Source organism: Diadema antillarum, unplaced genomic scaffold (assembly GCF_040938485.1).
Source record: "Diadema antillarum isolate AM-2024a unplaced genomic scaffold, OU_Dant_1.0 scf00000051, whole genome shotgun sequence".
NCBI lineage: Eukaryota > Metazoa > Echinodermata > Echinoidea > Diadematoida > Diadematidae > Diadema > Diadema antillarum.
Window position 1 is genome coordinate 715,761 of NW_027270940.1, and position 144,179 is coordinate 859,939.

The window sequence follows — 144,179 nt, forward strand, 5'->3', positions numbered from 1 at the left end:
GCAATATTTAGCAGTTGATGCTTGCACTGATAAATGAAAGACAACTCAATATCTTAGTGGATGTTCCTTTGCTTATTTCTTATGCTTTGTTTTGTTGTTTTTGTACTTTTTACAACAGCCTGTTTCCTGACTACTGTAAAAAACGAAAATAGAGTCACTGTAATTTCTGTAAAACAGATACAGTGATCTTCTAATCAAATCTTCATTGATTCTAAAGAGGATATTAGCTAGCTATAGTTTGCTTTGGAGGTTTTGGAGGTTTTTTAGTTTACTTTGGAGGTTTCAGATGGATAGGAATTATGAATTGTATTTAAGCACTATACTAAAGAGGAAATAGACATAAACAGAAGCACAAATTTTCCAATCTTTTTGTATTTTTCAATAGCTGTAACAAGCATTCATGTGTATTTACAATGGGTATTGACTCCCATCGAACAACTCGATTTCCCAACTCTAAATGTTGCTTTTATCAATATTCATTCCTAATGAATGACTTTTTTTTTTCCATTTTGGAAGAAAATCGTCTGTGATGATATTTGATGCCTCCTGTTTTATATGAAGTGATGACATTGTCCTGAAAAAAAAAACACCTTCTTTTCTCTTACAACAATGACACCCCCCCCCCAAGAGGTTAATATTTAATTGTTTTGATAATTGCTCCTATAATTTATGATTGTACTTCATTGAAAACAGTATTGCATTTTGACCATCCAATTCTGGATCAATATTCTTGGCAACTACCACTAGCAGAATGCATTTATGTTGTGAGCTTGCACTTGATACAATGGATGCAGATGCTCTATACACTACCCAAAGCAATTACTGGTACGCTTTTATGTCTATATGAAAATGTTGCAAATATGAGTGATCAAATTTATGAATCATCTTGATTTGTCCATCCATTCCATTCTGTGAACTCGGCTCTACAGTCCCTGTCAAACAGCTTGAAGGAACGCAGTATCGTCGCATCAGAAGCACAATAAAGTTATCGTTTTGCAATGGCAATTTCAGTGAGATTGTGAATGTGTGATCTGTCCTGCTGCAGAGCAATTTCGTTTTTGTCCCAGTCTTGACCGGATGTCTGTCCGCCTATTTTGTACTTTTGTGTGAACTTTTTTTGTCATCGTGTTTTACCGTCAATTTATAGTACAATTAATCCACACTGTCCATTAATTGGCCGCACGTTATGTGGATTAAAATTCAACAATAAGATCAATAACATAAAGATAAAGAATTAAATCAACTTATCTCGACCTACTGTTTTTAATTCCGAGAACGGTTTCACGTCCGATCTTGAACGCTCCTCGGACTGTCGGAATTAAAAACAGCAAGTCCAGATGAAATGATTTAATTTTGTGCCTTTATTGAACGTTACCTGGATAAATCAGAACTTACACCAATTGATTAAGATCAATAAAACTTCACCAAAATCAGACAACGATGAAAGTGATGGAATTTGATAGTTTTATTATGTTTTCATTAAATCATTAGAAACCACGTGAGATTAAAGGATTATGCCATTGCCTCGTAAGTCTCTAAGTGACTTGCTCACTAATCTCCTTTCTGAATTTCCGTTTTTAGCTCACCAGAGCCGAAGGCTCAAGGGAGCTAATGCGATCGCTCTTCGTCCAGTGTCCGTCTTGCGTCGTCCGTCGTGCTTTGTGTGCAAACTTTTTACAATTTCATCTTCTTCTTAAAAACCCCCAAATGGATTTTTAACAAACTTGGCAGGTAGCATCCTCAGGGAGATCTCAGTTTGTTCAAAATGGCACCACAGGGAGCCCCCCCCCCCCCCCGAAAAAAAGGAATCTTTCAAATCTTCTTCTCTAGAACAAGAAGTGATAGAGCTAAGCTGATATATATGAGTTAGTATATTTATGATCGTATAGTCTTAAGTTTGTTCATGACAAATCCAGGGGTGCCACTCTCCCCATGGAGGGGGGGGGGGTTCCAAATTGGGGTCTAAATTTTACATTTTCACCTTCGTCTTGAAAACTTCATGCATGGAACACAAGAATTGACACGTGTACAATGTACTTAAAAAAGTGATCCAATGGCTTTGTATGAAAATGATTGATAACGTACCTCCTGAACGTAAGAGCTCTACCAAATTTCTAGGTGTCCTCATTGATGAAAATCTAACTTGGAACGAACATACGACACGTCATTATGTCACAACTTGTCATACTTCCAGAAATGTATAGGTGTTCTTTTCTAAGACTAAAAGTTATTTTCCCCAAAATACTCTTTGAATATTTTGCAATTACCTTATACTACATAACGTTTATTGCAATAGTGTGGGCTACAAGTGCGAAGACTATAGCTCGACTGTATTTATTTTGTTATTACAAAAGAAAGCTATATGCATTCGTCACTCGTAATGGCTCACAATATCTAGCCCATGCAAATCTACTCTTTAATCAATCAAAACCAATAAACATTATATCCTCCAATTTATTTTTTTTTATGTTTAGATACTGAATAATTTACTCCCAGTTTCTTTTCACGAGTTTTTCAAATTGAATAATACTGTTCATTATTATCCTACTCGCAATACGCAAAGCTTTCATTAATTCAGTAATCCCAAGCTATTAATTGGACAAAAATCCATAAGACATAATGGGCCAGACTTCTGGAACGCACTTCCAGATTATCTTGAATAATGTAAAACGGTGTATATTCGTTTAAGAAAACTATCATACTACAATCTGTGAACATAGTTTTTGTATATTGACATGGCTCTTTCTTACATTTTGTGAATTCAATTTAAAGTTCCTTCGAAATATGCACAATATTTCTGTGACTACCCATTTCATTTTGTCACCATCACTTTCATCATCACCACCATCACTGTCATCTTCATTGATTATCATTATTTTCATTCATCATCACCCTGCTGTCATCATTATAATTATAATTTACCATGTCTTTGTTAGTATTTATGCACTAGAATATAAAGTCTATAATGCATAATTTTGTTTATACTACATACTGCTAAACAATATGCTCTCGCCCTGTCCCCTCCCCTCTTCCCCCGTTAGGTACATGGGCTGCCACGTGTTAAAACAACCGCTTGTATCAGTAAACTTGCTTGTATGATAGTGACAGTCCTATACATAACTTCATAGTTAATATTTTGCTAATTTTTGGTATGATATGAATTTTGTCGGTGTAATTTTTCTATACATTCATGTACTTTCTTTGAATCATGTACATTGTATATTGACGTTTTCGGTTATGTTACTGAAACGAAAATTTGATTAATATATGAAATTATGTTGAAGAAAATCAAGTTAAAATCAAATCAAAATGATTCATGCCCATGCACGATCGTCAAAGGTGGCAAAATGATTAATTTTCTTGTGGAAGGTGGCGAATATATAGCAGTTCCATGACATATTGTTGGTTGCTGTGTTTTTCTTTCAATTTCAAAATGTAATTTGCATTATTGCAAGCTCCATTAAATTATAAGGGAACACTCTGTCTTATTAAAATGGGTTTAATTATCTATATCTCCGAAAACTGCAATGTCCCTGGGCGAAAAAAAAACTACAATAACATGACGTAATGTCGATACTTTGCCCTTTATGTTCTGAAACTTTCGGGTCACTATTTTTTGTTCTTTTTCTTTTAACGGTGAAATGGAATACAGTATTGAGAAAGGGCTTGGTAAGGACGTTTTGTTCTGTTCAGAAGGTTACACTCATGAAATTGAGCCAAATCTATCATTTTTTTTTTGTTATTCATGTTAATGATTTCTTGTTTCTGTTTTGAAGTCATTAACATGTCACATCCTCATGAAAATACAGAGCAATCTGAAATATCATTATTTTATGAAGAAAAAAAAACAATCACTGTAAACTTGTACAGGCTAAAAAAAAAAAAAAAAATGTCTGCACTCATCGGTCAAGAAGACAGCCTTTGACATATTTCTGAAGGAGTAATTTCTTCTTAATGTACTCACAAGCATTTTTACAATTGATATGGATGTTACAGCTGGGGTGTACGTTCCTGTCTGGAAACTTCAAAACTATAAGTGCCATGAAAACATATCTAAGTCTAGATCTGTGAAGAAAATTGTGTTGCCCCGACTGTTACAGTGGCATATAGGTGCCGATTCACGCGGAGAATGATCACGCATTGTCTCAATTGTGTTTTGATAAACTCATAACCTTAAAGAAAATGTGACATGGCAGAATAGAAAGTTAAACACGATCCATTGCAAATGTTTACCTATTGTATGTTATTTTCTTGTGCGAGTGAGCAGTGACTGCACAGAAACTTTAACAATTCATAACTTTTTAACAGATTGTCCGATTCTCCTCAAACTTTTACTGATGCGTTCTACGTATATTGCTCAATCTCAATCCACATGTTATATGAAGGTGAACTTGTCCTTTAAACATGAATGCGTAAATAATCCTTTAATAATTGCTTTAAGGTGTATAAATACAGCAGAGACAAGACTAACAGAGAAACAAAAAATATATACAAGACAGGCACAATCATTATCATGAGCTACACACCGAAGTATACCAACAAGAACACTATGCAAACGAAACAATAGAACGAAAATTGGGAAGGGCGTTGAAAAAAGATAAAAGGAAAAAAATGGTAGAGTCATTCAAATGCTCAGAACAGGCATTTGTTTGTTTGCTTGATAAGTTATTCATAATATGTTATTCATTATTTATTTACAAAGGCATTTATATATGGCATATGTTACACACAAATATAATCTGAAATATTCATGGCGATACAAGAAAATGAACAGATTTCTGTTTATCTATAGGCCTACCTACCTACTTACTTATTATACCTTTATACCTATCTATCTATCTATCTATCTATCTATCTATTTATCTATCTATCTATCTATCTATCTATCTATCTATCTATCTATCTACCTACCTGTCTGTCTGTCTGTCTGTCCGTCTATACGATCTATTATCTCTAGCTATGGTATAATATTCATCATACCTTTCTCCATAATATGAACCTTCGGACATGCATATCAACGTCTATATAATATTCAGGATTTAAAGATATAGGTACCACGGTACATTAATAAAATATTTTCTGATTGTATGATGTCATATCACGCTCTGAATGTACACGTGAGGTCGTCGTACTTTTTAGTTGTAAACATGGCGGCGACCTTATCTAAAGAAGATGTGGTGAGAAGGAAACACCGTGGGCAGATCCAGCTGGGACTTGTTACTTACAGCTACACAGGAGACAGCAGCTCCGAAGACGATGACGATGACGATTCCGATGTCGTCAGAAAGGGTGAAGTCCGCGTCTCATGGTATCCAAAAGGTCGTGTTGAGGTCCTCGCGGAAGATAAGGTGTGTTCAGTGCGAGGGTGAAATGTATACCGGCTGTTCGCAGTGTGGTCCCATACGTTGGATAAATTGTTGGCAACTTTACTGCCGCCATCCATACCGTGCATGTTATGTCCAACGGTGGTCCAATGTCGGTGAAATCAGATGTAAAGTGATATCCTTTGCCTTGATTCATCACCGTATCCATGACAATTCATTCTAGTAATCTACGAAAGTAGATTTAGGGCACTGAAATAGTTTCGTGATCATTGACGTTGTGTCATTGTACTTGACATTGTAGGGTCTAATTTTATACTCCTGCTGTTTCCAGATCAGTCGGTTCCGGGATGGAAACCCGCTCATGATCATGCATGGATTCATGAGGGGGGCCCTGCCTGCTCTGAATTAATAATGATCCCTCCTCCTCATGAGCATGGCCAGGGTGCTGATGAAGCCCTCGGGGTGATATCATATGCTCATGTAGCCCGACCAGACACTAGTGTTACGCTATGCGAAAACAGACGTACCATGTACAGCGACTGGGCTGTGTATAGTTAATGCTCATGATGCACATGATGAGGCCCCTTGACGTTGTTCACTTATCATCCATCTCACATCTGACATAAAAATCGTTGCAAGTTCACACAGACTACACAGTAATTTTTGTTACACACACATACAATATGTATGTCCACTCTCAATTTCTCCTCCTCCCTTAACTCCTAATTCCTTATAGCAAACTTGATAGCTAGATGGATACTGGAATCAATTAAAGGATTATTTCTTCTTTCTTTTCACATCCTTCTCTTTCTCCTCCTCCTCTTCCTTCTTATCACTATTATTATCATTATTCTCCTCCTCCTAATACCTCTAATTCTTTACAGCAGACTGAATACTAAATAACCATTGTAATATTGCAATCAAATCCAGGATTATTTCTTCTTCCTTCACTCTTTCTTCTCCTCTTCCTCCTCTTCTTCCTTCTTATCACTATTATTATCATTCTCCTCCTCCTAAAACCTCTTAATTCCTAACAGCAGATTAAATATTATATAACCATGGTAATATTGCAATCAAATCCAGGATTTTTTCTTCTTCCTTCTCTCTTTCTTCTCCTCTTCCTCCTCCTCCTCCTCTTCTACCTTCTTATCACTATTATTATTATTATTCTCCTCCTAATACCTCTTAATTCCTTTTAATACAGCAGATTAAATACTATATAACCATTGTAATATTGCAATCAAATCCAGGATTATTTCTTCTTCCTTCTCTCCTTCTCCTCTTCCTCCTCCTCCTCCTCTTCTACCTTCTTATCACTATTATTATTATTATTCTCCTCCTAATACCTCTTAATTCCTTTTAATACAGCAGATTAAATACTATATAACCATTGTAATATTGCAATCAAATCCAGGATTATTTCTTCTTCCTTCTCTCCTTCTCCTCTTCCTCCTCCTCCTCCTCTTCTACCTTCTTATCACTATTATTATTATTATTCTCCTCCTAATACCTCTTAATTCCTTTTAATACAGCAGATTAAATACTATATAACCATGGTAATATTGCAATCAAATCCAGGATTTTTTCTTCTTCCTTCTCTCCTTCTCCTCCTCCTCATCCTTCTCTCGATCTTCCTGTGACTTACCCCCTGCCGTGGTGGATGACCGCTGCGGTCAGGTCATACATGTAGTCCTCGCCGGTCAGTATGCGCCGGCTATTTGGGTCCAGGAGACAGAACTGCCTCATGTCCAGTTCTTCATCAAACTTGACCGGCACGTGGATCTTCTCTCGGTGGTTCCTCCCTGACCACCTGGGCAACAAATGACGAAACAACACACTTTCTATGAATAGATAGATAAGTAGAGAATGAGATAGATAGATAGATTGATAGATGAATACACTGCAGATAGATAGACAGACAGATTGATGGATTGACAGACAGATAAGATAAATAGACGAATATAGATAAAGAGACAGATAGATAGGTGAATAGATATGTAAATAAACATATAGAAAGACTGTATGGACAGATACATAGACAGACATATAGACAGATAGACAGACAGATAGATACTGTAGATGAACAGATAAACACATTTCTATGCAAATTGACAGATAGACATATAGATAGATAAATATATTGAAAGACAGATAGATAGACAAACAGATAGAGAGATAGATAGATAGATAGACAAATACATGTAGATAGATAAATGGATAAATAGATAGATACCTAGCTGGATAGATAGATAGACAAACAGTTAAATACATACATACACTGTAAATAGATAAATAGACACACAGACAGACCAACAGATCTACAGATGTCCATACAGTATGTTGTGCTTCTCTTCAACATGAAGAAAGATCACCATCATCACCACGGTAACCAGATTTACCTGAATCTCTTGAGGTGGAGGCGGAGGACATGAGGTAGCTTGGTGATGAGAAGCCGCTTGGTGGCCTCCGTCCGGATGACGGGTTTGCCCGAGGCCTGCCTCCGGCGGCTGTTGCACTCCTCGCACTGGTAGACGGGCCCGTCGAGATGCTCCACCTCGGTGAACTTGGACAGCATCTCCGTCAGGTGGCAGGTGTCCTCCGAGATGTCTGTCCGGTGGCAGCTAAACTGATACCTGGAGAGAGCAAAGAAAGAGAGAGAGATAAATAGACAGGTACAATGAGATAACAGAGGTGACAATAGCCCCATTCACACATAGGAGTTTATCCGTTTTTGCATCATGGACTGATGAATCTATTCTATTTGCCAAGTGATGACATGAGTTGCGTGCACACACCTAGGAGTTTCTGGTTTTTACATTTCGTCATCGTTCACATGTGACCAAAAAAAAAAATAATAATAATTTGGCTGCATATGAACCATATGGGGGGGGGGGGGGGGGGGCATCAAAAGATGTGGGAGACTCAAAAGAAAAAAGTCACGAAACATCACAGCGAAAGCTTTTCGCAATAGCGAGGGGGAGGGGCCTCAGAGCCCCCCGGCCTAGCTAGGGTTAAATCTTTGAGGTTTTGTCTGTCCTGATGCAGCTGTACTGACACCTTGGAGAAGAGAGATATATGGGTACAAACCACAAGATAATCGTGGTGACACTACATGCATCCACACAAAAGAGTTATCTGTTTTTGCATCGCGATGAGTCATGACGAGGCCACAAACCATAGTATCCTCTAAACTCTGTTCGAGCGATACAATAAGCTGGACAGATTTAAACCCATTATACCAAGGTCAGAATTCACTATGAGGTAATTTAAGGCATGCCATGCTTTTTGACAGGAGTTTCTTTGCAAAGCTACAAAGGGAATCGACACATCTGAAAGTAGAAGGGTCAAAGAGAAATTCCATTGCAGCTGAAAGTTAGTCTGAAAGAAGGAATAAATTTTTCTTCGCACAATAATGAAACTTTGATGAAATCACATGAAAAATATTAAAGCAAGATATGACATTTTGAAGTTTCAAATTTTTCAGGAAACAATTTTTGAACAGTCAAAATGAATATCCATCTTTGATGTAAACCAAAAACGGTTCGTCTTCGGACTTTTATGTGGTGTTTTTTTTTTTCAATAAAACCAAAATTGAATTGAATGCTAATGGTGAAGTGACCATATCATCCCCTCACAACTTGCCATATAGTTTGTACATAAAATTTTGAAATTTCCAGTTTTTCATTCAAATGTAATTACACCCCAGGCTCAGATTCTGATATATCTAACTGATCATAATTCTGAAGATATTCAACCAGGAAAAAAAAATCACATGTTTTAAACATTGAAGTTTTTATCATCATCATAATCATCATTTTTTTTTTTTTCGTACACAATCCATGGAAAATTGTGGTGATGACATGATCAGCTCACTCATTTGCATATTCATATCAACTCTCCGAGAAAAATGCTGCAAAAATTAGCAAAGCTTCGCAACATCATAACTTCCCTAATTTCCATCTGATTTTGACATAATTTTTACTGTTACATTCATAATATTTTACTCTTTCTTATCAGACTAACTAAACTGGGCCCTGTTTCATAAAGCTGTTCGTAAAGTTACGAACAACTTACGAGCAACTGGTGATCAGTTCTGATGTACTATACTTATCAGAATTTCAATAATTCAGCACAAGAACTGATCACCAGTCGCTCGTAAGTTGTTCATAACTTTACAAACAGCTTTATGAAACAGGGCCCTGGAATGATTTGCCTTACCTTTCTGGGAACTCTAGGGACAGGTCCCAGAAGGGTTCGTACGTGTTGGACTTGGTCCGGCACTTGAGGCACATCACTTGGGACACCAGCCATCCCTCAAAGATGTTGGGGACAATCTCCTTGGTTGCCACGGCAGCGCCGCTCCCTAGCGACAGGCTGACGGGCGCGGCCAGCCCCTGCAGCTCTGAGTGAATCTTGTCCATGAATTCACTGTAGAGAGAAAAGACAGGGAAGAGGTTTAAGTACAGTTTGACCTCGATTATCTGGCCTCCTTTTATCAGGAAATCTCTATTATCCGGACGCGTTCATGCAGTGAAGGACCCTTTTTTTTTTCATCCAAAACTTGAGAAAAAACATTGACTTTAACATCTTTTCATGGATCTATTTCACTAATTTCATAAAAAAGTGCATGATAGGTTTCTCAATATCTAATGAGGTAAAACATGCATGATTTTCACATAAAGATATACTTCATTTTTGTGAAAATGGGACTACAATTTTGCGCAGGCTAGCATATATTACACCACCGTTGCAGGATACGCTACCTGCCTAGCTGCCAGTGTACTGGGACGGCAGCTTGGACGGCAGCTACATGTGTATACATTAACATTGTGTCTCCCATATCCAGCCAATTCGCTTATCCGGATGGGCGCCGGTCCCGACATGGCCGGATAATCGAGGTCGAACTGTAGAAATCATTTCTTGGACAGCTCACAGATTTCTGGCTCTAAAGGCCTCTAGAAAACCTGTAAATAGTACTGCCTGTGTGCTCTGAAGACGACATCTCTTCTTCAAGTTGTTTTTGATTTCTTCTGGGCTAAATCATCAGTGTCTAGTGAACGATTCGGGTTCGTTGAGGGCAGCAGACAATTTGTGGCACTGGGCGCAGCCATTAGCTCAAATTGCGGTGTCCCAGCCGACCCCCCCTCCTCTCCCCCACCCCCGGGCAACATGTTTATCACGCACTTAGTAGCAGGAGTACGCGCACTTGTAACAAAGGTTCGCGCACTGAGCAAGCGTTCGTGCACTCAGTACGAGACGCCTATTGGCTAAAACAACCATGCATCAGTCTTTCATTCCATGCGCGTGAGAAGGGTGGGGGAGAGGGAGGGGGGGTCGGCCGGGACACCGCAGTAATGGCACTGCCCATGCCAATAATACACAAACCGCCTCACAGAATCAGTCTATAAGCTCCTGTACTTTTTTGGGGGCTCTTTCTTTACCAGTCTACCTCACCCAGTGACTGATAACAGCCTGTTCTTAGCTGAGTGTTCAATTTGTTTTCCACTACTGTCTAATCCCTTTTAATCATCATAGCTTACAATGTATGTCTGTATCCTTCTAGTGGCATTTCCATTTCAACAGACTGATTTTGATCGCTCTCTTTTTTTCTGTCATTGTTCATCTGTCAGCCCATCTGTCATTCTCCCTCTCCCTTTCCATCAGTCCATCTCTTTTTCTTTCTTTCTTTCTCTGTCTGTCTGTCTGTTTCTTTTCTTTCTCTCATTTTTGTCTGTCTCTCAGTCTTTTTCTGTTTGTCCGTCTTTCCCTTTTTCCGTTTCTCTTCCTCACATTGTCTGTTTGTCTGTGTCTGTCTCAGTCTCTTTTCCTCTTTTTCTGATTGTCCATGTCTCTCTCTCTCTCTTTTTGTCACTGCTGTTTGTAAACTTGGTCTGTCTGTCTCTCTCTCTCTCCCTCTTTCTGTCTGTCAATCTTTCTACTGTAAAACCTGAAATTTTTGCGTGCCCTTTAATTTCGCCTGAGCCAAGATTTGCAAAATTAAAATGCAAACGAAAGTTCTTGTCTACACTCTAATGCATCTGATGCCAAATTGGCAATTTGTGAAAATTTCATGCCGCAAAAAAAGGCAGTCGGCTCCAGATCGCGAAAATTTCATGTCACAAATATTTCTTGCTTTACTGTATCTTTCTCTTTCTCTGAGACTCACCATAGGAACTCCTGAGCATCTTGCTGGGAGTACCCTCTGAAGGACGGTATCAACCTCCAGACGGAGCTGAGAATACCATGGGGTGAGACAATAGCCCACTTCCCAGACCACATCACCCGGAACAGCATGTGCAGCTCATGGCATAGTGGGCTACAAAAAACAAGAAGAAAAAATATGAGTCACATAGTGTACATCAAGGAAAATGTTTTCAAAAAAGGCCAAGCCATTAAAGTAAAATCCATGAAAATTCTACACAGAATATGAAAGTCATAATGGAGCTGTGGCATGGTGGATAAGACTCCCAACTCCCTATCGGAGGACCCGAGTTCGATTCCCGCCCAGTGCTTACGTCCTTGGACAAGATGTTTTTACCCATCATGTCCCTCTTGACCCAGGTGTATGAATGGGTACCTGGCAATGCTAGGGTAATCATAATAGCAGGGCCCTTTGGTAGAGCAGTGGCAACACTGAAGAGGCTACCCTGGTTAAAGAAGACCTTATTATACATGTATGTGATCCTGCATCACAAAACGCACAGAAAGTCGCCAGACATGAAATTTTAGTTAAGAGCATAATCTAAAAGAGCAGACTTTACGCTTTAAAATGATGTATAACTCAAATCAAATGGACTCTCCTAACCTATCTAAATATTGGAGAGAAAGCACACACTCAGGAAAAGTGTGAACTGAGAAAAGAGGCTCTGAAGTGCAGTGTCTCTTCAAGCACTAAATCTTTACCAAGCCGCACTGGCTGTGCAACGAATGGGACAAAAAACAGGATGTAAACCACCAGAGTAACAACAATGAAGGGATTTTCAGATTAAACTGAAATTGAGCGTGCCTTATTAACACATTCTGTTCATAATTGATGCTAACTTTCAAAGCAGTAGCATCATCCTTTCAAAAGTTATTAGAGTTGAAAGTGAAGAGTGTGTATAAGGTTTTTAAGAAATGAAAAGGGGACTCTAAAAACACACCTAATCACACTATTCTAACAAAAAGTGTTCAAGATAAACTGCTAAAAAACACACTTTCCTGCCCGTTTTATGATCCCAAATTTTAGCATAATGTACAAGAAGACTTGCATCTTTCAGAAAATATGAAAAAGTCAAGATCGGTTAGGTTGACCCATTTCACTTATTTTCAGTCCTCACACAAAATCAGTGTGTGCGACTTTTTGTTCGTTCTGTAGCGCACAGTCACATATCATAGCTGAGAATACTATGGAGCAAGACAGTGGTCCACTTCCTGACCACATCATCGTGCTGCACAGCATGTGCAGCTTGTGGCATAGTGGGCTAAAAAAAAAAAACAGATACATTGTACATCCAAGAACAGCAGGAAAAAGCAAGAGCTCATATACCAAGGAAAACAAAATTTTCAACAACAATGCAATATCCTGTGAATCCACTCTACACTTTACTGTCATTCAGCCCTAAGAAGATAAATGAGCGAATATCTGACGGTCACTCACTAGTTGTTGTTGACCTTTCGGGGGTCTTTGCACTTTGAGGGGTCCACGGCCTCCTTGGTGTCGTCCGAGCCGCCGTTGAGCCCGCCCCCTCCCGGGGAGCGCTGCCGCTGGTGCCGCTGGACACGGCTGGAGCTGGACTCACCACTCCTTGGAGTCTGGGTCAGCTGGAGGGAGAAAGGGTCACAAGGAATAATAGTGATGACAATAATTGTAATAGTAGCAGTAGTAGAAGTAGTAGTAGTAGTAGCAGTAATACTAGCAATCATAACTAGAGAAGCACTCTGAGAGCGCAAACCTCCGCCAAGCAGCTCATTTCCACCACTGATCTTCTTCTTTCATAGAGATCAGTGATTTCCACCCATACATACGCCTATGCATGTTGAACATTGCCCAATTTCCCAATATAGAAGCCCTTGTTATGTCATAAAATTCAAGCTGCTCGGTGCACCTCGCCCTAGCAGAAACTGGAGCACTCACTTTAGTGTACGAATGTTAAACCTAAAAAATGCGCAGCTTGAATCATTCCCAAGTTCATTGACCCTACCTGCCAAGTATCAAAAACACTTCATAGAATCCATAAAAGTTTCTGGATCACTACCAAAAATTAATCATCTGTTCCTTGTGTCATTCTCAAACTTTCCTGCAAGTTCCATCCAAATCTGTGCACAGCTTTTAGAGTCATTTTGCACACGGACAAACAAACCAACAGAAATGAACACATAGCCTTCTCCCTTGGCGGAGGTAATGACGATAATCATCACAATTATGATAACAGCGAAAATGGTAAGGATGATGATAATTAGAATTAAAACAAGGGCTGCTAAATGCTTTTCAGGGCAAGTGGGGGAGCTGCAGACAGGGGAGGTCAACAAGGTCAATGGTACCCTACCCCGGCTTGAAAGAATCTGAGGACATAACCTTCAGAGAGTTCTGGATACATGGTGGTGGGTGGGTGGGGGGGGGGGGGGGGGGCTGCAGCCCCTCAAACCCTACATGGTTCCTTGGCCCCTGAATAAGAACAATAACAATCATCATCATTATCACCATCATCACCAACCTCAAAAATTCAGATGATGGAAGTCTAGCTTCCGAAATACAGTACCTTAAAGCATTCCACTGTGGTTTGTCTCATGTACTCGTGAGTCCTTTTCCTGTTGGTTAAAACCGCATTCTGACCCTTAACCTCTGACCTGGAGCTGGGTCGCAGGTCAATCTCCACCTTCAGGAAGCAGTCTCGAAACTTCAGTAGATGGCTGTCAAGGAGAAAAGAAAACAAGGTAGAAATGGACAAAAGTTAACATTTCTGGTACAATTTAATATGAAATCATTTCGGTAAGTTTTGGTCCAAACTCCTAAAATGCAAGGGCACCTCTTTGGTATTAGATGTCTGAATGTTGATATGCTCAAGGATATGCTAGCGCTAATCTGTTTTGTTACATCATTATGTACACTGTAGGTACTTTATCAAAGTACGACATTGGTTAATATGTTGACATTGCACTGACTCAGCATGCCGCTTACTGTTTTTGTGTGCATTACTTTTACTTGAAATAATTAATATTACTGAGCTAGAGACAGGGCTACAATGCATAGAAGTATTTCATTTTACTGCGCCCACGCACAATCTATTTTCAGAGCTTCATGTAAGACTTCCTTTCAACATTACACAGAATGCAGTTACCAGAGGTCAATTAGACGTTAACAGAATGGAGCTCTAGTGTACCTCAGCACTTGTAGGATGGAGTTCATGTAACACGTGTTGCCAAGGTTACGTAGCCCCGTCACACCAGGGGTCAGCACCGTCCACTTGCGCTTGATCGGGGTCACCACCTTCTGGACCCGCTTGGCCACCTTGTGGTGGGTGTGGCTTCTCTGCACCCCACCACTGCTGCTGCCGACGCCCTGGTTCTCCACACAGCTCGGGTCCTTAAATGTGATTTCCTCATCGTCCTCCACGTTGGGCTCCCGCTTGGGGGTTGGGACCTTGGTGGGCGTCCGCTGGTGGTTTTGTCCTGTGACCTTGTCCCCGTGGACGAGGTGCTTCCACGCCAGGAACGTCGTCGATAGCAACACAAAGCGGCGGTGGATGAGGGCAGTGTGCCCCTTGTCTTTCATCACAAAGGAGTCCTCTTTCCTAATGAGAGGAAGTGGAAAGAATCTCTTCTGCCTAAATGATCAGACATCATAAAATCTGCTTCATTAGTATGCTGCGACACAGCATCATACAATGTGTGAGCACAACTTGAAATTCACAATGGTCTTGGTGTAAATCTCATTCTTTTGATAAAAACCTCCACTACTCTGGTCAAATGATTCTGTTCAATCCACTAAATCTCATTTGGATATGGTGTAGTACTGGGTAATTCCATGAAGTTGGGGCAGTGTCCATGTACTTGTAGCATTGTGATATTTGAAAAATACATTTCAGCATAACTCAATATTAATTATGCTATACATTTATTGTTTGTAGGCTTTACATTTGCATTGAGGCCACACATTTTCCTGGAAATTTTGTGCCATTCAGATTCAATTTTGATGAAGTTATTAAACAATATGTAACGGTGTCCTGTAGCATCGTGACGTGTCCACGTAGCATCGTGAAATTTGAACATTTGGTCCTAAGAGACAAATTATGGCAATTAGCTTGACCCAAATTTGATGCATGATATGCATATTCCTAGATTAGTCAGATAGCTATTTCTCAAATTTCCTGTACACAGTTTTAATTTTAAAAGAAAACTAGATATATCGCTACGGCTACTGATATGCCTCCGCCATAATGCATGGTTCTCCTAATAGGTCTATAGTACAATGTCTTGACAATGTGTGATGACAGTTTCACACAATTGGCAAAATATTAAAATGACAGGTTTGACACAAATGTGCTGAATGTTCACTTTCCTAGAACTAGGTTCAATTGGATGAATGATTAAAATGTCAGAGTGCAGGTATTTGGGGAACTGATGATTTTTACTTGACTTTTGACCCTTTTATAAGTTTATGCATTGAGTAATTTTCAAGGTATTGAGAAAAAGTATAATTTCAGTATCAAATGGGAAAATAGCATTATCTAAACCTGGCCTTTGACCTTTGACCTCACAGTTCCAAAGAGAATCACTGTTAGGTTGAACATGCATAAATATGTAAGTTTCATGATGATACCTTGAGTTACTTTCGAGATATGGAGGAAAAAGTGCAATTTAGCACTTTCACTTGACCTTTTACCTTTTGACCTTTGACCTTTTGGCAAGAAACTTCCCCAAAAATATATATTGGGTAATACATGCCATACATCAAGTTTTAAAAAAAAAACAAACTTCAGGCATATATTGCATTTTAAGGAAAGTAGTGATATTTTGAGGAGTTGACCTTGACCTTTGACCCCCTGACCTTTGACCCATGACCCCCAACTTCCCTAGATAATCACTGCCCATCGGTACAAGCATATATACTAAGTTCCATGAAGATACCTTGAACCATTTGCGAGATATGGAGAAAAACATGAAATTTCAATTTTTTTTTTCACAAAAATAACCTGTGACCTTTGACCTTTGACCCTGTGACCCTATAATCCACACAAAGTATCATCCCCCAAGGATATACCCTCATACCAAGTTTAATGTAAAACCACCACACGGTTCTTGAGATATCGACAAAAACAAAACGGGACGGACGGACGTACGTACGGACGTACGGACGTACGGACGGACGGACGGACGGACGGACGGACGACCCGAAAACATAATGCCTCCGGCCACTTCGTTGCGGAGGCATAATTACAAAATGTATCATGATGCTACGCGGTGTCCTTTTTTGTTACATTTGGTGGACACCGTGTAGCATAGTGACACATTGTCTAATTTTCCTCTAAAAGTAAAACTGTGGAAAATAGAGTTAAGCTCTATCTGACTAATCTAGTAATTATGCATATTATATCAAATTTTGGTCAAGCTACCTGTGTATGTAATTGCATTAATTTGTCTTACAGGACCAGATTTTAACTATCACGATGCTACATGGACACGTCACGATGCTACAGGACACCGTTACATTTTTTTAAAATAACTTCATCAAAATTGAATCTGAATGGCACAAAATTTCCAGGAAAATGTGTGGCCTCAATGCAAATGTAAAGCCTACAAACAATAAATGTATAGCATAATTAATATTGAGTTACATCATTGTATGCTAAAATGTAACACTTTGTGCCCCAACTTCATGGAATTACCCTACTCTATCTCAACTGTTCCAAGTATGGTCAGTGTGATTATTACAGAAATCTTGAAACTTTTATTTTTCTCAGATAATGAGACCATATAAATCCCCAGTGTACTGCAGCAACATTGCTACTATGGGAGTTACAGCATTCAAACAACCTGGGGCATTTCATAACTGACGTGAAAACCCAAGTCTGGGAGGGAATTAAGTTATTGTCGAAAACATTAGCTTGGCAAGATGTGTGCACCAACAGGGTTCAAGATGATCTTGTAATGAACAAAAATGTTTGTAATCTTTTTTATGGGTGTGAAATGGACTTGGCAGAGAGACTATACTTCCTTTCTACATATGTGAAATGGACTTGAAAGACAGACTTGCCCATAATTTTATCTGATCTTGTCATGACTAAATACCTCTTTTTCTAAGAGTGTGGAATGGGCTTAACAAAAGGACTTACCCATGACTGTGTTTGATCTTGTCATGACTACATACCTCTTTTCTATGAGTGTGAAATGGGGCGTGACAGACAGATAAGACTTACCCATGACTGTGTTTGAGCTGGCCCGAGTCGACGGACAGGGCACGCAGGAAGCGTCTGCCACTCCTCCCAGCATTCTCCTCAAACGTCTGCTTGGTGATCACCTCGAGCGTGTCGCGCAGAAACTTCAGGTCCCCCGTCACGTTGTCGTTGAGGATGTAATCATCACAATCATAACTGTGCAGATGGGTAAAAATTGAAAAACATAACAGGTCTCCAATTTAATTGAATTTGGGTCAAGGCAACTTTTTGAGGGGGCACAAATCCACTCAAAGGGGCACAAGTGAGTAACAAAATGTTGTGGCCATGAATGATTTGATTTTGAAAAGGGCGTTCGCGACAGCAGGGGGGGGGGGGGGCATGGCGGCAGATTTTTTATGGCTAGTACATATTTCAAGCACTGATATAAATTAATGAATTCTTGCATCGAGTGGTGTTTAATATTGCAACTGATCGACAATGCCCATGATTTTTTGATCATGGGTGCTACTAGAACACTGAATGATCACTGCTTTGGTACATTGATGAAGGGTAATTTGTCAATCAGTTGCAATGCCAAAAACGTTGTGATATTGGTCACAAGACAAAAAACATCAGACATAGGATGTGACATGTGACACTGAAACAAGACACAGTACACAAGGCATATGTACAAAACATTGGACATGGGCCATACAAAACAGGAATTAGGACATGACATCGGAAAGTAAGATACTACAGTAAAACCAGAAATATTCCCAGCATGAAACATTCACAGACTGGACCCAACAGCCCATTTTGCAGCATGAAACTTTTATGAATTGCCGCCCCTAGAAAAACTATGAATAGCTGGTACCCGTATTTACTATACTACATGCACTATGTAGACAAAAAAGCTGTGCGCGAGTTTTACTGTAAAACATGATATATTCGCGGCATGAATTTTTCGCGAATTGGAGCCGACGGCCTTTTTTGCGGCATGAAATTTTCGCATACTGCCACTGGCATTCAATGCATATAGTGTAGACAAGAACTTTCGCGTTCATTTTAATTTCGCGAATCTTGGCGCTCGCGAAATTCGCGAAATTAAAATGCACGCGAAAATTCGTTTTACAGTACTTTCATGAATTGGATTCTCACGAAATTTGCGAAAGTTTCATGCACGCAAATATTTCTGGTTTTACAGCAACACACAGGGTGGTCCACGAGGGGTTTTAGCATGTCACTGCAACATGCTAAAATTCTTGTGCAACATCCTAAAAAGCCAGCAACATGCTATGCAACATCCTTAAGAATTTGCAACAAGCTCAAAGTAAAAGTATTTATTGGTGTGCAAAACATGTGCATAACATAAGAAACATCAAACTACTAGGTACTTTAGATAGTTGTGTGCAAAACATGAGAGAGAACATTGAATGTAAGCAGCACAAAGAGAGATAAGCAGCAAAATATTGCGTACTACGTACTCATCGTGTGCGCTCCGCGCATATTCAATTTCTGCAATATTCTCAGATTCTGAGCTTGCAACATGCTAAAATTTCAAGTTGTGGACCACCCTGAACACACATGGTGTATAACACTCAACATACATCCTACAACATAGGATTAATATGGCAAACAAAATAGGGATAAGACTGATATGAGAACATAGGGTATGATGTATGAAACAGCGTACAAGTCATTGAAAAAGTTGGACATACAACATTCAGATGTTGGACAAAGTTCAAAGAAGGGCTGCTCGCTTTGTGGTCAATGACTATAGGCGGAAGTCCAGTGTTACCGCAATGCTGAAACATTTGGAGTGGGAAAGTCTAGCTGACAGACGACTCTATGCCAGATTGAGCCAGTTCTACATAATTCACAAGGGAAAATCCCCAGTTACAATAACCAAGCTTCAACCCAGAAATTCTAACCGCTCAAGTTGGCGTTTTACACCGGATGCCTACAATATAATTGAGTCCAGAACTGACAGGCATTTGTACTCTTTTCTGTCCAGAACCATACGGGACTGGAATGACCTTCCCTTTGCTATTACATCAATGCCATCCTTGGATAAATTCAAAGCCGCTTTAAATAAGTTGTAAGTCTTATCTGCACCCGACCACAGCATCATGGAACATTCGTTCTGTTGCTGTGTATCCGTGATGATGATGATGGGAATCTGAGCATGGCACATTCAGTCAACCATGCATAAGTGGACCTTGCATAAGTCAAATAATCGCCTTAGTCCAAGGTCTTTTCAAGATCTCTTCTCTTTATATTCTTCTGATTCTAATCCCTCATAAGTCAGATTTTCTCGAAGTCAAAGCTATTTCTTCAGTCCAAATAGATTCAACTTTTATAGGCAAGGTTGACTGTACATTGAGGTCACAGCTCTTCCTGTAAATTAGTCAATGAGCCTATTTTTTTTTTTTTTGCTCAAAGTAATAGAGTTAACACAAATGTGTCAAATTTGCCCTTACCAGAACACATAATGTTCGTTGACTTCGATAGCAAGCGGATGGCCTGTCTCCTTGAAGTGCTTGAGGGCGTGCTCCTCGTTGTAGCGGCCGCATGCCACGTTGGTGCAACTCAGGCAAGCCTGGAAAGGCCATGACAGTTCAGAAAGAGACACGTTTACATTTTATATAGTTCAATGAATGTGTACACATAAAGATTTGAGATAAAGTTACGTAATATTCGTGATGCAAGACTATAAAGGATTAAGAATTAATGATACAATATTGTTTGACATGGAATGATGATAATAACCATGAGGTGTTTGATTTGCAAATTTTTGCTATTTTGAGAGACAACTTGCCCATCCCCTCCCCCAACCATCCCTCCTCCCTTCTCCTGACTTTCCTCTGCTATCCAGCCATGAAGTCCCGCCGGGAACAGTCTGTTGCATAAATTATCTCAAACTCATCAAACTAACAAATTTGAATTTAACTGTACATAAACGCATACAATTTTTTTTTTTTTAATATCATTAAGTGGCGAAAAGTTCATTAGATCTGATCAAATTCAGATTAAAAAATTCATAAACAAATGTATCATAGGCAGTTGCCAATTTGAGAAAGTCACTTGTAAAAACTTTAATCCTCTGTTGCTAAGTAACATTTAGTACATGTTCTAAAATGGAGATAGATAGGTGGGACTACAATTTCCACACCTACGGTACTGTGCTTGCACTCACCCACACACTTTCAGTGGTCCCGCACACGACGCAGTGCCATTCGGAAGGGTCGAGTATCGAATGCTTCTGTCCTAAGCACAGCTTGCTCAGGTGCCGGCAGTGGTCCATCTTCCGACGACGGGGATGTCTCGATCTCGCGGCCCGTCACGAACAAGTTCCTGCGTTGCTACCGTGCAGCTGCTGCTCCAACTTCTCTCATTTCAGCGCAGAAGTGTCCATACGCAAATCACTCAGTTCTTGTATAAACTGCTCTTCGAACAAGCTTGGTCTCCGTTAAAAAGGTCAAGGATGAACTTTGACCTTTGACACACCATGGGTCATAATGAGTTCATTCTTGCACATTTTTAATCATGTACCATCTTACATCATCACTGTCAGCTCTGTTGCATTGCATGCAGATCTATTTCCCCTCAAGTCAAAGTTAGTCTTGCTAGAGATAATTATTGTTGGAGACAGATTCAATGACAGATGCTATTTGCTTAAAAATCAAATCTGATGGCGGGCCTCAATGAATTACTGGTCCAGGAAAGTCGTCAGATGGTCATCGATCTTGTCAGCAATGTGTCCAAAAGGCTCAATTGAGGACAAAACATCTGTAGGTTAGCAAAACAAAATAAAACATTGTGACTAAAAATGGCGTGAAGGCACAACATGCTAAAAATGAGTATACAGTACTGGTAATCAGTTTACAAATCAACAGAAATACCACTAACCTCATGATGCGTGCTACTCTACAGGTGGAAAACAATGTCATCACAAATTCTCTGCCATTCACCTTTTATCCCCACTTCCTGGTAAACGAGGTACATTGAACCACGGTATTTTTTTTTGATTGGGTGCATGAAAGTTTCCCACACACATTCTGTCAGTCATGAAATCGTCCACGAATTCATTTTACACCACTGTTACTGAGAAATTCATGGATAGACACAATTATCGATAGATTTAGACATGCAATTATTTTTGCAGCCAAGGGCCGAGATCTTGGTGACACTACATGACAAAAACAATGTTACTGAAATCAATATTTCACACTACATGTGGCCGTGCATCATAAAACAAACGAAAGTCGCATGCAGGGCAAGTCCAAGATAAGGTCCCCTCAGAAGGCAAAATTTCATCTTTGCTCAATATTGACATGTTTGGTATCATTTTGAAGCTTATGAGTTGAAGTTTTGATTTCCGTGGAGGAAAAAATGATAGTATGTAAATTTATGCAAATTTCAAGGGCTTCATTTGCATAAATGTGAAACACAGCGTTACGTATGGGACATTTATAAAAATTCATATCAATTCAAAGGAAATTAAACAATATTTGATTAATATGTGGACATAAGAAGTTCGTCACATAGTTTAACTTGGTATGAAAATTTAGGGATTATGCAAATGATTATGCAAATTAGCTCGTGTCCTATCATGAGATGTCCCATACGTAACAAAATGAGGTCATTTTTTTAGGTTTTTTCTGAAATTGCTAAGGTTATTTTAATGCCCCTTTGGAAAGTTCTAATTTATTGTTTAGAAAAATTAAATACCAGAGAAAAAAGAAAAAAAAGTAAAAGAAATATTTTTTATTAGGCATTGAAATAATGTTACGTATGGGAATAATGTGTTACGTATGGGACATCCTCATACATATTGCATGTGAATGCATGTAGCTAGCTGGGAAGGTCTCTCAGTACACAAATGGTCAATCATACTGAAGAAAGCATCCCAACATCGTAGCTACTTTTTGAGTTATAGACACTTGAAACAATACATGAACTTGACTGAACAATTTTCAGAAAGGGGGAGGGGAAAATGGCAAAATAAACAATGAAAAATCAGCATTAAAGGGATGGTATAGTTTTTTGTACAAATACATTGTAGGGATTCAGTATTCAACATTTAACGAGATGATTGGACACCGATTATATGAATTACTTAAGAGCATACAATCCTAAGACTAGAGGAATTCAAAGTTTATGTGATGGAGATCCAATTTGAAATGGTTGTGATATGTATATATTTTCTTTTTAAAAAGTAAAATGATTTTTTTTTTTAATTGCAAGTGATACACAAATTGTCCTTATTCAGTTTTCAGTAGTAGCCACAACAAAATTCATGGGTATACATACTGAGGTGTGACTCGAATCAATGACCTGACTGCTAGACAGTCATCATATATCTACTCGATCACTGGGGTTCCATGCAGCAGGTATTGCTTATTTATTAAACTTAATATTTCTTGTGTCAAGTTGTTTTTTATTGAAACTAAATGGCAAACTGCCCTTCATCAATGGAAGTAAACACTTTAAACTATTCAATTTTTCAGTAGTAACTATCCTGATAAAAATAGGGCATACATACTCAGGTTGGTCATAAAAAAATATAGAATATGATTGAATGTGATTATGATGGTAAATATCTGGGGAATATTGTTCCCTTGTCATTCTGGATCAGTATTTGAGTAATTTCAACTGATTCCACCTCAATAATTATGCAAAAATTTGTTTATTGGTATTTTGCAAAATTATTTTACAAAATACCCATAAACATGGTTCTCCACACACTAAACGAATGGGGGACAAAGGGCATGCATACCCAGGTTGGTCATAAAAATATAAAAATATGATTGAATATGATTATGATGGTGAATATTTGGGGAATATTGTTTCCTTGACAATCTGGATCAGTATTTGAGTAGTTTCAACTGATTTTACTTCAATAATTATGCAAAATACCCATAAACATGGTTCTTCACACACTAAATGAATGGGGGACAAACTGTCCCATACGTAACTGTCCCATACGTAACACGTCATGTCTGTCTTTAATTAGAACCTGTAATTAGAGCTTTTTGCCTAATGACATGAAACTTACCTGTGATAATCTTGAGTGTTGTGACTTTCATCACAGTGAGTTACAAGTTGTAGAATGATATACTTTCAGAGAGTTTTGAGGTTGAAAAAAATGTTCAAAAAAACAAAATTTTTCTGGTCCCATACGTAACGGCACATATTTTCTCTTCTAGAATATAATTGTCAAGGTCATTTTTCTCAATTTTTTACATGATTATACTTCTTCTAGATATCAATCACCATGGTGAAGTTCAATATGATCAAAGGCCATTAACACTATTTTTCAAGTCAATAAAGTCTCTGAATGTCCCATACGTAACGTGCGCGTTATCTTGGACTTGCCCTGCAGTGTTTTTGTATGAAGACTGAAAATAGACTGTTAAATGGGTCAACCTAGCCAATCTCAAGTTTTTCATGTTTTTTGAAACAGCGACTCTTCTTCTACATTAATGCTGAAGTTTTGTATCATCAAGTGAATAGGAAAGTATGTTTTTAGCAGTTTCTCTCGAACACTTTTTTGTAGAATAGTGTGACTAGGCGTGTCTTATAGAGTCCCCTTTCCATTTTAAAAAAAATCCTGAACACACCCTTTTCACTTTAAACTCTAATAACTTTAGATAGTAGAAAGAATGATGCTACTGCATTGAAAGTTGGCATTAATCATCTACCTTACAGAATGTGCTAATGAAGCATGCTCAATTTAAGCTTAAAACCTGATAATCCATTCATTGTTGTTGCTCTGGTGGTTTACATCCTGTTTTTTGTCCCATTCATCGCACAGCTAGCACAGTTTGGTAGGGGTAGCTCAGATTAAATGCTCGAATAGACCCTGTACAATTCAGAGCTTCTTTTCTCAGTTCACACTTTTCCCGAGTGTGTGCTTTCCTTCCAATATTTAGATAGGTAAGGAGAGTCCATTTGAGTTGAGTATTCCATTTCATAGCGTACAGTCTGCTCTTTTAAAATCCATGTCTGGCGACTTTTTGTTGGTTTTGTGATGCAGGGTCACCTATAGACATTCCAAGAAACCCAAAATCCCTAAACGGTGATTTTTTTTTTCTTTCCTTTCTCTACTCATAATGCTGAGAATTTGTTGAATACAGTGAGATTACTGCTCTAGACCCCTACACCTACTCCAGTGTGATCTAACTACAATGAAATTTCACACTCTATAAACCTGCTTGAATATCTCTGCATAAACCTTGTGTGATTTCATTGGATGCATACTTGGACAGATCTACAACTACCTACCATACAGGTACTCATCAACCATTTTTTTTTTTTATTAAATACCTTGTATCTTAGAAAATATCCCTCAGTTTCACCTAATTTTTTTTCCCACTAGAAGCAGAAATGACCACAGTCCAGAGATTCATCTCGAGCTCGGATTGTTGACTCAGGACTACCGTACAACGGTACGCGCGGAATTCACAAACACAAGTGACTTTTATTACCTCCGCCAAGGGGGGAGGTTATGTTTTCGTTACCGTTGGTTTGTTTGTTAGTTAGTTCGTTCGTTCGTTCGTTCGTTCGTTCGTTCGTGTGCAAAATAACTCAAAAAGTAGTCAACAAATTGGGATGAAACTTGCAGGAAATGTCAAGAATCCAGTCAAATCCAGTGAATAGGCAAATATGTGTTTACAATAATTACCGGTATGTGTATTACTAATGTGGATTTTCTTCAATTTTTTTCCTCCCGTTTCCTCAGGTTATTTACCTGTATCCCCCTAATTTCTCTTGATTTGTATTCATGTTCAAATGTTCCAGTGTATTGCGCCCCGCCCCATGCATACTTTTGATTTTATATGCGAGAAAGCCATCATGCGATACAATACAAACAATGCATACTGTCAGTATCCCTCTGTCTAATGTTCTCATTTTTTTTTTGTAACTTTGTTTTGGACAGGTTCCATACCGGTAACAACTGAATGAACAGTGAACAGGGTGAAGGCAAGAGTAGACAGAAAGATCCGTCTGTCCGGAGGAGTCTTTTTTTTTTTTTTTTTTGACGTTTTTTGTTTATAGATCTGTGAAGCCAGACACAGTCTCCACGGAACATATCCCTGACGACCAGATAATTTACAGACCGATCTTTCGGTCAAAGGCAGCCAGTCAGTGGCAGAGGATGCACTGGCCACCACTGGCACTGCATTGTCAACTGTGCTGATTCACTGCTTCTAACGTTTCATCGATCCTAGTGATCTGTACAGCGGATTGTGTAGCTCTCACATAATCAACATCTCATCTCAGCTACTTGGATGTCAAGTGAAATAATCACTGTACCAACCTGCTAGCACGTTAGCAGCTGCCTGCATCCGCATCTGCATCCTCAGCTCAGGCCCAAACACTGACTGACACACACACAGCAGGCTACACACGTTTCTAACGTGACACATTTTGAATTTTGTTCATCTCAAACATCGTCTAAAAATACTAGGCCTAGACCCTATAGAAAAAAAAAACTCTATTTACGAATAAATTCGCGGAGTTAAATTGGTGACATCATTTCTATAGATCCCAGTGGCAATAACAAATCTAGGATTTTTTGACGATTGTCACTGTATGCTCGCAGAGTCATATAATAAATAAGGTCTATTAAATAAAGGCAAAAAGGTCTTTATAAGTCCTCCCCTCCGCTCGAGCTCCTCCGTAACTTGCTTGCAAGACAGTGGGATCGATCGGCGGATCCGGGCGCCATGATACCGCACAAGTCTCGCCTGAGCACTGTGTGCAATCCTACTGACAGCCCGTAAACATACACCGTGGATTAATGACACACACCACACTCACAAACGTCATTGGACTACTTGAGACAGAGAACTCAAAGGCAAACTTAATTATGAATTAAACGTTTACTTAGATTTTACCAAAATCACAATATTCTTATTGACATGGACTTTCTGTACGGAAATCTTGTTTTTAATTAAAATCTACCGACACGGAAGAGTTATAACTTACGCTCGTGTTTTTCGTTCTACGCGAGTCCAGACCGTACGAAATGCGCCATTATGTCTCTGTACAATTCTGTGTTTGGGTACCGGTAGGACAGCCATTCGTCGTAGAAAGATCAGTCCATGTCGTTGATTGCGTTACATCGTGCCATTGGCAAGTTGGTAGAGCTCTTCCTTCGGTGTCAAAAGAGCCCAGCAGTTTCTGTGGCGAGAAGTTGTAAGCTCCCATGATGCATCATTATTAATCGAGCTAAAGTATGAACATCGATCGATTGCTAAGGGATCATCTAAAAAATTAGTCAAGGCATTCATCATCTCTGCTGCCTGCTCAGTTGTCGCTAATTTGATGCAATAACATGCAGTATCTATCGAGGTCTAAACAGATTAAAGGGATGTTATAGTATTGGTGGAGATGAGATTTGAATAGACTTTTAACTGCTTGTGAGATACAAAGAAAGGCATCACTTATGAAATAGTACAGAGCATAACATTCTAAGAGGAATTCAAAGTTTATTTGATGAAAATCGGTTTGGGAATGGCTGAGACATCCAAAAACAAAGTAAAACGAAGCGATCATAATAAGAGGTGGGTCAAATCTTTTAGTCGGATTGCTCTGTTTTGGTTCTCTTAGCCATTTCAAAACCAATCTCCATCAAATAAACGTTGGATTTCTCTTGGAATTACCGTAGATGCTCTTTCATATTAGTGGTTTCTCATTCATATCACTCAAAAATGTTAGAAACTTAGGTCTCAACCAAAACTAATTGATCCCTATAAGGGAAAATAGAACAGGTGATCCTGGAAGACATCTTCATTTTGGTTTCAAACGATAATTTCGATTCCATCATCCATCCGTAATTACAATTAAACATTCAGTAATTGTTTACTACAGCTGCAAGAGATTTCAAACATTATTACAAAATAATCATTACCAAATATGATTCTCGGGACTACCATAAAATACAAGGATCACATCGATCCCTGGTGAGACATCGGATACTAGTAATCAACCTTGACAGTTTGCCACTCCCCCCCCCCCCCCCCCCCCCGTGTGTCCCGGAAGCGTTTTTTTTTTTGTTTGTTTGTTTGTTTGTTTGTTTTTTTAGACGGCACAGATTGGGGCATGGCCTATGGAAAACCACGTTGGGTTAGGGTTAGGGTTAGGGTTAGGGTCCCCAATCTGTGCCGTCTAAAAAAAACACGCGTCCCGGAATGGTGCCGGAACGAGGAGGGGGTATCAGGCACTTTAATCTTCAGATGTGGACCTACGGACAAAGTATTAATTGTTATTTCTTGCTATTTCGGGAGGATTGTATAGTTTCCTTTTCTTTCTTTGTCCCCATCCCTGTCCATTCCTTCCTTCATCCTTATAACTCCTTATTCCTTGATTCTTTATTTTATTCTTTCCATAATTCTTTCTTTCACCCTTCCTTTCTCTCTTTGTTTCATTAATTCTTCCTTATTTTTTAATCCTTTCTTTTCCTTTTCTCCTGTGAAGGCAAAAAAAAAAAAGAATTAAAAAATCAATGGTCCTAAACGTTTTGACATTATCTGGCATTATTTTTCTTATCGCATATAAACAGGAAAATATTTTTGCCTGGATATTAGGGTGTGGTGTTCAGCATTTTTTACCAATATGCCTCTAAGATTGGAGTTGTGATACGAGCTATCATCAATAACATTATGCACAGTCCACAAACTGATACAAAAAATCATCTTCTCAAATATTCTCCACAACCTCCGATCACTATGTGTATTTTACATCACGCATTAGGACTGCATCATTGAATTTTTAAAAATGATTCTTAGAATTTAGGCAATTTCAAACAAGTGAAGAGTTTTATTGCAAAGTGGGAAAAGGGCAGTTTTTAAACATTTCAAAGTAAGTCCATCATCAGATAGAGCAAAATTGAACCTTTCCAGTTACCTCACGTGTAACATAACGAGGGATATATAAGAAGTTATGATTTAAAAATCATGTATTTTCTTATTATTTGCTTTGTTTTTAGCAGCTTTAACCACAAATATCTCACCTTAACCATGGTAACAAGAATGGATTTTTTAAAGTAGGCTTAATAGCTAGTTTTGCGATAAAAGTCTTCAATATTCAACGCAGATGGCGCACTGCTATTAGCCGTACAGTATATTGCAGCTGCCATTCTGGTAGCCTTTGCCTTTTGATCTAGGCCTTGTGGCTGAAGATTGAGACTAACTCACCTCACCGAGCACCAGCGAGAAACAGGTGAACGCAAGACCGAGTGGCTAGGCCATAGCGCAGCAACTCGATCGGCTGGCTGCCTGCGAGGTCTCGCGTCCACCCGGTCTCTCGCAGTTAGTCTCTTTTTCAGCCACGAGGCCTTGCTAAAAGGCTACCATTCTGGAGACTCCAGAACATACTTCATTTCCGTCTTCAGGGGAGGCGGCTACTCTTTACACATTTTTTTTTTTTTTTTTTTTTAAGTTGGGGGGGGGGGGGGACTTTATTGGAGCAGGGACTTCGATTAGGTTTTGATGATGGACGGGGGAGCATTTTGCTACAGCATTTCCAAGCCTGGTTAGTCGCGGTTCGTGACAAGCAAGCAAAAAACAAACAAACAAAGAAACAAACAAACAAACAAGGGGGTGGTCCACGTTGCGACGGCCCTTGTCTTCTATTATTTTGATTTTTTTACCACGTTCCAATTCTTATCAACCTGGAATAACTTGAGCGAAATTGAAACGTCAAAGTAAAAACATGAAATGAGACTTTGAGTATGTTCCTGAAGCCACGAGACCTGTCTCTGATATTCTATTATTGCCATATTAAGTTTATTTCCGGATCTTTTTTCATCCTGGATTCGTCCATCAAAGGGTAAAACATTAACTTGTTTTTCATGTTTCAGGTCTATGAAGCATCAGAATCTGTTGGCGCTATGAAGCGCTGCGTCGTGCTGCAAAATTAGGATACCCACTCAGGTATCTACTAGTATAATAATCTTGCTTATAAGACATTATACGATTCTGTCATCTCCACCTGTTTTTCATTCTCTTGGGACGTCAACTTGTAGATTAATCATGCTTTCAAGTCAAATGATCCATCTACATTAAGGATTTTTAACGGTTTGTTTGATTTCTTTTCAAGAATTCCAATAAAGCAAATGTCCTAAGTATTAAACAACAACCGCAAAAAAAAGGAAAACTTTTGCTATTACGAAGCTTCAATAAGCATCTACTAGAATTGACAAAGCTAATAGAGAGTATCAACTTTTGAAAGAATCAATCATAAAATAATACGGAATTTTAGCTGAGTGGGATGAGTGATTCAGTTCTGTGTTATGTTTCGTCCTCCCTCCTATCTTTGATTTCAAATAATAGACATGCATCTATGTTGGGATTTTTGTTTCTTTTCCAGAATTGAAATATTAAGGAAAAGGCCCTCAGTTGGTCCATTAAAAACGTTACCAATGGATAACTTTCGTCATCAAACATGTTAAAAAGCTTCAGCTAAGTGAGATTTTGTGTATCTGAGAGAAACAATAAGCATTTGATAAGGGACAGCTTTATTGGGAATAAAAAGTCCTGAGTTCTGTGTTTTGTTACAAACGTCTTCCCTCATTTCTTGATTTCAAATGATGGAAATATGATTGGGGGGGGGGGTGGGGATTTCTGTTTCTTTTTAAAAGTCGAAATAAAAAAAGGGTCCTCACCAGTTGAAAAAAATGACAAATAAAACAAAAGATGGACAACTTTCAAGCACCTGCTAGAAGTGCGATTTCAAATAGAGAGTATAAAAAAATAGCTAATTGGGGTGAATAAATCCAGTTTTGTGTTTCGTTTTCTCCTCCCACAGTTTCTTTGCCTTCAATGATCGACATGATTCTTGGGATTGTGTTTTCTTTTTAAAGACTGGAAAAGAAGAATAGGCCTATAGTAAAAAGAATAACCAAAAAAGCAATGAGAGAGAGAGAGAGAGAGAGAGAGAAAGAGAGAGAGATAATGGACAACTTCCACCATTAAGAGTACCAGTAAGCATGCAGGCAGCTACTATAGAAGTGAGATTTTTGATAGAGAATAATTATGAAAGAAACAATAAGGAGTATCTGATTAATAAGGGGGGGGGGGCGGTATCCAGGTTCAAGCTTTGTTTCCTCCATCAGTCTCTCCTCCTCCGACCTTTACCACTTCATTCTTCATCTGTCTCTCGAACATCAACTCTTCCTTCGCCTTAAACTTGGCTCCTTAATTCTTCTTTTTCAGTCTTTCTCTTTGCTTTCCCTCATCTTCACTCTCCTCCTCGTCCCGAATTTTTGTTGACTTTTTTTCTTCTTAGTTGTATATAGTAGGCCTACGTGTACATCCGCTTCCTCCTCCAGACCACCTCCTCCTCCCTTCTACTCTACTCATCTCCTCCTCCCATAGATGTCAAGTTAAAAAAAAAAAAACATTATGAGTGAGATTTTCATGACTCTGCATCTCGACGTGGGTGCGTAGCATCTGAGGGAGGGGAGGGTGTGGGAGGGGGGTGTCTGCCCTCCCACGGTTGGGAGCTTTTACAATTTTTAGCTCTTAATGGTGCAAACTGGTGCATACTTTAGTGACTATTTTTAACTTATTTTGAAAGACAAAAGGAAAATATGCCTTCAATTACAACTCTTACTTTAATCCTTTAAGCTATGCTCCCAAATGCGTGAGAAAAATGGGTGCCATGCGTGAGATCGTGAGACAGACCCTAAATGCTTGAGTCTCACTCACAATGCCAACGGTTGGCGTGAGACTTGGTAGCTCTGTTATGACCTCCTCTTCCTCCTCCTCCTCTTCTCCTTCTTTTTCTTTCCTTGCATAACACCGCATAATTTTTATATGGTATGTATGCGTGATTCAATTTCTCCAGAAAGCTCGTTATGTGTTTGCATTCTTATCATTTTTATTTCAATTTTTATTTCTATTTATCTATCTATCTTTTTTTTTTACAAGCAATTTAACCTCCTATTAATGTAATCGGCCATTACATGACCCCATCACCCACCTTCCATAAGATCAATGCCTATAGTTTGGCGAACAGGCATACTCGTAATCTGTTTTATGTTTGCTCAAATCTGGAGGCGGAACAACGGGAGGTTCTTAATTTACTTCAGCGCAGCCACCACACAGTTTAACTCTTTCTGTGCTGAGTTGAATGTGCATAGTTATTCCACACATAAACTTATGGACAGGTATTCGATGTGGTTCGCAAAGGGTTAAAGAAGAATCAAAGTTGATTTGTTATGGTATAAAAACAGCTTTTTGGCCATAATATATCACGGTTAGTATTGTACGTGGTACAAATTAATCAGTTACTGGACTTATAGTGTCTCCTACTAACAATAGATGGCGCTATTGTACTACAACGCCGCAACTACTTCAAATCACATCGGGGCCTGCGTTTTTCCCTGCTAGTATTTGAAATGTACACTTCCCTAAGCCTCTTACGCGACCAATGTATTCTTAAAAAAAAAAAAAAAAATGTGTATGTTATTATAATATGTGTATGTGTGTGTGTTTGTATTTATGAGGAGGGGCTACCCCCCCAAATAAAAAAAAAATAACAACACCATTCCGCGAGGTCACCTTTGAGATCGATAGGAATCCTTTCAGCATACTAGTATTACCTGTAGGCCCTATTTGTGACCCATAAATGTTTAAGAGACCTATAATATACTTTCTGAGGTCTTGTTTAACGACTGCAAAATGTAACTTGTTCAGGCTGCCTGTCTAACTTTGTTATACAAGGATTATTAAATGAGACAGATCAAATAGAGGGAGGAATATTAGAAAATAACAATAGGATAAGATAAAAGAAAATTAAGTACAACACATGAGTTAATTCACAATGTTGGGTAATAAGTGTGTATGGTTGAATTGCATGCTTTTATTTTTTTTATTCTACTGATCTGTATGTCCAACTTTAAGAAAATGTGTAACTGTAGTTGGGAATATCTTTGAATGTATCAAAAAATAGTTATAATGTAACATTTCCTCTATTTTTTCCTTTTTTACATACATTGTATTATATTAAATGGGTTAGTCAAATAGCGGGTAGTGATGGCTAAACACAGTCATGTGATGGAGGCACATTCGTTATGTTCGCCCATGGGCGAACATTCTTGTAATGTTCTCCCATGGGAAAACATTTTCACGTAACAAATGACAGAAGGCCTAAGAGCGCGCACAGTGAATTTGGCTCTCCAACACGCGAGCGAGCGATCGAGTGCGTTGTGCTGGTGGTGGACGTTGACGTATTTGACTAGCCCATATAATATAACAGATGATGACTTTTGTTGTCGGGAACATGTACCAAATGTTCCACCCTCAGGGTTTGAAATGCTACTTCGGGAGGCTATAAGTTCCTCGACTTCGTCTCGGGACTTATAACCTCCCTCAATAGCATATCAAACCCTTCGGGTGGAACATTCGGTCTGTTCCCCTCCCCCGCCAGTCATCCTCTATATAATGTGATTTGGATAAAGCACACTGCACAGTCCTGTGGTATCAAGGAGGTACTAGGCTTACCTAGTGTACCTCCTTGGTTGTATTCTCATGGGTGACTGTATTCATATCGTAAATATGAAGAGTTTTTTCGCAAAAACCGATAAATCCATATTTGTCAAATGGAGATATTTGCAATTTAAGGTCAGGAAAAATAAAGAAAATAATAAGAAAAAATTTGCTTCTTTTAACCATAACTTCAAAAATGTACCTATATATGTAGGGACCAATATGTCATTTAAAAGGTATTATTTTGTACTTTATGACCGAGACCGTACTTCAAAATCTTCAAAAATGGACTTATCGGTTTTTGTGAACAAACTCTTCATATCATGAAGATCCCATTCTCAGAGACTCCAACTCTCCTGCTGAAAGACCAAATTTTTGCAGAATCTCCCACTTGAGATTTAATTTCTCCCGCTTGAAATGATTTCTTACGTAATTTCATTGTATGTTGAAAAATAAGCCTTAGATAGCGCGAGAGAGCATCTAAAACCCTAGACCGCAAGGAATTTTCCAACTTGATGTGCGTGAGGTGCACATCAAGTTGGAGGCTCCCGTTTGCTAGGGGTTTGAGGCGGGAGAATCTCCAGATCAGAAGGTGCTTTGGCTTGGAGTCTCTGCATTCTGATGTAAGAATGGACCAACTATTCATGAAATAGCATTGGAATATCTTACCATAAGTACAGTTGAAACTTGGTCACTGTCTCTTAAAGTTTGAGTCAAATACAGCCTTTGTTTGATATTACACATTTTGATTCCTTTATTGATGTATTCCAAACTGGTATATGTTATATGTACACCAAGGGGGAATGGGGCAATAGTTTGAGAGTACAAGGGTCTTGCTATACACTAGCAAAATCTGTACAAGCAGTAACGTGCACATTGACAAAATGATGCTTTAAACCTTTCACCTGCCCACGCACTCAGCTGAACTTGAGAAGCTTTTCAAGAAAAAAAAAAAAGGAAAAAAAAAAAGAGAGGTTAATATAAACTTGACCTAGATGGAGTTACACAGGCTTAACCCTAATCAGGCTGGGCTTTTTTGGCTATGCTATATCTGGGGGGGGGGGGGGGGGGGGGGGGGGGGGGGGGGGGGGCGGATTCCGCCCCCCCTTCAGATCTCGCCTATGGAACGCGTGATCGCGCCGAAAATCGGCACATGCGACGCCCGCGACGTATACTATCAAAATGTATGGTTGCTTTCTCAAAAAAATTTTTCTTATATTTTATATTAATTAATTATTGTAATTTATGCATAAAATCAGTTTGGGGCTCTAAATCACTTATTAATGCTCTAATTAAGCTAATTTCTTTTTAAAAATGTTTCTTGTATCATTCACCTGAGACATAGGATTTAAAAAAAATCTGTATCGAAATTAATTTCTTATGTATTTGATTGTTTTTTTGAATTTCTTATGTATTCATTGTTTTTCAACCTTTTGTTTTTGTTTGTTTTTCGGCCAAAATTTGTCACAGACATTTTTCGAAGCTTTATTATGCTAAAATAAATTAATTTCGTCCATTCTAAGTCAGGATTTGAATTTTTATGTGAATTAATTGAAAAAACACAATTTGCATTGGATTTGTACACAAAATCACATTTTGGAGCAATTTTGGGGTTGACAAATTTTTTTCGAACGGGCGTCGCGTCAAAACGGTACGCGCGGGCGCAACAATTTTGGTCCCAAAAGTTGCGCGATACTTGAAAGAAAAAAGTCATGAAACATCGCGGCGGGAGCTTATCGCGCTGCGAAGATATTGCGCGAAACGTTGAGGGGGGGGGCGGATTCCGCCCCCCAGCCTGATTAGGGTTAACCCATTGAGGACAAGTTCCGAGGGCAGGGGTCTATGGGAAATGCGTGTTGTAGCAAAATCAGCCCGTCCTCAACAGGTTAATAATCAGGTGCAGCAAAGTGCCTCAGTCCAACCAGGAGACCATTCATGGGACACAATAGGGATTAGGGGGATTAGGTATTAAATCTCTAATCTATACAGTGAGAATCAGTTGCCAGTCAGTGAAAAAAATCACTCCAGGGCATGCTCTAATCTGTGAACAAAGCACAGGAAGGGGTATATAAAGTAACACTGTGTATCATGTGGAGTAGTGCGCATGTCCAGGGAATTAACTTGGGGGGGGGGGGTGCTGCAAGAAAGTTGCAATCAATTGCAACTCCCCAAAATCAATCGCAAATCCTGCAATTGACTGCAAATTTGAAAAAAACTTGCAAGCTCCTTTCTTGAAACAGAAACTTGCGATTGATTGCAAGTTGCAACTGATCTATCTATTGCAAAGTTTGTATTATGATGTTTGTAATCCATATTGCAACTCAACTTTCTTGCAACACCCCATAGGACAAGTAGGTAATCCTGCACTGCGATGTGAAGTGGCCAGATGGAAGTGGTAGTTGCTCACACTTGGGGAAACAGAAAGGATGTTGAGAAAAGAGCACTTACAGTCAGGGATAAAATCTAAATACAGTGTAAAAGCCGCTATTTTCATATACAGATATTTTTTCGCAAATAGGTTGCAGGCAATTTTGCGGGATGTCGTTTTCACGATTTGACATCGAGGCTATGACAAGTGTGTACATGTATATGTGTACAAAGAAACCATATTAGATACCCTAGAGCGTGGTGATATTTTTGCATGTCGTTAAATTCCTTACCCAACAGTTATTGAAATATTCGTGAAAAATTAAACTGTAAAAAAAAAAGGAAGCTTATACAGTACCCTGACGTAACTCCTGTCATAAGCTTCACAGCAATAGTTTTGCTTTCACACAACATATTACTTGTTTACAGTCCCACAAGCCTTCAGAGTTCACAGGAAATAAATATTTGTGCACATACGCATGTATCTTACCACTAGCAGCAAGCATCGCCATTTTTGCCACTGATTTCGAATAACAACTAAGCTTCACCTCTACACTGATTTAGAAGTTTAAAGACAATTCCCCCACCCCCCCAAAAAAAAGTCTATACAAGGTAATGTGAACATAAGATCCCTTTAAATTTGACATCTGATATTATAACAGTGGCCCAAACATATCGTTGTTTACAGTGACTTGAGTTGTTGAGTTTAGCAGCAATGACCCCCTAAAAGACCAACAAAGCAAAACAAAATGGTAATCCACGACAATTTCTGACACCTTTAACATCTTTATCAGCTTTTTTCAAATAAATTACATTTTTGCAGCACAGTGATTGAAAGTCAAGTTAAAATGCTTGACCATGTTCAAGTCTGATCTAATTTCTAACATCACAACGATTCTTTGCAAATATCTCGACCCAGTTTTTATCAACTAACGTACCTTTGGTGGATGCACCACAAATGATCACAATGCAATGCACTTGCAAGAATTTTCAGAAAAATCCCCCTGATTTGGTACAAATTCCCTTTCTTTTTGTGTGATTACTGTCATTTAGGTAAAATTGTACTCTTGAGAAAAGAGGTTTTGAATTTACAAAAACCAATTTAAAGGGACATTCCAGACGATTTTCATAATTTCACATCATGTAGTACATAAATCAACAGCTCCATGTATAGATTTGTTGAATTTATAGTGGTTCTTGAGCAGAGAAACAATACTTTGAAAAACCTTAAACAAATTACAATGAACAAGGATGATGACATAGGAGGCTCACATATTTTGGAAATGTAGCAGCGTAATTCCATTATAATACCGCTTGCTTGCGAGTTCACCAGTGTATAATCTATGCATGCCTTCTTCTTTTGTTCTGCTTCCTTGAGCCCGAAGTCATGCATTCTTATGGTGACTCTGCCATGTCATCATCCTTGTTCATTGCGATTTGTTATACATTTCGAAAATAATCTTATTCTTCATCCCAAATATCATAAATCTTTAAACTCTGACCTCAGTATAACTAATTTACAGTTGTTCAAATGTAAAAATCTGAAAAATCATCCAGAGGTCTCCTTTAAGTTCACTGATTCACCCTTTGCCAAGAGTAGAACAGAAGGGGGAGTTTAAACTTTTGTAGGCTTCTGCACTTTTTCAGCCATATGATCACCATTTTGCAGGTCAGTCAGCAACTTCCAAAGTTGATAATGATTCTGAAAATGTGCCACACAAGAGACAGTGTCTGTCCAGTGGGCTGGGACACTGCATGTCTGTGATGTATATGCATATTTTCATAATATGCTCTGCACTCATGCTCAGGTAGTAAGTTAGCAAATGCTACATCGCACTGTAAAAAGACCCACCATGTTACACTGTGTTTTAACAATGGTACTACATGTACACAGAGATATTGGTGTAGAAGTTTCACACCAGGATACTTCATGAGTTACACTGGCCATGAATAACACTTGTCTATGTCACTCAACATTCAGAAGGGAATTGCAATACGTTCATATATCAACGTAAGTGTTTCGTTGTAGTTTTGTTGACACTGAAGTTATACAAATGCTAATCCTTCGGCAGACAAAATATGATACAAATATACAAATATATGTCAATAAAGCTTCTCTACAGCCTACAGAATGACAATATGCTCATAAGAAGAGAATGATACCGTCCTAAATCTTGAAGTCTTAAAATCTTGTTTGAAACTAAATGTTGTCTTGTTATATACACCAACAATAAACTGAGACTAGTGTTTAGGATATTTTTTATCATGATCACTTCTTTTGTTTCCCTTTCATAAGCTGTGATTGCAATAAAACAACAACAGAAACAACTCCATGATCATGCAGACTCTATATCGAAGGGACATGATATCCAATCTTGGTATCTAGACTGTCTATAGTCAACTCACAGATCTCAAGCTGAGCTATGCCATAAGAAATGATACCAGTCAAAACTCTCATTGATGTCATCGAGTTGTCAACATCTGACAGATCATATTGTGGAAAGGCTTTCACATACAACACAATGTCTTGAAATTAACATCCCTTTTTCTGATGTGTCCATGTGGTCATAGTATCACCTGAAAAAAATAAAAAGGTTACTAGTCTTCACCAATAAGAGAGTGGTGCCATTTCTCATGTCACAGGCCAATGAAGTGAACAATTAAAACTACAAAGAAGGGATATCAGTCACAGTCTCCATAAGAGCGGCATCATTTTCTCACGTCTTGTTCACACAAACCAGAAAGTAAAATACAACAAATATGATCACCAGTCCATGGACTTCCAGGATCAATACAAATGTTCATCAGTTCTCCAGGTTAAACACAGTTTTCAGATGTCTTCCAAAAGACTGGTGTCAATTCTTGAGTCGGTGCCAAGGAAGCTTGAGGGTGCACTTGACTGCAAGAGAGGGTCACCAGTCTGAGTTTTCAAGAGAGTGGTACCACTTTTCACTTCTTGGCAAGGAAGTACATCTCCAGGGGTCTGTTCACCTTCCAGTGTCTCTCATTCACCTGCTCCAGAGTCAGGGATCCACTCAGAATCTGCAAAGTATTGTGGATATTAAGTCAAACAAAACAATGATATCACAAACGGCAGAATAAGGACAGATAGTGTTCACATGAGTATAACACAGTACGTAAATCCTGTTATAATGAGGACCGAAAAACCATGACAATAACCCTGTTATATCAACTTTCTCATAATATCAGGGCTGGTACAAAAACAACCCCCCCCCCAAAAAAAAAAAAAAAATAAAAATAAAAAAAAAAATAAATAAATAAATACAATAAGGAGTTGGAACCTGCACAATAACCCTGTCAATACACGACCTCTTTATAGAGAGGCTCCATTGTGTGATATCTCGCCAACTGGGAGTAGCAAGACAATATTGCACGTGGCTGAACCACTGCGACATAATGAAAATGAAGTATTTTCCCTTTTCAAGAGAAAAGTCAGTGATTTTTCCCCTCAGAGATGATACCATTTGTGGAACTGGAGAAATCTTTTCTCAAGCTGTCTATTTCGTGAACATCATATTGAACACTGTGAAATATACTGCCTTTGAACTACAACTACAATCTGAAATATCACAACCCCTGCAAGGACTCTTGCTATGCAGTTTATAGTCAACTGCTCATCATAGGACGTCTTCTAGAGAGTACCACTGCACGCATACACTAGATATCAGGCATGCTAAATAATGCCACCTAGCAGTGCACAATGACTTCACCAAATAAGACTGCAAAAGCATGTAGATGGTCCAGGGAAAAAAGGTCAATGAATATGGCAGAGCATCAGACATGACAACATGAAAGAGCGGAAACCGAATGTAAGAGGTGCAGAACATATGTGACCCTGCACCACACACACACACACACACAAAAACAAACAAACAAACAAACAAACAAACAAACAAAAAGTCGCCAGACATGGATTTTTTATAAAGGGCAGATTCTGAAAGAGCAGACTCTAAACTTTAAAATGATGTATGAGTCAATTCAAATGGATTCTTCTAACCTATATAAATATTGGAAAGAAAGCCCACACTCTGGAAGAGTTGGAACTGAGAAAAGAGGTTCTGAAGTTACAGGGTCTATTCAAGCACTTAATCTTTACTTTTAAAGCCATGCTACTTGTGCCATGAATGGGACAAATAAACATGATGTAAACCACTGGAGCAACAGTGATGAGGGATTATCAGATTTAGCTGAAATTGAGCATGTTCTATTAACACATTCTGTCCATGATTAATGCCAACTTTCAAAGCAGTAGCATTATCCTTTCAAAAGTTATTAGACTTGAAAGTGAAGAGTGTGCAGAGGATTTTCAAGAAATGAAAAGTGGCCTCTAGGTAAGACCTGATCACACTTCTCTACCAAAAGAGGGGTTGTAGAAAAAGTACTGAAATCCCACTTTCCCATTCAAGTTAAGATCCCGAACTCAAGAATAGTGTAGAGGAATAGCTCTTTCAGAAAATATGGAAAACTCCAATTGACTTTGTTGACCCATTTCACCTTTCTTGAGTCCTCACGTATAATCAAGGGATGCGACTTTTTGTTTGTTTTGTGATGCACAGTCACATGTGGGAGTGGGGGGAAAGTTGGTCTTCACGGGGACACTGCGGAGGGGGATATGTAGGTAGCAAGATATAAACATGTACCTGGAACTGGCCCGGTGATGTGGAAATGTAGATGGCGAACTCTGCTCCCTCGTTCTGAGTTGATGAACTTCGGCTGTCCAGCGAATTAGCGTCTACAAATGCACCATAAATCAAAGAGACAGCAAAATATGTGAGTACATCCACTACAAGATTCAATACGTATCTATACAAAAATGCCATCTGCAATAACTGTTTTGCTAATTCAAGGACCCTCCAACAAGCAGAAAGAAGCATACACCTTTTCCTTCATAAAAAAAAAAAATGCAAATGCAGTTAAGTGAATTGTTTTGCATGTAATCGAATGGTATGACACATGAGCAACATTCCAAATGACTTTAAAATTTCCATATTCATCCATTTCTCGAAATAAAGCAAGGTGTCTTTGTCTACACTACAATGTAAGTATATGAAAGAGAAAGCTCCCTTAGTTTTGTATTCTACGTGTAGGACTTCACACTCTAATGTGTCTATCTCCATATCTGAGTACAACCTGTACCATGGTTTTTACTGTACTCTGCGCATTATACATTTCTCATGCCCAATAGAAAAGGAAGAATTTCTATCTTGGGGAAAACAAATGAAATATAATGGACTGAACAAATGCTGGATCATGTTAGAATATTTCATGTCATTGTTTATCAATTCTGGACTTCATAGACTTTGAAGTCTTTCAGGAAAAGTTCATGCAACAGCATTCCTGAGGTATATGATCGATACAATTTAAACATGTAGGCTTCTCAATCTCAAGCTACAACAGAATCCAAGCCCTGGTATTCATGATAGTAATAATACTGACAAAAATAAATACTGCAAAACATGATATATTCGTGGCACGAAATTTTCCCGAATTGCCACTGGAATTCAATGCATATGGTGGAGAAAAGAACTTTGCACGCATTTTAATTTTGCGAATGCTGGCTCTCGCGAAAATTGCGAAATTAAAATGCAAGCAGACATTCCTCGTTTTACAGTACGGTCTTCTTTAACCTGGGTAGCCTCTTGACACTGTCCTACCAGAGGGCCCTGCCATTATCATTACCCTAGCATTGCCAGGTACAGATTTATACAGCTGGGTCGAGAGGGATGTTGTGGGTAAAAGTATCTTGTCTGCAAAAGTTTAATGCTGCAAAAAAGGCCGTCAGCTCCAATTCTCAACAATTTCATGCTGCAAAAATTTTCTAGTTTTACAGTACGCCACAGTGCCCCCACAACAAAGGTGACTTACCCCTGAGGTCTAGTGCGATCCTCATGGAAAGGTACTTGGCAAGGTGGTCGATGGATGCCAGAGCGGAGGTCTTCAGGTAGCGCACCAGGGTGGGGCGATCCTGAATCTCCTCCTGGGGGTGGGGCTTGAAGACCAGCTCAATCTCCTGTAGAGGGCAGCAGACAGGTAGAGAGTGATATTTAACCCTTTATGAACCACGGCAATCAGCATATATACAGTAAGTAACGTGCCAAGATTTTTCACAAGCATTCAGGAATCTCTCCAAACTCGTCCTATTGCATCGCTCTGATTGACAAGTTTTGCTCTTCACTGACATAAATAACACTGAATAATTGCTTACTATTTATGACAACGAAGGGCAATATGTCAATCAGTTGCAACAAAATACTCTTTAGCAACAATTATTTAACTGAATAAACTTGACCTAGTTGCAAAGTCAGCATAGCTCACTCAGATGCAGCAATGTGTCTCAGTTGGTGGGAAAGGTACTCGTTTCTCAATGGGAGCTTACATTGGATGTGTCGGGCATGTCCACACTACCCTCCGCCTCAGCCTCAGCTTCTGGATCCCCGACGCTAGACTCGTCGGAAGTTCTCGGCCGCTTTGGCATCTGCACCACCTGAGAGAGCAAATAAAAAAAAGAAGAAGAAGAAAAACACAAAAACCCCACAATTCTATCAGTTTAGAATATTCAAAATAGTGGGAATATCAAAGTCACTTTGAAATTTGGTTCTCTAGATTTCATTTCTTCTTTACCTTCGGTTACTTTAATTTTTCCACAATACACATGTACCCTTTCCATGTTACCTTCACGCGATGCATAACTTACTTTAAACATGATACTACAGCAAAACTTACAAATGCAGTTCCTTGCTTCAGAGGTTTATGACTTCATCATCTAAGTATCATCCAAATAAATCACATTCATATGTTACAAGATTCTTCAAACATAGATATACCCAATCAATGTGCAAATGGTAGGAGTACCAGTCCTTCTAGAGTTGTAGGGGGAGAGGAGAGGGGGAATAAATGACATATTACTGTAAAAGTGGAAATTTTCGAGGTGTTGAAATTTTCGCGCATTTCGCGCAACCGGAAACTAGCGCGAATATAAAAGCACGCGAATATTTTGCTTGCCATATGTTCCAGTACATAGTTGACGTCTTGATTCCGCGGAATTAAAAACACGCGAAACTCTTCTAACCCCATCGAGCGCTAAAAATTAGTTGCGCGAAAATATCCACTTTTACAGTAAAGGGCTGGTATAGTTCTGGTTGAGATGGGGCTTCCGGCTTCCAACTTATTGTGTAATGACAAGAAACCTCTTCTGAAATACAAAGAGTATGCAACTCTGAGAGGAATTCAAAGCTTATTTGTTGGAAATTGGTTTTGAAAATGGCTGAGATATCCAAGAAACAAAGTAAAACAAAATGGTCATAATAAAAGGGCCTCTCCTTTATTTGGACTACTTTGTTTCTGGATATCTCTGTCATTTCAAAATCATTTTCTTACCAAATAACATTTGAATTCTTCTCAGAATTGTGTGCTCTTTCATATTTCAATGGAGGTTTTACATTATCTCACAAAATACAGTTGGAAAGCTGAAGGCTCATCTCAACCAAAACTATACCATCTCTTTAACCTGCATGTTTTGCCTGAGACAAGTCATATGTCAAACTGAAAAAAAAAATATTTTCGCGGCATGAAAATTTCGCGAATTGGAGCTGACGACAGTTCTCTGGGCATGAAATTTTTGTGAATTACCAGTGTCATTAAATGAATGTTGTGTAGGCAAGAACTTTCGCGTGCATTTTAATTTCATGAATATTGCCGCTCGCAAAATTCGTGAAATTAAAATGCACATGAACATTCCTCGTTTTACGGTACACCTTGGCAGAACAGAAAGAAAATACAATATAGAGAGGAAAATACCTTGTGCCTGTTCAGGCTCAGGGCTGGACTAGCATGCTGCAGGTCCTGGTCTTGGGGTAGTGGGAGGCAGCTGGAGCCCAGGCCCGCATCCTGGGAGTGGCTGCGGGCCAGGCCCGGGAAACCGTCCTCCTGGGGGGACTCGACGGGCGGAGTGAGGGGCGCGGGGTGCCTGCCGTCGTCGCCAGACATGGGCGGGGCGTCGGGGTCTCCGTTTTCCTCCACCTGGTCCTCTGTCTCACCGTCCAGGGGGTTTTGTTTCCTCTGAGAGGGGAGAGAGAGACGGAGACTTTTGAAAATGTTTGAAATGGCATGTTAAAGGGATGGTACAGTATTGGTGGAGATGAGAATTGGGCTTTTATCTTTTTGCGAGATACCAAGAAAGCACTTATGATATAGTACAGAGCATACCATTTTAAGAGGAATTCAAAGTTTATTTGATGAAAATTGGGTTTGGAATGATTGAAACACCAAAAAACAAAGTAAAACAAAGCGATCGTGATAAAGTGTGGGTCCCATACTCTATTAGAATTATTCTTTTTAGGATATCTCAGCCATTTCAAAACCAATTTTCATCAAACAAACATTGAATTCCTCAAAGAATTAAATGTTCCTTCATATTTCATAAGAGGTTTCTCATTATCTCACCAAAAATGTTAGAAACATGAAATTATGTCTCAACCAAAACTATACGATCCCTTTAAAGGGAATGTATAGTTTTGGTTGAGACTTATCTTCAGGTTTATAACTTTTTTTCTTGTGAGATAATGAGAAACCTCTTATGAAATATGAAAGAGCATGTAATTCCAAGAAGGATTTCAATGTCTATTTGATGAAAACTGGCCTTGAAATGGCTGAGATATCCCAAAAACGATCCTAATCAAATTGACAGGCCACAGCTTTTATAAGGATCTCTTTGTTTTACTTTGTTTTTGGATATCTCAGTCATTTCAAAACCAATTTTCATCAAACAAACTTTTGATTCCCCTTGGAATTGTATGCTTTTTACCATTTCATAGAGTGGTTTCTAAATATCTCGCAAGATGATACAAACTGAATCCTCACCTCAACCAGTACTGTACAGTCCCTTTAAAGCATTGAGAGACACAGACAGACCTAGGGCGCTACTTGCCTGCTTGCCAGGGGCAACTACATCTTTCTGTCGGGCAAGTGCAATGAATCGTTACTTAGCCGATGCCCATTTGGGCAAGCATGATCTCTTTTATTTCTTTTATTAATAAGTTTATTATTTATAAGTTGCAAGGAGTTCTTGTTGTGTTGAATTAATTTCTTGGAATTACTGAACTTTGAGACCAGTCCTTGGTTTAAAAAATAACACTTAATCAGCACAGCTCTGTTTGTAGAACTCATTCATATAATAAATTTTGCACCGATGGCAGCTAGGCAAATCTAGAAATGTCATTGGTCAAAGTGACTACCCCCCCCCCCCCCACACACACACACACACCTGAATTACTCAGTAAGAGCAGTGCATAGGTTAGAATTTCTATAAGCTCATGAATAATAATCACATTTGCAGATCTCTAAAGCAATTGTGTGCCACAGAGACGCCAACCATGTAAACAGTATTGCAGTATTCTGAGGGCCAAAAAGGTATGTTTTTTGTGGAAAAACAGTATCTAAACTATCTTTCTTGCAAACATGCTGCAAATAAGTTAAAGTAATACAATTCGGGTAATAAAACAAACAAACAAACATGACTTCTCCATGAAACATGCAATATTTTTGGTGCAAAAACAGGACAAAATACTCGCAAAAAAAAAAAGCAACAGTTGGCATCTCTTTCTCACTGTCCTGCCTACTTGCATGAATCTTTCTCGGCTGCTGCACTAGGTTTCAGTATTCTTTTGCCACAACTGTCAATGCTAACAAACAGCACGACGGCCTTTGGAGGAGGATAGCCCAGAGACAGACCCTTACCTTACAAACGACGCGCTGGGCTCGGTTGAGGGCCTGGACCTTGAGGCCTTCCTCGATGCTGTTGCTGAGGGCCGAGGAGTTGTGGTTCTTGGTCAGCTTGGCAAGCACTCGCTCCTGGAGACCACAAAAAGAAACTTTGAGGTTGATATCCAGTCATACGTGATATAACGAGATAATTTTGCGGGGTGCCATTCCTTTCATATTCTTTTGTTTTCATCCCTGGCATAATTAGATACCATATATAATGAGGAAATTGTAGTGGTCTAAGGCAGCTTGTTTTAACCTGTTGAAGATGAGTCCCGAGTATACTTGGACAGGTGCCTACAGGATGTTGCAGCAAAATCAGACCAACCTCAACAGGTTAATGAGGCTCCTCTGTATGTGCTAATGCTGATACAATTTGTATTCTAATTTGCCTGCAATACTTTACTGTGACCAACAACCACAAAATGACAAGCAAATACAAGAACTTCTAATAGCATGCTAGATCTGTTGAAGGCTAGTGATGCTTTACCTATTCCAGCCTGGCTGTGAGTACAGTGTAAACAAACCAATATGAACTATTGTAGCACATAAGCAAGGAATATGTAAAATAGGAGGTGATAAGGCACACAGAATATGTTTGGAGAGTAAGGGTATACTGTAAAAGTATAGGAAAGTTTTGTGCTACTTATGGTGATCTCCCACAATCAGCTGGTTGAGATGAATTTTTTTGTGTTTTGAATTTCACAGACAGACGTGACTCTTTAGAGAACACTTTACACAGCTTAATGCTGCCATAGCAGCTAAGAGCTTGACAGCAAATACTGCTCTGCCCTACTTTGGCAAAAGGAAGCAAGTGACATACCATCCGAATTTGAGTTATTGATGTTTTCATAATTCACAAAATGAGCTCTTCTTCCAGGACAAATTTCATGATGAAACACTTATCCTACTAAGAGATATGATGTTAGATAAGACATCATGATAGTCCATTGACGTCAGTGTAAATGACAGACCAATTTGCTCTTTTACGAGAAATGCGACTTTTGTCACTTGCTTCCTTTTGCCAAAGTAGGGCAGTGCTGTAGAAGAAAAGTGATCTACATTACTACAGCAAATTCACTCATGCTACAGAACTAGCGAACATGAAGAAAACTCCAAATAATATAAAAATAAAAGAGGAAAAAACACACAAAAAAATTTCCGCTCTCTTAGTTTTGCTCTAGTTTTGTGTGAAGTGAAAATTTCCACACTGCAAAAATGTCTATCTTCACAGTAGCCCTAAATGTGTATCTAAGACGTTGCATCAGAAAGGTTATTTATTTATTTATTTATCTATTTTTTGTGTGTTTCTAATCTCACCTGGTGTGCCTCATACTCGTCTCTGCTGGGGTAGATCTTGGATATGAGGTCGTCAAAGTTACGATCCTGGCGCAGTGAGCGTTTGGATACCAGCTTCTTTCTGCATGTTGGACACTCCTTGTTCCTACAAAAAAGTGAGCAGCAGATTACTGAACACTGTCACCAAACTAAACTCCACCAAAAGAAATTTAACTAAGCAGTTGAAAACATAAATCAATAAGGTATATATACACTGTATGATAATCAGCTGTCTCTCTGTGTTTTTTTTTTTTCTCTATCATTTGTTTGATAACTTATACACCATATATCAAGTGAGTCTAATTTTTTCGTGAACTGGGAATTTCCAATGATTTCAGGAGTGGCTAAATTCGTCACATTCAGGTCTGGATCAGAGTAAATATTTTTGCATGTCTTTAAGTTTGTGAACAGCATCCGACTCGCAAAATTCACAAATATAAAAGCTTTGTGACATATTTGGCGTATACATTTAATGTATATCTCAAAAACATTGCGGAGGTATCGCAGACAAAACCAGAGTCCATCACATGGCTGGAACTGAGTAGATGTCTCAAAGACCACTTGCAGACATGGAAAAGTCTCTAAAAAAAATGATGAATTCATGTATTTGCTTTTCCTGTGACTACAAACAAATGGAGACCCAGCTAGTCTCCAGAAGGCAGCACAGAGATGTAACTGCAAAAAAACTCTCCTAAGACTTGCATGCAACGGACCCCTGGTCGCCACTTATACATCTCCAAACCAATGAGATGCACCCACTTTTAAAGGGATGGTATAGTTTTGGTTGAGATGGAGCTCCAGGTTTCCAACTGTTTTGTGAGAAAATGAGAAACCTCATATGAAATGTGATCCTTTTATTAGGATTGCTTCGATTCACAGTACTTTGTTTTGGGATATCTCAACCAATGCAAAACCAACTTTCATCACAGAAATTTTGAATTCTTCTCAGAATTGTACACTCTGTATCATTTCATCTGAAGGGGTTTCCTAGTACCTCGCAAAAAGTTAAAAGCTCGATCCTCATCTCAAGCAATACTATACCATCCCTTTAATATGCTCACCCGCTCCTCAGGGCCGTGGTGATGCAGTCCTGGCAGAATCGGTGGAGACACTCCTTGGTGGTGTACGTGTTCTTCAGCATGTCCAGGCAGATGGGGCACATGAGCTCGCTGTGAAGGCTGCGGGGGGAGACGGCGATCTCGGTGTCGTCCGTGATGGCCTCCTGGGGTGTGCGGTGCAACTCGTAGAGACTCAGCTCTGCGGGATCAAGATGATGATGGAGAGAGGTGGGGGGGGGGGGTGGGGGAGGAGAGGAGGAGGAGGAGGAGGCGGTGGAGAGGATTGGAAAGACGTTGGTTAATCCTCACTCAGGACTCTCATTGTCATTATATTCTACTGACACACTTAGGCATGCTATAATAATAAATATAGATATAGATATCATAATACACAAAGAATTTAATGAACAAAACAAACTTACGTGTGTGATGTAATCAACAAGATGCACATTCCTGTAAAGAGACATTGTTGATTTGCTAAAAACCTTTATCACTGTATTGTGTCACGAAGTAGTTTAAATGCTTCTTTCTGTATATCCCGCCTGTACTTGTACTTTCTGGGGGGTGTTTCATGAACTTAGTCAGCGCTGACAAGTTGTCATTTTCTGACAATCACCATGGTAACAGTCAGTGACCAGAGCATCTCAGCCAATCAAAACCAAGGATTTTGCTGAAATTGTCAGCGCTGACAACTTGTCAGCGCTGACTATATTGATGAAACACCCCCCAGATCAAATTAAATCTTCAATTACAACAACACAGTCTACAGCAAACACCCTCGCACAAATTCTGTGGACTGACAGATGTTGTTGTTGTGTTTGAGGCGAGTCATTCATGAGGTGCGTCAGATTTGGCCATCACTGTAGTCTTACCCCAAGACTTGCTTGGCTGAGAGTTTCCTCCAGTCTAGGAAGAGAGAGAGAGAAAAAAAAAATAATTGACAGAAGTACACGTAGCAATAACATGTCCCACATACATAATTCACTAGATAGAGAAGCACTCTGGGCCCCGTCTTATAAAGCCTTCAAATCAATCACAAGTCCCTAAATCAATCGCAACTTGCATTGAAGCTCACATGAAACTTGTGATTGATTTCTATCACAAGTCTTTATTATAAGACAGGCCCCTGGAGAGTGCAGACATCAATCCATGTCATGGTAAACCCAACAAGGAGCACAATGCACTGAAGGAAATAAATATTGCATTCGAAGAAATTATTTCAAGAAGAAAAATGTGAATTTGCATGTACGCCAGCAGCAGCAGGGTCGGGTCTTGAAAAAAAGATCTGACTGTATCTAGAGACTAGAGTCTAGTCATCTGAAATATGTTCTGTGGAGACCGTCTTGCTTCACAGAATCCCTTCCTAGTTATGGAGGAGAGCAATATATATATACGACATGACAAGTTAAAAAAAACCAACTTCTTACTATTATGTAATCTTAGGACAGGCGGATTTTACTGTTATTGTTACGCCAGCCAGCCAGCCAGGTCGGGGAGGCTGCGTCCCATCGGCATCAGACTACAATTACATTTCATGAAACCATGCCCTACGACAATACGTATGCCATGGATAAAAATGAAAAATCTTGGATATTTAAGTAAATTTTTAATAGTTTTAATTTCTACTTGACGTTGATTTGCATTGAAAAGTATAAGTATTCATTATCATTTTTTACAAACTTGTGTTTCCTATAGACCCTACTTTACATTCACTCAAACTCATTCTCGCCAAAACAGAACAAATCAAAACACTCAAAAAGCAAAGCTTCCTGGCCTTTCATGATCACTACACTGTCATCATCATCATAAATCACGCGTCCGTGTACGATCCGTCCTCCACATAAAAACGTGAACTTACCTGGGTTACAGCCATTTTTCTATTGCTCTAAAACCCACTCAGAGCCAGGTGAGTAGCAAGCCTTGCCTCTCTATGAGGTAAAATTCGATCAGTTCCCTGGTCTTTTCACTCTGGTGCTTTTACAATGACGATTTGGGTGAGTGACAAGACTTTTCCGGCTCTCTGGTCTGGCTGTCGTCTTATTCTTCTTCTTCAATCTTTTGAGCTCGTCCTAACCTTTAATTCGTACGAGATTACGAGTGACGCTGTACTTTTAAAATCAAAATTATTATTTTTTATTCAATTTTGTAGCTTAAAATAAATATATTAATATAAACAAATTTATTTTGTAAAGAAATAGGTTGTATAAATTATTGTATTAACATATTTTTTTATGATAAGCAGAACTAATACACGTTAACCTTTGACATCCCTCATCGTAAACAATTTTAGTTGTCAGGAGTGAAATTCCAGTGAGAGCTACGATCAATGGTAAGAAAATTTTGCAATTTTCGCTCCACTTTATGTCTTTTTCAGTTAAAATGACATTAAAACGATGGCCAAAGATATGGTATTATTATCCAGTAACAGAGAGCTAATCGTTGTTATGGTAGAATGCTGTAAGACCCCGACTTTTCTCGCAACCTCGCCCCGCCAACGAGGCCAGCTTGCAGTTGCGGTTCGCTCGACTCGGTCGGTCGGGCTGTTCTCCCGACGCCTCCATGTCGTGTGCCTTTGCGATGCGGGCCGCAGGCAAGGCGGCTGCTTACTGCGTGTGCGCGGCGGGCTGGCTGCCAGCTGGAAATGGCGCGCATACTGAAGCAAGGATACTATCACAATTTGCCTCATTATCACGCCGTCTATTCGATGATGATGCATGTACCATTATCTGCATACGCGCATGTTGTCTTCCTACTTTTTATTTCATTTAACCGTTGGCGTTTAATGCCAAGTGTTCTAGACAAGTAAATTTTAAGTGAAGATGATGTATCGCCTGTCTGTCTGCAGCAAACAAACATGTTGAAGAGGGTTGTTTGCTCTGATTCTAGTCTAGAACTGAACTCTAGACCAGTCTTGACGACACTTATCATGACAATACATGATGAGACTTGTAAGTTGTAACTTAACGGTTAGTCAACATGAGCTAAAGGACCGCTCTCCCCCGCGCTGGAGGTGGGTGCTCATGAGAGGCCTCTTTTTCACTTCTCTTCCTTCTCACATCTGACATACAGTCATTAGTGATTACAGAAATTGTTGCAAGTTTGCTTTGTTGCACACACATGTCCACTCTCCATGATGAAAAGAAGAAAAAATTATGTGTGTTCCTTTTTTTTTTTGACAAAAAATTGAGTTTTAAGCAACTGATGATGTGCAGTTACCCACCCGAAGCATTGCTGGCGGCAGCGGGTCTGCTCAATGCAGCTATGCAGGGCTGCCACACCGATCTATTGCCTTTTTTATGGTAAAGTATTGGCTTCATCTGACCTAAAATTTTCGGTGCTTTTTTTTTCCTGCTGCCCTACAATTCATAACCATATATAAATTGTATTACTTTTGTGTATTTATAACACTCAGCATATATTTAGACATCACTAGATCTACTACCAGTACTAGAACTACTACTATGTACGGTACCCGTTGTGTAGTAGACCTCTACTAGTAGAATCTATTGAATATCAGGAATTCCGTTGCCGAATACCCCAACTAATGCCAGGCCATTTCAACGTGCTTGCATGCGTGCATTTACGTGTATGCGTGGGTGCACGCGTAAGTATAACGGTAAGTATTTAGTACACAGTACCTATATGTTACGACCAGCGTGCACAATGATGTGATTGAACCTTGGATATTCTGCCTTGTTCCCCATTAATGCATGCTAAAGATCTATCTAGATCTATTCTAAATTACAATAAGTTTTATATCTATACTGTTGCTCCTACTATACTAGTACACTCTATACTGTTTTCTATAGTACATGTATGTGTGGCAAGTGCATATATTTTTTTCCATTTATTCTTTTTTATCCAGATGCAGCATCTAACAGTCATGACAAGTTGGTTTTAAGATTTGCAATCAAAAGCTCTGCAAATACTGTTGTAGACTATCTCAAATCATGATAACACATTCCATTTCTGGTCATTATTCTCAGATATAGGTCACAGGTTAATAAAATCTTCTTTTCAGGTGCTTGAGCATGGATGTAGCCTCTTGCTGCCAGATGTTTTCATGATTGGTGGGGGCATCATGCCTGGAGAGATGACCTCATGGATTGCTATGAGAAAATCACGACATTGGGACAAGGGGGTGGTGGAGCAGTCTACCTGGTCAGGCACAAAATCAGCAAAAAGTAAGTTTGTGCACTCATTGAACAACATACCCTATGATGTGGAATTGCCTTTGAATACAAAATAATGACATATAGATTGAATGTGAAGTACATTTACATACAGTAGTTAGTAGCATTGCCATCAAGGTAACTTGAAATTTTTCAAATGTTACATAAGATTAACTTGTTTTTTCTGAACCTATAGTATTTGAGAGAGAGAGCGAAAAAAAAAAGCAAGCAATATAAATGCATGATATTTTACACCATTACTTTGTGACTGTCACTGGCATAGAATTCTTCTTTCCTTCCTTTCTTCCTTCTTTTCTTTCTTTCTTTCTTTCTTTATATTTCAAATCTTTCTGAACTTTCATTCATTCAATTGTTTGGCCCAATGTGCCTGGTTGATACCGTTTGCTGACCTTTTCATGCATGCATCATGGTTAACTCACATACAGGACCTCAATTTATGTCCTATCTGAGGGGCAGAGTGTTTCTTCTCTTACTACAGGGGACGGAATGCTCACACACAACATTGCTCAGTGGGACTTGGGAAATTGAAGCAAGTTCCTTTTGATCTTGAGGCAGACGCACCACAGACTGAGGCAAATCACCACCCTTCTCTGAACTTATGACCTACCCCTTATTGCACTATCTATCGATACAAATGATTCCTAAGTAATAATTTGTGTAAATAGTAACTTTAAGACCATCTACCAGTCTCTGCAGTGGATTAGGAACAATTACAATATCTTTTTTCTTTAAAATCTATGCTCACCTTTGCTTCAGACTCCTTGCTCTGAAGAAGATTCAACTGGATGAGAAAAGAAAGACTCGGACCAGGACAGCAGTTGAACGGGAAGCAAAGTGAGTTCTAAAAAAAAATGAAATAAAAATGGATGTGATTGTTTGTTGAATTTGTTGGATTGAATATGGTCAATTTACTACTATTCCATTAGAGAAATGTTGTGCAGCTTGGTGCATACTTTCTTTTGTAATTTCCTTTGATGCAACTTGTGATTATTAGCTAGAAGGGCTTTAAAGTCTACTTCAAACGTCACAAAATATTGCATGGTTAAGGAGAATGATGTCTCCAAACATCACATATAAAATATTATGGTAATACTTTTTAGAGTTTATGAATAAGAAAAAAGAAATCTATCCTCATGTGTTTCGAGAATAAGCTCCCCTCTTGTCCCGAGAAGAATGGTCAGAATTTTTTTTTTTTTTTTTTTTTGGGGGGGGGGGGTTCTGAATGAAGCTATTGGAATTCTATGGTATTTATTCCCCTCCATCTTAAAGAAGTTTCAAGTTTTTTTGTTCTGAGGAAAAGTCTGAATTACCTACCTCTACAGTATACCAACTTATGAAAGGAATCTAATTTTCAGGGTTGCATAAAGGACACACAAACTTGAAAGAGCATAATCTATGTAGTGGCCAGTAGAAATAGACCGAGTGAAAAATTGAGACTTGCATGAAAAAGCAAACATTCCATCAATATGGTAATTAATCCTTGAAAAAGCATTTGTAACTAATCCTGTGAAATGAATGTTTTGTGTAGTATTCCCTTAAAAAAAAACAAAGGTTTTAAAACCATGATACATTTGAGTACTGGTATGTCATAGTTAAAGTCCATACTGTCTCTGCACCGGGTTATGTTGCATCACACAGGATCTTGTCCCAGTTGAAACATCCCCACATCGTCACGTACCACGACTCGTTCTTCGAGGAGAAACCAGAAGCCGTCTTCCTATGTATCGCACAGGTGAGAGAATTCAGCCCGCACTATTTATAATCATCACAGTGTCATTGCCATGGAAACCTTCCATGTGCTGCTATCTGTACCGTCATTGCTCAAGCCCCTAGTTACACATTACTATTAAATACTAGGTCTTAAATTTCATATTAAAACACATTCATAATCCATGCATTCTAAAGACACTCTTTGTTTTAAGAACAAATCCCAGCATACAAAACAAAAATAACATTAGGAGACAAAGCATTTGTCAGCGCAGCTCCTGAACTGTGGTATCACTTATAATTAGAAGTTCGGAGATCTCCAACTGTAGCAGTCTTAAAATCAAGACTCAAGACACATTTTGTCACAAAACTGTGCATTATTGTTGAGCACATCAGAAGCTTGCACCTTATAAATTTATAATCTTGCTATTATGTACATTGTAGCATTTTCCGCACACTAGAAGGGGTAATCTGACAAGTAAATTAGTGAAAACTTTTGAAGTTTTGATACTTCATGATTGACACGTAGTAGTTTGTGTGATTAAATTGAGAAATTACACTATCTTTGCACACTTGACATTCATTGTGAAATTTTATATGGTTGTAAAGGTCAAATAATAGAAGATGTCAGGCACCAACTCCAGGGCTCTGTATAAATATATCCCTGTGAAAGAATTATGTGCATCAAAAAAAATCATAAACCACTAATAATACAGCTGTAAATAGTAATAAGAATTATTATGATATTCTGGTAGAATTCTACCACATCTTGCATTGCAATGACTGGGTACTTTCCTGTGCTCAGACTTAACAGTTCTTCATATTTGCCAATAGCAAGCTTTGGCCTTTTCTCTGTAGAGTGGAGGAGGCAACTCGGGGTTTGTATTTTAGTGGTAATTTTGTGATTGTAAGCAAAGATGGGTGCCAAGCTCAAGGGTGAAAAAAAAAAATAGAAACAGATGTAGGTTATGACCTACTCTGATTTGCTTGATCTTGTTGAACATTGTTGTTATTTCAAGTCTAGGGGGCATACCACTGCTTGTTTTCCTTGCACTTTAGGACGGACAGATTCTGGTCGTAAAACCTTTTTCTTCTTCTTCTCCTTTCTTAGTCTTCAAAGGGCTTTGCATCCTCTTATAAATAAAGATTAACTTGACCTGCATGATTCTTGTGACTAGGAATGTTGTCCTACTCAAGAGGCTGTTATGAAATGGCCTTTTTAAAGAAGACCTTGGAATTTTTTAGACTGAGTTGGAATGAACCAAAGAGCTTGGCAGATCCTACCACTCATATTGGTTATTGAGCAAAGGCAAACTTATCAATACTTTCCCTCAGGACGGAATGTTTGGAGAGTCATGTTGTGACTTCATCTTGTCTTGATAGTTCTTGTCAAAGAGAAAATTTTACTTTGGGGCATTGCAACATGCCTCTTCTTGATCGTATACACCATGCCGAATCTGCACACAGTGCACCCCATGGAATACCTAAAGCCTACTGATTATACAGTACTAGTCACACTATTTGTCCTTCTGTAGTCAGCTGTGATGAAGCGAGCTGTTTGCCGTTGCATTCTTTCAGGCCTCTGAGTTTCCAAGATGGAACGTGAATCCCAGATGCAGGAGGATCATTCTATGTGAGGACGCACATGGAATTTAATGGCAGCTTCTCTTAATGATTGTTGAAGGAACTGTACATTAAGCCGTATAAAGCCAAGTTGTTGAGTGGCCTTCTTTGTGATTTCTGAAATAGGTGTTGACCATTTGAAATCACTGGATAAAAGCCATGAAGTTGTTGCATGGCCTTCTCGGTGATTTCTGAGATATATATGCTGACCATATAAAATCACTGGACAGAGTAAATCATATAAAGCCAAGTTGCTGAGCGACCTTCTCGGGGATTTCTGAGATATTTGTGTTGAACATCTAAACTTGAATACTGGACACTGTCCAGTGATTTAGTGGACAGAATAAGTTGTTTAAAGCCAAGTTATTGAGTGACCTTCTTGGTGATTTCTGAGGTATATGTTGACCATATGAAATCACTTGGACAGAGATTAAAGTTCCAGGTATTTTCCATATTTACAATCCTTCTTCTTGCTTTAATGAGGTCAGCTGTTGCACTGTATCATAAAGCTGTCATGATAAGTCCACCGTGTCATGGCTTGGGCATGTCAGGTCGATTGTAGGCCCCCCACCCCCTGGAGGGCCAAACCTGGTGCACTCGGACAGGATGTGGTCCGCAGTCTGCTCTAGACCACCACAGACTACAGCTGTAGAGCACCACACATGCCGAGGGACAAAGGCCCCATCATTGCATGCTGGCTCCAAGGCTGCCAACTCCAGTATACGGGCAGTTTAAAGTTACCCTCTCTTCAATCCAGTATGTCTTTGGATCTTTACGTACGGGTGTTACTTAGTAAGGCTCTGGCTCTTGCCTAGCTTCTGAGATAACAGAATGGAGCTGGCTGGGATGAAGGACCTCCTCCCTGCAAGAATGACACTTCTCTATGGTTGCATGAATACCGTCACCCTCACTCTGGTCGTGGTTAGTTTCAAAGTAGTGGATTGTGGTTGCCTGGACACTACGAGCAGGTTCTGACGAGACACATTGACGCAGCAATTAATTTTTTTTTTGTGACCCTCACATCCATAACAGAAAAGATCCACTGTTTGTTTGCCTTGCTGATCCATGTTTTCAGACTAATGAGCGGAGAATTGAAAGTGACCCGTGTGTGAGCACGACGTATATAAATCTTTACTGAAAGAACTTCTTTGATTTAACTCATCTTCCCTTAATTCCCTGATATTTGGAAAGGTCAATTAACACTTTTACCAAATTAGTGATAACTTAATAGTAATAATAGTAGTAGTAATAATAATAATGATAATAATAATAATGATAATAATAATAATAACAATAATAATAATAATAATAATAATAGTAATAATAATAATGATAATGATAATGATAATAACAACATTAATAATAGTAATAATGAAAATAGTAATGATGATAATAATAATGATAATAATAGTAGTAGTAATAATAATAATGATGATAATAATGATAATGATAATAATAATAATAAAAATAGTAATAGTAATAATAGTAGTAGTAATAATAAACAATGATAATAATAATAATAACAATAACGATACACACGATCAAGAACTAAAATATCAACTAAATATCATTGTAGAGTAGGGGAATATTTTTGGCATCACTACTGTCACTTGACAAGTGTTTGTCCAAGTGCAGGCTGAGCATTTCTAATTCTAGAACTTTTCCTTTTCACCAGTCATTTTCTCCTCTCATCTGCACACACAAACCATATTTCAGTGTGGACCATGGTCCATATTAATGCAATAATCCAGAACTAAATGTCAGCTAAATATCACCAAAGAGGAATATTTACATCGTCACTAAAGATTGTCTGACATTATATGTTCATCTAAGGGCAAGCTGAATACTTCCACAATTGTTCATTTCTACCAGCATTTAAGTCTGGTCCATGGTCCATGATAATAATACTAATACACATTGTATAATGATCCAGAACTAAATATTGACTAAATATCACTCTTTAAAAAGAGGAATATTTCATCATCGCTATCTTCTGACAAATGTTCATCCAAGAGCACAATAAACACAACAACTACAACTTTTCCTTTCCACCAGCACATTTCTCCCTCTCATGTGAACCAATGAACCCCGTTTCAGTGGGCTACATGGTCCATGCGAAGGACCGAATGGCCAGACTCAATTCACTGACCAATCTTTGTTTCATTTCACAAGCTCATCCATGTCTGCTGTGGATCAGACAATACATAGTACGGACATTCTCAATGAGATTACTTGACAGTTGTTTAAGATAGATATACTAACATATTTTAAATAGGTTGAATAAATTTGGATGAAAAGTATTAAGCACAGCTTCATAAACAGCCAATCAAATAAATTTTTTTTTTCCAAGTACTGTACCTTCTTGATCTAAGAGAGAAAATAAAAATAAACCGTGACATTAATGTGCTTGAACAGCAAATTAGTACCAAATCTCTGCTGAAGAGCACACAGCAATCCAAACTAGTGGCCTGCCCAGATGCGGCGGCAGACGAGGCCAGCTGGACACAATTTGAGAGGGAGCTGGGCCGAGTCGTTGTGTGGCGGGCTGGTGAGGCCAGGAGGGAGGCATGGAAGAGACACAGTGGAAGCTCCACTAGCCTGTGGAGTGGGGCTGTGCGGTCTGGGAATGCCATCCTCCTGGGTGCTCTCTCTTGAGGATTGTGCGGAAGGTAGCTAGGGTAGCTGATATCCTTTGTAACAACAACAACAACTGGTAGAGCTACTGCCAATTAACCATCATGATTTTGACCTGTGACCTTGGAGAATTCTTTATAGATAACAGATCAATCGTTCTTCCAGTTGTACAGTATATGGACACAACTTCCCCAAACAGACATAAATAATGTAACTATCCTGTTTAAACATGTACATGTACATATTCTAATGGTTGAGATTCAGTTCAGTGACATGTATTTATTTCTAGTAAATGATACACATACAAACAACAATACAATAATTTTGAACATGTTGAGGACACATACCTAGAAGTCTAAAAAAAAAGAAAAAAAGAAGATGCTTATGTTGAATATGGCCTTAACATAAAATGAATATAATATGCATTCATTTAAATACATATGATATAAGAATATGATATTCTGGTAGAATTCTACCACATCTTGCATTGCAATGACTGGGTACTTTCCTGTGCTCAGACTTAACAGTTCTTCATATTTGCCAATAGCAAGCTTTGGCCTTTTCTCTGTAGAGTGGAGCAGGCAACTCGGGGTTTTTATTTTAGTGTTAATTTTGTGATTGCAAGCAAAGATGGGTGCCAAGCTCAAGGGTGAAAAAAAAAATAGAAACAGATGTAGGTTATGACCTACTCTGATTTGCTTGATCTTGTTGAACATTGTTGTTATTTCAAGTCTAGGGGGCATACCACTGCTTGGTTTCCTTACACTTTAGGACGGACAGATTCTGGTCGTAAACCTTTTTCTTCTTCTTCTCCTTTCTTAGTCTTCAAAGGGCTTTGCATCCTGTTATAAAGATTAACTTGACCTGCATGCTTCTTTTGACTGTGAATGATGTCCTACTCAAGAGGCTGTTGAGAAATGGCCTTTTTAAGAAGACCTTGGAATTTTTTAGACTGAGTTGGAATGAACCAAAGAGCTTGGCAGATCCTACCACTCATATTGGTTATTGAGCAAAGGCAAGCTTATCAATACTTTCCCTCAGGACGGAATGTTTGGAGAGTCATGTTATGACTTTTCCTTGTCTTGGTAGTACTTTTCAAGTGAAAAATTTGCTTGGGGGTGGGGGGTGGGGGGTATTGCAGTGTGCCTCTTCTAGATCTTACACAGCATGTTTTAATAGTGTGCATGCTGTGTGCCTTATAAACAAACTAGGCCATCTTAGTAATATCCTGCTGATCATACTAGTCACACTGTTTGTTCTGTAGTCAGCTGTGACGAGGCGAGCCGCTTGCTGTTGAATTCTTTCAGGCCTCTGAGTTTCCAAGATGGAATGTGGGTCCCAAATGCAGGAGGATCATTCTATGTGAGGACGCACATGGAATTTAAAGGCAGTTTCTCTTAATGATTGTGGAAGGAAAAGCCAAGTTGTTGAGTGGCCTTCTTTGTGATTTCTGAAATAGGTGTTGACCATTTCAAATCACTGGATAGAATAAGTTGTTAAAAGCCAAGTTGTTGCATGGCCTTCTTGGTGATATCTGAGACATATGCTGACCATATAAAATCACTGGACAGAGTAGATCATATAAAGCCAAGTTGCTGAGTGACCTTCTTTGGGATTTCTGAGATATATGTGTTGAACGTCATCTAAACTTGAATACTGGACACTGTCCAGTGATTTAGTGGACAGAATAAAGTTGTTTAAAGCCAAGTTATTGAGTGACCTTCTTGGTGATTTCTGAGGTACATGTATATGTTGACCATATTGTATGAAATCACTTGGACAGAGATTAAAGTTCCAGGTATTTTCCATATTTACAATCCTTCTTGCATGTGAGGCCTACTGCTGCACTGTATCATGAAGCTGTCATGATCAGTCCACGGTGTCACGGCTTGGGCATGTCAGGTTGATTGTAGGCCCCCCACCCCCTGGAGGGCCAAACCTGGTGCACTCGGACAGGATGTGGTCTGCAGTCTGCTCTAGACCACCACAGACTACAGCTGTAGAGCACCACACATGCCGAGGGACAAAGGCCCCATCGTTGCATGCTGTCTCCAAGACTGCCAACTCCAGTATGCGGGCAGTTTAAAGTTACCCTCTCTTCAATCCAATATGTCTTTGGATCTTTACGTGTGTTACTTTGTAAGGCTCTGGCTCTTGCCTAGCTTCTGAGATAACAGAATGGAGCTGGCTGGGATGAAGGACCTCCTCCCTGCAAGAATGACACTTCTCTATGGTTGCATGAATACCGTCACCCTCACTCTGGTCGTGGTTAGTTTCAAAGTAGTGGATTGTGGTTGCCTGGACACTAAGAGCGGGTTCTGACGAGACACATTGACGCAGCAATTAATTTTTTTTTTGTGACCCTCACATCCATAACAGAAAAGATCCACTGTTTGTTTGCCTTGCTGATCCATGTTTTCAGACTAATGAGCGAAGAATTGAAAGTGACCCGTGTGTGAGCACGACGTATATAAATCTTTACTGAAAGAACTTCTTTGATTTAACTCATCTTCCCTTAATTCCCTGATATTTGGAAAGGTCAATTAATGCTTTTACCAAATTAGTGATAACTTAATAGTAATAATAGTAGTAGTAATAATAATAATGATAATAATAATGATAATGATAATAATAATAATAATAGTAATAATAATGATAATGATAATAATAACATTAATAATAGTAATAATGAAAATAGTAATGATGATAATAATAATGATAATAATAGTAGTAGTAATAATAATAATGATGATAATAATGATAATGATAATAATAATAATAAAAATAGTAATAATAATAATAGTAGTAGTAATAATAATATTTGTAAACAATGATAATAATAATAATAACAATAACGATAAACACGATCAAGAACTAAAATATCAACTAAATATCATTGTAGAATAGGGGAATATTTTTGGCATCACTACTGTCACTTGACAAGTGTTTGTCCAAGTGCAGGCTGAGCATTTCTAGAACTTTTTCTTTTCACCAGTCATTTTCTCCTCTCATCTGCACACACAAACCATATTTCAGTGTGGACCATGGTCCATATTAATGCAATAATCCAGAACTAAATGTCAGCTAAATATCACCAAAGAGGAATATTTACATCGTCACTAAAGATTGTCTGACATTATATGTTCATCTAAGGGCAAGCTGAATACTTCCACAATTGTTCATTTCTACCAGCATTTAAGTCTGGTCCATGGTCCATGATAATAATACTAATACACATTGTATAATGATCCAGAACTAAATATTGACTAAATATCACTCTTTAAAAAGAGGAATATTTCATCATCGCTATCTTCTGACAAATGTTCATCCAAGAGCACAATAAACACAACAACTACAACTTTTCCTTTCCACCAGCACATTTCTCCCTCTCATGTGTACCAATGAACCCTGTTTCAGTGGGCTACATGGTCCATGCGAAGGACCGAATGGCCAGACTCAATTCACTGACCAATCTTTGTTTCATTTCACAAGCTCATCCATGTCTGCTGTGGATCAGACAATACATAGTATGGACATTCTCAATGAGATTACTTGACAGTTGTTTAAGATAGATATACTAACATATTTTAAATAGGTTGAATAAATTTGGATGAAAAGTATTAAGCACAGCTTCATAAACAGCCAATCAAATAAATTTTTTTTTTTCCAAGTACTGTACCTTCTTGATCTAAGAGAGAAAATAAAAATAAACCGTGACATTAATGTGCTTGAACAGCAAATTAGTACCAAATCTCTGCTGAAGAGCACACAGCAGTCCAAACTAGTGGCCTGCCCAGATGCGGCGGCAGACGAGGCCAGCTGGACACAATTTGAGAGGGAGCTGCGGCGAATCGTTGTGTGGCGGGCTAGTGAGGCCAGGAGGGAGGCATGGAAGAGACACAGTGGAAGCTCCACTAGCCTGTGGAGTGGGGCTGTGCGGTCTGGGAATGCCACCCTCCTGGGTGCTCTCTCTTGAGGATTGTGCGGAAGGTAGCTAGGGTAGCTGATATCCTTTGTAACAGCAACAACTGGTAGAGCTACTGCCGATTAACTGTCATGATTTTGACCTGTGACCTTGGAGAATTCTGTATAGATAACAGATCAATAGTTCTTCCAGCTGTACAGTATATGGACATACAACTTCCCCAAACAGACATAAAGAATGTAACTATCCTGTTTAAACATGTACCTGTACATATTCTAATGGTATAGATTCAGTTCAGTACGTGACATGTATTTATTTCTAGTAAATGATAAAATATGATACAAACAACAATATAATAATTTTGAACATGTTAAGGACACGTACTTAGAAGTTAAAAAAAAAGAAAAAAGAAGATGCTTATATGTTGAATATGGCCTCAACATAAATGAATATAATGCATTAATTTAAATACATATGATATAAGAATTATTATGATATTCTGATAGAATTCTACCACATCTTGCATTGCAATGACTGGGTACTTTCCTGTGCTCAGACTTAACAGTTCTTCATATTTGCCAATAGCAAGCTTTGGCCTTTTCTCTGTAGAGTGGAGCAGGCAACTCGGGGTTTGTATTTTAGTGGTAATTTTGTGATTGCAAGCAAAGATGGGTGTCAAGCTCAAGGGTGGAAAAAAAAAAATAGAAACAGATGTAGGTGATGACCTACTTTGATTTGCTTGATCTTGTTGAACATTGTTTTTATTTTAAGTCTAAGGGGCATACCACTGCTTGTTTTCCTTACACTTTAGGACGGACAGATTCTGGTCGTAAAACCTTTTTCTTCTTCTTCTCCTTCCTTAGTCTTCAAAGGGCTTTGCATCCTCTTATAAATAAAGATTAACTTGACCTGCATGATTCTTGTGACTAGGAATGTTGTCCTACTCAAGAGGCTGTTATGAAATGGCCTTTTTAAAGAAGACCTTGGAATTTTTTAGACTGAGTTGGAATGAACCAAAGAGCTTGGCAGATCCTACCACTCATATTGGTTATTGAGCAAAGGCAAACTTATCAATACTTTCCCTCAGGACGGAATGTTTGGAGAGTCATGTTATGACTTTTCCTTGTCTTGGTAGTACTTTTCAAGTGAAAAATTTGCTTGGGGGGGGGGGGGGTGGGGGGTATTGCAGTGTGCCTCTTCTAGATCTTACACAGCATGTTTTAATAGTGTGCATGCTGTGTGCCTTATAAACAAACTAGGCCATCTTAGTAATATCCTGCTGATCATACTAGTCACACTGTTTGTTCTGTAGTCAGCTGTGACGAGGCGAGCCGCTTGCTGTTGAATTCTTTCAGGCCTCTGAGTTTCCAAGATGGAATGTGGGTCCCAGATGCAGGAGGATCATTCTATGTGAGGACGCACATGGAATTTAAAGGCAGCTTCTCTTAATGATTGTGGAAGGAAAAGCCAAGTTGTTGAGTGGCCTTCTTTGTGATTTCTGAAATAGGTGTTGACCATTTCAAATCACTGGATAGAATAAGTTGTTAAAAGCCAAGTTGTTGCATGGCCTTCTTGGTGATATCTGAGATATATGCTGACCATATAAAATCACTGGACAGAGTAGATCATATAAAGCCAAGTTGCTGAGTGACCTTCTTTGGGATTTCTGAGATATATGTGTTGAACGTCATCTAAACTTGAATACTGGACACTGTCCAGTGATTTAGTGGACAGAATAAAGTTGTTTAAAGCCAAGTTATTGAGTGACCTTCTTGGTGATTTCTGAGGTACATGTATATGTTGACCATATTGTATGAAATCACTTGGACAGAGATTAAAGTTCCAGGTATATTCCATATTTACAATCCTTCTTGCATGTGAGGCCTACTGCTGCACTGTATCATGAAACTGTCATGATCAGTCCACGGTGTCACGGCTTGGGCATGTCAGGTTGATTGTAGGCCCCCCACCCCCTGGAGGGCCAAACCTGGTGCACTCGGACAGGATGTGGTCTGCAGTCTGCTCTAGACCACCACAGACTACAGCTGTAGAGCACCACACATGCCGAGGGACAAAGGCCCCATCATTGCATGCTGTCTCCAAGACTGCCAACTCCAGTATGCGGGCAGTGTAAAGTTACCCTCTCTCCAATCCAATATGTCTTTGGATCTTTACATGCGTTACTTAGTAAGGCTCTGGCTCTTGCCTAGCTTCCAAGCTGACAGAATGGAGCTGGCTAGGATGAAGGACCTCCTCCCTGCAAGAAAGACACTTCTCTATGGTTGCATGAATGCTATCACCCTTACTCTGGCCATGGCTAGTTTCAAAGTACTGTAAAAGTGGATATTTTCGCGCGACTAATTTTTCGCGTTTGGCCGGGTAAGAAGAGTTTCGCGTGTTTTTAATTCCGCGGAATCAAGACATCACGCATAGGAACTTATGGCAAGCAAAAATATTCGCGTGCTTTTATTTTCGCGCTAGTTTCTGGTTGCGCGAAATGCGCGAAAATTTCAACACCGCGAAAATTTCCACTTTTACAGTAGTGGATTGTGGTTGCCTGGACACTACGAGCGGATTCTGACGAAACTTGTGACACATTGAAGCAACAATTGATTTTTTTTTTGTGACCCTCACATCCATTACAGAAAAGATCCACTGTTTGTTTGCCTTGCTGATCCATGTTTTTTTTTTCAGACTAATGAGCGAAGAAGTGAAAGTGTCACATGTGTGAGCACGACGTATATAAATCTTTACTGACAGAAATTGTTTGATTTAAGTTATCTTCCCTTAATACCCTGATATTTGGAAAGGTCAATTATGCTTTTACCAAATTAGTGATTGCTTAATAATAATAATAATAATAATAATATTAATGATAATAATAATAATACTAATAAGAATAATAATAACAATAATAATAATAATAATAATAATAATAATAATAATAATAATAATAATAATAATAATAATAATAACAACAACAATAGTAATAATAATAATAATAATGATAATAATAATAATAATAACAACAACAACAATAATTATACACATGATCAAGAACTAAAATATCAACTAAATATCATTATAGAATAGGGGAATATTTTCGGCATCACTACTGTCACTTGACAAGTGTTTGTCCAAGTGCAGGCTGAGCATATCTAGAACATTTTCTTTTCACCAGTCATTTTCTCCTCTCATCTGCGCACACAAACCATGTTTCAGTGTGGTCCATGGTCCATAATAATGTTATGCAATGATCCAGAACTAAATGTCAACTAAATATCACCAAAGAGGAATATTTACATCGTCACTAAAGATCGTCTGACATATGTTCATCTAAGGGCAAGCTGAATACTTCCACAATTGTTCATTTCTACCAGCAGGTCTGAACACATGAAACCCATTTAAGTCTGGTCCGTGGTCCATGATAATAATAATAATACACATTGTATAATGATCCAGAACTAAATATTGACTAAATATCACTCTTTAAAAAGAGGAATATTTCATCATCGCTATCTTCTGACAACTGTTCCTCCAAGAGCACAATAAACACGACAACTACAACTTTTCCTTTCCACCCGCCCGTTTCTCCTCTCATATGAACGCATGAACCCTGTTTTAGTGTTACATGCTACATGGTCCATACGAAGGACCAAACTGCCAGACTTGATTCATTGACCCACCCTTCTTCCACTTTACAACAACTACAACTTTTCCTTTCCACCAGCACATTTCTCCCTCTCATGTGTACCAATGAACCCCGTTTCAGTGGTCTACATGGTCCATGTGAAGGACCGAATGGCCAGACTCGATTCACTGACCAATCTTTGTTTCATTTCACAAGCTCATCCATGTCTGCTGTGGATCAGACAATACATAGTACGGACATTCTCAATGAGATTACTTGACAGTTGTTTAAGATAGATATACTAACATATTTTAAATAGGTTGAATAAATTTGGATGAAAAGTATTAAGCACAGCTTCATAAACAGCCAATCAAATAATTTTTTTTTTCCAAGTACTGTACCTTCTTGATCTAAGAGAGAAAATAAAAATAAACCGTGACATTAATGTGCTTGAACAGCAAATTAGTACCAAATCTCTGCTGAAGAGCACACAGCAGTCCAAACTACTGTAGTGGCCTGCCCAGATGCGGCGGCAGACGAGGCCAGCTGGACACAATTTGAGAGGGAGCTGCGCCGAATCGTTGTGTGGCGGGCTGGTGAGGCCAGGAGGGAGGCATGGAAGAGACACAGTGGAAGCTCCACTAGCCTGTGGAGTGGGGCTGTGCGGTCTGGGAATGCCACCCTCCTGGGTGCTCTCTCTTGAGGATTGTGCGGAAGGTAGCTAGGTTAGCTGATATCCTTTGTAACAACAACAACTGGTAGAGCTACTGCCGATTAACTGTCATGATTTTGACCTGTGACCTTGGAGAATTCTGTATAGATAACAGATCAATAGTTCTTCCAGCTGTACAGTATATGGACATACAACTTCCCCAAACAGACATAAAGAATGTAACTATCCTGTTTAAACATGTACCTGTACATATTCTAATGGTATAGATTCAGTTCAGTACGTGACATGTATTTATTTCTAGTAAATGATAAGATATGATACAAACAACAATATAATAATTTTGAACATGTTAAGGACACGTACTTAGAAGTTAAAAAAAAAGAAAAAAGAAGATGCTTATATGTTGAATATGGCCTTAACATAAATGAATATAATGCATTAATTTAAATACATATGATATAAGAATTATTATGATATTCTGATAGAATTCTACCACATCTTGCATTGCAATGACTGGGTACTTTCCTGTGCTCAGACCTAACAGTTCTTCATATTTGCCAATAGCAAGCTTTGGCCTTTTCTCTGCAGAGTGGAGGAGGCAACTCGGGGTTTGTATTTTAGTGGTAATTTTGTGATTGCAAGCAAAGATGGGTGTCAAGCTCAAGGGTGGAAAAAAAAATAGAAACAGATGTAGGTTATGACCTACTTTGATTTGCTTGATCTTGTTGAACATTGTTTTTATTTTAAGTCTAGGGGGCATACCACTGCTTGTTTTCCTTACACTTCAGGACGGACAGATTCTGGTCGTAAAACCTTTTTCTTCTTCTTCTCCTTTCTTAGTCTTCAAAGGGCTTTGCAACCTGTTATAAATAAAGATTAACTTGACCTGCATGATTCTTGTGACTAGGAATGTTGTCCTACTCAAGAGGCTGTTATGAAATGGCCTTTTTAAAGAAGACCTTGGAATTTTTTAGACTGAGTTGGAATGAACCAAAGAGCTTGGCAGATCCTACCACTCATATTGGTTATTGAGCAAAGGCAAACTTATCAATACTTTCCCTCAGGACGGAATGTTTGGAGAGTCATGTTGTGACTTCATCTTGTCTTGATAGTTCTTGTCAAAGAGAAAATTTTACTTTGGGGCATTGCAACATGCCTCTTCTTGATCGTATACACCATGCCGAATCTGCACACAGTGCACCCCATGGAATACCTAAAGCCTACTGATTATACAGTACTAGTCACACTATTTGTCCTTCTGTAGTCAGCTGTGATGTAGCGAGCTGTTTGCTGTTGAATTCTTTCAGGCCTCGGAGTTTCCAAGATGGAACGTGAATCCCAAATAAGGGAGGATTATTCTATGTGAGGACGCACATGGAATTTAAAGGCAGCTTCTCTAAATGATTGTGGAAGGACGATCTTTACATTATAAAGCCGTATAAAGCCAAGTTGTTGAGTGGCCTTCTTTGTGATTTCTGAAATAGGTGTTGACCATTTCAAATCACTGGATAGAATATGTCGTTAAAAGCCATGTTGTTGCATGGCCTTCTTGGTGATTTCTGAGATATATGCTGACCATATAAAATCACTGGACAGAGTAAATCATATAAAGCCAAGTTCCTGAGCGACCTTCTTGGAGATTTCTGAGATATATGTGTTGAACATCTAAACTTGAATACTGGACACTGTCCAGTGATTTAGTGGACAGAATAAGTTGTTTAAAGCCAAGTTATTGAGTGACCTGCTTGGTGATTTCTGAGGTATATGTTGACCATATGAAATCACTTGGACAGAGATTAAAGTTCCAGGTATATTCCATATTTACAATCCTTCTTGCATGTGAGGCCTACTGCTGCACTGTATCATGAAACTGTCATGATCAGTCCACGGTGTCACGGCTTGGGCATGTCAGGTTGATTGTAGGCCCCCCACCCCCTGGAGGGCCAAACCTGGTGCACTCGGACAGGATGTGGTCTGCAGTCTGCTCTAGACCACCACAGACTACAGCTGTAGAGCACCACACATGCCGAGGGACAAAGGCCTCATTGTTACATGGTGGCGCCAAAACTGCCAACTCCAGTATGCGGGCAGTTTAAAGTTACCCTCTCTTCAATCCAGATACATGTCTTTGGATCTTTACATGCGTTACTTAGTAAGGCTCTAGCTCTTGCCTAGCTTCTGAGATAACAGAATGGAGCTGGCTGGGATGAAGGACCTCCTCCCTGCAAGAATGACACTTCTCTATGGTTGCATGAATACCGTCACCCTCACTCTGGTCGTGGTTAGTTTCAAAGTAGTGGATTGTGGTTGCCTGGACACTACGAGCGGATTCTGACGAGACACATTGACGCAGCAATTAATTTTTTTTTTTTGTGACCCTCACATCCATAACAGAGAAGATCCACTGTTTGTTTGCCTTGCTGATCCATGTTTTTCAGACTAATGAGCGAAGAAGTGAAAGTGTCACATGTGTGAGCACGAAGTATATAAATCTTTACTGACAGAAATTGTTTGATTTAAGTTATCTTCCCTTAATTCCCTGATATTTGGAAAGGTCAATTATGCTTTTACCAAATTAGTGATAGCTTAATAATAATAATAATAATAATAATAGTAATGGTAATGATTATAATGATGATGATAATAATAATAACAATAATAGTAACAATGATAGTAATGATAATAGTAGTAGTAGTAGTAGTAGTAGTAATAATAATAATAATAATAATAATAATAATAATAATAATAATAATAATAATGATAATAATAATGATAACAATAATGATACACATGATCAAGAACTAAAATATCAACTAAATATCATTATAGAATAGGGGAATATTTTCGGCATCACTACTGCCACTTGACAAGTGTTTGTCCAAGTGCAGGCTGAGCATTTCTAATTCTAGAACTTTTCCTTTTCACCAGTCAGTTTTTCCTCTCATCTGCACACACAAACCATGTTTCAGTGTGGCCCATAGTCTGTGATAATGATGATAATACACATATTCAATGGTCCAAAAGTTAATGTCAACTAAATATCACCAAAGAGGAATATTTACATCGTCACTAAAGATCGTCTGACATATGTTCATCTAAGGGCAAGCTGAATACTTCCACAATTGTTCATTTCTACCAGCAGGTCTGAACACATGAACCCCATTTAAGTCTGGTCCGTGGTCCATGATAATAGTAATAATACACATTGTATAATGACCCAGAACTAAATATCGACTAAATATCACTCTTTAAAAAGAGGAATATTTCATCATCGCTATCTTCTGACAAATGTTCGTCCAAGAGCACAATAAACACAACAACTACAACTTTTCCTTTCCACCAGCACATTTCTCCCTCTCATGTGTACCAATGAACCCCGTTTCAGTGGTCTACATGGTCCATGCGAAGGACCGAATGGCCAGACTGGATTCACTGACCAATCTTTGTTTCATTTCACAAGCTCATCCATGTCTGCTGTGGATCAGACAATACATAGTACGGACATTCTCAATGAGATTACTTGAAAGTTGTTTCAGATAGATATACTAACATATTTTGAATAGGTTAAATAAATTTGGATGAAAAGTATTAAGCACAGTTTCATAAACAGCCAATCAAATAAATCTTTTTTTTCAAGTACTGTACCTTCTTGATCTAAGAGAGAAAATGAAAATAAAGCGTGACATTAATGTGCTTGAACAGCAAATTAGTATCAAAACTCTGCTGAAGAGCACAGCAGTCCAAACTAGTGGCCTGCCCAGATGCGGCGGCAGACGAGGCCAGCTGGACACAATCGGAGAGGGAGCTGCGCCGAGTCGTATGGCGGGCTGGTGAGGCCAGGAGGGAGGCACAATGGAAGCTCCACTAGCCTGTGGAGTGGGGTTTTGGGGTCTGAGAACATCATCATCATGGGTACAAGCTCTTGAAGATTGTGCGGAAGGTAGCTAGGTTAGCTGATATCATTTGTAACTGGTAGAGCTACTGCCAATTAAACATCATGATTTTGACCTGTGACCTTGGAGAATTCTTTATAGATAACAGATCAAAATCCTAATTTGTAATAATTAACAGCTAGCAGAGCTACTGCCATGATTTTGACCTGTTCTCTTGAAGGTAAAAGATCAAAGCCTTGTACATGCTATAGGTGTTACTCACTGTAAGTTGAAGTAGTTAATGTACAATTGAAGTGAAGTGAAGTGAATGGTTTATTTGGTAAAAACTTGCAAACATGTAGCATGAAGGCTAAAATACATTGCAATGACATAAATACCTCCAAATTATTATATAACGTACAATTTTACCAAAAATACAGAAGTATGAATATTATACACCATCCTTCATCACTCTACGTAATAAAAGAATATACTAGTATATGTAACCTGCGAAATTATATTCTAAAGATATACAACATGTGGCACGGTGCTGCTTTCATTACCAATGAAATTTTGATTATCCGGGGTATCTATTTTCTCTTCTTCCCCTCCCCTCTTCCCCTCCCCCTCCCCTCTCCTCCTCCCCCTCCCCCTCCCCCCAGGACTACTGCGATGGAGGGAACCTGGATGAGCGGATTCAGACGGCCAAGCTGAGGTCAGAACACTTCAGCGAGGATCGCGTCATGCAGTGGTTCATTCAGCTGGCCATGGCCGTCCAGTTCATTCACTCCAAAAAGATCCTACACAGGTCAGCCAGGGCCAAAAAAAATTGATTTAAAGGGGATGGTTAGTAACTGATCCGTGGGAATTAGTTAAAATGCTGGGTAATGATTGTTCCAATCCTTGTGGGATTCATTTGAGAGTACATTATGTATCTATTGTTGTGTGAAAATTATTTGCTTCAGAATGGTCTCGTATTCACAGTAATGTGCAGTTTAATGTTTCCAGGTTAGCATGCCTGTACAGTGACGGGGCGATTAAACTGCACATTACTTGAATATGAGACCATTCTGAAGCGAGTAATTTTCACACAACAATAGATATATAATGTACTCTTAAATGAAGCCCACAAGGATTGGAACAATCATCCCCCAACATTCCCACTGATTCCCACTGATCAGTTACTAGCCATCCCCTTTAAATAGTTCTTTGATCATTACACATTGTGTTATCCTAGCTGTCCAAAAGGTTGAGCTCTTAGAGCTTTCTGCTCTCAATTTTAGAACTTGTCCTGGAAAGAATACCACTTATAGTGCACTTTCAACTGTGTTCTTTGTTTGTTAGAGTGTTTTGTTATATTTTGGGGTTAGTTGGACTTCTGTGTATAGGCCATATTAATAGTGAGTCTAATTTTTGCCAATCAGAACTTCCCGACAATTGTGAGTAGTTAAATCTATGTTTGTGGAGTACAGTAGTGACTGGAGAAATGCACATTGTATGCGTGCATGTCACATTCATGTCCGCATCAAAGTTGATATTTTTGCATGTTTTTAAATTTGCGATTGGCTCTTGACATACTATGGCCCCTGACTCCAGAAATTTGTGAAAATAAAAATGTTGTGAATTATTAATTGAGTGTATACACTGAACAGTTTCCAGAATCACCGGTTCTGTTTATATTTCTTGCTGCCAAACACTCCCCCAGAGGCAGCGTTTACTGTAAAACATGATATATTGGCGGCATGAATTTTTTGCGAATTCAAGCCGACGGCCTCTTTTGCGGCATTAAATTTTCACGAACTGCCACTAGCATTCAATGCACAAATATGTAGTGTAGACATGAACTTTCACGTGCATTTTAATTTCGCGAATCTTGGCTGTCGCGAAATTCGCGAAATTAAAATGCATGCGAACATTCCTCGTTTTACAGTACTCTGTGTCTCATCAGTCAACTAATCAGTATTAAAACTTAAAATGGAGATGTATGTTATCATTTGATGTGAATGTGTTTTGTTTTGATAGGGATCTGAAGACACAAAATGTCTTCCTAACAAAGAAGGATGTAATCAAGCTGGGTAAGTACCGGGGTATTGACTAACAACAGTCAAACCTGCCTTAGTGGCCACCTGTCTATAGTGGCCTCCTGCCAAACTGTATAAGCTGTTATTTTCACAAGGGTTTGATTTTTGCAAATATCGCAAATCACTGTTGGACTGCGAATTCAACAATGTGTGAAAATACACGAGTATCTTGAACTGACAGGCATTAGTGCACTTATGATCACACAAGTGATAATCTTATACTGTTCATGGACATAAAGGCATGTAGTTAGCCTTGATGGATTTAAACTTAAGTAATGATCGAGCAATGAATGCATTACAATATCAAAATCTGGCATGATCTGTACAGTTTACCCTGATGTCACACACATTAAAGAAAAGACTGGTATGCGTATTAAACTAGATCCATACATCATTGACATTCAAAATGCTGTAACATTTCATGGTTTAGACAGGATTGTAGAAGACTTAGAATAGACATTTGCTTCAATGGTGGATGAAAGCTTTCATTTTGTTGATATTCTTTCCTTCGTCTTGGATGGACAGGAGACTTTGGTATCTCTAGGACCCTGGAACACACGGTAGACCAGGCCAAGACCTGTGTGGGTACTCCTTGCTACCTTAGTCCAGAGCTATGTCAGGACCAGCCGTATAACAACAAGTCAGATGTTTGGGTGAGTGAATGAAATGCCTCATTCTGAATGGAATTGGTCGATGCAATTTTCACTTTGTGGCTTATCATTTGGGTCTATATGTTCATTCTTAATCCATATTTTTTCTGTTCTTTTACAATTGTATAAACTCCCTCAAAATTCTGAGTTGAGGGCAAGTCATTAGCATAAAGCGATCAGTCTTGACTTTTACTTTTTATCTCCGGTTCTCGGGATCACGCCATCACTCAACTTGACCCGAATAGGTTTAGCGGCTCATACAAAAAGAGTCTAGAATCTGGACTAGATGAGGAAGGGTCATAATGAATAACCAAAGGTCTTGAAAATACTGTCCGTATTCAAGGCCGTTTGTCTTTATTCAGCTTACTGCATCCATTCCCATTTCAACCCCCAGGCGCTCGGCTGTCTTCTCTATGAGCTGTGTGCATTTGAGCCGGCCTTCGATGCCCACAATTTGCTCAGCCTCTACTTCAAGATCGTCAAGGGAGACAATCCTGTAAGTCTTTAATATATTTCTGTCACAGCCGAATCATAGAGCAGTAATTGTCATCACTATGTTTATGCTGGAATGATGTCATTAACTCTTTGAATACCTTAAGTAACTTGTCTCTGCTTTCTACCTAAAGGGTTTGAGAAATAATAAACTAAAAAAAGGTTAGACCTATATGTGCCCAAGCACTCAGTATAACTTACCAAACGTTTACGTCAGCTCTCATTAATCCAGCCAAACTTCACCTAATTAGATATAAGCAAACCCACACAGGTGAAGCAATGAATCCCAGTCCCAAAGGAGTGGAGTGGTGACATAATAGGGACTAGGATGATTCATGGTTAATTTTAATTCATCAACAATTATTGCCAGACATGCTATATCTGGAGTGCCATTATTTAGTAACGATACATTGTGATTTATTTTTAATCCTGTAGAGTCTATTTAGTGTTTCCACTGCTCTGTCAGACGGCCGCACAAGTATGATCCAAATATTGTCAGGTACCCATCCTGCACCCAAGTTTAGAGGGACATAGTGGGTGTTAAAAACCTCTTGTCCAAGGATGTAGCCACTGGACAGGACTGGAACTTGTAACCTCTGATTGAATCAAGACTCTTATCCACTACACAAGAGTGCCCCTATCTGAATGGTAGTGCTGAGATTGATGATTAAATTTGTGACTTGCTGAGGATTCACCTGTTTCCTCTGCTCCTGTTCTTCCCAGACCCTGCCTTCCATGTACTCAGGGGACCTCCAGGGGCTGCTGGCAGCCATCCTGGTCAAGGACCCAGACAAGAGACCCAGGTATGAAAACCTCAAACCCCCACCAGGGGGGTGGTTCATAAAGCTGTTCTTAAAGTTACGAATGACTTAAGAACGACTGGTGATCAATTCTTGTGCTGAATTATTGAAATTCTGATATAATATAGTTTAGTATACAACATTTGTAGCACGTCACAACTGATCACCAGTCATTCTTAAGTTGTTTGTAACTTTAAGAACAGCTCTATGAAACACCCCCAGGAGGAACAGTGACTGGGGAGGGGGGGGGGGGGGGGGGGAGGGATTTGAGATGGGAGGGGGAGGGGGGAATATAATGTGGAGAGTTGGGGGAGAGAAAGGGGAGTATGAAGCGGAGAACTTTGGGGGGGGGGGGGTATGAAGGAGGAGTTTATGGGATGAAGAGTGGGTTTGAGTGAAAGGGGGTTGAGAATTAGAGTTTGGAGGGGATGAAGAAAGGGCACATGAAGTGGAGAGTGGGAAAAGGGGGATATGGGATAGAGTGCAGAGTGGGGGAGGGAAATATACAAAAGTTGAATGGAGGAGTGAAAGGGGAATTGAGATGGAGAGAAAGAGAAAGTTGGAGTTGAGATGGTGAAGGAGAAAGAGGGAGATGAGGAGGAGTAAAAAGATGGAGGAAAAAGTGAGAGAAGGAGAGAGAAAATGTGAATAAAGAAGATGAGGAAATAAAGACGAAGGAAAGGAAAAAAGAAAGATGAAGAAAGAAAGAAAAGAAGCAAAAAAAGATTAAGAAAAAATGGAGAAGATGAAGAAGAAAAAGACTGAAACTCGCCAAAATCTTTCAGTGACAAAATTTGAATGTACTTTTTGTCTTTCCACATTTCTATCATGATCACTTTTTTCCCTTGTGATTTTCACAGTGCCACCACCATACTTGGTCACAGCTATATGCAGCAACATCTCGGTCACTTCATTGCTGAAAAGGAACTCCTCCAAAAACAGATGGAGGCCTCACCCACCAAGCCTAAGCCTAGCTCCTCCCCTGTCATTGGGTCAAAGGTCATAGACCTCCCCACCACAACAAGGTAATGATCTTGACAGTAATGAGAGTTAATAGTTCTTTATAAAGGTCAATATAAATAATCCGTTGAAACCCAGGTGCCCCATGCACAGTGTATGGTGTGAATACACATTAAAAAAAACCCAAACAAACAAACACACACACACACACACAAACAAAAAATAATGAAGAAGCAAAGAAACGACTTCAATCATCAAATTGTGCACGATTGTGCAAACACAGAAGTAGGGTGATGGAAGGATGATTTAGTATTTATCAAGCATAATTTCACCCAAACCAGGGCATGCAATACAGCTTGTGGTCTGATCACACAAACACAAACTTTATGATCTGATCAGAGATTCAAAGTCCCCCGCCTAAGCTTTTCGCTGGGGATCTGTTGTTTTGAGACCGTTTTCACAAAAATCTTCAGTCTCTTCAGCAGTTACATTCGTTGTCATGTATGTGTGTACAAGACATGACTGTTTACGAAAGCTGTGTTTATTTTCTTGAAATATATTCTAATAATTAATCATTGTTATAACGTACATTGATAATGCCCCATATCTACACGTATTATACCCAATAACCCTGGCACATGAAAGCTGGTCTAAGGCAAAGCATGCTGTGTACACTGAAAACAACAGCAACTAAAGATAAGACACCTAAATTTCATAGTTCTGTGAAAATTAACCAAACTTACAATGAAACAACACTAGATCATTTGATTTTCATGAGAAATGTATAGAAAAAAGATGTCTAAAAATGTCTTCAGGGGAAGATCATGACTCATAAAAGACCATTAATTCATTGTACATGTCGATGCTTTGTAATTTTCAAACAAGTTCAGCAGGTCAGTCAAAAGTTAAAGAAGATAAGTTGCATCACCTTCGTTGGCTAAAACCCGGATATTGTACAACTTGTATGCCTTCCATGAATCCTCTGGCTCGGTACAGTCAGTTTATACTATTTTTTTGGAGTCGGTTGTGGTTCAAGCTCTAAGGAGATGGCTAGTAGCAACTTTGTTTGCTGGTGTGTACCCAAATCCCTGAGACAGCCTCAACTGTGCCCTCCTAATCATCCCAAAATGTTTTAAAAACTGTACAGGTAAATGTAATATATAACCTAAACAACTTACATTTTAATCTTAACCCTAACTAGGCCGGTGGGCCTCCGAGGCCCCCCCTCGACGTTCCGCGTGATGTATCGCTAATGTGAAAAGCTATTGCGGCGACGTTTCATGACTTTTTTCTTTCGAGTCTCCCGCATCTTTTGACACCAAATTTGCGATGCCCGGGCGCGCGGTTCCGAAGTTGAGCATAAATATGTATGTGCATGTCAGCCCAAAAATTGGTAAAAAAACATGAATTCATGTACAATTTCAATGCAAACTGTGCTTACAGGCAAATTTCGTAAAAGCATGATTATGTTGGGGTTTTATTGATTAAGATCAATTAATAACGCATTTTCTTGTTCGGAATAGTGTCGCGGACAAATTTCATCGAAAAAACAATGAAAAACATAAAGTTAAAAAAACAAAGAAATACTTAAGAAATACAAAAAAACTATAAAATACTGAAGAATTTTTTTTTGATGGCACAATTTTTTTCTCATATTTGCTCAGGATTAAAAAAAAAAAAACGTGCCCATTTTTGAGCTATATAAGTGATTTATACCACATTGTCAGATTTCATTCATCATTATGCTTGAATTAGCATAATTTAGCATAAATGATAATTTTTTTAAAAGTTTAACTTTGTGGTACTTTAGAGTACATCATAGGCAATGTGTGTGCCAATTTTCGTCGTGATCGTGCGGTCGATGGCCGAGATCTGGGGGGGGGGGGCGGGAGGCGCCCCCCTCATGATCTCTATGATCTACCTAAACAGCCCTGCCTAGTTAGGGTTGATTATTACATACGCTCTGATCGACTACTATGTTTTATAGGCTTAATTACTAGATACAGTGTTCGCTCTGATTAATATGTTAGGTTTCCTTGTTCGTCCAATCTGATCAGCTAAGTAATATTAGGCTTACTACATCATACTGATTTTATTGACTAATTTCTTTCTTGTTAACTTACCTATTGTCGCAATATTTTATGTCAGTTTACTCCCATACCTTTGCTCACAGTGATAAAAGAAAGTAGAGAAGTTCAAGATATAATAACTGCAGAACACCTATCTTGTACTTGTTGGTTTGATTTTTGATTCTGATTCTAAGCGATAGATGTAAAAAAGAATGTTTCCTAGAAAGACACAAAAAAGTCATTTTGTAGGATGACAGTTAAGTGTATCTTGATATGACTGAATGATTGATTGATTTTCTTTCAGATTCCAGGGAGAATAAAAAAAATAAAGATATATCATTACAATAAACTCAACACATTTTTAAGATGAAGAGATATGTAATAGTAACTGTCAATATAGCAATATAAAGAAATAGAAATAAGGGAAAAATATATAAAAATGAAAGTCTGTACAGGAAATAAATTTCTGCTTTATATTGTAAATGATAAAATATCAAGATTTTCCTACATCCTGAATTAAATTCTCTTTGCCCATACATCCCCCTTCCCACCCTTCTGATCACATTACTAATTTTCATTGTGTGTGTGTGTGTGTGAAACCAAACCATATATATTGAACACACCTGAAACTATTGATTAAAAAAAATGTATATAATCTAATAATGAAACTTTCTTAAAACTGGCTTGAATTTAGTGTTTCACTTTCCTTTTAAGTGGAGAAAAAACCAACAAACAAACAAACATTGCTTTGGTTGGCATCCATTCGTCTCGAGAAACGATGACGTAGCACTACAATGTAGGCAAAGAAGTTTGCACTGCCGTGATTGGCTGTACAGTCCCACTCTTGAGTGACAATCTCTTGGAGCACATGCAGCAGATGAAGTCTGTTGGGGCTGATACTCAGGCTGCCTGTGCCTTCCTCCTGGGTCTCTTGGCGGTCTGCTGTGCGTTTCTTGCAGTTTCAGCCATCTTGACGCCCTCTCTGACGGTGCCTCTCCACGGCTGACGATTGTCAGCTGCACCTTCCCATGTGCTGGTGTTGATGTCAAATATCTTCATGTCGCATTTGCTCACGTCTTTGAAGCAAAGATGCGGCCTTTTCATGGGACGGAATCCCTCACATACAACATATGTATCGTTAGATTCTGAGCACCAACTATCAGGTCCTCTTTTCTTTTTTTGTTGTTGACTATAAATATAACTCTTTGGTTTACCATATGAAAATTTGGAGAGTTTCTTATGTCATGCGAGTGAATTTGCCAATCATTTGTATCAACATACTTGTACAATCTAAATTTAATAGATGGTAGTATGTTTTGCTGAAACTTGAATATGAATTTAACTGTTTGAAGGGTATTTGAATATGACACCTTTAACAATCTCAAGCACCTGGAAATGGGATCAATATGAGCTAAATAATCTTTAGATTTAACAATGCACAAAAATAGAATATGGTATAAAATGAATTATGTTTTTAATAACAATTTCCCTAAGCAAAAAGAGCATATATTATGAATGAAATATGATTTTAAATAAAAATTTTCCTGAGCAACAACACCAAATGAAATGGAATAAATGATTTGCACAAAAATATGTATAAATGTGCATTTTTTGTTGTTGTTTTTAACAGAAACCGTCCAGTATCTGCAAGTCATGCCAGGCAGAGAACTCCCCACCGGCCAACCCACAGTGAACGCTTACCTCCCAGGAGTCAGTCGGCTCTCGGTATGCTGCCCTCTAGCCCTCTGCGCAGTCCAGGTGACAGCGGTGAGTGTTTCACAGAGCATTTGGACTTATGGTATTTGACGCCTCAATGCACGAGTGCCATTGGTTTCACCAAGGAGGTTCAAGAGAATGGAGTCACAACCGTCTAGTTTCCTTTACTAGATGTTTGATGCAGCCGCTCAAAAATATTTGAAGCATGTGCCAAACAGGATCTGCCGCTCAGATACGAAGACAAGTGACTCGTGTCTCATTGCATAATCACCAGCCACTTTCAAAGGAAGATATGTCTTTGTGATGGTAATTACTTATCACTATCCCTTCTTATAAAAGATAGGTGGTACAGACACGAGGATGTGCGAATAGAAATTGTGCAAAAAATGCTGAAATAAAGATGAAAATTACTTAACTGGGCATACCCGGGCACTAATCTGATATATCTATCAATAAAGAATTATACTTGAAGATTATTCCATGCTAGTTTTATTTGTCGGAATGAAATGGAAAAGTGATAAAACCGGCTTTCCAGGATGGTACAGTTTTAAACATTTTCACGTGATACAGCTCTGATTTACACTTTTGAACAAATTTCTGCACGGGATTGACTTTTGTTTTACTTACTTTATCATTAACTGAAATTTCATTTCATTTAATAAATAAATAAGCAAAATATGGCCAATATTATGTTAACGTTCAAAATGAATCTTCAGATTGCTCAGCAAGACGGCGGCTTCGAACATCGATCATCAAAGGCACAAATGCGCCTGTGAAATTCTTCTGTACATCAATAGAAATCTGACAACTGTTTGAATAATTGCAGCCAGTTGGAACTCCAGCTCTTAAACCTCTTTGGTTTCACCCTTTCGATAAATGTGTCAATTTATCAACTATGATCTGGACTTGCATATGAGGCTGAGGGAGGGAGTGGGGATTTCAGCAAGCATTTTGTCATATTTTTACTTTTCTGACAAACTGTTTTAAGCTTCTGAATTCCTTGCATCTGATTATCTGAGCAAATTTGTCATCTTACACAACCCTTGATGAAATACCTCTGTGGTACTAATATGTTGTACACTGTATTTTATCAATATTCGTCAAGTGTACATTAAATTTCAAACATTTGTTAAAATCTGTTTTAAACTCAATTCGTAGTCTTCATATTGAGGTATATTTGAGAATTTAATGTTTTTCTGATTGGAGCTAAGATTTTCCCTGGTTTGGGTGGAATAAGTGTTTGATACACGGATGTAGACCTAGATGTTTGTAAATGCAACATGCAAACTGTTTCAGATGTGATGTCTGCAGGTAAGAGGGGAGGAACAACAGGGTGGCAAAGCAATCTTTGAGAGAGTTTTGCATTTTCTAAATCTATTGCTGCAGTCTTGCCGCCAATTCCCCAGCGACGACCTCCCTTGGAGCCCAGCGAATCTGGGGAATACCCGGATGACTTTGACAGCAGCGACGAGGAGAGGGAAAACCCTTCAGAGCAGAGGGGTGTAGAATCACGTGACATCAGGTCTGCAGTGCGCCCTCAATCGGTGAACTCGAGAAAGGACGTCGATGCGGACTTGGACGGGGAGGTACCGGAGGAGTGTGATGTCGCCTCAAACTCTGACGAAGGTTTGTCTAATAACGTGTCCAGTCCCAAAGCAACATTGCTGTTCTTTCTTTTTGTTATAATGTAGACATTCATTGGCAGCATATCACGAAGAGAGTACAAAATTCCATTTTATTTTAGGCCTTTCTCGTTCATACAGTTGTGCACAATCGTGCGTTTCAGAATTTGCAAAAGCCTCTTATAATTTTTAGATTTAAAACTACTTCTTCTATCTACATTACATTTACATGACAGGAGTTCCTATTTTGCTCTCAAAATGGCAACTTCTTGTAAACTATCTCTGATTTTGGGCAGATTTGATAAAATTAGCCAGTTCCATTTAATCTTTCACCATCGAAAGACATGTGGTGCTGCCAATATGATGATGACGAACTGATGATTTCTGCCACAGATCTTCTCTAGGAATTGCTGGCTTGATGCAGAGTGATGTCATCTCTCAAATAAGGGAATGATAAAATGTGACGATAATTCTGGGATCATGCTGTAATGCATTAAATGTCATATGGTCGCTGGGGCGACAAGACCTCGTATCTACAAAATGTCAAATGTTCAGGAGAGCCAAAAAACATGACGGCCAAAGCACTGTGGCAAATGGGAGAGCCTTTCCTTTGACATGCCGTGGTGGCTTCATTCTTGGAGTAAGACAGTTGGGATTTGGACAGGACATCACTTCACCCATTATTTGACCATTAATCCAAAAAAGTCATTTTCACCAAAATTGCAGATACAGTTGAACCTCTAGTATCCGGACAAGTCGGGACCGGGCTCATCCGGATAAGGGATTTGGCCGGATATGGGAGACTCAATGCTTTATACATGTGCATATACATACACATGTACTGATGTAGCCCATTGTAGTACCACATGTAGTAATGTGTATACTGCAACCTTTTCATTGTTACATGTGAGAGGACTCAAGCGCATAATCTTGTGTCCATGTTCTTGCGATGATTTGGGGATGTTTGGGGATGTTAAAATGTCTGAAGGTAAGCAATTTGGAAGGAAATTTGATGTAATGTATGTTAATCATGTTGGAAGTAATATGTAATTCATGTGTGTTTGTGTAGGAGTTCTCAAGGAGTTGGGAATCCCCCTTTCCTCCCGTAATTATTTAAAAAAAAAAAAAATCACGGCGAGAATGCGTCTGTATAATAGAGAGATCCGAATAAAGGGAGGCTTGATAAGAGAGGTTCAACTGTACAAGGTCTTGTCACCCCAGCGACGATATGTCATTTGGATGACATTCACATATTCTTCGATTTTCTAATGACGGCAAATTAAGATCTTGCCTCAAATAAACAGAAGATCACTGTTTTGTGTTTTATTCTTCTCCCTAAATTTTCAGATATTCCTGAAGAGCTGGTGGCAGAGGAGGATGTGGAGGAAGCGATTGACAGAAGAACAGAGAGAAAAGAGGAAGACGAGGAAGGAGAATATCCGAGTGACTTTGAAGAGGATGATGATGAAGAGGAGGTAAAAGAAAATTGAAATTCCAGCTTGAAGTCTTCTCACTGGATATACTGTAAAATACAGAATGTTTGCGTGCATTTTGATTTCGTGAATTTTGCACACAAAAGTTCTTGTGTACACAGTATGCATTGAATGTTAGAGGCTACTTGCAAAAATTTCTTGCTGTGAAAAAGGCCGTCGGCTCCAATTCGCAAAAATTTCATGCCACCAAATATCGTGTTTTACAGTTCTGTATTTTATTTTCCTGTCATTCATTTAATTCAGGTCCGCATTAAAAACAATAATCATCACAGATTTGAGTTGCAACATGTGTAAATGTATGTCAATGGAGACCATTGTCAGCCTGATAGAGTTGTTTATTCTGGCTTTTCCGCTTGTCCTCTTTTACTCCCTGGAACTTATTTCATTTATTTTTTATCCACTGTCTCTGTGTCTTTTTCTCTAATATTTCCATTCCAATTTCTCTTTTATCCTTTCTATATTGTACTTTATTTTATTCACACTGCCATGCCTTTTGTGTTGTTCCACCCCGTAGAACCTGCAAAACATCTTGACCAATGCCAGGACGGCAGCCAACGTCGAGATGGACAATGACCACGACGACAGCTTTGAGGACTCGGTCAATCTGTCGGACAGCCTCGCAAACTGCAGGCACCTTGTGGCAGAGTAAGTCTTGACACATACTGCATATGCCGAATATTTCGCAAGGTTTTTATTTTCGTGAATGTTGTGAGTCCGGTGCTATTCGTGAAAATAATACACGTGAAAATATTGACGCTGGGCCCCGTTTTATCAAAAGATAAAATCAATTTTAGATTTCCTTACCACACAAGCTGCCATAGACTTACAGTTGAAATCAACTATATAATAATCTTTATTCTTCATAAACAGGGCCCAGCTGATAAAGCTACGAGTATGACGTACGCGTATACATTTCTCCATTCGGTACAGGACTCCACGATCGCGAATTTAGCCACTCGCGAAATCATCGTGAAGTTCCGATGGATTCGCAAAAATTAAGACTCGCTAAATATGTAGTCTATACAGCATAAGAATTACTATAATCACATATACCGTTTTCATGCCTAAAAAGGATGACATGCTCCTTCATTAAGACTCAAAATCACATTCACCCTTTCCCAGAGCCTAGATCTAGCTCTCCTTTAACTGGTTCCGTGACATTTGCTCCTACAGCTATTGCTCCTACAGCTATTGCTCCCATGAAATATCTGCACGCTAAGCCAAACATTACTTCTACCCACAAACATATTACCTTAACCCTTGTCATAATCCTCACATCAAAACTAAACCTTAGATCCTATCACAGCCCTAATCCTGAGTCCTTTGAGAAAATGAGACCAAAGGAATTATCACAGGAGCAAATGTTGTGTCACCCCTTTAATATACATCTGTACTATACACGAGGATTAACAGTCAACCCTGCTGAAGTTAATTCTTAAAGTGATTAGAGAAAATCCTTCGCCCTACATGAAGTTTGATATGCACACACACACACACAAAATTAGCCATCATGTTTATATCTATCTTGGTCTAGAAGTTTTTCTTTGACTTACTGTACGGAAAGGGCAAAAGGATGGATGGATGAAATGTTAAAAGTTGGATGATTTCCATGATGCTGGTATTTTAAAACCTCATTTGTGTCAAAGAGACAGGTCAGACAAATATTCAAAGGAATTGCCAAAGAATTGAAGAAAAAAAAACAGTGTTCAAGGGTTGTTGTAGTATTGCTGAGGAACTTTAGCCAGATCTACTACAGCTGTACAGCATTAATTGCTTGTTGAAAGAAGAAGAATCCCCCCCCCCCCACCCTCCAAGAAGAGATACATCACCCTGATTTGGCATCGAATATTACATATAATACATTTAGTGTTCTCTCTTGCACTCATTCTGTCTGTCTGTTTGTTTGTCTGTTTGTTTGTTTGTGTGTGTTTCTCTCTCTCTACCCTCTGTTTATTTTTGTCGGCTAAATTTCTGTTAATTTTTTGTTAATATTTCTTTGTTATTATCTACAGGGAATGTCGTGATGTTCTAGGTGACGGGGTCTTCCAAGAGATCGAAGCCAAAATCAAGGAGAATCGTGGAAAGGGGCTCGATCCATATCAATTGAGGTGAGACACAGCACCGGGGGCATATATACCAAATGTTTGACTGGAATTAATTTTTATGCCTCCGCCACGAAGTGGTGCTGGAGGCATTATGTTTTCGGGTTGTCCGTCCGTCCGTACGTACGTCCGTACGTCCGTCCGCTTTCGTTTACGCGATAAATTGAGTAATATTGACTGGAATTTTACCAAACTTGGTCCAAGTATGAAGTATGATGGGGCAATTATTTGATTAGATTTTGGGTGAAATCGGCTGAAGGTCAAAGGTCAAAGGTCAAGGTCAAATCATGAAATTGTATCTGTTTACGTGATAACTCAAGACTGGATCGAGCAAATTTCACCAAACTTTGTTGGAGGATAATGTATGATAGGACAATTACTTGATTAGTTTTTCAGTGAAATTGGACAGAGGTCAAAGGTCAAAGATCAAGGTCAAATCCTAGAATTCATCTGTTTATGTGATAACTCAAAACTGGATGAAGCAGCTTTCACCAAACTTGGTCCAAGGATTAGTGACATTGGCAAGAGGTCAAAGGTCAAAAGGTCAAGGTCAAATGCTATAAATGTTACAATTTCCCCCATACCTATGCAATGCCCGAAGGTATTTTCTTGAAACTTGGTGTGGACATGTACTACTGCGTAGAGATTCTCCAGAGAGGGTTTAACTTCATAAGGTCAAAGGTCAAAAGGTCAAAGGTCAAAAGGTCAAAGGTCAAAGGTTAGGTAAAAATGTTGCAATATCACTTTTCTCGCAAATGGTTCAATGTATCTTTGTGGAACTTGGTACATACGCATGTACTGACGGGCAGGGATTATCTAGGGAATTTAGGGGTCATGAGTCAATAGTCAGGGGGTCAAAGGTCAAGGTCAACTCCTCAAAATTTTACTATTTCCCTCATATACTAGTATATGCAATGTTTGCATTATTACTTTCAAAACTTAATACATGCATTACCTGATGGAGATTCTCTGGGAAATTTCCAGCCAGAAGGTCAAAGGTCAAAGGTTAAGGGTCAAAGGCTAGGTTTCAATGCCTCCCCCCCCCCCCCCCCCCCCAAGGGAAAAAAAAAATGTTTTGTACCGTCATTACACTCTTTCTTCATACCTTGGAAATTACTCATTGCATAAACTTACAAAAAGGTCCATCAGAATGCAAGTAAAAATTCTCAATTCCCCAAATATGTGTACCTACACTCCTAGAAAAATATAGCAAACCCAGTTCAAGACATTTCTGACAAACCTGCCATTTCAATATTTTGCCAGTTATGTGAAACTGTCGTGGATCACACATTGTGAAGACATTGTACTATACGCTTATTGGGAGAATCATGCATTATGGCGGAGGCATCAGTCGCCATAGCGACATTTCTAGTTTTATGTATGCACGGATGGGTGGATTTGCATTTTACCAGACTGTACTGCATTGAACTTGCTGCTGTGGAAAACTTGTTAAATGCACAATTGTGCAGTGATACGAAAAATGTGTATCAGGGCAATTACCCCCCGGCTAAATACTGATTAGTGATAAGGTTAGAGTAAAGAATAGGGTTAGGGTAAGGTTTAGGGTGTAGAGTTTGGTTTAGTGTTAGGATTAGGTTCAGGATTAGGATTAGGGTTTAGGGTCAGGGGAAGGGTCTGGGTTAATTGCCCAGGGGGTGATTATCCGATAACCCAAAAAATATGGTGCATTGTATTTACCATGGATTTTGCAAGTATGGGATTTTGTAAATTTTGGACTTGTGAGACAATTTTGCTAGTGGGTACGTTTGCACTTGAGCAGAATAATGAGGACATCAGCTGATTTGCAATTTGGCAAAATTAAGCACTGACTGAAACATACAACATATACAGTAAATGGAGTAGCCATTGGAACTTTAAAGGCAGTTGAAAATTGTCCCCTACATGTTAATGTAACTCACTTTGCATAAAATGATTTCACTTTAAAATCAAGAAAACAATACATTAAGGACAGGATAGAACAGCAATGTTAAAAGTACAAACAACACAGGCAGAAGTGATTATCACGAACAATAGTTGTTCAGAATGATGTTTGATTATTTTTATCACAATAAATATTTGCACATCTTATATCCATCACCTTAAAATCTTTTTGATGATGTACATTGTTACATATTGTGCACAGGGCAACTGTTTATCAACCACTGTAACATCAGTGATATTGCATCTACGTGAATGGCATGTAATAATGTGTCTTTTCTTTTTAGACTTGCATTTCTCGTATGAACTTTAAACCATGTTACGTGAAAGCAAATGTATAAAAAATCAATACTGTAAAAGTGGATATTTTCGCGCGACTAATTTTTCGCGCTCGGCGGGGTAAGAAGAGTTTCGCGTGTCTTTAATTCCGCGGAATCAAGTCATCAACTGCTGGAACATATGACAAACAAAAATATTCGCATGCTTTTATTTTCGCGCTAGTTTTGGGTTGCGCGAAATGCGCGAAAATTTCAACACTGCGAAAATTTCAACTTTTACAGTATTTTGTTACTGATAGTCGCTCTTTTGCTATATTCATGTTTTCTTAAGTTGCAAGTTTTGCTTTCATTTTTCTCTCTGTGAAACATCTAGTGTTGATTTGAAAATAAATTTTAGTACCTTAATGAATTTCCCTCCTTATTTTTGCTTACACCCCCAGATTGCAATTTGAAGAAGCCATAGGCTCTGAAAGAATGGACACATGCTACCTTCTCACTGAGTTATTAGCAGACCTCGACAGCATGAACGTCGCAGAGAAAGGAGTACAACCAGTCTCATGATTCCAAAGCAAGCAGTGACATGGAGAGTGGTGTCAGTCCCTTCTCACCGAGTTATTAGATCACCTTGGCAGCATAAATATTGCAGAGAAAGGAGTACCACCAGTCTCTTGATTCTAAAGCGAGCAGTGACATGCAGAGTGGTGTCAGTATCTTCTCACTGAGTTATTAGATCACCTTGACACCATAAGTATCGCAGAGAAAGGAGCACCAGTCTCTTGATTTCAAAGCAAGCAGTAGCATGGGGGATGATGTTGCTACCTTCTCACAGAGTTATTAGCAGACGTCAACAGCATTACATCATACAGAGAAAGGAGCACCACCTGTCTCTTGATTCTAAAGCAAGCATTGGCATGGAGAGTGGTGTCAGTATCTTCTCACTGAGTTATTAGATAACCTTGACAGCATAAATATTGCAGAGAATGGAGCATGACCAGTCTCATGATTCCAAAGCAAGCAGTGGTATGGAGAGTGGTGTCAGTCCCTTCTCACTGAGTTTTTAGATGACCTTGATAGCATAAAAACTGCAGAGAAAGGAGTGCCACTAGTCTCAATGATTGCACAGCACACTGGCATGGAGAGTGGTGTCACTACTTGTTCACTGAGTTATTAGTGGACCTGGACAGCATGAACATCGCAGAGAAAGGAGCACCACCAGTCTCATGATTGCAAAGCAAACTGGCATGGAGAATGGTGTCACTACTTTTTCACAGAGTTATGAGCAGACCTGGACAACGTTAACATCACAGAGAAAGGAGCACCACCAGTCTCTTGCTTTCAAAGCAAGCAGTGGCATGGAGAGTGGTGTAGCTACCTCCTTACCAAGTTGTTTGCATTCCTTAAGAGCATTGATATTGCAGAGAAAGGAACACCACCAGTCTCCATATGTTAAAGTGAACAGGAGCATGGAAAGTGGTGTTGTGCCACTTAATGAAGTTGCACTGGTGCTGGTGGTGAACCAATGCAGCTTTGTAACAGATGAAAATAGTTCCTCACCATCGAGAGTACTCATTATCAGCAGCTGTATTTAATAGCCGCATCAATATAATCATTGTCTCCATCATTGACATCATCTTCATTATCATGATCACACTTTGTCATTACTGTCGTAATTATCATCATCATCATCATCATCGTCGTCGTCAGCTTCACCATCATCATCTTCATCGTCATCATCATCATCTTAATCATCATCGTCATGCAACTGGAGGTCAATGATAGTAGGAGGAAACTCAGCAGTCCCCTTCCCTGGAGAACAATCTTGTCATGTTCTTTGGCTTCCTACTTGGATAGCAATTTGCACTTTGGGTCCTACTCTTCCATTGCTCCACCATATTGTGGTTAAAATTTGCTATCATTTGATTTCCTTCTTTTTTTTCAGTCTTTCCTATTGCCTTCTTCCTGATTCCATCTTCAGCATCATGCGGGTTTGATGTCTTCCTATAAACCTGTCATATGTGACCCTGCACCTCAAAACAAACAAAAAGTCGCCGGACATGAATTTTTAGTTAAGACCATATTCTGAAAGAGCAGACTTTAAGCTTTAAAATGATGTATAACTCAAATCAAATGGACTCTCCTAACCTATCTAAATATTGGAAAGAAAGCACAAACTCAGGAAAAGTGTGAACTGAGAAAAAAGGCTCTGAAGGACAGTGTCTATTCAAGCGCTTAAACTTTACCAAACCGTGCTGGCTGTGCGATGAATGGGACAAAAAACAGGAAGTAAACCACCAAAGTAATAACAATGAAGAGATTATCAGATTAAACTGAAATTAGGCATGCCTCATTAAAACATTCTGTCCATAATCAATGCCAACTTTCAAAGCAGTAGCACAATCCTTTCAAAAGTTATTAGAGTTGAAAGTGAAGAGTGTGGACAAGGTTTTTCAGAAATGAAAAAGGGATTCTAAAGACACACCTAATCACACTATTCTACCAAAAATGTTCGAGATAAACTGCAAAAAAAAACACACTTTCCTGCCCGTTTTATGATACCAAATTTTAGCATAATGTAAAAGAAGACCCGTTCTTTCAGAAAATATGAAAAAGTCAAGTTCGGCTAGGTTGACCCATTTCACTTATTTTCAGTCCTCACGCAAAATCAGTGTGTGCGACTTTATGTTCGTTTTGAGGTGCACAGTCACATATGTCTGTACCATCACAGCTGCAGTGCTTGTTCTCTCCTGTAAACTACAGTCAACCTTGTCTAAGTCAAATTTATTTGGACTTGAGAAATGCCTTCGAGTTGGAGAAAATTCAATTTGTGAGGTATTAAAATCAATAGAATATAAAGAGAAGAGGACTTGAAAAGACCTTCGACTTAGGCGATGAATCGAATTTTATACGAGGTCGACTTAAGCAGGGTTGACTGTATTCGACTACTCACTACCACTTGCACACAGGAAGGAAGTCCCCCCCCCCCCCCCCCGCCCCATTCTTTTACTCACTACCACTTACATGCAAAGTTACCTCACCTTCTTGTCTCCTATATCTTATCACTACCACGAGCTCAAAACATTCCCTCTCTTTTCCCCATGACTCCACCCTTCTTGCCCCCTATTTCTGACTGGTACTACCACCTGCTCTCAAATTTACCTGTCCCCTCCCTCAGTGCCCAGCCTCCCGAGCCCCTACATATATTTCTAATTACTACCACTTGCACACAAAGATCCCCTCCCCTCCTCCTCTTTTTCTACACACTACTACCAACATACAAAATTACGCTTCCCCCTCCCCTGCCCCCTTTTTCCTTGTGCTTCTCTCAGCCAATCAGATGTGAGGAATTTCCGTAGCTTATAACAGTTTGTAAAGAAAAAATATCTGACAACTTTTTTCATGAAATGCCCCTTTGGGGTGATGTGCTACCACGTTTTTTTTTCTTTAATCTAGAAATTACTGTACTTTATTATAAACCATGCACATATTACCACTCATTTTCTGACTATCAGATGAAATGTGCAGATATTTTTGAAACCATTAGTACATTAAAGGACAAGTTCACCTTCATAAACATAAGGATTGAGAGAATGCAACAATATTTACTAGTAGAACACATCAGTGAAAGTTTGAGGAAAATTGGACAATGGATGCAAAAGTTATGAATTTTTAACATTTTTGTGTTTGAACCGCTGGATGAGGAGACTACTACAGCTTGTGAGTCAAATGCGTACAACAGTGTAAAGAAAATATAAAGAAAATTCAACATATTTTCACTTTTTTGCATAATAAAAGAAGAGCACTTGACTTGCCTCTTCCTAAAGGCAGGGAGAATAATATTACCCATAAAATTTGTCAGTAATGAGTCAGGGGAATGTGTACTTTTTTCAAAAGATTAAATTTTGTGAAATTCTCTTTATATTTTCCTTATATTGTTGTACGCATGTGACATCTAAGTTATTCATACACTGCAGTAGTCTTCTCATCCAGCGGTTACTGCACAAAAAATTCAAAAATTCATAATTTTTGAACGGATTGTCCGATTTTCCTCAAACTTTCAATGATGTGTTCTACTAATATTGCTACATTCTCTCAATCCTTATGTTTATGAAGGTGAACTTGTCCTTTAAGCTCTTCCCAAAGGAATAAGTGCTAATGCCCTTTTGCTGGTCACACAGTGAAAATTGTCACCTTAGAAGCAGAAGAGATTGACTGGTTAAAGTGTTACACTTTCTGCATATAATGCATTGTGTCGCTGTCATTTTGTTATTATGATATCAGTATTTTAAGTCATACTGACATGTACAGTCTTTCAACCTCCCGTAAAAAAGATGTTGACAACCCAGAGTTATTATGTTGTGTTTTTCAGTACTTTGAGTTAGTAATAGGTTATTTTAGAGTGAAAAAAAACAAAAACAACTTGATTCCTAAACCTGTTTATACCACTTTATGTTATGAATAGCAGCTGTTCTTCTGTAATCACATACCAATTTCATTTTTTTCTTGGAGAAATAATGGACATTTTTGTCAAATGTTGAAGGCGATCTCCAATTATCTACTACAATAGCTATGGTGCTTTCCATTTTGTGTTGATTTTTGGATCTTTTGTGCATTTGATATATTTGGTAATGAAAAGCTCCTTGTATGTTTGTGGGTGTACATTCACAATTGCTTAATATCTCTCATTAGGAAAGAGTACTGTGTATCTGAAATCCGTCCATAATTTTTCTATTGTAATGAGTGTCTGAATTTGCAGAGTGAGATCACTTCTTCCTCCTTCTCCTTTCTACTTGCTTTGCTATTTTGCTACTGATGTTGTACTGAATGATTTCTTCTTGCTGATGCGATCTAGCCTTTCAATTCATACTGGTGTATATCCTTTTCATTTGTCTGAAGTCTTTCATTAGCACTCTATGTACGGATTACTGTATAATGATAATAAAAAAGAAAAGATAGGAAAGCAATAGGCTTTGACTGATGAAACAAATTTAGAGGAATAAAGATGGGATCATTGCAACTGACTGACAAATTGCCCTACATCAACATAAATAAGCACTGACTTGCTGTTGGCGAAAGCTTGGTGGTCTAGTGGAGATGACGCCGGTCCGGTGATCAGGAGGTCGTAGGTTCGAATCCTGCTGGAGTATGTACGCCCATGATTTTTATCATGGCTACTACTAAAAAAACTGCTCAATTCAGTGCATATTTATGTGGATGTAGGGCAATTTGTCAATCAGTTGCAATGAAAACATCTCGACGAAAGAATTTCATGAATTTGAAGATGGGATCATTTGATGACTTGGTGATGATTTGGCTTCTAGACTGTCTGCCTGTACTATTTTGCTTGTGAACCCAGAATACTGACAACCTCCAGTTATGAAAGAAGTAGCAAGTTTTCAGCTGGATGGTCCTGCTGACTTCTGGGGCACATTTTGTGGAAGGGACTACAATTGGCATGGGATCTGGAAAGCAGACTAGTAGCTCCCATTTTGGTGCCAGTCATGAGCTACACACATACAAACGATGCAGGTGGAGGGGTGTAGTCTAGAGTCCTAGTCTGGAATACATATTTAGTTGAGGAGTATGAAATAATATATTTTGTAACTCAGAATGCCATGAAATCTCATTATGAAGAGGTTGGATACAACAGAACCCTAGTGCAACAACTAGAAAACAATTGTTCAGGTTCCAACTCTCCACTCACCAGTTGAGGAACATCCCAGTTCATGGGTAATTGTTCTATCACACCCTTTTATTACATTTGTGACCCGCTACAACAAAAGGATCCGAAAGTCGGGAGAGGACAATTTTCTGAAAATGGCATTACATTATTCCCTTACTCTTGTACTTTAATTCTATATATAGCACCACCCATAAAAGTACTCGGCTGAGGAGATTTTGATAATTTTATTATGGCATGTCAAAAGGTTGTGGAAATCAAGTTTCGAGAAAAACGCCTTCAAAGTTTTCCTCCCGACGCTATCATGATCAAGGGGAGGCGAGACAGTTTTCACCGCTTGACAATAGAAGGTATGCTCATAGCGACCTTTGGCGATGTTCATTCAAGCTTAGCGCCAGCGGTCCACGCACGACCAATCAGTAATCAGGATGCCACGCACTGACCAATAAGATCACTCCCTCGTTGCTAGGGGCGGAGTCTAGCTGCGGCGCTAAATCCAAATCATCGGACACATTTCTGTTTACGTTGAAAGTCGGAAAATCATGGGTCAGAAAAATGCTGATTTCTTGCCTTTCCTTTGACCATTTAGCTTCGAAATTTCGGCAGATGATAGACAAAATATAAGACTACAAAATTATGCCCAAAACAGAAATCTGATTGTTCTGACCAATTTTGATGAAGTGAATTCAAACTCGATTTTCTCGGCTCAGCCGTCAGCGTCTTTAGGATCGTTTTGTTGCAGCGGGTCACATTTTATGCGGAAATAAAGTACAATTTGTATAGGATTAGCTGATACATAGAAAAATAAGTGCTACCCCCTATTTTGTATTAACTATGTCATGCACTGATTCGTGCCATGATTTTAATGCCCACAGTATTTTTTTATTTCATGATCTGAAACTGATGAATGTCTTGAAAGGTTTTCATTATGATACTGCCAAATAATTCTTTAATTTCATATTTGTGAATTGTTTTCACATATTTGTTGCATTCCAAATTCCATAAATCCTCCTTTGAGACAGTTCTTTCTGTCTTTGTTAGATTGATTTATTTGGGTATTTCAAATAGAATTATCATTCCAGCTTTCATTAAAACAAAATGATTCTGGATGTGGTTTCTGCTATTTCATCTGATGCAAATGCAATAAGAAGGTAATTGTAAATTTGTCAAATATATTTTGAGAGTACATGTACAATATGTAAAATGATGAAGTTATATGATTCATATTAGGCCTACAAGGATTCTATTCTGCTTGTACAAACATAGATCAGAGATTTACTTTCTTTTTTTCTCTCTCTCTTTTTCTTTCCCTGTGGTGGCCCATTTAGGCCAATAAAAACTATGAAAGTATGAAATTTTGGCAACCTGAAAATGAAATATATTTGCCAGAAATAAAAGGAAACATAATAATTTTTGAATCTTAGTTGCCTGATTGGGCTTTGAAAATTTGGTGGCCAAACATCAATTTTTAGTGACCCAGGGCCACTGGTCATGTCGAGCCCTGCATATAAAGTACATATCTTACATTTGTACATAAATACTATGTACATACACATATATCACACATACATACAAACATACACACACATACATAGGCCTACGTACATTCATGACATTACATAGTACAGTGCACTCCCGTTACAACGAACACGGTTATAACGAAATTTCGTTATAACGAAGTAAATCTTCTGGTCCCAAAATTATCACCATTAAAGTCTATGGTGCAAAATTCGCTTATAACGAACACGGTTATAGCGAAATTTCCGTTATAACGAAGTCTTTTCCGAGCGCCATAGACAAAGAAAAACAAAAGAAATGTGCTCCGTTATATAACGAAATGCGAATTGCTTTCGAAAATACGTAGCGGAACAAGCATTTATAGCGTCTCTGCATGGGTGAACGCTCCACACCACTGTGTATTTGCTCCTCTTGTCACGCACAGTTTCTGAATGGAACTTGCGTTTATTATTGTAATACAGTTATCCCATCACAAAAGTCATTTCACATAGCTTTCCAGTTTATGATGAGTATTCAGCAAACAGAATATGATATATATATGTGGTTTCCTTGTTTCCGTTATATATTGTATTTGTTCGGTTATAACGAAATTTCGTTATAACGAAAGAAAACTGCCGGTCCCGAGCATTTCGTTATAACGGGAGTGCACTGTAATACATAGGTACCGGTAAATACCTACATACACACACATTATGTACATACATAAACATACAAAAAGGATTGTGCACTTACTTTCATGGCTACTGTATGTATAATACATACTGTCCAGCATACATACGTACATACCAAGGCCTGCTAGAGTACATAACAAACCAGGGAGGTAGGACAGAGGGAAAGAGTTCCCACATTCCTGTTAAAGCTGAGCTATGTTTGAATCTTTTCTTTCTTTTTTCTCCTTTTTCTTTGCTATGTAATAGACGTCATTGTTGTGCATGTGAGTTTATTCTTTTGTGTGTCATGTGGACTACCAGTACTGAATAGTGTATGGAATTAAATGTTGTTTATTTTGCAATGAAAGTTTCCAATAGCCTTGTGATTTTGTTGTACTGTACCTTTAAATCTTTATTTATTTATCTATCCTCTATCTCTCAATGTTTATATATACATATACGGGCTTCTTGCCAAAAATTTTATTTTTTTTTTACCTTTGTCAGGGATCAATATTTATATCAGCACATATATACGCGCTTTTCTGGGGGGTGGGTACAGGAGGGGGGTTCCCCCAGGCCTCCCGCGCAGCGCGAAGTGTTGAAGACTTTGCTAATGCTCAATAAAACACAGACAAATTACAGCTAAAATGCCGCTAAATGAATAAATCCCAAAGTGAAATGATAACGTATCTGAATATAAGAACGACTCAAGTCCATGGAAGGCCATTTCGAGTAAACTTAAAAAAACTTCATATCTTTTTTATTTGTCCAATAATATTCCATTTAACTGTGATGGGAAGGCAACATTGTTTATACAAATTAGAACATATATTATTATGACAATTAACATTTACATTAATTGTGGAGAGGCCATTTTGTGTGATGGACTTTGGTTGTTCTTTGAATCATATGGACTTGGGTTCTTTGAATCATATGCAGGATTGGCTGCTCTATGAGATGAGAGAAGCGATGAGAGAGGGCGCTATAATATGAATGCAAAAATGTCATTCTTACATTCATATAAGATTTCACTCATTCATTTCAGGCACTTCCGGGGTGATTAGGATTTATCATTATACACAAGATGAGTCCATACATAAGCAACAATTTCCCATGTCAAACAGAATTTGGCCAAAAATTGGACTTGGGTCGTTCTTATATTCAGGTCTTCGATTTATTACTAAGTACTCTGAAGTTTTGTGGATAGGCCTATACACATTTCGTATATATATTTACTATGAAGAGTTTGTTCGCAAAAAACAAGTCCATATTTGCCAAATGGAGATATTTGCCATTAAAGGTCAAGAAATAGAAATGGAATAATAAGAAAAATTGTGCTTCTTTGACCATAACTTCAAAAATGTACCTTTATATGTAGTGACCAATATATCATTCACAAGGCACAATTTTGTACTTTATGACAGAGACCGTACTTCAAAATCTTAAAAAAAGGACTCATCGGTTATTGCGAACAAACTCCTCATATAAACATATAATATATATAATATATATATACATATATATATATATATATATATCATATATATTATATATAACACGAAGAATCAAGAAACTAACTAGTAATGCATTAATTCGCCTATAAGAATTGTACAATAAACTCATTCTTATAGGCAAATTAATGCATTACCAGTTTATTTCTTGATTCTTCATTAAATTGGAGCCAATACGTGAATTCGCAACATGTTTGGATATATATATATACATTGTATAATGCATATATAGTGCATATAAGGATATTAATAGATAGATAGATAGAAAGATAGATAAACTCAGCCAAAAAAGGAAGTAAACACTTTTTCAACTTTATGTTTCTGATAGAAATGTATTAGTTATTATATAAAAGATAATTTAATTGGCTATCTACCTGGTATGTCAACAAAAAGATAAACTTGACGCATGAGTTAGCACCTTTGTTTTTCTCTCTCCAAAAGCATAAAAGTAAAATATTGCAAAAAATAATGAACAAGATGTCATTCATGTGTAAGTGCTCTTCCAGAAAAAAGTAAGAACAAAAGACGAATTAAACACAATAAGAGACATGAATTAAACAGTTGCAGAAGTATGCCTATGATCTCTATAATATCTTTCAAGTCCTAAAGATCAACAAAGGCTAAACAAATGAGGAAAATCTAAGAATCTTCAGTCAAATTCAAATTCATCTGAGATAAGAAAGGAAGCAATATCAACAAACAATGACAGAAATTTGATTTTTTTTTTTCAAATTAGGAAAATTGTAAATCGCATCAGTCCTTACATATGTCTCATGAATTCTTGGATCAATAGATAAAGAATGAACTTAAGAAATGCTGTTCATTTCATCATCATCGTGCCTTTTCTCAATATGCCATTGAAGTTTGAGCTGCCAGAAAATTTTTATTTTCCACTTTGCTTTTGTATGAAATTATGAATAAAAGAGGATGACAATTTTGCTATTTCATTCAGGTGTCTCATTGTGTTAAACTGCAATTTGTTTTAGCTATCTTGACGGGCATGTGCAAGGGAAAAACAGCATTGATATATATATATATATATATATGTATATATATATATATATATATATATATATTATATATATATATATATATATATATATATATATATTATATATATATATATATATATATTATTTATATATACATATATATATATTTTTTCCTGTGTATGCAATTTTTTACTTGTGTGCCTTGGAGGACAGGAATGAATGTGTGTACTGGTTCCCTCATTCTTAAATTTTCCCTTTATTTTATACTAGGGTGATTAAATTACCTATATGGTTTATAAATGATACATAGATTTTCATTAATATTTTGTATGGAAAATATGAACTCGAAAAAGTGTTTACTTTTTTTTCTTGTTGAGTGTGGATAGAGAGATACATAGAAAGATAGATAGATAAATAAAATGTATTCATGAATATACAATATCACTTGACAAAAAGGAGGCACAATATTTTCCAAATCACAAGAAGAGATGCTATCTCACAAGTTACGGTAGGCCTACACTTGCCAGTCATATCTACAAATAGAATTGAACTAAAAAAAAAAACAAAAAAAATGTGTAAATTGTAGAAGGAAAAAAAATGATGGGCATGCATAGTCGAGATAGTGGGTATCAGCTATCTCACTCCCATTTTGACCGGCTGGTGCACAATCAAGCTCATGCGTTTCATCTTGCCGCAAGCTCTTTTCCGCTACCATAGCCTTTTCTTCTTTTCGTTTACTGCTTGGCGGATAGCTTCTTTCAGTACAACTAATTGCGGAATCGTAGATTCCGATGAGCCTGGCGGACATTTTCAAAACGTAGCAACAAAAGCTCGAATGAAGGCACGTTACGAACTTATCGACGAACGGGTCTGCTGCAAGGGTTTGACTTCTGCAAAGAGAATTTAGAATTGAAGAAATACTAGGTGCACTTTGAAGTTTCAGCTGGATGTTTTCGGTAACCCGACCTGTGTGCTAAACAGCATAAAAATCATCATCGCAACACAGCTGCCAATATCATTAATATTATCGCTTGTTGTGTTGGTGGACCAGTGGCAGTGCAGCTGTGCAGGCTCGCTCGGCCTCGGGTAAGCAAAGCCGACTCGGCAAACTACTAACGTCAAAAACTAGGAACGTTAGACACTGTAAGTTTCTTGATTTAACGCTATATGAACAGTTAGGCAATCTTGGGTTTTGTAAACCATTTCGTCAGGAACGTTGCTGTCGTTAATGGAGCATTATCGACAAACGGATTATGGTTTGTGTTTGGGGTTAGCGAACCGTTTTGGCGACTGCTTTAGACCTACAGCTCATCATACAATGCACAATTTGAACGTACACGTAGGGATATGTATTAAACAGTGGGGTAAATACGGGGTACGTGCTAAACAACGAAGCAAGCAGCCTGTAGCTGTGCAGCGCAGCGGAGGCGTCCCCTTTGAATGAAGGTAGCGCACGGTCAAGGACAAGGTTGATCGTCAGCCTGGTGTGTTGGCTTCCTTACAAGAAAAGATGAAGTTGTTATTTTTGTCAGTCTAGTACTACTGAGTACGAGGTCCTATGCCTAATATTAGTAATAAATGAATCGTTCAATTGTTTTCATAGTGTCAGTGGAAATACAACTGTGATACAGTTTGCTGTGATTCATGAAAAGGGAGAAAGGTTTGCTTTGACACCATGGGGGTGTCACAGCAAACCTTCCTGATCCTCCCTCATTTAAATGATCTACTGTATAGGTCTAGAAACTACGCTGTTTTTTTGCGTAGGTCCTACAGATATTTTCGGGAATGACGACGCCACAGACAATTTCGCGAGATGTTGTTTTTGCGAATTGACGCCGACACTTCATGAATGCACTATTCGTAACAGGGCGCATGGAGACATTTTCATGTGTTGCTGTTGTTCAATTCCAACTGTGATTCGCGAAAATGAAACCCTCGCGAAAATAATAGCTTATACTAGGGGTCTACAACAGTACTTCCTCATGCAAACCTTCAAGCAACACAAAATACAGTTTTGCTTTTATTCTAAGACTTTTTTTTTTTTTTGCAATTCACTTTTCACTTCTTCCACAGACCCCTTCCTTACAGAGTAAAGTAAGCTGCCCATACACCTTTAATTCGACTGCCCACTACGTACATGTAAAACCTAGAGAGTCTACAATGTATGCCTTTTGCTTGTGGTTGAATTTTGGCACGGGAAGTCGAACCTTGTTGGACAATTTGCGTTATCAGTAACTAGTGTCAGTATTCAAATTAATGTTAGATTTCCATTTTGTATTTTTTTGTTGTCTCATTTCTCGATAATATTTTGCCTAAGTTTATATACTTTGTGCAATTGTAGCATTGTTAGAACTGCATAAAATACTGCACTCACTCAAAGCTGCATTCATTTTGATGTACAGTGCAACTACAATGTATGCCCTGCTACAATGTACATAATATGTGAATTAGCCCGACCAGACGCCCTATACATATGTACAGCGAGTGGGCTGTAATGTATTCTGTGTTATTGTATGTATACACTGTATAAAAGTGAGGATAAACATTCTGATAAAACCAAAGCTTTGCTGTGTGCAATTTGTAAAGGCACTTGAGAAAAGCTAGTCAGGATTTAAATCAAGAAGGAGCCTTGGTCTACATGTGTGTGTCAGATCTTTTAGATGAATGGAAATGTTGATTAATTTTAATGATTTTTCTTCTTGTCGACTCAAAGGTTGTCACAGGTACACCTATGCGAACGCAAGGACAATTGGGAAAGCAACAGGTGATCAGGTCTGTTTTGTGAAGGTCAAAATGTGATTCTCGTGCCACGGTGTTAGGAGCATTCTCTCGCAAGAGGAGGACTCTAACAAATCCCCACACCTTTTCCAGTAGCTGGGACTGAATTGTAGCAGGGGGTTTTACTACGTGGTGTTATTGATGTCAAGGAAGAACTTGGAGTGTGTGTGAAACAGCTAGACAGGTGTGATAGACACTTAAGACAGTACCAACTGTGATTGACTTTGGAACACTAATCTCGGTGTCTTTAGAGATGGCTTACAGACAACCACCACCACCGTTACACGATGAACAATTTCAGGCTGCGGTCAGCATGGCTGCCAGTGTCAAAGGTCGTCTCCCACCCCATGGGGTGTCTCCCAGGGGTGGGGACGGCCTGCACATGACGGACCAGAGAGCCAAAGCAGTGCTGAAGGAGGCAGTGGACGCGGTCGTCAACAGCTTCGCCAAACACACGCAGGGATACGGAAGAGGTGAGTCGCAAAAGTTAAGATCTGACAGTTTCTTACTGCACTTTGCAGGGTTCGAAATTGGCGATGGTCTGCTGGCCACTGACCACCCAAAATCACGTCGGACTAGCTAAAAATCTTAAAATTCTGAAGTTACTAGTCCGTCTGGCTAGCCAAAATATTGCTTCAGTGTCAAAATTGATTCTAAGTAGTCCGCCTGGCTAGTTAAAAATAAAGTTAAGTGCAACCCCTGCTTTGATATAGGTACAGAGGTACTGGTTTATTGACTGTATGTGCCACATGTTTCACGAGGTTTTTATTTACGTGAATTTCAAAGTTTTTCATTCCATTCATAATTTCATTTCGCAAAGTTGGGTGCTATTCGCAAATTTTAAAAAACATGAATATTACATGTAGACCCTGATCCTGAGATGAATGTGATGTGCATCTGGATCTGTTCAGACTACACCGTAATTGTGAATTTAACCCCTCGCTAAATTGTCGGGAAGTCCTGATTTGCAAAAAATTAGATTCACTATTAAATGGCATATAATGTGCAACTATGCTGTTTTGCCTTAAATGTTGCGAGCATGACATTTTGCGAAGTGGTCCTGCTAGACAGTTTTGTGAGTGTTTAAACTCACAAGAGAACCAAACTGGCTTGCCTTTCCTTTGATCCTGGTTTTTAATATTGTATACGTCATATCTTTCGCGAGTCTAAATTTTTCGCGAATGGGGAATTCCCGACGATTTTAGCGAGTGGTTAAATTTGCGATCGTGGAGTCCTGTACTGAACAGAGAAGTGAACAAGCGTACGTCACATTCACATTGGGATCAGAGTCAATATTTTCGCGCATAGAATTTCGCGAAAATAAATACCTCGCGAAATATTCAGTGTATACTACTACGTGTATACAGTAGTTTTTTGCTGCTGGTGTCCCAGATTCTTGGGTAGGCAGCAGGCTGCTGTAAAGTCTAACACCTGAACTCAATGCGACCAGGGAGGTGGCCTCCCTGATGTGACCCTGTCCAGTGGGTCAGGCCAGATACACCATATCCCAATGTTGGCCTTAAAACATCTCTTATTTTTTCTTTTCTTTTTTAATCAAATCAAAATCGATTTTACTCACAATTCATTGGCAACAATTTGAAAAGTGACATGAGACACAAATGCGGTGAAAATCATTGATACACTTGTTAACAACTTTTAACATAACATGGAGAGACCAGGATACCCATTTCGTGGTGACTCCGTAAGACACGTAATTTATGAACATATGTGTACATGTATACGACTGTATGACAAACAGTGTACAGTAATACTGTATTTTTAGTGCACTGTACGCTTGTACTGTCACTAGCAACAAGAATCTTGATAAACTTGCACACATACAATTGTACTGTACTGATCACCAATAAAATTTGAAAAATCAGAAATCAAGCCTCCATTTTCTAAAATGAATTTAAATGAAGCTTGACTACCACTTTCAGTATTTCTTAGATAATAGAAAACTTTTCTTCCTTTAACATTTAATCCCGTAATCCTTGACAGTTGAAATTACTCAATTTTAATTACATTGTTTATTTAATCCATCACTGTGAAAGTACAATGTACCACTCCATACAGTGCATTTTTCAATGCATACCCACATAGTTTCTATATATCCAAACATGTATGAACTACAATATTTACTTTGGTGTGGCCCTAAAATATTCAGACCAGGTCTCATGTGTACTCTACATGTACAGTTTACTAGTACCTGGTGAAGCTGTGAAAGAGACAGAGAATCAGAGGGATCATGTTTGAAAACACGGGCAAAGGAATGTAAATATACTAGTAACCACCCCTTGACATTTTTAACTCTTTATGTGCCACGTTCGCACGTCCGACTCAGTCGACGGCGTGCCAACTTCGCATATTCTGCTCAAACTCACTAATCCGCCTAATCCGATCGATAAACCACCAAATCCCGCAGTACAATGAAAGCGTTTCTCATGCTTCCGTTCCTGTCACATATAGCTTGCATTTCATGTAGTGATTGACTATCAACAGGTGTTTTCTACTGGATTTGAGAGTAATTTCTAAGTTTCTGTCATTGTTTTGTGTGCAAAAGTCATGCCTTTGCAGTAATGTAACTCCTGGTCATGTGAAAGAAAAAACAATCATAGATTTCTCATACAATAATACATCAGTGCAAAGCTTCGCATTCTCTCTACAACTTTACTTTACTATTTGCCCCAGCTCAACAGAAATTTAAAGAAGTTACATAGACTTGAAAAACACTTTTTAATGTTTTCTCAAAGCATGTTGTAACCGTTAGTGTCTCAGAATAATGTGGCACAAAGGGGGTTTCCACCATGGCACATGAAGAGTTAATTGGAGCACTGATGATTGCATACAAATGTAGGTCTTCTAACACACGTGAGGCATGTGGTACAACCCACTTCTCCACAACTGCTTTATCTTCTACTAGGGGGCATTTCATGAAGCATTTTGGTTGGATATTTCTCTGACAAACTGTTACAAGCTACTGAAATCCATGCATCTGATTGGCTGGGAGCAAATTTGTCTGACAACTTTGTCAGACAAAATGCTTCATGAAATGCCCCCTTGTGTACAGCTCTGTAGCTGCTAATCTGAAATGATAACATTGCGTCCATATACAAGTGTATGAACCACAAAAGTATGAACCTTTGGAGGTTAAATTTCATGTTTTGATTTTGTTTTTGCTGTTTTCATTTTCTTAAATGGGGCAGAAATTGTATAAGCCAAACCAATGTTATGAACTTAATCAAACAATGATGTTATTTAAATGTACATGGTACATTAATCATAGAACAATGGCACTGAACCACAGTCCTGAATATCACTCCAGCTGGCAGCTCTGCTTTTGAAATACTATTCACTGTTTTCCCCGAGTGGTGAATGTTGCACAACATACAGATCCATACTGTAATGTAGTGTACGGTTAGAGTGATAAGGAAGGTAGTGGCTTAAATAAAAGAGAAAGGAAAAGAAGATGTGACATTTTCAAAACATTACAAGTATATTTTGATGCAGAAAAAAACAAAACAAACCCTGAATTTTATAAAATATTTATGTACAAGTTCACTGCTCTGCTTATGTATGCATGTTTTGTGGTTTCAAGTTATTTGAAGTGGAGAGATAATCAAAAGACGTTGAAGAAAGGAAAATGACAAGTCAGATACAGTAGTCCATCATACAGACATTTACACTGAGCTACATTTCATCATACATTAAACATCATACACCTTGTACACATGCCATTGTGTACATCTCAGTGCAATGAACCCCATATCTCTCCTCTTTTTTTTTTTCTCTCTCATTCTCTTGTATTAAGCAGTGAACTTTGTAATAATAACAGAAATATATTCCCCACCAATATGAGCATAAATGTGCATTGTATGATTTGTGATATCTTTTCCAATTTCTAACTTCTCCCAATTTTCCTCGATGCCCCAAACGCAGCATCCCTATCCCAATATCCCCCTCAGGGCATTTTAATCATCTGCCCCCCATGTACAGTAAATAACACAGACTGCCTGGCCACAAGCTTCACGCTGGAGAATGATCCAGTGTTGAGCCAACAGGACAGCACTCTCTGAAGAGGGCCGACAATACCGCCCTCGCTTGCTGACAAAAGGCGCTTCCCCTCTGTCTCCTCAATACATTAGCATGACAATGCCCTGTTTGTATGCAAGGGAAAAATACACACTGTGCACATCTTCTCCTCCATTGTGCTGTGTATTAACTCCTTTTGTACCAAGGACTTTGGACAGTGTGTACACGTACATTGTACACAGAGTACAATAGTATACAGTGCTATAGGGTTATCTGTGCCTATCAGCACTCAAAGCACACGTAGGGTTAATACTGTTTGCAGTGAGGCAGCTATTAGTGATGGAGAACTGAAGCCTGAGACATGTTGGTATGTCAAATGCTTGTCAAACATTCCAGGCAATGGTTTTACATTTCAAAGAACGACGTTAACTAGGAAAACAAGAAAAACGAGAAGCTGTGTGTGTGTGTGTGTGTGTGTGTGTGGGGGGGGGGGGGGGGGGGAGTCACAAACCCCCAAACATCATACAACAGTACAATTGTACATTCAGATGTACAGTGTAGGCCTACTATCCATACAATGTACAAGCGTAAATAATTATACAGTGTACACGTACACATTGTACAATGTACCTTCCACACTGACTGTTTTGGTTGTACATATTTGATTTATTAGCATCATTTTGGCATTGTATAGCCTTGAACACCCAGGAGTTTCTTGTAATTACAATTGCAGTCACTAGAAGCTGAATTTCACTTTTTTTTTTGGGGGGGGGGGAGGGATATGGGCATGAGATTGACAAATTGATCATGTACACTACATCTCAGATTTAATGTGCAGGTTAGGGTGATACAAACTGTGATAGATGTAGGGGAGAGCGGGGTGAGTTGGGACGCGGGTCAAGTGGGACACGTTCTCTGAATTAAAAACTATTCAACCAATCAGCGATTGGCTTATATCTACAATAAGCCCCCAACAACCATACATCACACTAAGAAAGCCATGCAGTTCGGCAAATTCTAAGTATGTATAAAATGCTATTGAAAATTTTCCCCAAAATATGATATTTTTTTGAAATCAGGTTAATTAACCTGTTGTCTTTGTATTCATGATTTCAAGGGCACAATTGAAGCTGGTGGTGAGCCTTATTGATATGCAACTAATATAACTTGTTTTTGACAAATGCCTGCATGGTTACTGAGCAGTCGTACATATTTATGTATATGCCACGTGAGGGACAATTGGGACAACGTGTCCCATTTGTCCCTCATAATAGCATTACATGTAAAAAAAAAGTTGAGATTTTCAAACATGTCGTTCAAACTTGTTTTGTTAAAACAGAGATAATTTGAAAGCATGTTTGACTGTTTTCATTACCAATGTTTCATTACGCCTTCCAACTTTGACATTTCCGACATTTCTATAGGATGTCACACTTTACCAACACCGTCCCATTTCTCCCTTGCCGTTGTCCCACTTTACCCACGGGTGGGTCAACTTCTCCCCCAAAATAAGGTTTTTTCTTTTCATTAACTGCAGAAAATTGAGAACAGTGCCACCCCCAGTTTATAGCTCTTTATGTAACCTACCATATGAACCTTCATGCAAGCCCAAAAGGAAATGTAATCATCTCTTCTATAAAAAGATATAAGAAGAAAATTGGCGAACTTGAAATAATGTCCCACTTCTCCCCGCTCTCCCCTACTATGTAGTCAAGCAAAAATAACAACAAACAAAACATGATTGCACTGTACAAGTATTGTATTACAACATTTTTGAATTTTTAGTGACCCAACGATGCACAGTGTATGTTTGACCACCTAGGTGACAGATTTTTTTTTTTTTTTTTTTTTTTTTTTGGGGGGGGGGGGGGGGGTGTACTCCCTACACATGACTTCCTACACACCCTCAACGATTGTTGGTAGAGAATGCCTTCTCCCGTGATGGAGTCATTTTCACAATAGAACATGTACAGGTACTGAGTTTACAGTCAAACATGTTGCCTAAACCAAAGAATGTAATTTAGTCTATATATAAATAATATACGCTTCATGGGTCTTGACGCAAGGCTGACATCAGACCAAGTAGGATTGTAACTATTGTATGCCAAACAAAGCATGGATCAGTCACGCTCTGTGATTTTCTACTGGAATGCTGCGGAGAAAATTGTGAAAATAAAGGCATGTTTAGAATCATCTCAGACAATGTGTCTTGCCTGTCTGGGAAGGGGGGGGGGGGGGGGGGGCTGTGTCCCATTTTTTTTTTTCCAAGTACAGAAGTGTATCATTGCCCATATTCAGTGCTTTTGATGGAAGTTGTACAGTGTGACTGTATACAATGTAGTCACAAGTGTTTGTCCAAACAACTTGTGAACTGTAATCTTGCATTTCCCGTATATTGCCACCAGAACACTTTATCTGCCAGCCATACACATTTGTTTTCCTGCCACTTTCTACATTTCAAGTTTGCTTGTATAGCTCTGTATGTGTACAGTACATGTCCTGTACACATTTGTAATACAAGATGTATCCAGAAAACCATATTTCTGAAAATACTATGGTTTTAAATGCCCCCTTTATAATAGTACATAACAGTTGAGATACACTGTAGAAAACTTGCAGCATGTTTGACATTCACAAAGATGAAGCATCAGTCATAGAATTTCAAATTACCGCAGAAATATCATGTGTGAGTCACACGACATCACTTTAAATGTACACTGTAAACTCAGGAAGAGGGCAGTTCTGGAGCCGTTAATAGACTTCTGTCAATAGTCTGCACGTACATGCCCTCACATAATGTACACAACATATACATCATGATAAATCAGCCTGAAGTGGTGAGATTAATAACTTTATAGAGATCAGAAAGATATTTTGAAAACAGAAGAGAGAGAAAAGCAGGAACAGTATTCTTGAAATAAAATGTTCAGTTTAGGAATCGGACATTAAATCAAAAAGAGGCTCTTGTAATTGTATCCATGGTAGAGATTTCTAAATCATAACTTGCATACATGTGTACCTTTTTATGTACAGTATGTAGTTATGAATATTCGTGATAAAATGAGAAAAACTGTGTACAATTGTATTACTCACACCTAAAGAAACGCAATGAATAATACATTCTAGATTTAAATGATACAGTGTAAAATAAGATTAGATAAACAATAAACTACACTGTAGTGTTGTTACTTAGCATCAGTGGGATATTCATTTCTGAAAGAAGGTCATTCACTGTTCTGTCTTTCCATCCTGCAGTGAATGTCGTGGAGGCACTCCAAGAGTTCTGGCAGATGAAGGCGGTACGAGGCACCGAGCTCAAGAACGGACCCATCGTGGTCTACGAGTCCGTCCCTTCCTCCAGCCCACCGTATGTCTGCTTCGTCACGCTCCCTGGCGGCAGCTGCTTCGCTAGCTTCCAGGTACTTTACAATGTACTTTCAATGTTTGATGTATAAATGTGACTGGGTACATGTAGATCAATCCAATTTGTGCAGGCCCAGTCAGTTCATTCCAACATGGCACATGAGTTGAAACATCTCATGTGAGTGCAACACAAAATGATTTGGCAATCACAGTTGTTTATCAGAGAAATTTTCCTTCTTTTGTATTTTGCACTCAGTTCGAAGGTCATGGCCGCAGTTGCGTTAAAAAAACATCAGGAATGACATCACAGACATTTTACATCATGCTTTTGTACTGCACTCTTAAGCACACATACACTGTGCACACAACAGACATGATAGCTGTGGGCAGAATACCAATAGATTCTATTGCATGTCCATATATATTTAAGAGAAAACAAGATTGAAGAGGCTAATTCATTTAACTTGCAGTTGTATTAAAAAATCAAAAGAAATATCAACCCTTCGCCAACTTGAAGCAGATAATAAACTGTTACATGTATATCTTTAAATGTCTTTTTCCAGTTTTAGTAAAGGATCAGTTATAACTCAGTTTAGGTGATTTAGGGGCTTTTGGTAATTTTGCAACTGAAAATGAAATGGTATGTGGACAAAATAGGGCTCAAGTGACAGAGAAGTCTTATTCTACCTGAAGAAAGTTACAATGTGAAACAGATAATATATTATGATCTAAAAATGCAGTGTGCCCACCAATCCAAATCAAATTAAAGTAGTGTGGCTTGGGGGACTTGATAAGTTTTCCAATATCAAAGCGTAAAAAAAAAAAAATGTTAGAACTGATGCTTAACCCTGTGTGTGCTTTTAGTATGAATTGGAAAAGAAACTCCACAGCATAATGCAGTGTACATGCTGTCAAATTCCTTGGTATTATAGAAAGGGTTATATTGTGAACTGTCTCTCTCCCATCCAGGACTGCCCAACCAAGGCTGAGGCGAGACGGAGTGCAGCCAAGATCGCTCTGATGAACTCCGTCTTCAACGAGCACCCAACCAGGAAGATCACAGACAAGTTTATCCAACAGGCTGTGGAAGATGCCAAGAAGTCCTTTGACGTAAGTTATGAAAGGAAAGGTTCATCTTGATGTTAGTTGTATTGCTTTGTATGAAAACAGAAAAATCAGAGAAGTATGTTGGTGAATTTTTTTTTTTTTTTTTTTTTGAGGGGGGGGGGGGGAGTATCAGACACAACAATTGTGAAAACAATACTAAAGAGAGTAAGACAAATTGGCAATGCTGTGTGATGGTGGGGTTGAGCTGCTTTCCTTTTGTTCGTTAAAAAAAGAAAAGAAAAGAAATTGCGGTCATTTATCATTTTTCTCAGATATTTGTCCACAGACACAACTTATCCACCGAGGAGGACACAAACGAAATTGCAATACTCCAATCATACCAGTATTAGGTGTAGAGACATTTTTTTTTTTTTTTGGGGGGGGGGAATATGAAAATTGGTGAATATTTGTGTACAAAACAAATGGAGACCTGCTTGACGTCATGATCACACAAAGTTGCCAGTTTGTGTTACTTTCTAATTCTTTAAAATTTTGATCTTTTTCGTATGTTCAGTTTTTTTCCCCCAAATTTGCAGTGATCTACATGTCTGATTTTTCAGTTTTCCTACAAAGCAATACGAGCATGGATTTTCGCTGGAAATCTACCATGCACATACTAGGCATTGCTTCTTCAGCCCAAAGTGGTGATGAAGGCAATATGTTTTTCAGATTATCAACTTATGTGTTCATACACAAAATGTGATTTAAAAAGTATTCATTTAACAAATATTTATTCAAAAAGCAGATTGAATGGTTTCCTTTAATTTTCCATTATTGTTTCCACCAAGCATTCTGCATTCATCAAATGCACAAGTTTGGGGACATGCCCCTTTTCTACAGAACAGTTGCATTTTCTTGCATGCCTTTTCTTGAAGACCAATTTCTCAGTGCGTATCAAGGTACAAATTTCATGTACTGTGGTTTTTGTTTTTTTCGTCCCTGCCTTCTGAAAGTACCTGCTGTATAACTGTAGTTTGCATAGATATGGTTGAATGAGCTTACATTTTCAGGAGTGACACAATTTTGAATTATCTAATTATGTGTACATTCCTAACAGGATCCTACCAGGATTTTTCCCCCTCTTTGGGAGTGTTTGAAAGCATGTTTGTTTGTGCGTGTGGATGTAGGCGTATCTTTGAGAATGAAGTATGCCAAGCCCATTGCCAACTATGTAGTTCTTGTTTTGTTTTCTTTGTGAGATGTTGAATTCAAGCACTCAGGTATTCTTGAACTGTGGTAGGCAGGCTTGCGTGTGGCACAACCAAAAAAGGATGCCTCTGAGCAAACATATTGTTGTCTTTCTTTGAAGTCTTTGAAAACGTGTTTGCGTGTATGAACCCGTTCACGACATTTGAGCAATGATAATAAAGTCAGTTGTGTACATGCAGTTCTTCATTGGATTTATTTTTTTTGTTCTAATATGCAAGGTCATTTTGATAAAGTAGTCTGGCGGGATAGAATTTGGGAATTTCCCCTTGCCATACATGTACTTGAGCTGTACCTCACCTTCATGCTCCTCTATCAAGCATCTCACAGAGAAATAGCAAAAATTGAGGAAAAATGTGAGATTATGCCAAAATGATATCATTTGGACATTTTAATCTGACATTCTCCTTTGCTCTACAGCTGTATACATTTCAGTTTTAATGTGATCTTCACATCTGGCTTTTACAACACAAACCTTTTGATTCAGTGGCCATGAAGCACTTCGATTCTTGCTCTTGAACTGCAAGATTACGAATCAGTTTCTTATTCACCGGGAACCTCATTTGAAATTTGATATTAAAGATCATCTATGGCAGAAAAAAAGAGAAAAATCTTCTCAGACATTATATGTTGGATTGAGACATGTTCACAGTCTTATTGAGCTCTGTTGCTGAGACAGTAGGCTTCAATTTTAAGAAACCCTTTTGAAGGAAAAAGGGAAAGGTGTTTGTTACGATATGTATATGAAGACGTATCAGGGTGACAAAAATGATCAAATGCGTAGAAAGTTTCCATTATAGGGACCAGTGTGACTGCTTTGCTCTTAACATGAGTTGTTGTAATGCCAGTCTGCTGTAGTGGTAGGGTTAGTTGTATTATTCCTCTTACAGATCCACTCTAAAAGGGATGCTGATGTAATTGATGACCATGATGATCATCATATTGATATTGACAAAACAAGGGTGTTGGCTTGAAAATGATAGGATACGTGTACTGTAGCTGCCCTTTTTTCTAAAAGTTTTCTCGCAAAGTTTTTCCCATAAAACTCATATCTGTAGGTTATCTGTGTATGTCATCTTTATAACATATATCTGTGGGTTATCTTCCTAAGTTATCTCTTTTAAATCATAATATCCATTTGTATAGGTTTCCCTCTTCTTTCACCTGCCCCAGGACCAAACAGAGGAAGAGAAGGACCCGGTCACCAGTCTGGGTGCTTTCTGCTTCATGCTGGCTGGCAACTGCTCCAAAATAGTTATCTGATAAAAGTTATCTCAATTTCAACCCCATAGATCATCTTTGTAGTCATCTGCCGTAAGTCCATCTCTGTAAATTTTCTGCCTTTTGTCATCTACCCCAGGGTCCAGCTGAAGACGAAAAAGACCCCAACACCAGCGTGGGTGCCTTCCGCTTTATGCTGGCCGCCAACCGCTTCAAATTTAGCTAGTCATCTACAGTTTTAAAGTTATCATTTCATCCCAATAGGTCATTTTATAGTCATACACTCTATAAAGTTTCTGCCTTTTTGTTGCCTACCCCAGGGTCCAGCCGAGGACGAGAAGGACCCCAACACCAGCCTGGGTGCTTTCCGCTTCATGCTGGCTGCCAACCGCTCCAAGTCCATGCTGGAGTTCCAGGAGCTGATGACGGTCTTCCAGCTCCTGCACTGGAATGGAAGCCTGAAGGCCATGCGGGAACGGGACTGTTCCCGCCAGGAGGTGCTGGCCCACTACTCCCACCGGGCCCTGGATGACGACATGCGCTCCCAGATGGCCCTCGACTGGATCTCCCGGGAACAGGAGACGCCCGGGATCATCTCCAGGGAGCTGGCGGTCGCCGACGAGGAGATCGAGCGGGCGCGGCACGCTGGTCGCGAGCTGCGCTTCCCGAAGGAGAAGAAGGACATTTTGATGCTGGCTTGTAGCCAGATTGGCCCAATGTAGACCCCAAAGGGTTGAGTTTGATATGTGTATAAACAACCATTGCACCCCATGTGTATTCTCATCATGTCTAATTCAGCTTTCTCACATATTTTTTTTTCCTGGTATTTATAAATTGTCCACAAGGTGCATCTACACTGTAGTTTTTGCCATGGATGGCATTGATTTTCCCTGTATTATTAGTGCATTTTTTAGTTCAAAGTGGCCTTATCACACCTGTCCTCTACACCCCTCGCATTTAGCGAGGAATTTTCTGATAATATCAGGATAGCAGTCTATGTACATCATCCAACAAATCTAATGAATGTCAGTGTGAGGCCCAAAAGCAGTGGAAAATGATCTCCAGAGAAAATTCTGCTGCAGGACAGTAATAAATATAAGTACAATGTATGAGCAGAGAGAATTGAGTGCACGAGTTAAATGCAGAAGTGGCTTGAGCTTGTGAGGCCATGCCGGGTTGTTATTGGACATTTTTTTTGTGTTAACGAGAGTGCGTCTAATTGCACCAATTCACAAAGTGCACAAGAGTGACAAATTGAAAACATTTTAGATTCTGGTAACAAGTACATTTGTTTAGTGATGTGTAATGCAGCCAGTACAAAACTCTACAGAGAGATATCTAATGATGCATGGGTTAATTTTACTGGACATACATTGTATGACAGAATAGGCACTAATGCAGATAAATGTAGATTAATGCTCTGTACATGGCAATGAGCCAATCAGATTGCAGGAATTCTGTGACCTAGTCATATAAAGAAGAAAGATGTTTGTATAAGATGAACTAATCTAGAGTGGTCATTATCCAAATTCACCATTGACATAACTTACCTAATGGTAGGTGGCACTGTTAATATTATATGGGGAGGGAAACAAATCATCCAAATTGATGCACAGGTTTTGTTTCCATGGAAACAACACGTGGATGATGTCCACATAACCATGGATGCAAGAGGTTGAAACAGTGAGAGGGAAGATACAAGGGGTCGTCGCAAGGACGTTTTATTCCAATCCAAGTTCTGGACCAAGGCGACCACAGCTACATACATTACGAAGTATGTAGATATTGTTCATGTAGGTCGTGGAGAGAATTCTGTCCAATTGTTTTGACGTTCCTGGGAAATTTGAGACCTTGCTTATAATACCTTAAACAGTACTCTGCCTGAAAGTACTTTGGCCTCATTGAGGGACAAATATTTGGTTTTGGCAGTATTAAAGGAACACAGCAGAGATAGAAAGTTTGTTTGGGTGTGTGAAATTAAACACAGGCTTTTGTTCTTGAATTTTAACAGTATTAAGAAATAATGTGTTCTTTATCTACAGTTTAGGCAGTTCAGCCACCAAAATTTGTGTGATGTGGTTGTATTTGATATTTCATATATTGCGTACAATATGAGAAACACACATGCAGTACTCTTGTGGTTCGACATAAGCCTTGCTTGCACTTATTCGTGTGATTTAGAAGGATTTCATGTGTTTAAAGAAAGAGTGTACTTTTTTTCCTTCACAGGTCATGATACTGTTTGCATATTATTGTCCTACAAGTATGTACAATGGAATCAGTTTCAATTTTCTTGCTGTATTCATACTGTTGACCATTCAGCGTGTTTTAATATCTCTTGACCACTGCCATTGGTCGCAAAACCTTGATATTCGTCTGGATATTTTTGGCATATTCATTTCATGCTGTATTCACACTGTTAAGTATTAAACATATATTATACACACACTTCTTAAAACCTTGATCTGCATGATTTAGCATAGCACATATCAGTACATTTTTCAAATCTGTTTTGCATTCTAGTGTATTTTTTGCAAGGCTGGATATTTTTGACTGTCTGCAGTGGAAACCCATCAGGTATACATGTACACTAGTTTGTAGTACTCATGTGATCAATTATATACACATACATTCCCTTTTAAAAGGGATTCTTATGAATGAGGCTGTCTTATTCAAAAGAGAGTGACTCTATTCTGAGGAAAAAAATTTTCGCTGCGATCAGACGATCCTCTGCTTTGCGGGAAATGTCCCATTTGTCATGACTTTCTCCAGCAATCCCATCATGTTAATGCTGAGTGGGACATTCCCTGCTCCCCCGGCAAGTATGTCAAGTCTGGCAACAAAACTCTGGCAGGAGATGACCTGGCTATCTCGGGCAGCTGTTTTCCTCATAAGTGTGCATGCTCTAAATGTGGTGGCGAATCAGGCAATCATATAAATTTGCAGTCGCGCGCCCCACAGCACCACGTACGGTGACCAAACACACAGCTGAAACCACCAGCCGTGATTTTGTCTATGACGGTAGAACTCTCCAAACTGCCCTCGTAAAGCAGGGGATTGTCTGAACACCGGGCTAATAGGATAGACTGTGAGTCAAGCAATCAAGCTTCGAACCATCTTATGGAAGAGTTTGGCTAATTTGAATTTTGGAACAGAGATGACAATTAGATCAATTAGGGAATGCCATTTAATGTTTTAGCCACTGTTGGCAGACAACCTTTGAACAGACTGTATTTTTTTTTTTTACTTCAGTAGATTTTTACAACTCTGTCTCAGTTGATAAAAACTATATTCAGAAAATGTTGAATGTGAAGGACATTTATTGTAGATTGCATCGTAGTTGAGTGCGTAAGTCTAGAAGAAATTGCTTCTGAGAATTACACATGTATGTATGTATATACAAATGATATATACTTTTTTTTAATATTCTTTTTACGTCCTTTGCATGTGCTTTGTGGAACATGGAACCAACAAGATATGATGATAAATTATTTCACTATCTGTGATAGCATTTAGAAAGGAAAAAAAAAAATACACGCACACAAACTCGTAACAGAAAACTCCCCCCCCCCCCCCATAGGAAATAGCATTTTTAATTTGTAAATTATGGAAGTGCCATTGATTTGTAGCCTTTTTTTTTTGTCCAGGAAGGATTTTCAAGATTTATTTTCTTAAAGCCCCATTGATTTGGCCCATTTTCTTACTATTTTTTGTACTTTTTAAATACCAGACAAGGAGAAAAAAGTACTCAAATATTTTCTTTGCTCGTGCATATAATTCTTGAAATAAGGGTCTATGGGTGTGTCATGCATTTATGTTTTGCTATTTTCATTACTTTGAAAACTCAATATTCTTATTTTTGTTGTAAAATTATATTGTATCCCCATGTCTGCTTTCATCATGTATCAAGGGTGTATACCAAACACTCATTTGCCTTACAATTTATACCTTTTAATAGTTGTTTGTGAAGGCTGCAGAAGTTCAAATGCTGAGAAAGAACTGAATTCTGCACTAAAGAAAGGTGATGGTTTTACTCTAAGTTCCAGCTTTTTTGAAACTTTTTATATCCAATATCAGTTGCATTACAAGTGAATGTCTTTACTATTTAAGCCAGGGGCCCGTTGCATAAAAGTTACTACAATGTATTATGGTAACTTTGCCATCTAATGGTAACTACCATTGCTTTCTTGATTTTGATTGGCTGTTGAGCATTGTTGCCATGGTAGTTACCATTGGATGGCAAAGTTACCATAATACAATGTACATCTGTAGTAACTTTTATGCAACGGGCCCCAGAAGATAATTCTTTTAAGCCGTACTGCATCAGAATTGTTGCTAAAGACTTTTTATATCAAACCCTCTATAGTTATTCCAGAGAAAGATGAAAGATGGTTTTAGTGTTTTATTTGTCATTTAAGATTTTACTCTATGTGTGCATACCAATGTACCTTGTGGTATTAAAAACAAGGAAGGCACTAGCATCAGTGTCCCACCAATTTTCACAACTGGTAGATGGTCAATACAGTGGACTGTTGTAATGAGGTCTGAGATAGTGACAGCATACCTTTCATAATGAGGTAATACATTGCTGGTTCCATTCTCTTTACATTCTTTGGCTTTTATCCCTGCTATAATGAGATACCCTGTATGATGAGGAAATTCTAGTGGTCCTATATAAGAAACTTGTTTTAACAAGGTTCGCCTGTACCCTTATTCCTGTCAGTGGAGAAAAAAACAAGCCAAATCTGATTTTCTATGTTATGAAGAAATGTGTTGTGTGGGATTTCAGTGTCTTAATCGCTGATGTTGAGATTTGAACGTTATAGTCTTTGAGTAGTTGTAGTTGTTGGGGGAAAAGAAATGTATTCACATTACATAAAACAGATGATGCACTGTTGATGGAGTACGAGACAAAACAATGGGAACATTGTCATGTGACATTAAAAAAAATGGGCTTTTAGAGGGATTTATTGTTTGTTTGGGAAACATATGGAACTGATGGAAAGATCACTGTATATAGTATCAACAATGTTTGCCAAATTTCTTTGATTCTGTATTATGAAGTACTGCTTGCCGCTGATTTTAATTTTTTTTTTTTAAATCTGTGTTTTGTTTTGTGAGTGATGGCATGTAGTACATACTTGCTTTCTTTGAGTTTAGTTGAAACCTGATTATTTTGTGTCTGAATGTCACATTCACTTAAGTAACCTTTGAAATAAGGAGCCTGCAGCAGACACATTATGAGAATGCAATTTGAATGGAAAAGTATTTTCCGAATCAGATGTATTCACTGCAACCATGAGTTCTGGTGAAGTTATGGAGGAAAGAAATTACAGTAAATTTGAAGTGCACATGGTTTCTATGTCATTGCTATCTTTGCTGCTCCAGTTAAGGCTCTCTCAAAACTTCAGAAGGTTATTGCATGAAACAATCAGATGTGGGCATTTAAGTTGTCATGGTAGCAGGCTTTTTTGTTGCCAATACTCAAATGTATGAAGAGTTTGATTGCAAAAACGGATAAGTCCATTTTTGAAGATTTTGAAGTACGGTCTTTGTCATAAAGTACAAAATAATACCTTTTAAATGATATATTGGTCACTACCTATAAGGGTACATTTTTGAAGTTATGGTCAAAAGAAGCAAAAATTTTCTAATTATTCTCGTTATTTTTCTTGACCTTTAATCGCAAATATCTCCATTTGGTAAATATGGACTTACCGGTTTTTGCAAACAAACTCTTCATATGGGACCATTTATTCCTTCATGAATTGTCCTTGTAAACACACACCACAAGCCTGCAAGAATGCACCCATGTTATTGATATAGAGAGTCTTGAGCCAACTGTGGTCCAGTGGGTAACAATATGGCACCATGATGCTGTGAGGCAAGCATGTAACGAAAGAATGCATGCCATGTTGTGACCATCTGAAACGGAGTTGACCAAACTCTGTGTATGAAAGGCTGTGGCAGGTCACTATACATAAGATAAGTGTGAACAATGTGTTTTACATTTCTTTGTTATATTTATAAACCAAACAGCTGTAATTCTTTTGTGTGTAATACATGTATCTTGTATAAACGGTTTCCAGTAAAGTATACTCTGTGTAATGAGTTTATCTAACCCATTCTGTGTGTTTTGTAAAGGTTTGTGCAAGTGTATATCATACAGCGTATTATATTTTTGAGAGAAAATTCTGTCCAGTTTGTGTGGTTGCATCTTTCTACAGTATAGAAAAATAAAAGTATTGATACAGCAAAGCAGTGTCATCTAGTGATTTCATTGTTGGTTGTGTACACTCGGGAGTAGCATTATAATAATCAGAGAATGGTGAATGTAATTGAAATTGCATGTTTGTATAATGTAAGTATGTATTTGTGTATCTGTATGAAATAGATTGCTTTGGTACATTATACAATGTATATGAAAAGTTTGAATAAAAAAAAACCCCAACAACAACAGATAAATCTTCATTGTCTTTGGTAAGGACATCATTAAATAGAGAAAAAATAACATATTTTAAATGATACTGCACTCAGTACACAGTAAATGTTTTTGAAGGTACAGCTCAAAATGATTGCATATAGTTTCCAGCACTGAGCTTCAATCTCAAATATCTCAGTTTGATAAACACAGACATTTGTTGTTGCATCTAAACTCTGTACAGCTATTATATGTTATGTATTTATATAACATACATACGTACATACAAACATACACATACGAAATGGTTTAAGTACAGTACCTACTAATTTTACGCACATCTGTCAAGTGTGACAAGACTGCAAGTGATTTTACGGGCAAACAGCTTGACCGAGGATGAACGCAGAGGGCAGGATTCAAAACCAAAACCCAGTGCCGAAAACCAGGGCCCCGTTTCATAAACTTGTATTTCAGTACGTGACAAGATGTGATACAGTAGTTGTTTCAAGCGTGCTACTAAAAATCCTTGTATCTGATTGGAGGAGAGCAAATTCTTCACAGAAATGTGACATTTGTCACGGAACCATTATTTTCATATCACAGAAATGTGACATTTGTCACGGATAAGTTTTATGAAACGGAACCATTATTTTCATCTACAGCCTAGTGCTGTATCACTGTGCTTCCATACCAGTGACTTATCGAAGGGTTTGATCGGAAAACGGACTTGGCGCCATTCTTTAAACTTTTGAAAGTAAGGTCACCATCAGACAGTGCAAAATAAAACTCCTTTAATAATACCACACTGTTGCATTACAATTGTTATTCCCGAAGTCATGATTAAAAAAAGATAATGATTAATAAAAGATAAATAATTATGAACGTCTCTCTCTAAATTTATATACAGTACCTTACAGTGCACTCACGTTGTAACGAAATGCTCGGGACCGGCAGTTTTCTTTCGTTATAACGAAATTTTGTTAAAACCGAACAAATACAATATATAACGAAAACAAGGAAGCCACGCATACATGGTATTCTGTTTGTTGAATACTCGTCATACACTAGAAAGCTATGTAAACAATAAAAAAAATATAGTTATTCAATTTCAGATTATTGTATTACAATAACGCAAGTTCATCTTGGAAACTGTGTGTGACACATCAAGCGAACACACAGTGATGTGACGCGTTCGCCCATGCAGAGACGCTATAAATGCTCGTTCCGCTACGTATTTTCAAAAGCGATCCTCAGTTCGTTATAACGGAGCACATTTCTTTTGTTTTTCTTTGTCAGTGGTGCTCGAAAAAGACATCGTTATAGCGAAAATTTCGCTATAACCGTGTTCGTTATAAGTGAATTTTGTACCATAGACTTTAATGGCGATATTTTTTGGACCAGAAGTTTTACGTTATAACGAAATTTCGTTATAACCGTGTTCGTTGTAACGGGAGTGCACTGTATATATTTTTTCTCGTTATCTTCTTTGCTTTTTAGCAGGTTTTAAAACTGCAAAGTTCTAAAATGGACAAAAATAGAGTTAAATTGTTTTACGATCTAAGTCTTCAGTGATTCTTGTTTTAATGGTAACGACGGTAACGTATTACAAGATAGGAGGAAAACGCGTTTGTTTTATCAGCATAAATCTTACCATACACAGATACATAATGAATTATTATAAAGGAAAATTTAAACCAATTTAGAAGTATGATAACACAATGCCTTCAGTGTGCATTTTCCAAGCCAAACTACTCACATAAAAAAAAAATTCTGGAATACTAGAAATTTCTTTACAATAAAAAAGGTAATTATTTTATCTTTATCATACAACATAAAAGTATATAGAGCTGATGACTATCATGCAAACTTTCAGCGATTTTGTCTTTATTGGTCCCAAGCAGACAAACAAAGTTGGACTCACAGAAAAGCCGTTTCATTTATTGTTCCATATTCCGAACAGAAAAAAACAAACATTTTTTTTACGCAACTTAATGAGAGTGAAATATTAGAAATAATTTACAACTTCAAAATATAAATCAGGTGATTAGCCGATTTATCAAATAATTTGCTTGAACAATATTATTACCTATTGAGCAGCAAGCCACTCAAGATCAAGTTACCTATTTAATCTTGGCTACAGGTGAAGTACCTACATATATGAAAGTTGCGAAAATTGTTTCGAAATATATTAAAAAAGTGACCCTGCAGCTTTTTGTAACTACAGGCCCATAGTTGCTATCGTCAGTCAAAAAAAAATCCTAAAAGAATTGTTATTTTATGACAAAAACCCAAACCATTCGCAACACGATGGGCCTTTACGACAAGCATTAAACCACACACACATGCACACACATACACACACACACAGAGTATAGTTTACCTATAAAACTCCCCTTTTTCTTCTATCAAAGTAGGAGAGTCATATGTTCTTGTTGTTTTTGTTTTGTTTTTTTGGTCTTTTTGTCTTTTTGCTCGTTCATATCAAACTTCTCTATATTATACAAACCGGATAAATTCCTATTATCTATTGCTAATAATACGACATACATAACATAGGAAAAACCTATTGTAAGTAACATTTTTCATAGTCACTCAAATAGTAAGAATATGCCGCTATGTATACATTTGACTGCAAACCACTGATTACCAGTAATTTTTCTTAAAAGCCCGATATCATGCGCATGTGCATTAAAGGATATGCCGTCGCTACAAAAATAACAACAAAACAAAACAAAGCAAAAACAAAGCAAAATAATGAAGGACAAAAAGTAGGGTCTAGATATTATGTACACATTACATCAACAATGAGTTGGATTATATAACTCACTATGTTATCATCGCATAAATGCCTTTTGCCTATCTACAATATCAAATACATTATACAACCAGGTCATAATATGAATAATAGTTGAGCACTATCATGACTGTATAATTATTTTATTTTTTTATTTTTATTTTTTTGTAAAGTAGCGAACCTTGGGTACGCTTTTTGTACGCTTTTGGAGCACATCGGGAAGTGGTTTACTTTTGGTTCGGTACAGTACGGTACGGTACACTTTAGGAGCGTTCGAGCGCTCCTCTGGCGCGGGTACAGTACGATACGGTACCGTTAAGAGAGTGTTCGAACGGCGGCGGCGCCCCAAGACAAGGGGCCCGTTTCATAAAACTTGTCATCAGTCACAACTGTCACATGTAATTTCTATGACAAATTTGCTCTCAGCCAATCAGATGCAAGGATTTCAGTAGCTTGTCACATCTATGACAACTTGTTACTGATTACAAGTTTTATGAAACAGGTCCCAGGCCTCGTTTCAGATTGTTATCAGTGACAAGTTGTGATACCTGTATAAACTATTGAAATCATTGCATCTGATTGGCTGAGAGCAAATTCTTCATAAAAATGTGGCAGTTGTCACTGATAAGTTTTGTGAAACGTAACCATACTTTCATATCTGGAGCCTTGTACTGTATCACTGTGCTTCCATACCAATGACTTACACGGTATATCGACGGGTTTGGCGCCATTTTTAAACTTTTGAAAGTAAGATCATCATCAGACAGTGCAAAATAAAACTCCTTTAATGATACCTCACTGTTGCAGTGCAATCTACAATGGTAATTCCCGAAGTCATGATTAAAAAAGATAATAAATAATATATATACATATACAAATATATATATATATATATATATATATATATATATATATGTCACCGACGGGACAAACAAGCGTCCACTCGGTATTTAAGTAAATACAAAAGAAATATAAATATCAAAGTGGGAGAGCAATTTTCTAAATCTGTTGTTCAAATAAGAAGACTGGGGGAGAAAGAACGACGCACTATTAGCAATTCTTTTAAATTGAATAATACATTTATTTATTTATTCATTTTTTAGATCTGAATAACAATTACAAAACAATATATTTTGGAATACAAGAATACAAAGAATGAAATTAAAATGTAAACCTAAAACAACGCAACACTGTGTTCAAGGTGAAGAGCTAAACCATAAGAGCTACACCATCTTCATCGTGATCCACTCAGGCGTTAAAACAGGAGACAGACAACAAAGTCCTGACAAACTCCGTGATGGAGAGAGTATGCCTCAGCCACCGATATTAACTGGTGTTAAATGTGGATTAATTATCCACAAAACAAGCGAGAGTGCGGGGTGTCCGGTAACGTTGGACTCGGATCAGCTCAGTGGATGAAAGCGTTCTTTTGTTATGATTTCTTCTATGACAACAACAAACAATTGCGCATGCGCATTAACAAAAATACACAGAAATAAGCAGTAGTAAAGGGGCACACGTGTTGAAATATTTTGTATCATAACATATATATACTCTCGTTATATTCTTTGCTTTTTTTGCAGGTTTAATTGCAAATTTCTAAAATACTGACAAGCATGGAGTAAGCTTGTTTCGAGTTCAAAAAGATAATAAATAAAAGATATATATGATATAATTCAAATACGTATATACATTTTTTTTCTCGTCAACTCTCTTTCCTTAATAGCAGGTTTAACTGCAAATTTCTAAAATTGACAAGAATGGAATTAACTCGTTTTACGATCAAAGTCTTCAATGATTCTCGTTTTAATGGTAACGTATTACAAGACAAGGGCATCATTTTCACTCTATTTTTAAAATTTCAACCTCAATTCATTTTCTGCAACTTTTTTTTTTCTTTCAAGATTACAATATTGTATATTGTCGGATATAGTACAAGATTTTACAATGTACATAACGAAAATGCAATCATAATAACAAATTTGGGGAAACTTAGATTTCCTATGAAAATCAACTTATTACAAACAAATTCATAAAATACATTATAGGAAAGCCATATTTCATGATAAAGGGACCCTCACATTAAACATGATAAGAAATACAGATGCTTGATGAGATGAAAAAAAAAAATCCGTGCTGCCAAAGCGACTAAAAAGTAGAGCTACTGTTCTCTAGGAACATTACTCTACACAAAATTGGAAAGGGAAGGGGAAAGATTCACAGATGATCTGGTTGATTTTAGATGTATAAACCCAAAAGGAAAAGAAATACTGCGTTTATGATTACAAAAGTGACACTGATTTAGCATAACCATATGAACACATTTCTGTTGAAGTTGTCCATACCATATTATAATGTATTTCAATATTTCTTTTATGTATTTGATTATTCATCAGATATGAGTTGCTTTAGAAGGTTACGAAGAGTATCATCAGGTCCAGGCCTGCAGTTTCTTTAAGATTTGTGATTTTTGTGTAAGATGATACTGCAAGAGGTCAGTACTCAACACGTTTTTTGGTCACTTTTCCGTATGAACAAATTGAAGCAATTTCTGCTTTCGAAATTAGAATGAAATTTTAAGATTTGCATCAAAATTTAAAGATCGTACAAACCTTTACCTCCAAATATATTAAGGAAAGGAAAAATGTGTTTGATTGTGGGTGACTTTGATATTAATCTTTTTAGCAAGTGCTAATGATTGCTTTTAGTCTCCGCATTCTCTGTCGAACAGTTCATTACAAGACCAACAAGACATACAGATCACACCTTCGTTCTGACTGACAATATACTGACAACTTGCACGCCGCCTCTTGAGTAATGTATCTGATACAAACTGACTATGTCCCGTTATGTCGTAAATCGTCTCACTTTCTAAACTCTGTAATCCCCATCACCCTAACCGGAAGTGGAAAAAATTATAACCCCTGAACCTATCTTTATTCAACAACAGACGAGCTCTAGCAGGCTGGAGCTCATTATTTCAGTGAAGGAGTCATCTTTCATATATTTCATAGATATCATCAATATCTATAAAAGTAACAATGAATCCAACAATTCAGCATTTGCTATTCATAGGAAAAATCCAACTGTGACTACTAGGAGACGCCGAGGCAGCCATGGGTATTCAAAATCCCTGCTGAAATTAATGAGTAATTTTTTTTTTTTAACACACATAAATCTTACCATACACAGATACAGAAGTACATAAGGAAATTTAAACGAATTTTGGAAGTAAAATAACATGAATTTTAAGGTGTGCAGATTTTCTTTTCAAAGAATCTCAACGCACATCAGAAAAATAAGGAAAACTAGAAAAATATTTACAATAATAAAATGTCATTAGTGTATCGGAAATCATATCACATCATCAAAGTAGAGCGGATGATTTTTTTTATCACACAACCTTCCAGCAATTTTGTTTATCATTGGTCCAAAAAGACGAACAAATTGGGACCCACCCCAACAACAAACCACTGTAGAGAGCCCATTTACGATTCATTTTAGCTTACAGGTAAAGTACCTGCACACATGAAAATTGCTATAATTGTTCCGTTATAAATATTACATAAAAGTGACCCCGCAGCCTTTTCCAACTAAAGGCCCATATAGTTGCTATCGTCATTCAAATGAATGATTAAATAGATAAATGAAGTACTCAAAGAATCGTTATGTCATGACAAAACCAACAACATTCTGCCACATAAGTTGGCCTTCGTGAAAAGCATTGAACAACACACGCAGTTGTACACCTTTATGGAACTGCCCTTTTTCTTCCTTCAATGAAGTGGAGCCATGGACTTGGAATGGTATATTCTTGTTACCATATCATTATGGATTGATATGAATGATATGCTTTCCCTCACATACATATGTACTTTATTCTTGTGTTTTCATAGGGGTGAGTTACGAAAAATCAAGCTCCACTCAAAAGAAAAAAAACCGCTTACATACATTAGGTTGGTGTATCTTTACCATTTGACAGATACATGTATAACTAGAGAAGCACTCTGAGAGCGCGGACCTCCGCCAAGCATGCAGATCATTTTCACCACTGATCTTGTTCTTCCGTAGAGATATCAGTGATTTCCACCCATACGTATACTTGCATTGTGTGCTGAAAGTTGGCAGATTTCCCAATATAGAAGCCTTTGTTACGTCATAAACCCTCATCTGCACGGCGCGCCTCACCCCAGCATAAAGTAGAGCACGCACTTTAGTACGCGCAGGCAAACCTCAAATACGCGCAGCCTGAACTCCAAGTTCATTGACCCTACCTGCTAAAATATCAAAAATCCTTCATAAATTCCCCAAAAATTCTTGGATCACTACCAAAAGTTAATCGTTTGGTACTTGTGTCATTTTCAAACTTTCCATTAAGTTTCATCCCAATCCGTCAACCGCTTTTTGAGTTACTAGTATTTTGCGCACGGACAAACTAACAAACCAACGGTAACGAAAACATAACCTCCTCCCTTGGCGGAGGTAAAAATTGCAAGAAAATAACTTATCACGAAACTTTGAAACATTTTGTGAGAGAATGACGCATGGTGCTTAAACATAGCATTAACTATTCCTCCACCAACATTAAAACAATATATTAATCTCATCACTTTTCCAAGGTAAATTTGAACAGAGGAGAGTGGTGGTTTGTTGCTGGTTCACATTATTAAACTTCTCTAAAATATAACACAAAACATAAAAAAAAGAATCAGAAGTGATCGATACGTTAATCACTATAAATGTTCTTATTATATTTTCTTTACCACTTTATTAACACGCATATACACACGAGGGTATTAAAGTGCTATTTCGCAACTCGGTTTGTTGGTCATACGAATTTTGAAAGCACAATACAAGAAAGAAGATTGAAAACACGTTTTACAGTCTAATATGATAAAGCTGCGACGTTCCTCATATACAAAAATAGCTACTTGAGGCAAATCTGTACAGAAAATACCGCGGTGTTGTTTTTTTTTTTTCATTTTCAATGGAATACCAAAAAGGCAACAACGTTATGCAAAATCATTGTTAATGCAAACCACCGATGCGATAGAGTAAACCTAACTTTTAATCACTTGGAAGTACACTCCTCAGTTTTTACTGTCACTGATAAACCACCGTTGCCAACATAACGGATAGGCCTATCAGCTACTGAGATGTCGCACTATAAAAGTAAAGTGGAGTTTAATGATCAATATATTTTGTTGTCACAACATACCTACCTGTATTTCACCTATCTTCAATATGAACAGATTCGACTACCATTGATAGTTGAGTATCATAGACAATGATATGAAACATTGTTACTGGAAAATTTTCACTGTACTACGAAACGAAGAGTTAAAACTCTTTTTTTATGCTCATTCAATTACACGTCATTTTGTGTTTTTTTTTTCGTAATTCCCCGAAAAGCTCATTGTTTCTGCCGTCGGAGTGTCATTATTGCTGCTGATTTTATCATAGTTCTTCAATACAGTAATCACACACTCCGAATAACCACGGATCCTCGTGTTTATCATGTGAGAATATTATTTTAGCAATGGTTGACTACGTGGCCAATAAGGATAGGCCAACACAAAAAACACCCCCATCCAAAAAGAAAAGAACAAAAGAGGAATAAATGATTGAAAGGAGTAAAAGAGTCACAATTCAGTATAACAGTTGCACAATGTCCTTGCACTTATCTACATCATTATTCAAGTCACACAAATAGCGCAGTCTGTATACAGAATCTTAAACACGTAGGGTGGTACATCCTATTACCGGACGCTTTTTTTCGTGGCTTTGAATTCTGTACTCAGAGGATGAAATTTCGGCTAAAAATAACAACACTTATTCACAGACTCCTGGAAATTACGAATTCAGCTAACTTATGTCAATTCTTTGTTCCAGTTTTTAGAAAATATGTTTCAAACGTTCCCCCTCTTAAGATAGTTGTTTTTTGCGCGGTGCTAAATCGCATTGTATTACCGGACGCGATTTTCGTAATCGAGTAATCGAGGTCTTTCGCACCTAGTCCTTGCACGAGAATCACAATTCATCCCAAAAATCACCGTACACATTCTCACCGAGCGGATGACAAAGAAAAAATCGGCAAATGAGGCTCAAATTTCATATTTTACGGTAAAATGTCTGTCTCGAACATTTCGAACAGTTCACGCAATAAAACCTTGTGAGAAAATCGACAACTGGTTGTAGACTCTACTTCAGTTTACGTGCTTTGTCTATGGGAGCTGCACGCGCGGGTGATGAGTTGCGGGCCCCTTAGCGCACAACTATTCCGCATCGTTCGCGTTTGAGGACGATAACTACAAATTTCCGATATCGATCAGTGAAATTTTGGTTCTATTGGAATCTTCAGCATTTTTCCTGTATGTGAGTGGGATTTCATAGAATTTCAGTCGTGAAATGTGATTCAAACATGCATGAATATTAACTATATACGAGGTGCGGGTCACTCAACTATAAATTTGAGGTAAAATGTGATTTTTTTCGTGTTTTCACATTTTTATGTGGTGTTTTTGCGATTTCGGTCCACACAAAGTTCTGTGAGGCTACTCTACGAAGTCTCGCGCGTACAGAATGTCATTAGTACGCAAAAATGTGCGTGTCCGGTAATACCATGCGTCCGGTAATACCATGCTTGCCCCTACTGTGTACAGAACGTGTTTATGACGAGTTTACCCTGACGGCAGAAGTGTTTAGTAATAACACACCAAACAACTGGGCAATGCGCTTAAAGTGAAAACTAAATTTCGGTAAGTGCTTGAGAATCCGTCTAGCACCATTTCATTTTTGCTTGCAATATATCGAAAGAGTCCACTAAGAAACTTACCTGGCTGACGCGGTTTGCCGGAATGATGAGTCGGTTTGGAGTATTTTGAGAAAAATAATAATAGTAGGAAAACCGACTTTTATTCCAGAAGGCTCCAGACTAACTCGATCTCTTGAAAAATTCGACCCTACTTCAGACAATTCACACGCAGTAAGTGATCGCCACATTCTACTGGCCACTGCATAATGAGGCCTAACTGAATGGACAGGAAAGTGCGTGCTAACGTAATCCTGTACAAAACAAAACAAAAATGACAGCGCGCGGTCCTCAGTTGTGAGACGCGCGGTCTATGGAGTTTTTGTTGTTGTTTATCAAGCGCCTTTGATTGTTTTAGAGGTGCTTGATAGGCGCACACTAATTTTGCATGCGCGCAAAAGAGGTTTTTGATGCGCGCGTTGTAACAACTCGGACCATTACTGCGAGTAGCCAGAACACGAAGCGCTAGTTTATACAGGCCGCTCCCCTAGGACAACACTGTACAATCAGAGGGACAACCATTACAACTCATCCCGCGAAGCCGAGTTATCCCCGAGTCCGAGTCTAGCCTGACCCTGTTCGGGTAAGTTCTGAGACTGAACGTTTTTGGTTAATATTTCGCATTTTCGTCGTTACCCATCGAATATCTTGTTATTACAGCGTCATTCCGCACATTTCCTAGGCATACGTTCACATTTTGGAGCAAAATTTGACAACTTTTGCAGGCGTACCAGAACTTTGTTTAAGTCCAAACAAAGTTCTCGTACGCCTGCAAAAGTTGTCAAATTTCGCTCCCAAATGTGAACGTATGCTTAGGAAATATGCAGGATAACGATGTTATAACAAGATATTCGATGGGTAACGACGAAAATGCGAAATATTAACCAAAAAGGTTCAATCTCAGGACTTACCCGAACGGGGTCAGGCTAAACTCGGACTCGGGGATAACTCGGCTTCGCTTTGACGGCGGGATGAGTTGTAGTGGTTGTCTCTCTGATTGTACAGTGTTGTCCTATGGGAGCGGCCTGTATAAACCAGCGCTTCGTGTTCTGGCTACTCGCAGTAATGGTCCGAGTTGTTACAATGCGCGCATCAAAAACCTCTTTTGCGCGCATGCAAAATTAGTGTGCGCCTATCAAGCACCTCTAAAACAATCAAAGGCGTTTGATAAACAACAACAAAAACTCCAAAGACCGCGCGTCTCAGCAACTGAAGACCGCGCGCTGTCATTTTGGTTTTGTACAGGATTACGTTAGCACGCACTTTCCTGTCCATTCAGTTAGGCCTCATTTGGTATTATGCAGTGACCAGTATATGTGGCGATCACGAACTGCGTGTGAATTGTCTGAAGTAGGGTCGAATTTTTCCCGAGACCGAGTTAGTCTGGAGCCTTCTGGAATAAAAGTCGGTTTTCCTACTATTATTATTTTTCTCAAAATACTCCAAATCGACTCATCATTCCGGCAAACCGCGTCAGCCAGGTAAGTTTCTTAGTGGACTCTTTGGATATATTGCAAGAAAAAATGAAATGGTGCTAGACGGGTTCTCAAGCACTTACCGAAACTTAGTTTTCACTTTAACCATGAACGAAATCATGAACAATGACAACTCCCCCCTTTTTTTTTTACTGTCAACGGTTAATTTATGGGCCTATACATACGTAACAAAAATATAAACGTATTGTTACATATTTTTAGGTTATCATTTTTCATTATTAGGCATTTTATAAAAGGCCTTAAACATGAATTCAATATTTTATAATGCATCATTGATAATGTCAAAGCAGTTTCCACTTTAAATGATAAAGTGGAAAATACAATTTACACACCATTTCAGACACTTTTTTTGGCATATAATGTCAACATAGTGAGATGAACACAGTGTGACCAGAATAAACACTTTCAGCTAAACACAGTAGAACTACCAATACTTTACACGTCCTATATACACACCGGGTATTTAGGTGTCAAACGAAGTGTTTAAATTTTCAACAAATGTGTTTATTTCATAAACAAGTCACACGTCGCATTTTTCACAGGGTTCTACACGGCGATCAATATATATGATGCCTCTTGATCATTTGCAGGTATCGCTCTGTATAAAGGGATAGAAAAGAAAAAAACAGCAACATAGAAGTCTTGATTACATTTGAAGCAAATGTATCACAGTTTTGACGCACAAGGAAAAGGAGAACAGAGGTAAACACATTTTATTGTCAGTGCGTACTGGCACTTAAATATAGTCTACAATTTCAAACACGACAAAACATGTAATTCATGTAATTTCAAAGTACTTCCGAAACGACAATATCAATCTTTTGTGATACAAAGATTTATATGCAAGTATTCTCTACGCGAAGCATTGCCGTTTGAATTTATAATGATTTTTCTGTGCAACTGAATTGCACATTTTTACATAATTTCATTTCAAGCATATCGTGAGATAATTTGCGAGCCATGAGTGGGTTATATACGTAAAGATAATCATTGTGTAGGCAAAGAAAAAACAAACAAAAAAAAATTAAAAAAATACGACTGACAAATAATGGAAAGAATTCCTAGATATGCATTGGCCTATCAAGGTTAATCAATGTTGTCTCGTAAACTGATGAAATATTCTTTTTTTTTTCTTTCATTTTGCACGCTAGAATCAATCCCTTTATTCACCAGGTAATCACGAGATCCCGTCGGTTGAGAAATCTATCAGCGATGATAAACACCTATCCTGCTAGTCTTGGTTCCTGGTTTGTTTGCTTTTTATATATATAAGTGTTGCTACTTATCTCACTATGCGAAGTGTTCATTCCAGAGTAATTTTAGGCCTAATCTTGCGAACCTCTTGTGGACTTTAATCAGAGGGAAAGTAATTGCCTTTATTTCTGAAAAAACCCCGGTTAAACTACATTCATCGCCTGTGGCGCACTTTCACAAATAATCTTTGATGACGTGATAACAAGGATTTATTTGTTTATTTACTTTTTACGGTTAAATGCATGTCATATACAGCGTTGATGGGTTTTTTTTAAACATGAGATATTATTAAACCAGCAAGATAACACTAGTGTGTACCTGCGTCTTGCCTCCTAGAATGTTCCTGATCGACGCAATCCCTTACTGTCATTCCATTGACGGTAATGTTTTCCAGCTGTGGTATGTGCCAGGTTAGAATAACAAAAGAAAAGAAAGAAAGAACGAAAAACATATGAAAAAGTATATGCATTATGATAAGGAGTAGCATAAAAGGTAACACATACTTTGTAATAAATCAATTCATACTTCATTCAACAACAACAACAACAACAACAACAACAACAACAACAACAACAATAAACGGCAGAATATCAACATACTGCCGATGTGTTGCACTACTCGTCGGACTGTGCATATAACTAGGAATGATACAACTCTGTATAATTATTTGAAAGTTTTGTCGTTTCAATATTATTTCTTCAAACTGACTGCTTTAAGATATATATATTTCTGGTATTTTTCTAAAATCCTTTAACCCTAAAAAGACTGGGCTATTTTGGTAGCTCGAAAGACTGGGGGGGGGGGCCCTAAAGGCCCCCCCCCCCCTTAAGATCTCGGCCGTGGATCGCGCGATCGCCGCGGAAATTTGCACAATGGTAGTGTGCGATGTAATCTACAAGATCGTTTATCTAAATTTTCCAAAATAGTCTTCTTTTATTTTATTTTGATTTATTATGCTAATTTATGCGAGAAATCAGACTTTTTTTATCTAAATCAGTAAATAAAGCTCCAAAAGTGCTCATTTTTGGTCTAGATATTCTTTGTAGCATTCTTAGCAAATGTACTTGAAAAGAAATTCGGTATCAAAATTAATTTCTTATTTATTTTATTGTTTTATGAATTTCTTATGTATTTCCTTGTTTTTTCAACCTTTTGTTTTTGTTGTTTTTTCCAGCAAAATTTGTGGCAGACCCTTTTTGAAGCATAATACTACTAAAACAAATTGATTTTAGCCATTGAGAGTAAAAATAAGCATATTTATATGAACCATGTGATAAAACTCAATTTGTATTGACTTTGTACACAAAATCACATTTTTGAGCCATTTTCGGTCTCACGTGCATGTACAAAAAGTTATGTAACTTCAGAACCGTACCCCCGGGCGTCACAAATTTGGTGTCAAAATGTGCGGGAAACTCGAAAGAAAAAAGTCATAGAGCATCGCGGCGAGAGCATTGAGCGCGTGCTGCTGAGTAATCGCGCGAAATGTCGAGGGGGAGGTGGCCTTTTAGGCCCCCCCCCCCCCCCCCAGTCTTTTTAGGGTTAAGAGTCTTCTTTGGCACTGCATATGCTCTTTCATTATCAAGGTGGGTAGAGAAAAAAAATAATAAACACTGCTATGTGGTTAAAGGTACAAACAATTCCACATGCGTTTCCCATGGAGACGGATATAATTTGCAACATCATGCTTACATGAGTACTATGTACTGAAAAACTATTAATAAGACATTTATTTTTGATACTGGTTTCAATAGTTAACACTATTACATACTTTTTTTTCAAAAACATAATAAACCAATTGCAATCATGTACTTTACAATGTGCGTCCGATGCAATAACTGTGGTGGAGAATTTCTCAATCTGAGATTGGAAATGAAGATCGGCACGTTCAAGACTGGGTAAAAGACACACATATTCCGCTAGGTGTGCTGCAGCTGTAACTGACACTGAGGAATAACCAAACTTCATGGAAAGCTCGCGAATCTGAAAAGAAATGTAACGGACTCTTTGAAAAATAAGGAGTCTACCATATTATGATACATACGTATATTATTATTTACATATATGCTTGCTTAAAAATATTTTGACTCCTCCAACCTTTTTTGTTTATGTTGAATGTAACATTCAACACCATGGATTTACCATTTCTAAATACTAGTTCAGCATTTTGGGTGTACAGTTTGAAATTTAGAAAATTTGAAAATTTAAAAAGCTTTGAGGAGTGACATCTAAATGTTGATTTACCATTTATTTTTAGAGTGTGTATAAAAGTGTATTGTTTTATAGATGGATACATGACAAATTCATTCAAATTCAAACAAGAATACTTAATATCTTTTGCAGTATTCTCATTACGTAATTTCTTAATTTACATGGAGATGATTGTGATGAAACACATTGACACAATGGTAAATGACTTCGCTTTGACCGACAGAGAATGGCCTTTAGTTTCAGATATAAGGCTAGCATGCGAGGTCATCATAGACTATGCATTGTCAAAGTAAATGAAGCATGCACAGCTTTTATTAAAATCATTGCAATATTATAAGTTCCGCTGTAATTGTTTAATGATTGTAAATATTGCAGGAGTTTCGGTCCCTCCCCCCCCCCCCCCCCCAAAAAAAAAGAGGGGGGGGGGGGCTTGGGGTGAAGGCCGCCCTTCCTCCCCCACGCACACGCAGAAATAAAGTTAGGTTGCATGAGTTCGTTATCGCGAAGGTTCGTTAATCCGAAAACGAAACGAAACTCGTAATCCTGAAGGTTCGTTTCATTTTCGGATTAAGAGGCTTCTTACTTTTTGCATTAACGAAACTTTGGAATGACTATACAAATTTTCAGATAAACGAACCCTATTCATGTGAGATGAAAGGTCCTCTAAGTATTGGGAATTCATGCGTTTCGGAATATCGTACCTTCGTAATAACGAATTTCATTTGAGAATTAACAGCTTAACTAAGAAAAATAAAAAAGGGGTAATTACAAATATGGGTATTGAGTTCTCTTTTAACCCTATGATTCAATGGTTGTAAAAGTTAACTTGGAAAATAGGTGGGATTTTGAACCAAAGGGGACGTCGGAGTGATGAAAGAATCTAACGTGGATTTGTTGAAGGATCTCAAAGAATATCACAAGCACAGATTTAGGAAAGGGATAGACCCACATGTTCTGAAAGCGGAAGCTTGATATTATCAGACTTGGCTACACAAAAATTCAGCCATGACAACCCCAAATGAAATTTTAACTATAGCAATAAATTGACATTTGTTTTCTTTTCGACTTCCTCCCTTTTAACAAAATGCAACCAAATTGTTTTAACATTTTGCCGATTCCGTAGAGCGATAAAAAGAGTCCGCATTTTAATTTCATATCCTTTTCTTTTAAACGCAAATTAAAAGAGTCTTTATTGAATGCATATCTTGCAGAAACTGAATAATTGCAAGTGTCTTATGTAATATTGTGGTATGTTATTGTCCGATCAAACATTCTTTGTCAGCACGCTGCAGATTCCATTTTGGGTCTTGCTGTCAGGCTCTCCGAATTCATCATTAGCAATTCCACATTCTACTTCGTTTCCCTCTCTTCCTCTTTCCCTCTTCCTCTCTCTAGCTTTCTATACAGAGCTTGACGGCAGGCACCAAATGGCTTAATAGCTGTACATGTTACTTTTTGTGCCTTACTGATCATATCCTGGCGATAGTTTTATTGCAACAACAGTTTATAGTGTATATACCAAAGTAGGCTTTATGATTATGCAAATCATGTTGTACTCCTGAAACCAATGATAGCTCGGTCACAGTAATAGTTCACATTTTAGTATTTTTTTTTTCTTATTTGGCACCATTACATCATCTAGTCTTATCTTCTATCCGTTCTCCGTTTCTTTTTCACAAACACTGATTAATCGGGGCTTACAGCCAAACAAGCTTGCTTTCATGTAGGTCCCGTCATACTTTTCTTTGATCAACCCCATCTCGATTTCGAATTTGACCAGTTATCATCACATATAATTACGTTGTACTGTGTTATCACCATGTATATTGTTTGTGTTTTGCACATTGTTTACAAGGTGAAAGAACCTGTTTCATTTCTGTTATAATGTCCACAAATGAGAAGTATGGAAACAAATGAACTGAATTGAATTTTAGAGCAATTACATTTTGTCTGCGATGAATTTCATTATACGTCAAAAGATCTTCAATTCAGGAAACGCCTTATTTAAGGCCAACAGGCTGAGGTCACAATAACAAATGAAATTATTTTCAAAGAAAATGCCGTTTATCAGAGGCATGCGCGTAAATCCGGGGGGGGGGGGATGGGGGATGTACCCCATCTCCCGAAATGGAGGAGGGGTATGGCCTGTACAGTCACCCCTCCCCACCCGAAATAAAAAAAATGGAGGATGCAGAAATGTGATTGTATAAATGTTGGCATATTGCATGACGTTCGTACGCCTACCTTCAGAGAGGTAAACAGAGCTGAATAGTATTCCATCTTGTTGTATAATATATAGATATTTTTTTTTCTAACGCTAGCTCGCGAACAAAGCATGATCCAGACGTTGACAACGTGAAATAGTTATTATAGGCCTACATGTAAACATGCTATGACACGAGCAACTCTGGACTATCTGCAAATTATGCACGAAAAGAAAGAAAGAAACAAACAAACAAAGAAACAAACAATAAAAAAAAATTATACCGCCATAACTTAACCTCCCTCTGTTTCTTGAATCTTTCCTGAAACGATGATGATTCTGATGCTATGGGCATACACAGGGATAATTATGAGCGTCGATTTTTTTTTTTTTTTTTTTTTTTGGGGGGGGGGGGGGTGCCAAAGGGGCATTTGCCCCGCTCCTACATAAATGTTGGGGGCAGACAAATCGTTTGTTCCTAAGCAATTCTCGAGATGAGGACAAATCTCGAACCTTCTTTTTGGAAAATTGTCGAAATACCGCCAGAACTATGCACCAGACCGTTGAATTGCAATCATAAACATGCAAAATCTCCACTACTGGGTCCCTTTCGATAGACTTTGTGCATTTCTTTTAGATTGACGTATTTCCTATAAAACTTTATCAAAGAGTGTGTAGCAGAGCTTTCACTTACAAAACCCCTTCATATGCAGAGGCGTCGAAGGGGGCGGGGTGATGGTTCCCCCATAAAAGTATTGGGGACAAACACATTTTGTTCCTCCTCGTTACTCCCGAGATGTGGAAATTTTCTTACTTTTTTGATTGAAAACTGTGTAAATATTTCACCTAAAGATGGCTGAATTTCAATTCTGAGAATGCCAAAAATCTCCCTCGCGTGAGAGGGGGATAGGCCTACTCTTTCCATACCCTCCCAGTTCAGTCCTTTCTTAATACACTTTTAGATTGACAGATTTCCAGAAGTACACTTCTGGGGTTAAAATTTTCCAAGATTACATCATAAATGTGTTTACGAAATATTTTCATCTGAAGGAAAAAAACGCAAAAGCACCCTCGTATGCGGGGGAGTCGATCCTGGAGGACGGGGGACGCGGACGGGAGGGGGGGGGGGCAAACATATCATTTTGATCCCGAATAGAGGAAAATTTTCTTGCATTATTAAAAGAAAACTGCAAAAAGAAAAATGCAACATATATATATATATATACAGTAAACCTCGCATGAGTCGAAGCTCTCGGGACTGACGAAAATGCGTCGACTTAAGTGAAATTCGACTCTCGCGAGAGTCGATTTTTTTTCGACTCACAGTTATGTACATGTATTATAGTACATTTGCATGCATATGTGTGTGTGTGTGTGTGTGTGTGTGCGTGCGTGCGTGCGTATGTGTGTTTGCATTCAAATTTGTCTGTTCTTGAAGATAATGTTCTTTTTTTTTTGTTCTAAATTGAACATGGAATTTGTATCAATACTAGTAGTTAAACGTAGTTCTGAGAATGTCTGCGCTGTAATGTGGCAATGTGCCGATGTGCTATGTCTATGGTGCAACATCTCTGTCAACCTACCCTGAGACAAACATTCTCCCAGGCCCATCCCACCTCCATTGAACACAACTATACAGCCAGCCGGGCACGCACAAACAAGCTCCGCCCACTTGGCCTGTCACTAAAATATTAAAGCAGCGATTGGTTGACCAAGGAGTTCTGGCTTGACATGGATAAAGTATGGATGTGCTGTGTGTATGGATAAAGTATATGGATCGATGTGCTGTGTGTAAACATGTACTAGTATACATGTGTATGTATTCGACATGCGTGCAGAGCGGTACGGTGAGTGTGCATGCTTACCTGCAGCAGGCCAGGGACGGGGTTCTGCGACATGCCGATTTTTTTGTTCTCCTCTAAATGTAATGAGAATGCCAGACAAATCTTCTTCGGCTCAAGTGATGTAAACTACGTATATTTTGTACAAAAGGGACTGAATGTTTTACTTCGACACAGCCGAAATTCGACTCTCGTACTTCGGCTTATCCAAATATTTCTTAGAGAAAATACATAGGGAAAAATCGGGACTTTTTATTTTGCTTCGAGTTAAGTGATTTTCGACTCACTCGACGTCGACTTATCCGAGGTTTACTGTATATATATATATATATACATCGCAAGGGAGGGGAATACCCACTCCCACCCCACTGCCTTTTGGTCCTTTTCCTTTTTTTCTTTTTAGATTGACAGATTTCCAAATGTTTCATCTTAAGTGTGCATCAGGTCTGTCACTTCAATTACAAAATATAAGAACACAAAAGATCCACCGCCGGTGGCAGGGGATATCTTCTTTCAATCAGCTATTTCCCCCTTGATTTCCCATTAAAAACTTTAGTACATTTTGGGGATTGACAACTCCCGAATTCAATCAAAACTTTCATATTTATTTGTATTCTTAGAATGAAAAAGCCCACTCGTATGCAGGGCCGTCGATCCTGGAGGACGGGGGGGGGGGGGGGGGGGGGGAAGGGCAAACATATCATTTTGTCCCCAAATTATTCCCGAAATAAGGAAACATTTCTTCCGTTTTGTCCAAATATCTGATCCAAAGTGTGCACCAGATTGCTGCATTTCAATTCTGAAATCTCTCTCGCGTGGGAGGGCAAACCCCCTTCTACACCCTCCCCCAACACTTTCATGCATTAACCCCACTGGCGTATAGCCAAGGGGGGGGGGGGGATGGCGATTGGGGCGGGCCCCCTCCAAGACTTGGACCTGGGATTTGGAAGGCAAAAAAAAAAGCAAAAAACGTGCATATTATACTGTATGCATACATGAAGCGGATCTCCCTTTGAACCTTTCATCAACCAAGATCATTTTTTCTTCAATATTTCACTCAAAGTGTGCACCAGATCGTTGAATTTCAATTTAAGAAATGCAAAATCTCTCGTGCTTGGGAGGGGGAAACCACCTCCCAATCCCTCCCCCCTGAGTGCCCCTTTCACTAGCCGTAGTACACTTGTCACATTTACAAAAAAAAAATCCGAATAATTCTGAGTAGATCTCTTATAATCCAATTCCGAAAACTGGAAAGTTCCTTCATGTACAAGTGGAATATTCCGTTTTAATCAACCCTTTCCTCGCTCAGATCAATACATTTTACTTTTATATTTTTTTAAAATGATTTCCCAATATTCCATCAAATATGCGCACAAGGGATATCTCAATTTCAGCTTTAAAAAGGCAAAAGCTCCCTCGTATAGGGGAAGGGTGGTGGTATAGCACTTGCCCACGCCTTCTCCCTGCTTTAATTTCAGCTTTAAAAAGGCAAAAGCTCCCTCGTAGGGGAAGGGTGGTGGTATAGCACTTGCCCACGCCTTCTCCCTGCTCCCCCCGCCCCACGCATACAAATAGACAGTGGCTACACTTTCAACATAGACAGTTTTACAATATGCCACAAAATCAGTGCACCAAAACGTTTAAATGCAATCAGAAAATACAGAATCTCCCTCGAGTAGTTGGGGGGGGGGGAGGATAGGGCTTATCCCCTCCCAACTTCTCTGATTGACAATTTCTAAATATTCCAACAAAAGTATGCACCAGATTTTTTAATTTAAGTTCTAAAACTGAAAAAAAGCTCCCTTGAATATGGGAGAGGTATCTTGCCATCCTCCATTGCTTGGTCTCCTCTATAGACTTAGTACACTTTGGGGAACGACAATTTCCGAATTTTCTCACAGAAAGTGTGCTTCAGATCAGGTCTGAAAATACAAAAATCACCTTCGTGTGGGAGGAGAAATATTCCTAATCTACACCTTTGTGTGCTTGCTTTTTCTGTCTAATTACTTAACAGCCAGTTTTCATGATATTAATTGTAAGAATTGATACAATAAGTTGATTTAAATGAATCAATTGTATAGGCAAATTGTTCAATGTAATCTTCAACAAGATTTACTGCTACCTTAAACAAGTGGGAATGTATCAAGTCGATAAAACACGCAAACATGTATAAAATTCCACTATTTACAACATCAAAATGCAAAAGTTCTCACCGTGGGAGGGGAACACCCCCTCCCGCACTCCCCCCCCCCTCCACCCGCTCGCTCTCGGTTGCGTTTATGACATTCATTGTAAGAATTAATACAAGAAGTTTATTTGAATGATGTATACCGTTTTAGGCACATTGTTCAATGACAATCTACATCAAAATATGCTGCCACCTTAAACAAATGGCATTATTTCAAGTTAATAAAACACGCAAAAACATGCACAAATAAAAGTGCACCATGTACAACATCAAAATGCAAAAAGATCTCTGCGTGGGATGGGGACACTTTGTTCCCACACTTCAACACCCCCCCCCCCCCCCGCTCGATCGGGTTCTTTCGCGTTCTTATGATCAGTGTAAGAATAAAATTGGGCTTACAAGAAGTTTATTTAAATGATACCATTTTATAACCAAATGGTTCAATAACAATCGACATCAAAATATATTTCTATACCTTAAACAAGACGCGCAAAAACATGCATCAAATTACACCATTTACAACATCGAAATGCAAAAAGTTCTCACCGAGGAAGGGGGACATCCCCCTCCAACGACACCCCCCCCCCCCCCCTCACTCGTTCCCTCCGCTCTCTCGGGCTCGGTCGCGTTCATGATATTCAGTGTAATAATTAGGCCTATTACAAGAAGTTTATATAAATGACACAATTTTATAGACAAATATTGTTCAATAATAATAATAATAATAATAATAATAATAATAATAATAATAATTGTTTTGGATATAAACTCCAAATTTTATTGTCCAAGAAAGGAAATTCTTTTTGCCCAATTGATCGTGGGCCCGGCAGCCACTGAGCAGCGCCAGGTCGACGTTGCTCTAACCTTTTCAACTGTTGAACGGCAAACAAGGTAGCAGCAACTCCCATCTTTTAACGTCTTTTGGTATGACGCGGCCGGGGTTTGAACCCACGACCTCCCGATTGTGAGGGCAGCCGCTCTACTCACTGAGCCAACACATCGGTATAAATAATCTACATCAAAATGTACTACTACCTTAAAGGGGATGGCTAGTAACTGATCAGTAGGAATCAGTGGGATAGCTGGGGGATGAATGTTCCAATCCTTGTGGGATTCATTTTAGGATACATTATATATCTATTGTTGTGTGAAAGTTATTTGCTTCGGAATGGTCTCATATTCAAGTAATATGTGCGGTTTAATGTTTCCAGGTTAGCAATCCTGTACAGTGACGGAGCGATTAAACTGCACATTAATTGAATATGACACCATTCTGAAGCAAATAACTTACAAAAAAAAAACAACGAAATATCACCAAAAGTGCGCACCAAATCGCTGAATTTCAGGTCTGGAAATGCAAAATCTTCCTTGTGTGGGAGGGGGATAGCCCCCCCCCCCCTCCCACACCCTCACCCCGCTCGGTCGCTCCTCTCAGATATCTCAACTCCAAGTCCCTCCACCACCTACCATCATTAAAACGGATCGAAGACCCTGAGGATGATTGCTTTATGGACTTAAATCAAGAGAATAAAAAAAAAAATAGCTTGAGTAAAAATTTCCATGCTACACTATTACATTTAAAGAAATGGCGATCCATATACTATTTTATTGATTTTATTTGAGCATTATTTTGGGTGACGCTATACGTTTTTGAAAGGGGGGAGTCAAAATAGCCTTTCAGTCAAGAAGAAAATAAAAAAGACAAGCAAAACAACAACAAAAAAGTCTTTTAAGGTCTCTTATGCTTTTCTGCCGAAAGTCAGCTGACAAGCAAAAAAAAAAAAGACTACAAAAACCGCAAAAACCAAAACAAAACAACAAACAAACAAACGAAAAACAAATACAAAAAAAATCGGTTTTTTTTTGCTGCCACTTCCCTCCCACTTTATATTTCATGCAAACGATTCGATCCAGAGCTGCCTTTAAAGTGTGTGTGTGTGTGTGTGTGTGTGTGTGTGCGTAGGGGGGGGGGGGGTATTATCCCCCTTCCCCCACACACTTATTTTCAAAGTCAAACTGGAAACGCTTATTTTCGTTTGACATACCTGACTGGATGGTGCCAGATCTTTGGCTATTGAGAAAAAATTATGGGTCACTCCGTCGCATTCCATATTGAGGATCGCAAGATTTGGCAGGGTACACACCCATTGCGCCAATTCTTCTTCCTTCTGGGAACTTGAGCGAATAATCAACTCTAACTCTTGCATCTGTAAATCAATATAAATATGAAGAAAGAAATATTTATGGGGATACCGGATAGTGACTGTACATGCGCACATCCGAACAACAATATGCTAAGCCAGGAAGATGTCTTTAACATTTTGTTCTTTAGTTTGGGTTCAGATTTTGATAAAATGCAGCTATACAGATGTATATCATGCATATCTACACCAGACGAATATAACACAGCTGAAGGGTATAAAGTTGGCATATCGCACATGACTCGCCCCTGAGTACATAATTACACATAATGAATTTGGTGCCTCATTTGGGCCTGTTGATTTTATAAGGGTTTAGTGAAACAAGCGTGCTGATAGAGGGAATCATTTGTCACGAGTCTAAATTGACTAATTTATGAAGTTTCTATTGTATTTATTATTTATCATCATGAAATCAACTCAATACATACACAAATGATAATCAAACATGTTAATTGGGATGCGCATGGATTGCCCTGCTCAGCTGTGCATACAATAATATTTACTGCTGTTCTACCGAGTATAGTCCAGAAAACCATTAAAAAAGACAACAATGATTATTACACATAAACAGTACCTGAATTTAAGAAACCAATGAGTAAACTATTTTTTTTTTTTGGCATTGTTACAGTTGATCAGGGTAGTTGATGGAACTCACAAGTATGTTCACTAAAAAAAAAGATATGTGACTAGTGAATAAGAAATTGTACCTGACAGGATTGCGCCATCGCGGCGGCTGTTGAGAGGAACTTATCGGGAAAGATTCCACATGTCAATTTTAGGCGTGAAAGTCTTGGCATAGTATGTATCCATGTGGCTATTGCTTCTCCCATCAAGTCGAGATTTCGACTTCCAGATAAAGTCAGATTTTGAATCTGAAATATGACAGATTAGACAAAAACAGTATGGAATCAGCACAAATTAAAGTGGTTTGAATATGCAGATAAATTATGTGTCTGAGTGTCAATATCAATGTCAATTTTACTCAAGCCGGGAACATGCCGTAAAACTTGAGTGGGCACCGCCATTTGAGGTTTTTTATTTCATTTCTAACAGAAATTATTATAGATAACGATTGCCAATAAACATTTGAATGCACATGAAAACGAAATCAATAGAACATTGTTATCTAGAATATAATAGATGTAAGTTACAAAAATCTAATCATAATATCTGCATATAAACAATTATTTTTGACAAATTGCAAAACTAAAGGGGAAACTTTTCTCCTAAAAAGGAAAGAGGACAAAAAAAAATACTCGCACAAACACACTATTGGCGGATCCGGTGGGGGCGCACCGGGAGCGCGCCCCTGTTCTTTTTTAATGTTTTTTTTTTTTATAGCTAAAACAAAAGAAATAGATTGAGAAAAAAATTGGGGAGGGGTGCGTGCGCCCCCTTTGATTTTGCAAAGGCGCCTCCCCTTTACGGAATTCCTGGATCCGCCCCTGTGCTCACACATAGACACGAATAAACACAAGAAAGTTCTCGTAGAAAAAGAGCAGAAGGGGACTGAAGAGGAGAGTGGAATAGCACTGCTCTCTATGAAACTATAGAGATCAGTGGGGAAAGGGGGCATGTTAGGGAAGCGATCGAGTTGAATGGCCAAAACGAAGACATGCGAAACACAAGATGTAGGCCTATGTTCGCCGATACAGGTTTATTTGATAAGCGATTATGATAAAAAGAGATTGAAATTGGCGATTTCTAAAATAAAAGAATAGTACTTACATAAAGGCGAAAGTATATAAAGATCTAATTTTCTTTGGTACTTTTATCAAGAGAATACCAACATTTCAAGAAAGGAAATGTATACTTGCAGACAATTATTATACGTCAAATTGTATACGTCAAAGAAGACATAATCGTCTGATATCACCAGTTTATTTTCATATTATTTGAATCCGAATCATGCGTATAGTCAACGAAGACATATACCTGACAGGATTGCGCCATGGCAGCGGCTGTTGAGAAGAAATTGTGTGGCAAGGTGTCGCAATAGTCCACAGCGAAGCTCGAAAGATGGGGCATTGTACACACCCATTGGGCCAAGTCTCCCCCCAGCGGCGATGGATGTGCAGGGTCGTCTCTCCAGTCTAGAGTGCACAACTTAAGATCTTGTATCTGTAGCAAAACACAAACACCAAACAATGCATGGGTTACACCTCATGTGTGTTTTCTTTAAAGAATTACTTGACTGGCGATTTTAAGTGATTTCGTCTCAAACATAAATGTATTGAGCGATGTATGAATACCCATCTGCATCAGTAGGGGCCACTTTATGCATATCTTCCTGAGGGATATGACACACTTTGCCCAAAGGAAGAAGCAATGCTTCTAAAGAGGACTTACTCTTTTCTTTCAGCAGGAAATATGCTACTGAATAATCCCAGTGAATTCGTGTGAACGTATACTCTGTGAGTTAAAAATAAGTAAAAGAGAGTTCAAACTGGTATAATGTCTTTTCATACCTACAGATTAATAACATCCCGTTGCCTTTACTCCCATCTGTATGTCGGCATTTCCTGTATTTTTCTTGCAAATACCGATTGTTCCCCCACTCCCTCATAAGATATAGGGCATATAACACTCATACACACACACACACACACACACGTGTGTATATATATATATATATATATATATACAGTGCGAGAAGATAAGGGCATTCACGGACGTAGTTAGTTCAACGTATCTTCATTCTAAAGCTTTCGGTCCCTCTATGACCTTTATCAGGGCTGTGTAGTGATACATATACAAATGACTCACTGGCATTAACATGTCTGCACTCGTCGGTGTAAGTCTAACTAACATGAGTCTGGTCTGAATAGATAGCACTGAAATGTATTACTATACCCTACGTCGTCATTCTTCTCTATTGATACTTGTATATATTTGTTGGGTCTGTAGTTTCTTTTACCAGACTTTTTCTTCCAAACATCAAAATATTAGGTCCATGCTATTTCATAGCAACTGATACTATATGGACAATGAACAGACATACAGCCAGGTATATAATCGTAGTTGACTTTTTTATCTACTGAAAGGCTACTCTCATGTTGAGGGATGAGTGCAAATGACGTAACATGATGAAAGTGTGCAACATTGACCCTGATCATGCTGATGCCTTGGGAAATAGCTGCTAACGACCCTGACTGCTGGCATCTTTGACCAAACTGGCTTCAAAATGTGCAGAGAAGAATCAGAGAAGTGGAAGAGGAAACAAGCCAGCAGGCAGTAGAGAAACGAGCACGCCGTAAACACCGAGTGGATAGCCAATGCTTCTTCCAAGTCGTCTTATACTTTCTATATAGACACAAACTGCAAATAGAGACCCATTGCAGAATTAGCAATAGTCACGCCACCAGGGGCTGTTCGAAACCCGATGTTAAACTTCACCTGGTGCATCAGGTTTTGTCCTCCATGTTGGCTTGAACATACTGTCAACAAACGAACGAACCTCGAACATCTCCATTTCACAATTTTTGATATCACTTTGTTTCTAGGTGACATATATAATTTCTTTAAAATGCTGTAATGCCTACTAATGAAATACTCCGTATTCGGGCAGTTACCCCCTTGGCAACTACCCTCCCGATAACTACCACCCGAATGATTACCCCCAGGGTTATTTCCCCTTATAGGGCAACTACCACCAGGACAACAACCCTCCTAAGGCATTTACCCTCCAGGAATATTACTGCCTACAACTATCCCACGATAACTACCCCACACCCGGGTAACTACCACAAGATTCCAACCACCCTGATAACATACCCCCCCCCCCCCGATAACTACACCCGGTTGTAATTTTTCTTTAGGTTTGTAATACCATATCAGAAGACAAAGCTCATATACTGTCATCATTCACTCCTTTTTTTATTCTTTAATGTATTTTTCCCGATCAATTTCATATCTTTTTCATTCAATTTCCTATTCCGAGTATTTAATTTTACGCATTTCACGCTCTCAAGCTGACTACGGAATCTCGTCGGTCATTTATGAGTAGGCAACCAACCATTCCAAATATGTGCATTCTATTTAAGAGAAATCCCGAATTTAGTTAGTTTGGGGCCGTGTATGTATGTGTGTTGTTGTTGGTTTTTTTTTATTTAGCTTTGAATATAATGGGACTTGTTTGTGACGAAGATTATCTATTTTGCGGTATATGTCCACCTGATAACTAGATTTTGAACTTGCTTGCATATAGTGTAATTATGATTGCATAAGGTTCTACATTGTTCTGCATTCATGGTGTATTCTTTGTTTATCATCTCGATGAATTTTATACTGTAAGGTAAAATCAGCTGCCAGTGCAACCAAACAACAAAACGACAAACTTATCATATTCTTTGATGATACTGCGTATGCTGACAACTCTCAAAATAATCACACAACGACAACAAATCATTAAAGACAAACTGACACACAATGATCTCACATAGTCCTGCAAAAGGGAACAAATAAGATAGCAATAAACAACAAATAAGACGTACACAAAGCTCATTTCATCAGTTTCAGTGTA

At 38.4% G+C, this 144,179-nt stretch overlaps 4 protein-coding genes across 4 annotated transcripts; 2 read left to right on the forward strand and 2 right to left on the reverse strand.

Moving 5' to 3' along the window:
* Positions 1-6,963: 6,963 nt before the first annotated feature.
* LOC139715590 (ubiquitin carboxyl-terminal hydrolase 44-like) lies at positions 6,964-20,984 on the reverse strand. The gene is made up of 10 exons (XM_071627152.1): positions 20,877-20,984; positions 20,161-20,279; positions 17,723-17,896; positions 14,687-15,097; positions 14,066-14,216; positions 12,964-13,127; positions 11,491-11,640; positions 9,543-9,752; positions 7,724-7,957; positions 6,964-7,134 (listed from the first exon to the last, which is right to left on the reverse strand). Exons 1-10 carry the CDS (start codon positions 20,982-20,984, stop codon positions 6,966-6,968), a joined length of 1,890 nt encoding a protein of 629 aa, XP_071483253.1. The 3' UTR covers positions 6,964-6,965.
* Positions 20,985-38,261: 17,277 nt separating this feature from the next.
* On the reverse strand, positions 38,262-49,732 carry LOC139715565 (E3 ubiquitin-protein ligase RING2-like). The gene is made up of 10 exons (XM_071627127.1): positions 49,582-49,732; positions 48,596-48,629; positions 47,727-47,922; positions 46,648-46,771; positions 45,304-45,417; positions 43,366-43,626; positions 41,945-42,052; positions 41,434-41,578; positions 40,209-40,300; positions 38,262-38,589 (listed from the first exon to the last, which is right to left on the reverse strand). The coding sequence occupies exons 1-10, from the start codon at positions 49,594-49,596 to the stop codon at positions 38,497-38,499; spliced, it is 1,182 nt and encodes a 393-aa protein (XP_071483228.1). The 5' UTR covers positions 49,597-49,732; the 3' UTR covers positions 38,262-38,496.
* Positions 49,733-51,786: 2,054 nt separating this feature from the next.
* Positions 51,787-86,743, forward strand: LOC139715566 (serine/threonine-protein kinase Nek1-like). The gene is made up of 15 exons (XM_071627128.1): positions 51,787-51,907; positions 52,673-52,750; positions 53,555-53,648; positions 70,644-70,789; positions 72,004-72,056; positions 72,588-72,715; positions 73,107-73,208; positions 73,928-74,007; positions 74,865-75,029; positions 78,664-78,800; positions 80,136-80,375; positions 81,719-81,846; positions 82,379-82,509; positions 83,877-83,972; positions 86,623-86,743. The coding sequence occupies exons 1-15, from the start codon at positions 51,825-51,827 to the stop codon at positions 86,741-86,743; spliced, it is 1,782 nt and encodes a 593-aa protein (XP_071483229.1). The 5' UTR covers positions 51,787-51,824.
* A 12,783-nt stretch (positions 86,744-99,526) lies between these two features.
* Positions 99,527-113,234, forward strand: LOC139715591 (protein limb expression 1 homolog). The gene is made up of 5 exons (XM_071627153.1): positions 99,527-99,781; positions 104,471-104,473; positions 106,596-106,759; positions 107,673-107,813; positions 110,558-113,234. The coding sequence occupies exons 1-5, from the start codon at positions 99,562-99,564 to the stop codon at positions 110,957-110,959; spliced, it is 930 nt and encodes a 309-aa protein (XP_071483254.1). The 5' UTR covers positions 99,527-99,561; the 3' UTR covers positions 110,960-113,234.
* Positions 113,235-144,179: the final 30,945 nt, after the last annotated feature.

Bases quoted from the DNA above. Each gene is read 5' to 3' on its own strand.
- LOC139715590 (XM_071627152.1), bottom strand. From the start codon at position 20,984: ATGGACCACTGCCGGCACCTGAGCAAGCTGTGCTTAGGACAGAAGCAT. The intron at 15,098-17,722 runs GTAAGTCTTATC...TCCTCTCATTAG, and splicing joins CAGCTCAAACACAGTCATGG to GAAAGAGGACTCCTTTGTGA. The intron at 13,128-14,065 runs GTACTGTATTTC...TTCTCCCTCCAG, and splicing joins CCACAGTGGAATGCTTTAAG to CTGACCCAGACTCCAAGGAG.
- LOC139715566 (XM_071627128.1), top strand. From the start codon at position 51,825: ATGGATTGCTATGAGAAAATCACGACATTGGGACAAGGGGGTGGTGGA. The intron at 53,649-70,643 runs GTGAGAGAATTC...CCCTCCCCCCAG, and splicing joins TCTTCCTATGTATCGCACAG to GACTACTGCGATGGAGGGAA. The intron at 70,790-72,003 runs GTCAGCCAGGGC...TTGTTTTGATAG, and splicing joins TCCAAAAAGATCCTACACAG to GGATCTGAAGACACAAAATG.
- LOC139715591 (XM_071627153.1), top strand. From the start codon at position 99,562: ATGGCTTACAGACAACCACCACCACCGTTACACGATGAACAATTTCAG. The intron at 106,760-107,672 runs GTACTTTACAAT...TCTCCCATCCAG, and splicing joins GCTGCTTCGCTAGCTTCCAG to GACTGCCCAACCAAGGCTGA. The intron at 107,814-110,557 runs GTAAGTTATGAA...TGCCTACCCCAG, and splicing joins ATGCCAAGAAGTCCTTTGAC to GGTCCAGCCGAGGACGAGAA.
- LOC139715565 (XM_071627127.1), bottom strand. The intron at 46,772-47,726 runs GTGAGCATATTA...ACTTTTTTGTAG, and splicing joins ACCACGGCCCTGAGGAGCGG to GAACAAGGAGTGTCCAACAT. The intron at 43,627-45,303 runs GTAAGGGTCTGT...CTCCCCTCTCAG, and splicing joins CCCAGCGCGTCGTTTGTAAG to AGGAAACAAAACCCCCTGGA.